The sequence below is a fragment of the Anser anser genome, assembly GCF_964211835.1.
Source record: "Anser anser genome assembly, chromosome: 7".
NCBI classification, from domain to species: Eukaryota; Metazoa; Chordata; class Aves; order Anseriformes; family Anatidae; genus Anser; species Anser anser.
Genome location: NC_139727.1, coordinates 36,018,156 through 36,162,334, shown reverse-complemented (window position 1 = coordinate 36,162,334; position 144,179 = coordinate 36,018,156). Strand labels below are relative to the sequence as shown.

The 144,179-nt window shown below is 39.3% G+C and overlaps 1 protein-coding gene across 4 annotated transcripts; it reads right to left on the bottom strand.

Moving 5' to 3' along the window:
- Positions 1–64,963: 64,963 nt before the first annotated feature.
- Positions 64,964–134,077, bottom strand: PLPP4 (phospholipid phosphatase 4; the record flags this gene model as incomplete). Of its 4 annotated transcripts, none has more annotated exons than XM_083844744.1 (7): positions 64,964–67,976; positions 71,608–71,778; positions 94,853–94,977; positions 96,478–96,541; positions 99,670–99,760; positions 105,136–105,244; positions 132,582–134,077. In XM_083844744.1, the coding sequence occupies 7 exons, from the start codon at positions 132,635–132,637 to the stop codon at positions 67,777–67,779; spliced, it is 816 nt and encodes a 271-aa protein (XP_083700870.1). In that variant the 3' UTR covers positions 64,964–67,776. The 4 variants fall into 4 exon arrangements, with proteins under 4 accessions (XP_083700870.1, XP_083700869.1, XP_083700872.1 ...); XM_083844743.1 differs by lacking the exon at positions 132,582–134,077 and adding an exon at positions 106,558–106,673; XM_083844746.1 differs by lacking the exon at positions 132,582–134,077 and adding an exon at positions 101,276–101,416.
- Positions 134,078–144,179: the final 10,102 nt, after the last annotated feature.

Here is a 144,179-nt window from a genome sequence, read left to right as displayed (position 1 = left end):
CTTAATATTTTCCTTTGCCTAGTGAATGGGAATTATCTCAGTGTCCTGTAACGTCTGTGTTCTCCTGGTGACACTTGTTTAGAGGGTACACAGCCACTTCCATGTGTTAATATTTTGAAATCTAGAGTTAATTACAGTAATTTCTATTCAAACAGACATATCAAGAATAAAACAAGAAGAGACTGAATTTCTTGATGCAGAGCCTGAAGATGTTTAAGACATAAGGAACTGATGTTTTATTTTCCTCTTTATGCTTCCTTAGAATACTAAAGTAAGGCACAGTTGGTAGGAAAATGCAATAACTTTTATTACACCAACTGGTACATCCAAAACAAGCAGACAATCGTGGGCACACAGTACTGAGTATGGCAACTGAAGACCAGGCATTTATCTGCCTAGCTGGGGCCAAGTAGCCTCTGCCCAGGACAGCACAGATACTCTGTAAGAGGCAGCAGCACTGGGACTTCCCTAAAGAAAAGAAATCTAGGAAAGACCTCAGCTGCACAGCTACACTGATGCTGTTTGTGTGCAAATACCTTCCCCTTCAACATTTTCTCTCTCTCCAACTTTCTGTTTCTTTCCAGAAGCAGCTCTGTCATGCACCAGGCATTTCTGGTAATTCTTCTTATGCAGCAGTAGAGTCTTCCTTCAAGGACAAACGTCAGTCACACCCTACCTCCTCCTGTGATAAAGCCACACCCAGCTCAGGCTATGCCCAACAGGAGTCTCGTCATGTTTTTTTTGTAACAGTTTAAGCCACAGAAATCCCAGGGTGAGTGAAGGTTGATGAATGAGTTAACTACTTTGTTATTCCTCACTACAGTCAGGAAGTGCATTGTTTTTCCCCAATACAGTCAAGAAGTGCAATGGCAAAGGAGTTGCAGAAAGCATACATCCAGGAGTGAAAGAACAAAAATAGGACAAGCAAACAAAAAAAAAAAAACAACAACTACGGGGTAGAATTTTAAATGCAAGTCCCCAGTCACCCCACTGAGCTCTGAAGATATCTAGGGCCAACAAACAGGGTATTTTGCTATTCAAAATAATCACCAGAAATGCACTGGTTTTGACACAAGTAAAAAAAAATATAAATATATCTGTAACACCTCGCAGCACTGGGCCAGCATGCTTTCACCAGGCACTTGCTGTCTCTCCCATTGTACACAAGCATGCCAGAGCCACTGCAGCCCTCGGACATCAGCTACTAATTATTTACTTCACTTTCCAATCTCTTATTTAACATGCTGCAGCAGACCTCAGCTGTATTGGATAGCCTTACTAGCCATCATGAGCAAACATTGATTAAATGAAAAGGGTTTTTTATCACAGATGCAATAGGCTTCAGGCCCTTATCTGAGCTGCATATGCTGTGCACCCTGCTCAGAAATGCTTTACCGGAGGTGCAAGAGCAGATCTGCCCTCAGGGAAGGTGCAGCACCCCCTGTGAGCACTGGGAAGCACCAACTCCCTTGGGTGCTCAGAGGAGAGCAGCTTTGTTCTCACAACCACCTGTTCGCGGGCCAGGTTAGCGACACATGCATGGTGTTGGAGCTCAGGACAAAACATTCTGCATCGGGATCTCACACACACAACAGCACGTAAATCTACTGTCTGTATGGTGACAGAGGGAACATTGCAATACCTTACGAGGAGAGCTGGGCCATCTAATCATACCTGAGACCAAAACATCCCCGTGAATAACACATACCTGCAAGCATGGGTGCACACAGGCAAGCCACACTTTAGTAAGAAATTGCTTGATATTGCACATTCCAGAAAGTATCTAATCATATGTATATGAACCAATATGACCAGCAGACTTGGGACTGCCAAAGGATGCTTCCTCTAACAAATTCTTTCATTTTATATCCACCACAGCTTGCTTTCAGAGAGCTCAGTTGCATTTTAAGACAGAGTTGTCATATCTACACTTTCAGAGGCTATTCTCTAACCAAATCATTTTCTTCTTGCCTTTTTCTCAATAGATTTGCCAAGCCTACTCATAAAAAGGAGTACAAACCAGCACAATATTTCCTGGTTATATGGTTATATCTAATCTGTCACCAGCTCAAGCTTACAAGTTTCCTGTATTCTCATCACACTGAGTGGAAATTAAGATTTTAAGCATACATTAGATAGTGTCAGAGTTACACAGATATTAAATCAAGAAATTTAAACGTCCATACGCATGCAGAATAGTTAAGGTTAAACTTAATCAACTCTTTGAAATCTTGGAAGCGTGAAGCATTTGCAGCCAATATTAACTTTACTCCAAGACAACGTTATGCAGAGGAAAAAAAAAAATCAAAAAATATGCTAAACTAGAGACAGTTTTCCAAGTAGAAAATTAAGTTTTTCACTTTTTTTCTATTCCTTAGGACTCTTAGAAAAGCTCTATTTGTCATGAAGCAAGCTCAGGTTTTCTCTTTAGCTTTTCCCTATTTTACACCACAGCTGAAGATCTTATCAGTTCCAAGCACTGCAGACTTAAATCACATTCAGTATCTGCTGACACCAGTACACATAATAAGGAAACCCAAAGTTACACGATAAATCAGAATATCTTGATCTGAAGAAAAGAGAATCTAGGTGGATGTGTGGGGATAGCAGCAGTGTAGAGGCAAAGAGTAAAAGAAGTGTAAACTTATTTCCTTCCTAAGTCTCCAGAATTTATATAAGTGAAAAATGATTTTTTTTTTCTATCCAGGTCTTACATAAGTCACAGTTATAACTCTTAAAATAGATTAATTTATAACATTTAATTCTATCTGCTCCTACAGAAGTTTTCTTCCCCCCAGAATTTATAACACTCTTTAAGGTTACTTACAGAAAAAACAGTATTTTTTTAAGTTGGCATCAACATGCACAAATTTAAAACCACCGACATATACATATAAATATATGTTTAAATATAGGTGGGAAAAAAAAGGTTAAAATATGCAAAGCTCAGAGAAACAAGTATCATCCTCATCGCTTTCAGAATATGCGTATGTAGAATTAAAATGAACTTACGTTTTTCCACTACCACGTTAAAATAATGTTGCTGGACATGGTCTTCAAGAAAGCAGAAGGCTGTACTATATGTTGGGTTTTCAAATAAACAAGAATAGTCAAAGAACATATTAAAAGCTAGAAACAATGAAACCAAAACTTCCTAATTAAAAATAAAAAAATGAACAAATAGAAAATTTAGTATAGCTAAGGGCTTTTGCTGTGCAAGCCATGCTTTTGAAGGAAAAGTAATAGCAGCTGCTAAAGAGCTCTTTATACCCCCTTTTGCATCTCGTTTGCACAGGTGGGTTCCTGTTGACTTCAGCTCCCCATTTTACAGCAGCTGGTTCCTACTATCTGCATTGCACTCGTGTAAGGAGGGTTTTCTCCCTCCTTCCTGGACATGAGCTCTGTGAGATCAACCACAGAGTGTAATACAAATATCTACCCTCATATGCAGTGAGGAAAGGGAGCGAGTGACCAAATGCCATAGGAAAACGCTCTATGGCAAAGTGCAACCTGTAAGTCACTGCAGATGGGATTTAACCAGGCACTGACCTGCGTTACACAGCTCCAGTGGTCCTGTTGCTGATGTTCTGCTTTTGCTGCAACAGAGATTGAGGTCCTTTAATCTCTTCATCATAACAGTGGCATGAAGACCCCTGCCAAAGTCTGCAAAGGGCAGCCTATTTCAGGGTTAGGTAATGTGATAATTTAAAAAAAAAAAAAAATTGCTTATGGTAAATTCTGATATGTGTAAAATTCAAGGAGGAAAAATAGTTTTCTGTGCACATGCTGCACTGCACAGGCAAACCTTAAAACCAATACAATAATTTATTTTTAGCAATGCAAAAAAATTAATATAGTAAATTTTCCAGCTTGCATAAATACATGTAAAAAAAAAATACATATATATATATATATCCCTGTGCCTCCTACTTTTCTGAAGGAATTAGAAGCACTGATTTGGGATGGATTAGGAGAACAACAGACAGTGAAATTTTGCAAAGCCAGCAGCACTATTTGTGCCAACAGCAGTAATTAGGTTGTAATTTGCAAGCAAAAAAAACAGGCCTCAGATTCATATTACTAGAGTGGATTTTACATCAGGGACCTTGTGGTATGGATCAGGTCTTACAATATTGACTCCATGTTCACTGAAAATTCCCTTTGATTCGATGACTTCAAAACGTGAGACTGGGGACACTATTAGCAAAAGTTCTGTCCCCTAAATTTGATGATACCACACCTCTCAGCTTGGACTTTTTGTCCTCTTGGTTTGTAACACCCGAAGGAGTGTGCACCCACCATCTCAGACAGCTCAGGACAGGCTGTGGGCTGCCACCCCACATCTGGGGAAAATAGGGCACTACGAGATCTCGAAGCCGTTGAGGAGAGGACCCATGGCTGCTTCATTTTCTCCTTGCATGGCCTTGCACTGAGAAAGCAAGTTGTATCACAGCTTTGCCCAGTGTGCACATTGTCTTCTGCTGGACCCCACAGCCCCAGCTCTCTCTTCTTTCCACTTTCTTGGGTAGTAGGAAGTATGCCAGAATTAGCACTGCAGAACTGTGAACAATAAAGAATAAATAAAGAATACAATAAATAAAGAATACAATAAAGAGTCAAAATTGGCCATCAGAAAATGTTGATGCCTGGTCTGGCACTCCGGCTTTGCTTAATAAGTGTAGTGATGCTGTTGACCTTGAGCTGAAGACAAGATTCAGAGGCAGGAACTCTCCCTTGGAGTAAGGCACCCAGTCCTGGGCCACTCTTTCAATAATGACATCATTGTTTAGCTCTAAGTATGGATTTGACTTATAATGTACTGTAAAATGTTCTGGGATGAACGCTTCAGACGGCTGAAACTCTGTTCACAGGGTGTGTGTCTTAGCCAAGAGCACCAAGCCCCCACCTCGCCAGACCTCTCTCTGGCTTTAACAGCTGCTTTCACTGGCATCTTTTATGTCTGCAGTGTTTCTCTCTTTTTTAGCTTGTTTGGTTCAGCTCTTCAGAAGTATTAAACTGCCATAATTAAACTCAGTTGTAAATTATTTTCTTTGCACAGAATGCCTGCCACAACTTTGCATGCAATAATGGCCCTACTGAAGCCAACAGAAGAATTTCCACTGGATGCAGTAAAATTTTCATCTCCATAAAAAATCACTGGCCAGTGGTCACATGTAGAGCTCATGTGGTTAATGCACGTATGGCTGCTCCTCCAGGGCACAGTGTCTCTGGAAAGGTTTTGTATTTAACAAATATCCCTCCTCAGTCACTGCTATTTGATTCAATTTTCTTCTGACTCTCTACCTGTGGGACATTTTAATTTTCCAAGATGGTTTTTGTCTTTCACCAAGAGCTACAAGCCATACCTCTGTGTGCAATAAACCTTTGGGGCTAAAGAGGAAAAGCATACAACCCTCTATGACATTTCATTTCATCAGCTCTGCCAGGTCTTTAGATACCCAGAGTACTTACCTAATGCTCACAGACCCATTCCAGCTCATCAAGGGCCTGAGATTCCGCCATAAACCAACAGAAAGGTTACATGCATTGAGAGCTCTGCTTTCCTCGGTTGTCTGCCAGGTAAGAACAGTTTGCAACAGCTTTCTCAGCTCTTCACACAATTCCCCTGCTCTCTTCAAGTCAAATATTGCTCTGAGCTGTGGTTCTAGGCTAGAAGCACTTCCTCTCACTTCCAGGACACACACAGAGAGATTTTTGTATCAGTGGCAGTTTGAAAAAGATTAAACGGGGATAAAGATGGCTTCTGAAAGGATTATATTCCTATTGTATTAATTTGCTGCCAGTCTCTACTGCAGCCTGTCTGACAGTGCTGTTTTGTTGTAACTCCTTGTCTCCTTCCTGGCTGTGCCAACGTTTCCTGAACATACAGATTTTTTACCCTGACGGAGGGCTCTGGTCCCCACCAGAGCACACTGGTCTGCCTCAGCTGGCTAGCTAGCAGATCTTCAGTCACGCCAGCAACACTTCAGTATCTATTTCTTCTGAAGTAAATACAGACATGGGGGGAATACGCTCAGGACTACCACCTTTGGTTTTCAGTAGTGATAAACCTTTGGAAGATGCTCCTGTGGGAGTCACAGTACCGCAGGGCTACCTGGGGTGAAAGCTGGCTTCTCAAACATCTCCAGCCATGATGGCTTGGGACATTAGAAGTTGTTTTGTTGCTGGAGGAACATTGCTTCCCAGGCAGCTCCAGATTGCCATCAGGAATCTGTTTTGCTGGCACTAATATCGAACAATTTCTATTTTGGAAAAGCAAAGCAGGTTTTGATTTTGTCCGATTTTGCACTAGAGACAAGCAGATTTTTTTCCTAGAGATTAAACCAACTTTCACCACACTTCTGTCATGAAAGTTTTCCAGATCTGGGGTGGAGTTTACTGTAAAAATGAAAGATGAAGAAATAACAATCTGACCCCAGATAAGCCAATGTTATTGATACCTGTCCAAACAGGATTATACTATTAATACACACACACACAAGAACACACAAAAACAAAAATCAATCAATCATTAGGTGCTGTAGGAAACTGATGTAACAAATTCATTGCAAGACCTTACAAGGGGAACTAATATATAATTTAATCCAAATGGTTATCCCAATCCTTTTGTACTCACATATTCACAAGGACCAAGATGTGTGAAACAAAACTGTCTGAACACGGTCACTGGGATGTGACACAGAGGGCAAGATTATTGCTACATTCCCATCTTTTAAACCTGTTTCTTCTGGTGTTTTCACAGATGAACATTTCTGTTTGTGTGTTTATCCAGATCAATTTTAACATTTCTGCTGTAGATCTCTGCAATGCCGTGGTTTTCTGCATTACTGAAGGCCAAATCATGACGAATGAGGAAGTCACATTTTCCTGTAGCTGACAGAGAGAATTGAGAAACTCTACTTTTTTTGTGATTGTCAAAGACCAAGCATTCTGTGTCCTTAAATCACTGCCAGGATATCTCAGTCTTGCTTGTTTGCTTGGGATGATTTTTCTGATCTCTCAAAAGCATGCAATGTGGAGAAACCTAAATATCCATAAGTATGAATTCCTCCTTTTGAGGCACTGCCATCTTCAGGAAAGTTAAGATTTTTTTCCTGTTGTTTGGTTGTATTAATCACTTCTGAGTTCTCATAACACATAGAGTATTGTGGCATTTTTCTATCTAACTTGAGTGTCAATACCGTATAAGTTTAAGTAATTCTCTCCCCTTCACAAATACCTCTTCCTTCAAACATGGTGGAAACTAAAATCCTACCGTGAAAACCCCGAAGTGCTCCAGTAAGTTTGGTACCAGGAGACCCATCCTCCCACTTGCAAATACTCCCCACTGCATCACCAAGAGCTCTTTGTGCTTCCAGCACACCGGTCACATCACTTAAGATCAAGAAGAAAAGATCAGATAACTTAAGATCAGGAAGAAAATCTGAGGGCATTCTCATGCATCTTATGATTTCAGCTATGTTGGCTAAAGAAAGCAGCCACCATGACCCGTCATCTGACAGTTTGGTATTTTTGGTCGGGTCTTGTGTGCCAATTTTGAACAATGTATGCTTGGTTTGTGAGGATGTTGTGTTAAACTCTGACCCACTCTTGCAAACCACAGCTGTTTTTCCTGCAGAATGGGGTTTGATTGCTCTTTCTCTTGAGCCGGAAAGAGTGCTTGGCATTTCCAGCCTTTAAAAAGGTGGAGGTCTGAGATAGTCTTTTCATTCAAATGTCCCCTAATGACATTCATTAAGGGCTTTCAGTGTGACAATAACTTTCAAACACTGAAAATCCAACTTAAATAATTGGGATGTAGAAATAATAACAAAAATTGTCCTAGCTAATGAAGACAGCAGCTTGTCCAGTGGATAGAAAATGTCTGTTATGGCCACTGATTCAGATTAATGTGTTCTTGCACTTCTGAAAAGCTCCAGACGACAGGCCAAGTGGATGGTGTGGGGAGTGGATGACTCTTCCCCCAACTGTCAGCACCAAACTTTGCTGTTCCTTAGTGGTCTTTCCCCACAGTGCCTCTCCTGAGTTTGTGTTAAAGGGTAAAACAGAAAAAAATGGAATGAGAAGATCTCACAATATTAACAAAAGGAAGGAGGGTGTTAATGAGAATGCACTCTTCAACAGATTTGCTGAGAAGCACTATATTATTTTTTCATACTATGAGAAAATACAGCTTTTGATTTAAAAAGGGGATATCTTGGCAGTCTTGTGCCCTTATTCCCTACCCATCCTTCTGAAGCTCCATGGTGATCTTTATCCAAGGATAAACCTGACTACACCAGCAGAAACATGCAATTCTGTATTCTTGTGACTCCTCCACATTCAAAATTTGGATACTATTATTTTAATATTCCAAATTAGAGATAGGTCTTTAGGAAAAAAAAAAAAAGTCCTAAAAAAAAACAACTGAAGCATTTACATTGTCATTGGCAATGCAGGAAAAACTACTTTCATGATTAACCTTGAAATGGGAAAAAAATAGAGCAAACTCATTTAATGTTAACCCACATTTATTTCATCATGTATTAACTCAAAATGGGAAGTTAATTTTCCTCCTGGTGATTGAGAAAGCATCCCCAATAATCAGCAAATCAGACAGGTTCTTCAGAGAGAAACTGAATTCCTCCTATCAAACATTATCAGGCATTTCTGAAGCCCAAGAGGAACACAGGTTGAACACTTGGAAATGAGGGTTTCCTATCTGGAATTGACTTGTCAGTGATGATGTGTATGTTATTGTGAAAGAAAATCGATGCAGAGAGAAGGCAGCGGAGCTGAACACCAAACGGTTGGTAAATGAACACCTGTCTACTTTGTGGTCTGATCCCCAAGCCTTTTTGATATCGTTTTCCAGGAAATCAGACTGTGTTTATTCTTAATTTGAGTCACGATTTCCTCAAGCACCTACGGACAGTAAAATCATCCACTCACCTTTGAATACGGAAACCTAAACTGAAAGTAAAACTACCAACAATGCATGTTATAGACAGTTAATCTCACCCTCCACTAGATTATAACGAATTTATGCCGATGAATTTTTATTGTAATGTTTTACTGTAAGGTGAGCAAAATTACAGTAGTGTTGCCCCGTCTACTCAACAGAAGCTATTAAAAATATCTTGGTCTGTTGTAAAGCCCCACAAATTATGCATCGCTTTTGAGGAGAAGTTAAAAAAAAACAATCTTGGTGCAGGAAACTACTAGCACTTAAGCTAACACAGAGACAAAAGTAAATTTTGAGGCATGAAAGAGGAGAAAGGGAAAACAAAATAAAGCAAAAACCCAAATACCACTTAAAAACTTCAGCAGGGAGAGCGAGTTAATATCATCCAACACCAAGCTAACATCAGCAGTTGAAGCCAGAAACCTCCCTTGGCTTGTGCTAGCAGCTCTGCCTTGCCAAGCAATAATTAACAATGCTAGTTGTGCTCTGCACAAACATCATCATCACGGGCTCCTGCGTGCCCTGAATCGCTGAGCGCTTCCTGAGATGTTCAGCACTGCTGTGGGAGTTTGTGCTTAAGCTACATTGCAACTCAAACTCCAGCATCCTCGTTTAGGGTGGCCTTTCATGAAACAGTTCAGAAACAGGAACGTATATATGTAACAAGTGCAATCAGCAAATGATTTTGTTGTTGTTTTGTTTTTCCTTTGAGGAGGGAGTGGTTATTTAGTTGGCTTTCTTCCTCCCTGTTGGTGAAGACTTATGCTGAAGCAAAGCCATTTCATTAACTAGGAAGATGCAAGATTATCAGTTGCTGCAAGACTGCACTGAACTGATTTTCTCAAATAGACAAAATAGAGTGAAGAAAAACTTCTTACTGCAGGTAGAAAAGCAAAAAGGGATTTTAGCAGAGAAGATATCCTGACATAGTGATTTTAATCCCGTATTTAGTCTACTTTGTCTAATGCCCTCATACAATCCTCTGTGCACTGAGTTCAACAGCTGTGTGAGGAAAGTGAAGTCAGTGAAGTCTAACTTTCAGATCTACCTTGCTAATTTTTTTTCCTTTTGAATGAACACAGCATCTAGCTATACAAATGCATACCAATAGTCACAGCAGCTTAGACAAAGCAAGTAATGGATACCGCATTACCATTTTGCAGTTGTGAAACTGAGGTATAAAAAGTTAAATGAAATTCCTCTAAAACAATTCATGTTCTTGGCAACAAGATCTTCTTTGGATAAAGATATGCAATTTTTGATCACATGCATCTCTTTAAGATACATCTCTACACAGTAATGTAATTACTTTTAATAGATACTGGTGTCAGAAGTTGAAACTGATGGAAAAGACAGGGCAGATTACAGGGTGATGTTAATAATATTTGTGCTGTCCTTTGAAAAACTGATTTTTTAAGAAGTCAGTCACTCTAAGAACAAAATGCAAAACATATTCATCTGCATTAGTAAATCCTGTCACTGCCAAGGTTGAATACCAGAGAAAAAAAAGAAGTCAGGAATGGGATATAATGGACTGTATTTGTCCTGAGTTATTACAAAGTGCTCGAAAGAGAAAAAGATTTTGCAGCAGCTGACAGCAAGAGGAATTCATTTGTGACCTGAGCTTGCTAAACCTTGTTCTACCAACCAGATTATTTTTTTTCCGTCATTATTTGCTTAAAAAAGCAACAGCTCTGCTCCCATGGTGGGGAGGAGGGAATGGTGGAAATGTTGTGCACTCCCAAACAAAGATGCTGCCATATGGGGAAATGAGGAGGGAGGGGGTCCGAACCCAGGTGTTCAGAGAGGCTGAGTAGCTGCCAGGGGATTCAGCCCCTGATCTCCATCTGGATGAGAGTGCTCACATCCAGCAGAGGGCATGAAGGCATAAAGAAGATGAAGCAGGGTTTGTGGAAAAAGAATACTATGAAGATTTGCCTAAAATTTTCAAAGAACTTATTTGGCTTAGTTAGGCTCCAGCCATGGATATATCAGTATAGGGTCAGGGACTTAGTTTTTTTGGATGGGGCAGTCTAAACTGGCATTAAAAATCAAATAAAATTAGCTTAAATTGAAATCGTATAAGGCTAAATTTATAGTCTGATGAATTGAAACTAAAACTAGAGTTTACCTGAATATGAAAGTCTCTGCTTGTGATTTCTGACACAGAAGGAAAGAGAGACACATTTGGACCAAAACAAAACAAAACAAAACAAAACAAAACAAAAAAAACACCATGGAAAAATTCCTTTCTTTGAGAAAGAAAGAAAAAAAGAAAAAAGCAGAAATACAAATCACAGTGATTCCTTCAGAGCAAAGCACAGCTGCTCTCAGTTCTGCTCTCTCTTGGCTCTGACCCTCAAGAATTAGAGGTAAGAGTCACAGAGACTCACTTTTAAAACCCACACATTAGGTTCCAAATGTAAAGTTGAGAACTGAGGCATTACCTTCTATTATTTTAAATCCTGGGCTAGCTTAGAGAAAAATAAGATATCTTGTTTTCTAGAGTGATTTGAAAGAATCAAGCATAGGTGTATGTACACAGGCAAAGCTCTTCAAACAACTAACCTTTATGTAAGACTGTTAGTTGCATTCTTGGTAATCTAAGTAAAAGTGATTAAATACCAAAACATGGTGCCACAGATGTCTATCGGAATCATCTTTGAAACCCAGCCTTTTATGTTTCTCAGCATGGATTTCAAAGTCTACATGATATTTGAAAAAACTGATGGACAATTTTGGTTCGCATTTTAAAGAACAACCTAATAAAGCTAAGTCTCTAATTCTACAGAACATCCCAAGATCTTTTTTTTTTATAAATACGCTGGCCTGTGATGAATAAAAACCCCACTAAACTCCAAGATGTAAATGACTGCATTTATTATGAGAGATAAAAGTATATTCCTCAAAGGAATTCATTAATGGAGTAGTTACTATCATATACTAAGCTTTAATGGATCTTTGAGCAAAGAAAGAACCTGATGTTTGGCACCGTTACGTCTATTTTCATCTTTTCAACTAATGATGTTTTTTACTGTTACAAAGGGGAACAAAGATGATCCTTTCTTGTTTTCCTTCTTCAGTCAGGTTTTTAACTACATTTATTCAAATGTTCTTTATCAGGCAGATAAAAATAATGGTAGAAGTATAATGTGTTTAGAATATAATGGAATTTATGACAAAGACCTGATGCTGGGAGTTCAGTAACTGTTAGCACTTACAGCTAGGTCTAAAAGTGATGGTGACTTGTAACGGAAACATGCAGCTCCTATGAACTGCAGTAAGGCAGGTAATGTCCAAACAGGTACATATATACCCTGACTGTGGGCTATCTTTGACTTAAGAGGACATTAGATTGGGCTGTTAGTCAACAGTCATCTGGAAATATATTCTGCACCCATTGAGCTCAAATAGTCAAGGACAGAGAAGATATTTTTTTCAAGTCCCCGAGCCTGGCTCAGCTAAGCTTTAAGTGAGCTCAGCACAGTGTCTGCCAGCTCAAGCCTATCTTAAAACCTTAATCTTAATTTTCAGATATAATCATTTTGCAATGCCATAGACATAAAATAAGACAGTTCTATTCAGGCTTCCATAAACAATTATTTAGTTTGCATTCATCTTGACCATTAGAATATAGGTAAATGTTTCCAAAATAACCAGTGTGCCCCCTTTTCTGTTATCAATCATCACTTTTTACACTAAAGTACCTTAAGCCAATGACATTTTGTTCTTGTTCAGTTTCTATGTTAACATAAGAATTAGAATGATGATAAAAACATGGAAAGTAGTCTAGACATGAAGGTTCAAAAGAACTCACTCTTACTAGAGGAGACAGCACAAAATCCACCCAAAGAGCAAAAGGAAAATGGAAATATTTGAGGGTTAAATTATTCTCCTGATCGCCTCATCTACATGAAGTTAGTACAGTTCACCTGTACTACATTGGCTGTGCCAATGCATTATGACACCTTTAAATAAAGAGGACAAATACAGATTTCCCGTTTAATAAACGAAGCGCAAGTATGTAATAAAATTAAGGTGTTCAGCTGAAACAGCTCAAATGCGTATTCAGGGTGGCCGTGGAAACAAGAGAAGAATTCTGCTCTTAAATTGCACCCTTATAAAGGCCGTTCAATCCTCATCAGTCTAAAGAGGAAAGCTGACAGTGTACACAGACTGTAGAGCCTTTAGCCCCTAGAAGTAATAAAAATGGATAATGACGTTTTTTAATGACATTTTTGGCTGCTACAAGATACTGGGTAAATAAAATACAAAACAAGTTCAAACTACTTAGACTAGCTGGTTATCAGTGAAAGCTAGATACATTTTTTCAGAAGGTTTATTTTCTCCTTTTTGTTTTGTTTTTAGGGTGTTAAATGATAGGGATGTTAAAATAAGTTCTTGTTACACAAAAGATACCAAAGGAAAAAAAAAAAAAAAAAAGGAACATTACCATATTCAATTTCCCAGAAATGTCTATTATTGCAGTAAAAACAGATGGCACCAGAAACAAATGAACAACCACTATTCTTGAAGTGAAGTATGTCTAATTAGAACAGGTTGTTTTTGATGACAACAATGCCTTTTGAAAATTCATCATTTTTCATGCAATAAAATGAAATTGGAGAAAACATTTTCAATAGCCTGTGATACTTGTATCCAGGCAGAGAGTTAATTTAATTGGTCTGCAAATGGTTGATCTTGCGAAGGTCTGACTACTTTCCTATTTCTCTCTGAACTGACTGAGGGATAAAGGTACTTGAAACTTTTTCAGCAGCCTGCTGGCAACACACAAACACAACTTGTTAGAGCACAGTTTGGTCAAAGGCATGGCTGTAACATTGCAATGCCAAATGCTTTTTTTTACCTCATTAGCTTGGCATTTATTATTGATTGTTTGGAAAGGTGCACAACCACACTGAGTTAACTTCTGCCCTAGAATTGCCCTGGTTCAAGCTGAAAATGCAATACAGGACTGTAGATGCTATGGCCATGTATGCAATGTATTTCCAGTGACCTGGAATACAATCATTTAATATGATTTGGCAGTTCAGGTATGGAAATAGGCTTTGGATAAATTGAAGCCTACAGTTCCACAGCTCTCTTAACTTCTGAATGTTTACCCAAAAAAAGAATTATGAATTAAATTGTTTCTAAGACAGCATGAAATTTAAGTATGAATGTATTTAATTTAATCTAAAATATTGAAACTTAAATATGAATCAAAAGTTTAAGAAGCTTTTTATATGAGTTGGTCTTCCTGCCTCACAAAAGTGTGTAAATATTTTTTTTTCTGATTGGGACATTTAGATACAATCCAAATCCAAAATTTAGAGAACCTGTAATCTGAGGCTTTGGGCTGAAATCAACAAAGTTATATGTTGAAAAAATTGCACAAGATGGTTTTAAAATCGAAAACAAATAATAACAAATCTGCCAAAGTAAAAGTTCAGTGAAAGATGATTTATCAAAAAATAGAACTGCTCAACCAGTGTAGAGCTTCCTTACAATTTTCAGATAACCTGTATAATTCTGTTAACCTACCATAAAAGTAGCTAAAAAGCTGTAAGGTGTACATATATTAGACATATAATGCAACACTATGAGCCTACTTTTACAAATGTATATTTATTTTAAGACTTTTTTTTTTTTTCTGGATACCCAACCTAGAACAATGAATTTAAGAGGAAAACTTCTCATGACTAAGAAAGTCCTTGAACGTAGAACCTGTCAAATTGTTCAAAGTCATTTCTGAAAATTTAAGGCAAACATGAGCCAGGTAGGGAAGAAGGAGGTCTTTGGTCTTTCAGGGAGGGTTTCTGTCCAGACGCTTACTTTTTTGTTTCCATGCAGATTGCTATAAAAATTCTACTCCCGTGGAATTTCTCTCCTCTATAATACAGGGTGAATATATACTGGACATTTATTAGGATTAGAGATGTTGTAATGATAAGCTCGGACTTGATGTTCAGGAATAAAGTTTTGTCAGTATGAATAGAAAAAGAAAGGAAAGAAACCTGAAAACATGAAGCCACTACAGCATTACTGTGTAATATGAATATATTAATGTGTCAGTGGATTTTGTCTAGCTGAAGCATGCTTATTTCCATATCACTTACTTGAGATGATTACTTAACATTTAGTTAATATTCAATGTTAATTAAGCAGACAGGCTGACAGGAGGGACATGACTCAACATCTTCTGCCTCTTCCCTCTCCTTTACTAAAGCGACTTTCACCCCAGGTCAGTAAAGGATTTTGCTACTTAACACTAGCATCATTAAACATAGTAAGTAAGTATCATCTCATCAAAAAGACTGTGAATTTTCAAACCGTGTTCTATGAACTTTTCCCGATCTGCTAAGTACTGTAAGTTATTTCATTACATTCAGTACAACTTTCATGGGGAGAAGAATATCCATCAGGTGCACATCCAAGATGTTGGAAAGATTCAGGCAGCAGCAGCTTTTTGATTTAGCCATCTTGAGACCCCCACTTTGATTTTTTGTTTTTCTTACAAAGGTTTATATAAGCCATAAAATACTTCACCGATTCTCTAGGATTACACAGCCCTGGTTCTTTTGTGATTTCTGACAGCTGCAACACTAGCAGCACTGTTGGAATTAATTAACCTGACAAAATGTCTGCTGGCCCACTCCCTCCAGAAGAGCTTTTGTTCTCTAAAGAAGACTCGAATACTCAGACAGGTCTGTGAATTGTGAAGGCTAAGGCTCATTTGCCCATATCCACAAACAGTAAGGCACCCTGGTATGAATCTGTAACCTCCCAGCAAGAGAGCAGGACCTAAAGGTAGTGTAAGCTCATGCACAGCATGGTTTATGTAAGGTGAGTAAATATGGCAGCTAACCACAAGTCATCCAGTCTACCTAGAAAGCTCTGTGCCGAGCTAGGTTGTGACATGCTTCTCTGTAGCCTAGCAGGGATCAATGAAATGTGTGTATATAATATGGTTGGTTAGGATTTTTCACTTTCAGGGAACTCAAATGGCCCATAATGCTTCCACAGAAGTATTTAGCTGGGCAGCCTGTCTCATGTAATCCCTGGGTCCTGCTGCCCCGTTCCACCCATCCTCTGGATACACACAACTTCTCATTGAAGAAGTATGGGAAATCTCCCTAGGTTTTCCCAAAATATGTTATTGAAAACGCGCTTGCATACAGACATGGCTTTGTTGCACATGCATGGTTGTAGCAGTAGCATATAGATGAAGTCTTGCTAAGTGTTTTCCAGTCCCTGTAATGATTGCTTTGATCTCTGAAGGCAATGGAAACACATTAACAGGAATAGACATGCAAGAGCAAATAGGATATGACAGCATCTTTCCTCTCACAACAGGATTCCTTTGCTTGTGAACTCTCCCATCCCCTTTTTCTTGGCTCTTGTCTAACAAAAATCTGCAGCTGGGAGGTTCAACATCCTTATCACCAGCGCTTCCAAATTGCATCTCTCTGGAGTCACAGCTTACAAATTAAAATATCCTGACTAATGCTCCAGATGTCTGCTCAAGGCCACAGCCGGTGACTCTCAGCAGCGCAGGGTAGGAGAAGATGGAGCTGCCAAGTCCCATTCCTTGTGGAGCAGGTCCCAACACCAGGTGGCTGTGCCAGGCTCCCCCAGTATCCACACAAGTCACGGTCCCTACTGAAGGCTGTTTTAAAACAGGCATGGCATTTTCTACCTCTTTCTTCTTGTGCCATAGTACTGAGGTGTTGCTCTTATGCTTGACACACTGGTTTCTTTCCTACTTAAGCTGTAGCTGTTTCCTACTTAAGGAGCTGTTTTCCCTCACAAAAACAATTTTGTTATGCTCAAAAGTAAAAGCTCCTTCAGGCTTCCCTCATAGTTTAGGCTCCTTATTCCTGCTCCTGTTAAAACTCACATTCATCTTCACTTGCCCGCCTCTATGCCCAGATTTGCACAGGGAGCTCCAAATGAGCCTCACCAAGTGCCTGCCATAAGACATCAGGATCTCCCTACATCATTGGATGTGCACAGCTTCCTTCATCACTTGAACAGGAAACAAAAAACATCCTGAAGTGTCCTTGGTAACCTAACAATTACGAATTCAGGATATTGAGAGCACAGACGACTGCAGACATGAGGCGAGGGATTTGCGCAGCCTGGTATTTTTCCTTCAGCAGCCACATTAGCACGGCTGTTGCCTCACCAGGAACCAGACTGGTTGAAAGCTGGATTTATAGAGCTCTTCCAGTTGAAATCTGGTGTAAAGTGCCTCAGCTAAGCTGGGAAGGAAAGTGCCTCTGGACAGCGGAGTATCTACCTGGGCAGTGCCTACAGCCACGGGGAAACACCACCTCTCAAGGAAGTCCCTGCGATACCAGGAGGATCTTGGAGGATATAAAGTGATACATATTCAAGTCCAGGACATTCAGCAAGAATAAAATCAATGCTGATCACTTAATGTAGTGCTGTCACATCCCGTGACCAAGCTTCTCCATGCCAGTGCTCATTTGTTTCCTGTCACAGCCCAGCATGGACTTTATACGCTGGCGTTGTATAAGGTAAGCCTCAAAATCATTTCCTACTCTACACAGCAGCTGTGGCTGTACCTGTCCTGATCCACATGCACAGGCTCCCACCAGCCACCCCGGGGCTCACAGCGCTGGCCACAATGCCACAGCCTCCCAGGTGCTGGCAGCGTGCTGGGCAGCTAATGTCAGCCTGGCAGGTGCTCCCTACCTTATGCTTTTCCATTTCTAGCCTCAGTAGGCTCCCCAGAATAATTATGTGCTTGAAATGCATTTGAGAATTTCTGCACCGGCACTGCCAGAGGTAAAGGCAGAAATCCTTAGGCATATCTTGCCTAATCAAGGAAAAGCGCCAGCTGGTCCTCTCCTTGCTTCTGAAAGATGGGGACCACTACATGGTACAAAAGCTGACTGAAAACATTGTTTCAGAGCAACTGCTCCAAGCCCCTTAAAAGTTTGTTGTTGTTGTTAAATTTCTCGCTTTAAGATTAAAACTAGGAGTATGTTAACTTGTTAAAGATGTTTCTATTTTCATCTTTTTTTTTGAAGCTATTTTCTGTGTTAGACCTGAATTTGCACCAAATACCTGTCACTCTGAGATCGTCCTTTCCAACAACACACTATTTAGTAAAGTGATTTTGCTGTGTGTGGTTTATTGCCTGGTTGTAGGCTTCCTTAGCTCTTTCTGCCCCTTGTAAAAGGAGTGCTGGGAAATGACTCTTCATGAGGACACTAAGACTTTAAACAGGCTCTCACAGCTCACTGAGAAATATATTGCAATCACTGGGATCTCAGTACTTTCTAGAGACGCAGTCTCCACTCTGCAGCCTGGATCTTTTTTTTTTCACAGGTAATGTACTTGGATTTATCACCCTCCTGGACCAGGTGCCCCAGCATGTTCATAACTGCCCCCCTGTAAAGCAGAGGGTACCTGCACTGCCTGCGGGGGGAACAGGTTAAAAATAAGAGGTTCAGTTCTGGAATCAGATTCTAATTTACAAGCAGCCTTTCTCCTGTGGTTGAAATCAGGAAAGAAGAGGATTGTAGATTTAACCGTAAAAAGGTTTTCAAATTCACTTAAAAAAAAAAAAAAAAAACTGTGCATTTTAATTTGTTCCATTGACTTCATTGGAGGTATTTTATTTTCTATTGGTAAAAAATTGTAGGCTACTGAGAAACTGATGCATACATAGAAAAAACTCAAAGATTATGTCTGAATGCCATATTAAGATTGATTTCACTGCTAACGAAAAGCCAGTGAAGTGCTAAGGTTCTGAGATGGACAGAAAAAATGCCAGAAAGAAAATCAAGGTAACGATGGAGCTGTTCACAAGGGAAGCTTGTTATCAGGAAAGAGCGTAGTCAAGACGTATAATCACTCCAAATGTGACAACATAACAGACCCCCGTTTGGTAATGCAAACAGAGATCACTTATATAACGGGAGGTCATCAGTCAGAGAAAGAAACGGATAAGTGGCAGCACAACTGAATAAATGCAAGGCTCTCCAGCGAGGTCCAAACTGTGCCTCAAACAACACACCGACAGGTGGCTGAGACTAAAGGAGGGGTGCCTATCACGTCCCACTTGTCTTCAACACGGGAAGAAAAGGTAAGGTGCAGGGGCAGCGTAAAAGAGAGCACAAGGTGAAGAGATGGGGAATGATGACAAGAATGACCTGAGCATACGCTTCGGTCTAGGAAGCAGCGTTCTCTGCAGAGCTTTAGCCAAGCCCAGCGCAGCCTTGCTAGTTTGAACCAGATGTTCTCTGATAAAAGCAAGCATCCATAGCAGAAAATCATTTTGCATAAGGAGGAAGATACAAACCCTGTGGTGCCTCCATGGCCTTCTTGCCCTCGTCTATTCATTAAAAAGTATTCCTCTCCCAAAGAATCATAATTAAGAAAATTATGAATAGAAAAGGAAGCTATTTTAGCAGGCATTTCTTGAGGTCAAAATGAACATTTTGTTCAAAATGAACAAACAGCAGTTTCTCTTTGCCTCATTTTTTCTTCTATGTAAAAGATAGGGTTTTTTTTTCTGTGTTTCATTTTCTGTGCTTTATTAATGTATTCCCATTGTCTTATGCATAGAACTCTTTTTCTCACTTGCTGGAGGCTCTATGTTCGCTGTGACTTCTGCTTTGGCAGGCTAAAGCATGGCACAATATATTTTCTGGCAGAAAAAAAACGCTGAATTTTATGAAGACAGAGATCTGGGAGCAACAGTACACTTTTATGCCAGGATCCACATGGCTCCCTGCAATCAGGACGTGCTTTCTGCCCCCAGCTATGGGCATCCCAGCAGTGGGCTGCCCAGAGGTCACTGGTGTTTCATTGCCATCTGCTGAGAAGAGATGGACACCTGGAATCAGATGGACATCCTGACTTTTAGGTCCTCAATCACAGTTACAAAGGGTTACAAATACTGGGATTAAAATTCACTTTTAAATCAACACAGACACCACAAACTCATCTCAAAATAACTGGAGGTATGGAAAAGGATGGAGGAGGGTCAGATGTTCTGTTCTGTTATGTTCTCCTAACCAGGAACTGATAAAGACAGACCAGTACCTATCAAAAATGGCTTTATTATACTTGTCAGTGTACCTTCTCTATAGTTCCAGGAGATGTTATATTTGAAAGTGCTTCAATAAAGTACACAAAGAGAAGAAAAGCCATGATCTCACTAGCATGGGGCAGATGAGATGCCACCTCCTGCTCTCTTTCCCTACTTCTTTAGAGTTAGGGCACTTTTATTCTCCACAGGTAAAATAGAACAAAAACAGGAATAGCAGACAACAAGGGATTTTGCTTTTTATTTGGTAAAGTTTCCATACCTCCTCCTTGCCTCATGGGGATGATTTTTTAGAAATTAGCTGCAATAAAAGCTGACAGCATTTCTCCTGAGTAGACAGAACAACTGCTGGGACATAGCAAATTTCATACTCATCTTGTCTGTCAGCCTTGAGGGGTTTAGGAGGGCTGATTTTGTTTGTTTAGTTTTCCAAGATGTTGAGCAGAAACAAGAACTGGGAGCACCCAGGACTAGCTCATTGTAAGGCTGCATCTGCAAAGAGGCGATAGCATAAAGGAGAGAACAAAGCCACATCTAGCCGTAGGGTGAACAATTACAATAGGGCATGGCCAACAGCATAAATAGATAATAATGTAAGCAGAGTGTAATTACAAATTGGGGAATGGTTTTATTCAATACTAATCAGCTGCCTCAATCAATTGAGGAAAAATTATGCGTGATTGTGTTGCAGAATTCCAAATCTTGGTCTCTTGCGATTTGTTTTGTTTGCTGGTATCTGCAAACAGCCACATGACTGGGTTTTATTAGGGAAGGATTTCAGGGGATTCACAAATGAACAAATCTCTGCATGCAGATGAGTTTGCCTTGCACTTTACTTAGATGTCAGAGAAAGGATGTCTTTATTCCACGTACGAAATAACTTCAAGAAGGTCTAGCAAATTCTCTGACTGTTTAGAGATCATTAACAAATCCATTCTAGCTCAGTCAGCCCTCTTGCAAAACTGTTCTCTACTCCAGTATTGGGGACTTGAGCTAGAATCCTCACCAAAGCCATGTTTTTTGCAGCCTACTGGAGCAGGAAATCCAAGACATGCTTTGCTCTGCTATGAAGAGGAGAAGTTACAGGTTCCTGGGGGCTTTTCTTGCTTGTCAAAATGTTGTAGGCTGTGTGAAGTATCTCTCTCAGCCTTACCAACCTGGAGAGGGCACCAGCATCACTGAGCATGCAGTGACACAACTGTACCATGCCAAGGGACTGAGCAAGGAGGAAAATGGTTAGAATGAAGGAATGCAGAAGCTCTGGTCACAGTCCTTACTGTGGTGGGTGCAGCACAGCAGATCTGAAAGTTAATTCTGTTTAATGAATTCAGCCTGTGTATCTGATTTATATATTAACTGTTCAGAGGATGCATTAACTGTGCAGAGTTATTTCTTAATTTCGAAGTTTCTAAATTTCTAAACTTCAGGGTTATTTCTAAATTTCAAAGACTGAAAATCTTTCAAAGACTTAAAATCCAGGTACCAAGTCTAACATAATGCTCTTATGTAAGCAAAGCTCTAAAACACCCTAAGGAGTGACTCCCACACACGTTTCCTCCATTGTGGAAAACATTTCTTTAAGCAGCTAGGCATTTATTTTAGCAGTGAGCCTGGTTAGTTCATCAAATCAAGGAATAACTTATTTACTACCTAGCTTAGTTAAACAGTAATGTTGCATGAGGAGCCAAGGCTAATGATAAAAGAATTGTTGCTGTTAGTTTGTTCATAAACCCCAAGCCTAGTAGTTCCACAACTTGCTAAAAAACAGCCTCTAGATATCACTAATAAAGAGTAAACCTGAGACTTTAAGACTTGCACAAACAGCTTATCAAATAAGAAGAAAACCAAGGCTCAGCTCTTATAAATACGTTATTTTCAGCACATTCCTGGAGACTAAGGTATATGGAATAACAGGAAACATAAGGAAATCAGCAGTTCACAAGTGGTTAAAAGTCATTTCTTTTTAAATAAAAAAGTATTTCCCATCAAGATTTTTGCCAGACCAGAGCTCTGAAGTAGCACCTGTCAGTCACTCCATCCTGCCTGACACATTCATGTCAAACTAAACATCAAGAGGAGCACCTCTGTGGAAGAAAATGCAACCTTATAGAAGTTGCTGAAAATTTTAAAATGAACATAATATTCACCATAAAAGGATATGCTAATTAGTAAATTTTTTTTAAAAATAGAGGTAATATTTTTATGCATTTCTTTGTAAGCTGGACTTCTTCAGCTCCTGATGCAAAATATTTGGATTTTTTTTAATTGCCTTTTTTTTTTTGGCAGAGTATCATAGATGGTGCTAGCATTTTACCTATTATTCATCAAAGATTATTTAATAAGAACATAGTTCACACATATACTGAAGTTGTATACGATATAGGAAAAAACAACAACTGCTCCAACTGCTGCAACAACTTCATTGCTCTGTCAGTTTCCTCGTAGTGCCTCAGACAGTCCCTTTGCCTCAGGTGTGTCTCGAGTGACCGATCTGAACAGGAAAAGCCAACCCTAGGCAGCTCGGGTGGGTTTCTGCAAGGAACCCCCAGCTCAGGCCTCGGGCAGGCTGGCACCAAGGTGTCGTGGCTAATGAGGGTGAAGTCAAAAGTCAAAGGAGAGGGAGAAGGAGGAGGAGCTGGAGAGCTCTCTGAACCAGGAGGAGAGAGGATTGTTAGTACTGGCTATGCTGGATCATGCAGGAGATCCTTGGGATTATAAAGTTGTTGTCCAGGATCCTGCTCTCAAAGCTGCTGAAAGACTCTGGATAAACTACGTCTTCATGTAACACCCTAAAGGAGAAAAATGCTGGGCCCTGCAGTGGCTGGCGTTTGATCCAGCCAGTGTCTTACAATAGCAGAACAGAAAGAGCAATGCATCAAGAACTTGCAAAACAACTCACAGGTGGCTCACAGTGAAATACCCGCGCTGCGGCATGATAATGCACTGCTAAACAAACAGGCTGAGCAATTAAGAAAAATGAAAGAATTACTCAGGGCAGAGAACACTGCTAATGACCAATTTAAAAAGAAAGTACAGTGCCTGGGTACACCTATTTCTAGGGAGAGATTTAGATCCAAGGAAAGTAGCATCTCTCAGAGAGACAAATCGGGACCTGGAGATGTGGTGATGGGGATACCTGGAAGTGGGAGAACTAGGAAAACCCTGCAGTGCGAGGGGTGGGGGCTGGGGGTGTGTTGTGAAATACTGAACAGATTTGGGCTTCTGCTCGTAATGAATTCAGATAAAGGAAGCAACTTGACAGATAACCCTTGTGAGCTGGTAGATGGCCGTGGCCCTGAAACAGACCTCCTCTGTGGTGATGTCAGTAAGCGGGCTAAAACAGTTGTGTGCCTCAAATACCAGCTTGGTCCTGGAGCAGTCAGCTCAGCACAGAGCACAAGCTCAAGAAGCTCTCCAGATTTACACAGCTCATGAACAGAATGCTACGACAAAGCAACATGAAAATCAACCCCACTGGGAAATGGAGTCCTATGCACATCCTAGCTACCAAGGAGAAAACTCAGGGCTACCTAGAGAAAATTCAGGGATAATCGTGGCTCATTTGCAGGGAAACACAGTACAAAGTGGGAACAAAGAAGGAAAAGTTTCATGGGTAGATGGGACTTGCTAACAGGAAATCAAAGAGAATGTTTTTAACTCTAACAAGTGAGATTGATTTTTCAGGATCAAATGTGGCTGTGGGATTGATCAGAAGTGTGGACCACAGAAAGCGTCAGCAAGAACAATCTTCTTTGAAGTGCTCAATGTTGTTTTAAAAAACATCACAAATATTGTTAAAACATTGCAGGCCAATTTGTCCTGTGCTTCTAAGTGTAAGAGTGATAGTTTGGAAATGGAACATCATCACTGCTGTTAATAATTTCCTTCCTGAAAGATGTCAAAGGAGTTTTAATATGTGACCCTGAGGCAATGGGAACGCTTGGTTTTCCAGTAAAAAGCATTTGTTAGCAGTCCTTCCAGAAATAATTGATTTTCTCTGTAAGAGAACATAGACTGAACAGCAAAATGGAACTAACAAATTAGATATTCAGATTGGATCCCAGTATGGGTCAACTACCGAAGTTGCACGGGATCCAAAAAGTACCTTTGCAACCCGTGTAGTAATAGCGGGTGCAGTTATACCACCTGATGTGCTCTTAACTGTTCAGATGGTGCTGATTTAGTTCTGGTCACTGAGCATATCCAAAACTAGCATCACACCGTCCAAAAGTATCCACAGATTTTAATTTGAGAAGATAAAGCAGAATGGGCCAAAATTAATTTTAACCCTGTACCATGGGTAAAGAAATAGGAAATTGACCCATGAGGCATGGACTATTCCAGAATACATCCAGAGTGTAGCCCATACACATGTAGAGTCTCCGTACTTAGAGATACTTGAAAACAGTCCAGACACGGTCCTGGGCAAGCCCAAGCTCTCCTAGTTAAGTACTGCATATGATTCTCCTGAAAATAAAAAATAAAAATTAAAATTAAAAAAATATATATAAAAAAAAATTGGCCTGAAATGACACACAAGTCTGCATTGATTTGGAGCTGTGGTACTTTTTTTTTCTAGGTGAAACCTTTGCTTGTTTTAATATTGCACTTGCTGAGAAAGTCTTGTCACCATTCCCTGCCTTCCCTTCTGTCTTGTAAATTATCACTGCTGTTAAGCACTTCTGCTTAATAGGTTCGAGAAAGAAATGCACACTGCATCTCCTACCAAGTCCACTGATGAAGTAAACACTGAAACATCAAGAAAGAGTTCAGTGAGAGAGGCAAGGAATGGAGTGAGGGAACTGTGATTAATCAGCAGTGATTTACCGGCGCAGCCTGTATACACCAGGGACATTTCCTGAAAACACACATAAAGACTTGCTTGCTATGTGAACTAAAGTCATTGCAAGAGCACTTATAAGCTGTTCTCCTGGGCAACATGCCAGTTCACAGACCACACTTTAAAGGTGGATTGTTATATTTAAAGAATATAGATTCTGATATATATATTTTTACAGTAGCACATTAGCATATTTAAAAGGTTATGTTCTCTAAAGAAAGATGAAAGTTGGGTTGCATTTTAATATATTCTGTTAGCATCCCACTGCCAATGAGAACATTATTGTTCCCCTCAGGTTTGTAATGGGATCAGATATGGTTTGGTCTTTTCAGGCCCAGATTTGTTGCATAGCTGTCGAGTAAAGCAGCATTGTAATTTGCAATGTATGATATGCATGGAGATGGGCAGAGGTGACCTAAAGGACCTCTTTCAGCCTTCAATTCCCTGATATGCCAAAGGTGAGGTATAAAATGCAACACCTGGGATGGCAAGGGGCAGAAATATAAAGGGCAAGCTAAATGAAGACAGAATCTGTATTGTTGAGTGTTGCTCAGAGGAGATGAATCAAAAATTGGTTTGGTAATTTAGACAGAAGAAGATAGGAAGATAAATTAGATGACCCTGTAGGATCACCTTCTGTCTACTTTTAAATGATGTGTCAGACAGAATGGCAGCCACATTTCAAGATCACAACAGGAGTCTGCTTCCATCTGTGCACTTCTTTCTGCACTACAATCACACACACAGATACCAAACTCCTGCATACATTGGGTAGAGAATTACCCTTTGATGATGATGGCTTTTTCTCTACACGTAAGTCATGGCACATGGATATGCTCATTAGGTGTGGCAGTTAATATATGCCAAGAAAGCAAGATCAGTGTTGCCAAAAAACATTCCTGAGAAAGGAATAACTGAGGTTATAAGAATAATTGCTTGCTGATCCATTATGTGATAAAAAGAAAAATAAATGGGAAGGATCCAAATAATACAAAATCACTCATCAGAACACCATGTCTAGTTTCCTATAGTGTTCCATATAGCACCTACCACATTCCTACTCAATTGCCTTATAAACCATCAGCCCCTGCCACTGATGCTGTTCAAGGATATTTCACAAAAAGTATTTGCAGACAACTTCAAATTAACTATAAACTGAACAAAAAAAAAAAAAACCCACCTTATTATTTGAATAGCAGTGCACGACTTTTGTCCATGATATCAGAATAACCTAGTATTAAAAAAGTACGTAGGTTCTTCTTGGAGTAGGATTAATAGCTGCTAGAATTATCAGCTTTCTTTCTAGCTCATACGTATTCTGTTGTCCCAAATTTTTATACTGTTCCTCATCCAAAAGGAACATCTGTACAGTATTATTAGTCTGATAAAGCAAACTTAGAAGAAGTTAGTTGGCTCCTCATTTCATCAAATCTTAGGGCAGCTTTTGACTCTTACTAATAGAAGAATAAATCTGTCATAAAATATAGTGCTGAAAATGATCCAAGCAATGTTATCTAATGGCAAAAATATTTTCTTAAATTTCTAAAGAAAGCAAACTGGAAGAACAAAAAGTCAAGTGCTCAAGGCCTATATCTGGTCATAATTTTTCGGTGTCAATGTAATGAAGATCTGATTAGTACATTACCCTCATTTCTTCAAAAACTATTTTAGTCACTGACATATCGTTGATTCTTTATTACTATGATAATTGTTTAAAAGACACTGACAAGGAACAAGAAAAATCAAGGAGCATTAATCACATAGCCTAATTATTTTTTAACATGGTAAATACTTACAGAGGCACAGACTGGTTCTTATTTAGTGCTATGGAGCTATATGCGGAATTGCCAGATTTTAAGTAAAACTAGGCTGAGAAAACAGAGGCTGCAGGAGAAGGATGGAAGCAGCAGAGCAAATCTTTGCATGAAGAAGGAAGGACATGGACTTCTCTTTCTGTCCCCACCAAGCAACCTACACCCACACCTGGACTGTGGAGGTGACAAAAAGCTTTGCCTCCTTGCCTTCCTGCATCACCATCATGACTGGACTCACCACCAAGGCACCCCAGCATCTCTCCTCGACGGGTGACATTTTTCTGTTCATCCTCAGGAACACCATGCTCTCCCAAGCTACAGAAGCACTCTCTCTGGTGCTGTCAGACCAGGGTTCTTGTGTTTTAGTATCCTTTCCTTTTTTTTCTTTTCCCCCCATACTTCTCAGCCAGCCTTGTAGCGCTTTCTTGCTGATCTTTCTCTCTGAACCTGACAGCTGAAGTAATTGGTATTCATACACAGTGTACACATACACACTGCTAGGTACAGCTTTAGTGACCTGAACTCTTTGACATCTGTTTGAAGACCTATGTAAAATGAATCAGTGCTCTCAGTGTCTAGTAATAAAGTCTGTATATTTTCTCATTGCCAGAATAGTCATTCCAGGTTAACAGTTAGGACACACTAATGAAGAAAGTATTTGTGTTCCCCCAACTCACCTGGGGTTGTGCAGCGTCCTTCCCTCCTTTCTTTGCCATTATTCTTTTTCATTAAATACCTATGGTATTATATATCTGGTATGGTGAGATGGCACAAACAGAAACAAAGATGCCAGCGATGTGGACTGAGGTATCATGGCACTGTACTCGTGCCAAGGAAACACTCCAAAAATATCACAGGAAGCTTTTATGATTTCTAAAATATATTTTAGACCATTGAATATCAGATTTAGGATGTGCTTAAGATTTCTGAAGAAAGTAATTCAAGAGTTCCACATGACAATTTGGACCTGGCAAGATCATCTGTAAAAGTCAGAGATACTCATGTTCCCAGTTCTGGTTAATTGTACTCCAAAGTCTCCCTGATTGTATCGTATGTCATTGCTTACTGACTGTCAGACTGGAATTACTTTTTTCTTTCTTTCTTGAAGTTCAGAGAAAAGAGGATAAACATGAGAGACTTTCGAATATATAAAACATTACTGAAAGAAGAGATGATTCTCCCCAAGCACCATATAACACAAGTACTAGTTTCATAATGTGTGATGATGAAATTCAAGGTAGGGTAAAAGGAAGGCTCTAATAGCAGTGGAGCATGGGAACAGATTACCAGAGATGGCTGTGGCATCTTTGTCACTGATGGTTTCCAGGAACACGATAGTTAAATTTCTGCCAGGAAAGGCTTGCATAGTAGTCAATTCTGCCTCATGAAGAAAGATCTGGGCCAGCAGCCTTCAGATTAACATTGTTTTAAAATTTAAAAAAAAGTGAAGTCAACATGGCTCCCATTTTAGGGGCCAAAGTCAAAATATTTCAGAGGAGATTCAGTGCTGCCAAATGGACTGGCACTGGAATCCCTGGTAACTCCAGACGTTGCTACAGCAGCACCGTGTTTGAAGACCTATGGAAAATGACCCAGACACCTCTTGGCTTCCCCCCAAGTTTGATAGGTTTCTAACACCTGCTAGGACATGATGTTTGCAAAATGATGCCACTTGTGTGAATAGGAAGAGCAATTGCTGAAGGAAAGTACAGTCTGTGCTACAACAGCAGCAGTAGCCGGGGAATATCACCATTTGTTTCATATTGCAATCACCATCAGATGAATAATATTTCTAATCCTAAACACAAGTGCAATTATAAAGATCGCAGTCTTAAGAAATTATAAAAATTATTCTCCTGTGGGTTTTCCATAAATATTGAGAAGCTAAATGGTAACTAATTTTACATCACTCTTGTGTGTTTGTGTGTGATTTTGTCATTTCTCATATCTACAGCTAAAACTGTTAGTTATTGAATTTGTTTTTCATTAAAAACAAAAGATATATCCGAGGGATTTTAAATCAAGAGATTTACTGTCTCATTTTTTTGGAAATAAAAATTGGTAGTAGTACATCCTGACATCTTACAATAGTGGGTAAATTGATTAAACTAGAACCAGAATTTTCAAAGGTGATTGCAGACTCTGAGCGTCTCTCATTAGGGAAATCGCACCTATTTTTTTAAGAATATCATGCTGCTTCATATCTAAGGTGGATATTTAAAAATGAGACACATACGAATACCAGTTACTTAGGAATTATATCATGACATACACACCTCAGGGGAGCAAGCACAGCTCACCTGCAAATCCACATCTCATTTTCAAGGAATGATCCCATATAAATCCAGTTAAATCTAGGTAGCTAAACTTTGCTCTAGCTGTTTTAAAATACGTCTGAAGATAGAGCAGATGAAAAGGGAAGCAGCACCAAGGGGATTAAGTTTTTCATACACAGGAAAAAAAAATATCAAAAACAGATGAACTAAACAGAGACTAAAATAAACTTGAAAAGTAAAACATTCTGAAATTTCCATTCTTTTCCAAAACTAATTCATCAGGACTGTTGGAATGGCTATCCTGTCACCTGCTGGGTTAGGAGAAAGAGCTACCTTTGCAAGAAGCCTATGTATTTGATCTGGGTCATTAGTGACAGGGCATGGACATCTGAAATTACTTATGCTGTTTGCTAACCTCACATTTCTTGCTATAAGAGATCAATACAGGAAAATCATAAGGAATACCAGATTATGCAGCAAATACCATGACAGATTTTTAACTTCAGTTGTTGCCAGTTCATCCCTTTGAGTCCTTGCTAAATAAAATATCATAGAGTGACATTAGATTTGAGGATGTAAGTTGCTAGGGATGCTCTTGTTTTGAAAGAGATTAAAAACAATAGAAATTGGCAGACCCCTTGGAACCATGGAACTTCCTTTGCAAAAATATGCATTTTATGCTTTTGATTTTTGTTCAGTTACTGACATCTCTTCCTCCTACCTTCTCCTGAAGTTCCCCAGATGAACTGACAGTCTCCTTTACTTTTCTATCCTAAAACGATGCAAGGTGTTGTACGCTTCGTTAAACAGATAACTCCTCAATGCCAGAGATGGTTATATTTTATAAAAAGCTGTAGCAATTGTTACGCAGTATGCACAGACAAAATCCTTACACTTAGATATTTCCTTAAGTACTTTGGAAACATCTGGGAGTGGATTTGATGTATCGATGTAGACTTAAAACATTTTACTTGCTTACCAATTTATAGACTACATGTTCACCTTGTTTTCAGACTAGCCTCTAAAAATGATTTTTAATTATCAGCAGACTACATTCATAAATTAAAAAGATAATCCAAAAATGTTTTTGTGCAGTCTTTGGCTTAAAGCATACCTAGGCAACAGCTTGCATAAATAAATAAGAAAATAATTAATAATAACAATAATAATAAAGGTAGTGTGACAATTGCACCTCGGGTAAAGCAACATTCAGAGTATTTTTAGATCTTACTGAATCCAAACAATGAAAAATCCTTCTTTATCTTAGGAAGAGTAGTTTAGTTAAAATTTCAAGTTTTCAAAATGTGGCTGTTTCTTTATGATATTTAACCTCAGCTACCCGCATTCAAAGAGCAATTACTTTTCTAGATAACATTTGCTTTGATAAATATTCTCTGGCCTTTTTAGTTAAAATCTTTCAAGTATTTATAATTAAACAAACAACATCAACCACAACAATAAAAAAACACCCTAGGTAATGCTTGGCAAACTAAGGTCCTAGTGGTTTAATTTAGTTTTTTTCTGAGACCAGTTGTTCATGGTAAATACAAATAGTACAGATTATTAGAACACAGGAGAAGAGTCACGAGGGAAAACAACCAACTAAGAGAGATGTGCAGTCCCTGAACTTTAACAACAAATATTTTGTTGATAAGCACTCATGATTAATTACATTTTAGTACTCTACCAGTCCACAAAGAATAACTGTGCTCTAGAAAAAAAAATAAAAATAAACACTACTTAAAACTGTCTTTGCCTCTGCAAAGTCTAAGAACCTTTGACTGATATATATATATGCCTCTATACAGGTGACTGTAGTCACTAAGTCAAGGATGTAGAAAGAGGAGTCAATTTCTCTGTTCTGCCTAGGCTGAGTCCTAGGCTTGTTCCAGGTATCACCAGTGCAGCTGGAGAAGCAAAATGGCAAATGATGTCCACATATTTCCTAGGGAGAGGAGAGAGTCAATAAGGGCTATCTGATTGTCATTAACTAGACAGAGAATGGAAGACCTGTCTGACAAAGAGGGGCAAGATCATCTTTGCCAACATGGTTGCTAAACAAAACAGGAGTGCCCTAAAAACTAGGTTCATTAGGGATGGAGATCAAAGCTTCAAGGGAAATGGAGCAGCATGGGCTGAGAGGAAATTTGTGTAGGACAAATATTAGGGAGAAAGGCTGAAGATATGGACTGACAGAAACCTACTGAACCTCAGCAAAGGCAAACGCAAGTTCTGCACCTGGGACAAAATATCCCCATATGACAAGGCAGGCTAGAGGCTGGCTAACTGGAAAGCAGCTTTGCACAAAAGGACCTGGCATTCTTGAAGGACAAGCTGAAAGTCAGTCAGCAACATGCCTGCGCAGGGGTTAAGGCATACCAGGCTGTGTTTTTTTTGTTTGTTTTTACCCACTGTTCAGCACTTGGGAGAATAGAACTAGAGAAGTGTGCTGTCTTGGGATCCTCAGTAGGAGGGGGACATTGACATATCAGAGTCCAGCAGAGGCCACCACAATAATCATGGGCTGGACAACATGGTGGTTGAGAAAGAGTATGTAATTGCTTCCTTCTAATCATCTGATTAGAAGCTATAGACAACAAAGATGGACCACACTCAGAGTTTACACTAAAATGACTGCAGTCAATGACACATGTTGAAGCAAGTGAAATTGCTTCAGGTATTGAGAAAAAAAATTAAAATACTTCAGTGTGAGTGGTTTAGCTTTGGAATGGAGCCCAGAGAGGCTAGGACATCTCCAACCTTTGAAAAACAAAGCTTGGCTGGATAGGGGTCTGAGCTACCAGATAAAACATTGAAAGTGGACCTTCACAGCTAGCTCTGTCCTGAGCAGACAGGACTGAGCCAGTTGTGCTCTGGACGTCCATTTCAACCTCAATTTTTCTATGATTCCATATTACAGATCTGTAAGTGTTGCACTGAAACTAAAGGATGTGCCTATAGTGGGATAAATGAAGATAATCAGGCATCAGGAAAAAATTCCCATAAATATTCACACTGACATTTTTTAAAAAACTGAAGTGCTGCATGCATTAAACTACACATTTTATGCTTCCATAGATTTGCACATTATTTAATGTCACAAGTTATTTTAAGAGAAAACTTCGATCACAATCCTTTCTGCCCTTGACAGAGATATCTGTTCTGTCCAAGAACTGATGAAAGCATCTGAGAAGGAAGGACTGCTGTGAGAAAGACTAAGCAGAGCTGCAAACAATACATGAATGATCTGGACCTTGCACTGGATTCAGAGAACATGATTTGGGTTGCATAACAGGAACTCGCATCCACCAGATGAGACAAAGGATTTTTCTGTAAATAGAAGTGGAAGGAAATTTTGAAAGCACGATTGCTGACTTACCTCTACTGCTGCCTGGTGGGAGGAACATAAACACGGTAGTGGAGCTCAAATGAATATCACTTTTGAAAATCCCATCTTAAGGTGAGGAGTAGAAATGTGAAGAAGTAGGGGAGGTCATAAAACATGTCATAAAAAGGTAGTACATCAAATAAATATTGATGAGGACACCTGAATTTTTTTCTTACTTTATATCATAGTAAGGCTTACATCATATTAAGGCTTCTTATATCATAGTAAGGCTTACATCATATTAAGGCTTCTGAATCTTACATAGAAAGGGGTCATTTCACCTTGTTCTTTTGGAAAACTGTAACATTAACATTTCATCCAGTGTGTTCTTATAAGTAAAATTTATGCAGTAGAGTATTTGCAGAAATACAATAATAAAAAGGTACGAAAAGTCATTAATACCAATGAATAAAAATATTCAGACATTTTAGACATTATTTTACATTACAGCAGTGTACTTTTTGTGGACTTTTTCCTTCTACAATTTTATGAATAATTACTTCACTAGGCATGCCAGATTTGCAGAGTGCCTTTGAAATAAGTAATATTACCTTCTCCCAGAAAAGTTTCCTACCAGAAAATCTAGACTTTTCCCTTAAAACCTGCTTTAAGCAGGCTGACCAGTTGCAAGTAATAACATCACTCCATGAAACACACAATGATGGAGAAGGCAAGCAGAGTTCCTCTGTGAAAAATAACAGACAAGTCAGACAAAAAAAAATGAAAAAAAAAAAAGAAGGGTTCATGTTCCTTCTTCCTCTCTGTCACTAGCTCTGGGTTATTCAGTAAAGGTTAATTTTGGCAAATAAATAAATCCCCAGTACTATTCTTGCCCATGACTAATACACCACTCTATTCTAATGCAGAATAATTTGTTTGATCATTCATGTAGTTTCATAGAAGGGTTTGGGTTGGAAGGGACCTTAAAGCCCACCCAGTTCCAACCCCCTGCCATGGCAGGGACACCTCCCACCAGCCCAGGCTGCCCAAAGCCCCATCCAGCCTGGCCTTGGGCACTGCCAGGAATGGGGCAGCCACAGCTTCTCTGGGCAGCCTGTGCCAGGGCCTCACCACCCTCAGTGTAAAGAATTTCTTAATGCCTAATCTAAATCTACCCTCTCTTAGTTTAAAGCCATTACCTAGCGCTACGCTCTCTAACAAAGGGAGTCCCTTGTCAACTTTCCTGTAGCCCTCTTTTAATTACTGGAAGTCTGCAATGAGATCTCCCTGGAGCTTTGCCTTCTCCAGGCTGAACCACCCCAACTCTCAGCCTGGCTTCAGAGGAGGGGTGTTCCAGCCCTCTGATCATCTTCGTGAACATGGACAAGTCCACATGAACACTACCAAGAAAGAACTATGAGTTTTTGGTGTAAATGAGACTCTGCTCTCATACTCATTTCCTGATTTACATAACCATAAGGCAGGGAATATGCAGAAACACCACCTTCCTGATCAAAGGCTTTAAAAAGAAGTGCTGTTTCCAGAAGCCAATACTCAGATACACCCCAGTGACTCTGATGTTTCACTGGCGATTTGAGATGCTGGCAGAGTCAGTAAAATTCTTAAATATATTGTCCTCTCCGTACTTTGAAGTTCTTTCTGGTAGTCCAGCTGCTAGTTTAAGCTTTAGTATTGCTACATTTCAACAACTTTAGATTTTTAGGCTTCTAATATTTTAAGAAGGAGTGATTTGAAATTATTTAGCACCAGGCTTTGAGCTTCTTTGAGAGTTTCATATATGCAAAATATTTTTTCCCTACCATCAAGTGAATTCCAGATTAGTATAAAATTACTACCAAAAAGTAGGTAGGGAATTCAGAAGAGAGATCTGGAACAGTCAGGCGCAGATGTTACACCTCCAAATGGAAACACAGGCTACAGACATTTCTGCTTGTACTCCCATAATCCTGCCCATGCCTGAACAGCTGCCTCTCTTTGCTTTCTGATTAGATAGGGCCTAACTGAACTTCTCCCAAAAGTTTGTTGCTTATAAGTCATTCATTATTGTAAAAGTGATGGTCTTATAAACCCATGCTTGAGGCTCTGGCGCAGTAAAACCTTCTACTGCTGAAGCTGAAACATTTATCACCCACCCAATTTTCTGCCTAATACTTTATTTACTTTCAAATACATCCGACAAAACAAGGACAAAAAAACATTAACGCTAGAAAAGTTGAGAAGAACAACATTAATTTTTATCTATTTGCAAAACACTTAGCACTTCTTAACATGGTTCTAGCTAACATTGTCATTCTTCATCATGATACTGATGATTTGCTTATACCTACATTTCCACTCATTGTCATTTTTATGTTCTATATTACTATTGCAGCTCAATAATATACCTAGCTTCTAAAAGCATCCTAAGAGAAAATATATAAATTAGATTAGTTCTGTGTATCTGTATTCCCAAAATTTACTTTGCGCATATCCAGCAAAGTGCTTAGACCTAGATTTTCCATGTATGCCTTTCTAAAGAGCTCAAAAATTAGAAAATAGTCAAGAAAAACAATTCTAGAATTTTGGCTTTTCGGTTAATTTATTTAAACAGTGGGATGTGTGGAAAATTTTTACATTTTTATATTGTACCCTGATGGATTTATCACCATGGTGAGGAGGATGAAGAAGCCAGAAAGATAAATCAGGATTTGTTCTATAAGGCTTCAAGTTCTTATAAGACTATAAGTTCTATAAGGCTTCAAAGGGATGGTTTCTCAAAACAGGCTTTTAGCAAAAGTCTAACCTTTCAAATTTTTACATTCAAGAAAAAAGGGAAAAGTTACCAAAATCTAATTAGGAAATATATAACCTGATTTCTGTGAAGAACAAAATGGAACAATGTCACAAGGGAAAGAACCTCCAGAGATGTATTTTAAACAGCTTCTCTCAGAAATATTAAAAAGGAAAGAAGTTAAAATTACAGCTGAATAAAATGTTCCTAGCGAGACTAAAAGACAAAGCAAGGTTGAAAAAAGTTAGAAAGGTCTATACATCTGACAGGTACTAATTTTCAGGACCAGGTTTTATTTACTGGTACATCCTCTCCCCCACACTGCAAAAAAAGTGATTTTCTGTTCAAAAGTATAACTATGGGCAGCTCTACTGATGCCAATATCTTCCTCAGATTTTCTCACCATTATCAGTAAGAGTAGAATAAGTAAAATGGAAGAATTTTCCCTGCAAATCAATTTCTTATCAATGATTTATCCATTTTAGACATCTGTATTTGTCAATATTAAGTTTAATAAAATTTACAGAGTGACAGGGATGCAGTCCCCTTATTTTTTTCCCAATATTTACATAAAAAAAAATATAAAGGCTTGGAATGGTTTTCAACTTTTTTTTTTTTTCTCCAAAAAATGTTTTTCTTTCTCAAAAATCCCCCTTAGACACACTTACAAAATAAGCATTTAGGGAGGAAGAAAAAAAAAAAAAAGGATTTCCATAGGATGGATATTCTGGTGTTCTCAACTGACATAAAACTTTTATTGTGTCTCTTATGTGACTGTTTTCAGATTTGCCTCTGCTGTTCATGGTGTTCCTGCTGAGGCTTGAACTGGGGCAAAACTGCTCTTCCAGCTTTTCACCAGGGATGGGGACCTCGTTACAATCTAAAAGCAAGTTGACTGTCAACCATGACACACACTTCCAAAGGGGTTGTATCTTCTGTAGACTTTGCTCCCCACATCTTTTTTCCAGCTCTCAGTGAGGGTACCAGGAAATTAAAAGACAGAATGAATTTACAGAATGGCATGTAATTTACTCCCTCTTCATCACACACTCCAATGCAGAGAATATTGATAAACCAAATCTGCTTCCCTCCATCATCAGTAGTGGGGGCATAACCCAGAGCATTTAATCCATGCCAAACCTGTAGAATGGGAAAGCTTGAGTGGAGATGTACAAATTACCATAAAAGATATGCTCTGAAATGAAAATCCTTGTGAGTACATTAAATTTAAAGTAACTTGGAGGGTTAGGATCTGATTATTTTTCCTCAGTAAATGCTTGAAGCAAAGCTAATTGGCCTGTCTAAATAATTTGGCAATACCACTTCGTAATGTTCAGAAATGTAAAGGCAAACATTTACTAGAGAGATTGTATTTACCCAATAGATGCTTACTATTTACTGGTGCACTCAGAAATCCTCGGGAAAGCCAGATAGCTGCTAATCTTTGACATTCTAACAAGAATCATTCCTGGGAAAACTAAAACAAGCATTTTATTTCTAAAGGACAGACAAAATACGGCATAAACTGAGGGGAGAATGTTAGAACAAGAAAATAACAGCAGAATCATTAAGTCCTGCTTAAGCAGGCATGGGAAGTGTCAGGCACCCTGCAGAGTCACACCCTCATTGGTCATCAGACTTCACCCAAGTATTTTGGGTCAAGTTTTTATTTTATTACAATCCTGCATTTTCAGGTCAACCAAAATATTTTACAAAAGTCATGCACTAGGTCTCAAGCCCCCTGACAGCCTAGAGGAACCTTATTGTTTACAGAATACTGAAAATGACCATTTTGATTTCTCTTTATATTGCTTTTCTTTAGAAAGAAAATTTAGCAAATGCACGAGATAATTTTTTGGCCTACTGACCAGATACAATCTGCCCATTTATAATTAAAAGATCTACTAAACTCATTTTATTTCTTTATTTATTTTTTTACTTATCTTGAAATACTTATTCAACAAACTAATGTAAAAAAAATGATTTAATATTTTGCTCGGAGCCTTTGTCTGTGTTTTAAAATAGATCATACTCAAATATATCAAAACAAGGTGATAAGCCACAGCATTTTTCCATCCCTGTTTTCATTGGTTTCTAATATCTTGGATGCTAGTTCCGTATTCTTCTCATGAATATGTCTGTGTTTGTGGATCTGAAACAGAGATATTTCACTGTGAGAATTGCAGTGATTTATCTTTCCTTCTTCTGTGACAAGAGGAGGAAAGGAAAAGAGCCTTACAATTCTTCTTGAGAAAACAATTTTGCTTGTGCCTCCAACAATCAGTTAAAGTTGTCTTTTATGCTTCTAATTTACATTTCACCTTAACAATGGAAGGTTGGTTTTGCATAAGCACACAGAGAGCTTAAAGAGACTTCTCTAACACTGAGTAAAGAAAGCCTGGATAGGGAATGGCCTTTATCTTATCAATGCTGCATGTTGCATTTTGCATGCATGCCAGTACAACGTGGTTGCCTTCTTCTCACTAATAGCCACTTAACCACAAAAGAAACCAATCAAAAATGTACAAAGTGATACTTTTCCTTACAGCCTTCAGAAGTTTTTTCCATGAGCTGCACAGTAACTCATTGATCTATGTTTTATAGCACTGGGTAGCCCAACATATGTATTTTTAATGATTTAGAAAGTGCTCATAAACTAATATCCCCATCCTGTAATAGGTGGTGAATGCATGCAAAAGGAAGCAGAATCCATTATTTAGGATCGTAAGAAAGAAGAAAGGATCGTAAGAAAGAAGTTCAATGAGAAGTATCCATCTTGGCACTGTCAGCAGTGCCAAGAAGTCAGAATCATTCTGTTCTAATTAAAGCTGGTTTTATTATTGTGTAAGATTTAGTTAAACAGAATCCTAACAATTAAACACCCACATGAATTTAATTCTCCTAGTACCAAATTTGTTTGGAGGTCTTGAGCATACGTAACCAAGTTGCTGAGATTTAACAAGTCCCATATGCTGGGTGAGATGTGACAATTGTCCAAAAGTAGAAGCAGTGCCCAGACACTTGTCACAGGCTACAAAATCTCCCACCTACATAGTTAATGCATTTCAAATGATGAAGGCTGCAGTAACTTGACAAATTAACTGAGTCAGTCTAAGCATATACTTTCTGCATCAGAGCTTGTCCTGCAGTTCTGGCTACAGTATAATCACCGCTGATGAGGGTTATTACTAATACAATGCAGTAGCAGCAGTAAGAGTCATTTTCCCAAATACGCTCAAGGCTTCGCATGTGGCTTTCACACTTGTCTCTGGCTGAGCTCAGTGGTTGAGCCTGGAGGTTCCATCAATGATTAAAGCTGTCTAAAGCTCCTTTGTGCTGTGGATTTACCAGCTAGAAAAAAAATCGTACCTCTTCTTTAAGTTGCAACTAACTATCAGGCATTCTGAGGCCTTGCGGAAGAAATAGGTATTTTTTCTTAAATACATATTTTTTCTTATTTTTATTGAAGAATAAATAATGAGTTACCTGTGCATTTTAGGGATTAAACTTAGCTTCTTTTACAACAGTCTTGTTCTGAAGCACTTAGTAAATTAAAAAAGCTAACCAAAAAAAAATCATAACAAAAAAAATCAAAAAAACACTTTTTTCTGTGAAGAAAACAGTGTATATCTGTCCTCATTAACATGGTATGTGAGCCTCTCCCAATATTTCATTAGTTATTTCTTCACAGTGCTCCTACAACCAGGCTCATGATACTAAACAACTTGTAAGTGGAGAACTGAGATACAGGATACATCTGTGTGGTTTATTTTCAGGCAGATATGAACTTTCTCATCTGCGCTCACAACCTATGGAAACTAGTGTGAGTTAACAAGGCAGTAAGTTCAGGCTAGCAGGTGATGTTAGCTCAGGCTTAGTATTGCTAAGACAGAAATGCAGCTTCGTACCACAGCTTACTCGTGTCTGCCGGTAGCTCAGGTAGAGCAAAGCTCATGTTTGCCTGCACTGTAATACGCAGAAACTTCAAAGCTTAACCTCACAGGAGGATTGCAGGCTTTACATCACCAAGTACCACAAACCCTAATTTTTAGTACCTGCTGCAGAGAGAAATCTGTAGTCCTAAATTAGATGCTTTGCCTTCAATTCACAGTGCCCCATCAAAATGTAGGTACCAGGGATCGCAGAGCTAACACCACGAGCAGGGATTCACCCGTCTCAGCCTCTTGTGCACCTGAGATAGGAAACTCAGGATGTGAGGGGTGCTCCTCTCTCCAGAGACAGTGACAACCAACATTATGACACTGTACTTTTTCCCCCAACACCCTATAAATAAAAGGTTAAAGTTTTCAGATAGGAAGCTGTAGGAGTTTCCTTTAGTCTGGTCTGGCAAACATTCTCTTGTAACTGTATACCTTGGATGAGTTGGATTATAAATCTGTGATACATTTCCACTGTTAAAAGAATGGCTTTTCAAAGCCTTAGGTTAAACCCCTCCAAGAACCTTTCTCAGCTACATCACTATTAGTTTTTCCTCTTCCAGGCTGTCCCAAGAATGACACTTCAAGCAGAGCATTACAGATGCACAGCCTGCCCTTTCTCTCCTGTGCCCGTCAGATTTTATCATCATTTTTTTCCAACCTAAGTTACTTATTTCTGCCTCCTGAATTGTACATGGGAAGATTCAGGAACCTATCGAATGACTCAGGCTAGTGGAATACAAGTCACAGGGGAGAGTAAAGGGTGGAAAAATGACCACTCTGCCCTCATTTGTCCACCTCCAGCTTACTTTGGGTCCTGAGGCAAAGGAGCAGATGCTCTTTGCTGACTCATTTCTTCCCTTTGCCAAACAGCTGGGATAAAGGAGAGACAAATTACATCTCTCCTCAGGTAACAGGTAGACAAAGAGGAAAATTCTTCCATGACTTCCCTTGACTCCTGGACTCAGACCTGGATCTTATCTCCCAAACTACCATTAGAAAATGATTTAGTGGTAACAATCTTGTCTACTCTGTTGACTATATTAGCTTCTTAGTTTTCCACAAGAAAACAGGGCATCCAGACATTTGGCTGAACTCATATTATGGTTTCACAGAAAAGAAGCTTGCAGACATCTACAGATAAATAGAAAGAATAAAATCTACTTTCTAGACATCTTTGAAGGTGCTTGAAGGAGCCATTAATGCATTCCTGGCTGATATAATGGGTCACAGTATGAAAGAGCAAATTAGTACTACATCTAGCGGGAAAAAAAAAAAAAAGAAAAAAACTCCTTCTACTTAGATTAATCCCTTTTTACATGAAGTTTGACTAAAAAAATCAAGTCCCTTGGAAAAAAATTGTACTTTGTTTAGACATACCAAGTTATTAGCTACTTTATTAGTCAATACAGAAGAGGGGGGGCTGTAGGAAATATCTTTTGTTACTTAGGAGATAATACAACGGAAAAACAAATCAAATTTTTAAGATTGTTTTCTAATAACTCATGCGTTTTCCCCACTTAGTTTGCATCATTTTACATTTTTCCTTCCATTCCTCAGGCATTATGATATAAATAACAATCTAGTGTCCTTTGTAAGCCCAGCAAAATTTTACACATCTTTTTTCTCAAAATCAATTAAGAGAATACAGATGTGTGTGTGTGTGTGTGTCATTCAAGGTAGCCAATAAGAGATTATTTATTATTGGATTAAAATGCAGGAAAGCTCAGCTTGGCTCTTAGCTAAAAGCAAGCAATGCTTTGAAGATCTTACAGTCCCAGCAAACAAACGGTTGAACACATTCACAGACAAAGAAGAGGAATGCAGAAGCACTTCAAGGTTAAAAAGAGGTCCAAAATAATCTCCATGCAGCTCACTCCAGGGCTCCTGTGCTTTCTGCCTTGCCCAGGACCTTCCTCAGAGTCCATTTCCCAGAATTGGCCGCAGTGCACTAAAGCCAGGCATGCAATTGCAGCAAGCGCTCACTGGGTACATCTGACATACAGATAGCAAGAGGATGAGTAAACTACAAGAATATCCAGAATATAGCATTGAAAAAAAAAAAAAAGACACATTAAATCAACAAATCAATTCTTCTAAGGCCCTGTAGCAACAACTGAAAGCACTTCTCCCTCCAGTTTTGGACAGGCTTACACTATTTGTGCCACGAAAAGTCTAGATTTCCATGACAGATTTTTTCCTCAAAATATTGATCCAAACACCATTGTAATAAAAGAAGAAATTCACTGAAAAAAAAATACTCCAGAGTAAGTTTTTTGACCAGCTACCTAGTTTTTTTGTTTTTAAATCAGCTATCTAAATGAAATATGCATTGAGCATAACTCCCCTCCAGCCTACCTAGAGTTTCCTTCCTTACTAACAAACAGCTTAATATTTTGCAGCTCCAGTCTCCTCCTTTATGTCAGTTGTCCCTCAAGAATCTACTCAGATCTTTAGGATTATATTTTCACAGGTCATTTTTCACAGCATTGTTTATGGTCCTGCCTCTCCCTGCTACACAAATGAAAGAACATCTCCAATGCATCTGTTGACACAGACAGAGCTTAGTGTTCTTTATTCTGATGCCTTATCTGTCTCAAAATGAAGACCTGTTTGTTTTCAAATGTTTCTGTGCATTTCTTCCATGCTGTTTAGTTTTCAGTGAAGCGTTATCCATGCTTCCTAAGCTGAAGACCCAACTTTAATTCCGCATACATATCCCTAAATTTTAGCACTATCTTCCCAAAGAATACAGTTCTTATTAAAAAAAAAAAAAAAAAAAAAAAAAGATATCCATAAAATGTGGGCCTAATTCAGGTCTAAAAAGAGACTTCACAAAGGATAACTATTTTAGAAAGAATATTCTGCTCCTTTTATAAATCCAACTCCACGGAGTTTACACTTGGTAAGAATGGTTTGGCTCACTTGGCTTTAATCATTCAATACCATGTTTTTTCCATCTTTAAGCAGGATATGGGAAGTGCAATAACTGGTGGTTCACAAATAAAGCAATAGGGTTACCTCTAAGCTGTATCGTTACTGTGTAATATATTGTGTCTGAGCCCAGAATATTGCTTTCATGAATAATGATAATACCTAGCTCTAATGCAATGTTTTGCATCAGTGGAGTTCAAAGTGATTTATAAAACAAGTAAGTAACAATTGAGGGTAACTTGGTTAGTTTACTTAAAGGAAAAAAAGTTTACCTTAAAATGTGATAGTAAGCTAGAAACTAAAATTAGAACTACACTGCTAAATTTTAAGATTTTCACAGGCTTCTCAGAGTTATATATCATTGTGACTAGGATCTCACTAAAGCTCCAGAAACCAACACTCTGCTTCTAGAAATGGCAAAGGTAGTAGAGAAAACCATTTACGAGTGCACTTCTGACAAGCAGCTTCTAGAACTTGCCCCTCCATTCCAGCAGCAGCACTCGTTTACCACCACATCCCACAACCAGCAGCCCCTGATTCTTTTTTCCTTAGTTAGGCTAGACTCAAGGGAATTCCTGTAGAATCTCTTCCACTCATTTTCCCTTTCTTTTCAGATCACATATGTAAATTGTTATCTCTTCCTTGTATATGCTTCACAAAAATTACAGAAAGAAAAACATTTATTACTCTTTAACTGCATTGTTCAGTCCTATAAGGTACTCTGAGATGAGGTACACAGGAGGTTTAATATAAAACATATCTGCACACCATGACACAAACCTTCCTCAAAGAAATAATTGTCCTGTGTAAATCAATGGACACAGTCATTCAAGATGCAGAGAAACTCAACTAGATTTCTAATTATCTTCTTTTAAAATAGAAGTAGGATCAAATAGGCTTTCCCGTGGTCTTTGGCTCATTATCCTGTTATCCAAGCAAAAGTATAACAGCTCACTTGCCAAACGCAGAGTCTGAAATCACTCAAGGCTACCATGCCTTTGCATGAACTAAAATCCATGCTGCCATGGAATTGGATGCTATAAAGCAAGAATGATTAAAATTGACAAGTACAAAGGCCTAACGCATTTTCCAGAAGCAGTGATACAAATCAAACCAGTCAAAGTGAGCAATGCAGCACATCCCATCCCGTTTCAGAGGCTGGCTGAGCAGCCAGACGGCCACCCTGGAACAATGTTTTCAGCATCCTCCATGCTGAGAACATGGCAGTTCTGCTCTAACCTAACAAATCCAGTTTTCAGTATGTTAACGGAGCGTAGACGTGATACCACAACTCTGCCATCTTTATAGCTCGCTGCTGCAGGTTATGGCCTTCCAGTTGAGAACATAGGCATCGATCTCTGCACAAGGTGCGTAACAAAAGAGTATATCCTATTTTATTTGGTGCTCCCACTGTCACAAGCAAGTGTCCTGTCCTCCTGTGGTGGTTTTACCCAACTGGGCAGCTGAGTTCCACCCCAACCACTCTCACTCCCCCTCCTCAAAGGAAAGGGGGGAGAAAATACAATGGAAAAGGGCTCAAGAGCCGACATAAGGACAAGGAGATAACTATTATTGTCACAGGCAAAACAGACTCAGCATAAGGGACATTATTTGGGGACATTGTTTGGGGACTCAGCATAAGGGACATTGTATTTTATAACTTATTACTAACAAGCTAGAGCAGTGAGAAACTAAAAACAAAATAAAAACACTTTCTGCTCATCCACCCTTTATGTCCTCCCCGAGCAGCGCAGGGAACAGTCAATTGGGGCTGCAGTCAGTCCTTGGTGCTTCATCTCCGCCGCTCCTTCAGGGCCACTCTCTGCCCCTGCTCCAGAGTGGTGTCCCTCCCACAGGATGCCATCCTTCCCAAATGGACCCTGCGTGGGCTTCCCACAGACAGCAGCTCTTCAAGAACTGCTCCAGCACGGGTCCCCCAAGGGCGGCAGCTCCCCCCAGACCCCCTGCTCCTGCGTGGGCTCCTCTCCATGGCTGCAGCTCTGGCCTGGGGCCTGCTCCTGCCGGGGCTCTCCACAGGCCGCGGCCTCCTCCAGGCCACATCCACCTGCTCCACCGGGGGCTCCTCCACGGGCTGCAGCGTGGAGATCTGCTCCGTGTGGGACCCATGGGCTGCAGGGGGACAGCCTGCTCCACCAGGGGCCTCGCCATAGGCCGCAGGGGAACTTGTGCTGCATGCCTGGAGCACCTCCTGCCCTCCTGCTGCACTGCCCTTGGGGTCTGCAGGGCTGGTTCTCACTCCTCTCTCCCAGCTGCTGTTGTGCAGCTGCTTTTTTTTCCCCCCCTTTCTTAAATCTGCTCTCACAGAGGCGCAAACAACATTGTTTATTGGCTGGGCTCTGAGCAGTGGCAGGTCTCTTTTGGAGCCGGCTGAAACTGGCCCTTATTTAACATGGGGCAGCTGCTGTATTCTTCTCACAGAGGCCCCCCCTGCAGCCCCCCACTACCAAAACCTTGTCACTTAAACCCAATACACTTTCTTCCTCTGTTCTGGGCATGATTTAACCTGTAATACCAAGGTACAATTCAGTGCTTATACACCAAAATCAATTAATTTTATTTTGATGATAATCCATTTCAATGATAATTTTTTAATCAAAGAAAAAAAAAATTCACCATCTCCTCCAATAGCAACAGACAAATTCACCCTCAATGGGATGCTTTAAAATTTCAGGGTGCAAACATACCTTCTGTGATGCACTGCAATGAAAATCAGGTTTACCTTTGAAGCACTGTACTTTCTTAGTGCTTTCAATCAAAACAGTAATTAATTACATGAACTTATCTGATGGAAGCTGACTCCTGAAAAAGGCTTCATGAACATATTTGAGATGGCTAAATGTGCCTGGTGGCTGTGCTTTTTATTCAGTCACCAAAGAGTAATAAGTGAGCTTCAGGGAGTAAATTGCTGCTTTTGCATTATCTTTTCTTGAACTCATGTAGTGCCAGTGATCTTTCTTGTGCATCCAGTTTACTTTTTGACTTCAGCAACCACAAAACCACTTAATCAAAGCAAGGTTAACCCAGAGACCAGGTTATAATTCATGGATAAGGCATACTGAATTTCACTGTATTTAAAAGAAAAGGCAGATTTAATATAGTTATCTGTGGCTCTGGGGAGATTAATGGAGTATTGCTTCAAATTAATTAACTATCATGCAGAAACATTTCTTACACCATAAATGTGCCAACTGTGTGTGTCAATTATGCATCTTCTTCAAAGGGGCAGGATATATTAGACTAATGGGAAACTTGTCACTCAATGTTCGATCTTAAACCCTGTAACCTTGACTTTTACACAAATAGGTTTCTTGTGCACCCTGAGGACTGCCACGCAACAACGACCTGTTTGGATAGCCCTCTTCATGGTACCTTTTTTTCATGACAGATGTTTATATGCCCTTCAGTTCAGACAGGATGAAAGTTTTTTATGGAAATCCAGCCAAGACATGGTTCAACTTCTGAAAGTGTCCATGGATACCAAAAGTACTTTCACATATGTAGGTACTAAAGTCAGCCATGGATTCTCTACGCCCCACTAACTTCCACAACATATTGTATGAGCAATAGAGTAGATCTGCCTAGAGGAAATTTAATGGGCAAGAGCATAGATACTTTTCTTCTGTGGTAACCAGAAAACCTGACTGTGAAAAACATGAAACTGCCATGTATACTTGGCAAGAAATAAACTGTAATTAGCACAGGTAGGCCCAGAATCAACTTCTTAAAAAACAAACAAACAAACAAATAAATAAATAAATAAATAAGGCATTATAAAGAGACTAACTACTGCTTTTGTAGTAAATATGTATGTAGTAATATGAAGTAAATATGTAGTAAATCTGTTTGTAGTAATATGAAGTACATGTCTCCAGCTGCTCTGAGGTTTACTCTTTGGGAGAGAATATATCTAAACAAAACATTTAAAGAAAAACAGGGAACCTCGTAAGCTAAATCAGGCCCTTCATAAATAATGATTCAATAAAAATTATGTATTTTAGCCATAACTTCTGAGAATGGTTCTACTCCTTTTTCTGTACCGCAGGCTGAACATTACTACTGCTGATTACTAACAATAAAAGTTTACTGAGTAACCTCAGTGTCTTCCAGAGTTTGCCAAACTTTTTATTCAATCCATACACATGCTGCAATATTATGAGATCACGATTACCCAATTTTCCTTCCATTTACTTTTAATTTTATCCTAAGTGAATATTTTTAGTCAAGCAGCATGAGTTAAAGCAGTAATTTTCCCTCTCATCAGTCCATGTAAGCCTTCACTTTCAACATTTACTGTGCATATCAGAAAAATCACTTATATTAAATATAAGTTCTGGTATGTTTTACCCATAAGGAAAAAAATGTGCCTAGAAACATTTTTCTTTTAAATGCATACAGCGTCAATAGCACAGAACAGAATATAATATAGAAAAACTGTTAAAGCTTTAGGGAAAGGATTTCATTTTTTTCTTAGAGGGAAAACAGTAATTTTTAGGTTTAGCAAGAAACCAAAATATCTTTTCTGCTTATTTCTGACCCTGAGAAATCACTGTAAACTAATGTAGAGCAAAAAGGGCTTAAAGTTTTGACCATTAAGATTTTTGCTTAACATATTGCTGCCCTCTATACCACCCAAACAACTCATTCAGTAGACAGAAAAGTCTTCTATTGCCATTTGTCAAAATGTTCATTTGTTAGTCATCACAGACAGTAGTACCAGTTGATGGGGAGAAGAGAGAGAGACAGTGCAAGTCTCCATCATCATATGATGTTCAGAACAGGTGGTAAGTCAGGACATTAAAACTGCTATATTATGTAATGTAATTAGTCATGTAAGTTAAAGTAGTCCCAAGATTTAACTGAAGGGAGTCTTGATAAGGCAAATTAGACTGGGCTTTTAGGCCATGTAATATTTCAGTGCTGTGACACTTAAGCGGAAGAGTATTTTTGATTACTAAGAATCATATTACTCTCATGAGCAGAATAACCAAATCCAAAAATATGTTGTTTAGAATTCTAGCTTTTGCCCTGAATATTTTAATAAACTGTTTTTTGTTGTTTTTAAGGAAAAATCTTTTTGTTCAAAAGACATTTCAATCGAAACTTCTTTGGCAAACTTTGTTGGCTGGCACACACTGCAGAGCAACTTGAGATAACCCGTGTAGAGTTGGAAGCTCTCAAAAACCCAGGAGTATTTTGCTAATATCAAAATGAGATTGACCAATTTAATTAATTGCCAAAGTCAACAGAACTTGTGAAAAGACATTTGTGTTTGTTCTTCATGGAGGTGGATTGCCAGGTAAGAGGGAATCAGATGGGCGTGCTGGCAGGCAGACAGCTGGTGTAGCCTCTGCGCAGCATGGCTGGTGACCAGACAGAGCTGGTAATTCATTAACAAAATTCCAACTTTGTGCTCTCAAAGACTACATTGTTCGCCACCTAGAAAGAACATATAAAGGAAGGCAGCCAACAAAGCACACTGAGAACACAGCCACCTCTCCCTACTTGTAACGAGAATGAAATTGAATTCCTACTTACATAAAGATGCCTGCTTACTTTTGTCAGGTCACTAAACTAGGTTGTAATTACAAAACTGTTAGCAGTAGTTTTAGATAATACCCAAAATTTGGAGATTAAGGAACACAGATTAAGGGAACAGTGATAAGTTTATTATATACACAAGAGATTCTTTGGAAGCTTTAGAGCTGATTTAGAGCTGAGTAATCTAACATTAAGGAGCATTAAACGCAGTCAAACAGCTATCAAAAAAAAAAAAAAGAAAAATTAAATCTGTTCTGAATCTGATTTGTAAGGCTGAACATATCTATATTTCAGAAAGCACTGGAAAATATCACAGAAGAACTGGATTTATGAAAAGCCACTGAAGCCATCTAAGTTAGGAATCAAATGCAGCTACATGTATGACAGGCTGATGTAGGTCTTCATCTCCACGATTTGGCCTCTAAAGGTTTATGCCAAAAAACAGAGATTGAATATCGTTTATTTCTATTCTCTTCCAGCTGTTCAGACTCAGAATGTTCCATATAAACAATTAAATCCTATGATATTGATCCAAACTGAAATGATGCTCTCAAAGTTTCAGTATTCACTTGTCCCTTCTCTGCAGGTTGTAATTTTTCATCATTGGCTTCTTACAGAACAATTAGCTTGGTGGCAGCGCTGACTGGAGAGATCATGAGATGAATGATAGCATTAGTTCTGTGATAAATTTTAAGGTTTTGTGCTGAGCTAGTGGAATTAGTATGACAAATTGCAAGCGATGGCTGCAAATGATCTGAGGAATCCCAGCCTAGAGCATGTAACTGCCTGTGAATTTGCTGAGTGTTTCTGCCTGCAGAAACTCTTTCTAGCAATTTCAGAAAGATAAGAAGGACCAGAAAGGAATGCTGCCTGAAAGAGGAATTTTTTTTTTCCTAGTTACATTTCCCATTCCTTCAGGTGGTCTTCACTTTCTGAACTGTGTGAGCAAATGGAGCTTTAGAGAGACTGTAGCTTAGACCCAGCTTCCCCAAAACTTCCAGCACCTTCACTAGCTGACAACACGTAGGGCAATGAAGTCCTACTCTCATATGTAGAATTCATAAAGCATCAAAAGAGTGTTCGTATAAAATCTTATTCATTCACTGGCTAACTTCCTACTCTGTAAACTTATTTTAGTAGTTTTTTCCTTAGTCTAAAGGCTAAGATAACGATAATATGTAAGGAAGCATTTTCAGAATAAAAATGATACTATTATCTGAATGCTTTCCAGTTTCCCTTTCATTAAGTTTCTGTGATACAAAACTGCCAATAAGTAACTCTGTGTGACTTACTGGTGAGACAGAAACATACCTTTTTCCAATCATATGGAAAGATTATATCCATATTTTTGGCAAGAAGTACTAGCATTCAGATATGCCCGAGACTTTCAGTTTTATGAGAGATAATTAATGTTTGGGAAGCACGGGAATGACTTTTGTTGCTGACATTGTAACCCTGGCAGAAGGACCCAGCCCAGGATGTTCCATCAGCAATGCTAGGATGCCAGAAATGAACCTGTTAGCAGTATGGTAGCCAGCCACAACAGCCCTCAGCCTTCTCCGCGACCCAGAGCTCCATTTTTTTCTGGTTTCAAAAAAGTAGTGTTACCAAGCAAGCTCATGCTGGACCTGGTGAAGTTCTCCCTTTGCCTACCACCTACATTCACATATCTCCCCTGACCAGATACCGAAACTATTGGTATCCCCTGACAGGGGATCTGCAACAGCTCCTGCGAGCTGGATGGAAACACAATGAGCATAAACATCTTTGAAAAGAATTCCCTTCCTAACAATATTTTTGTTCAAAATCCAGCCTTTATGTGTAACTATACAAGAACTACCTCTTCCTTAGATTGTGATGAGAAAGAACAAAACGCTTTTATATCTATTTCCAAGAAAGCAAAAGAATGACAACTGAGGTATGAACTGAACACATTACCACTAGACACTAATATCTGGAGACATGAAAAAGCTGATTTCTTGAACTCTGTAAAATCTATTACTTTAAGAACATCGAAGTCTCATCTACTTGCTTTGTCCATATTTGCAAGTCCAAAAGAACTAACAGAATGATTTAACAGAGTACAAACAATTCACTAGGGGCAAAGTCACCCAGCGAGTACATGCAAGCAAGGTACAAGGACCTGCTTTTGCACTCACAAGATCCTCAGGAGCATTTTTAAGTCTCCATTATGAAGCTAGCTTTTGGTATTTTATCATTTCCCTTTCTCAATGTTAAATATGTTCTTGTAGAATACTAAAGATGTCTGTTTGGAGCTAAGTGTACTAGTTCGAGATACTCTTTAACTTGCTGGGCAAGTCATGATATCCTACTTGGTACCACTTGTATCAACTGTGCTGCGTTGGTCCAGGACTCTTGGACTGGTCCAAGACCAGTTTCCCCATGTAATTATTTCCTCATTTTATTCTAGTTGGACTTGAGGAATATTGAACTACTTCTCCTTCGAGTGTATTTATTAAAGAATAAACATCTTTATAATTACCATTATTGGCAAGGGTAAAGGATTTGCTTTAATTAAGCCAGTATGAAGCTAATTATCCAGTGCATTTATATAAAACTTTAATTCCATGTTCAGCTGTGTTTAGCTCCTTTTATAAAGTTCCCAGTAAGCTAATAACCTTTTGTGTGTTCTTGCTTCTCTGGAAGAATTAAGCATCCCTCCTTCTTGGGGCTACATTTAAATCTTAGTACTGAGAGCCCCTGTTTTCACGTGGGTCATTGCTTTATTGGTCTGTTCTGTGGCTAATGTTTATTGAGCTGTAGTGACACTGAAAACATAAGTGAATTTGGCTTTTAAGGATCCTCCTGAGCACTGAACAGTCAGATGACGAACCAATAAATCCCACACCTCCCACAGAGCTTCGTGCCCCCTCATTCTTCATCAGCCATGCATGACCCTAGAGCCAAAGCAGTCTCAGGACTTCAGCTGAATGAAATGAAATGTTGGCTGGTGTCTGCTTTTTGCAGAGAAACTCCCCCAGGCTCTATCCCTAGTGCCAAGGTCATTTTTGTACCCTTGGAGACAGCATTATGCCTCCAAAGGGAGAGCACAAACTGGAGGGAATCTGGAGCACAGGCAACTTCATAGTCTAAAAGCCAGCAGGCTAGGGCGAGTAAGCCTTAGGCCCGCCCCATTCAGGTTTTATCACTCTGAAGCATGATGAATTCCCCATTTTCTTAGATTACTTTCGATTCCAATGAGATAAGGCACACGTGCTATGCTTGACAGGCAGTGAGGGTTTCACAATGATAATATTAGCTTAATGTAATCCAAACGTCGTTCATACAGACTGCTGAAACAAAGATTACTTTTCTTTGGGGGTGGATGCTCTCTTTCCTCAGTTTATCTTTCACCATCTGCTTCAGAAAGATACAGCTACTGAATTTATTGTGAACTGTGCACACAGAGCAGCGAGGGGCTGCAGGCCCCCTTGGCTTGACTTTGGTTAGCCATAAGCACAGCAATTTGTTGCAGGGCTGCATTGCCTGAGTGGAGATTTGTCAGCTCAGCGCTGTGCAATTCCTTGTATTTGAGCTGATGCTTTGACAATCACAATCAATAAGACATTTTTGGAGAGCTTGTAGATAAGTACTCTGTTGACTCTCCTCAAACACATGATCTCCAGTAAACTTCTCTGCCCATTTGTTTATTGACCAGCATGGTAATGTTATCTATTAAACTCCATTCAACCATCAGGTAATACAAACACATTCTTGCAGCTGGATGCAGTCAGAAAGGCCAGGCACACTATTACTGCAGTTTATATATTTTCTGAGACCATTAGCAACATCAAATTGGTATTAGAGAGGAAGAAAGAGGATTCTAACAATAGGACCAAATTATCTCTTGCTGGAATAGAGTTCTGAGGAATGATGGACACATAAGCATTGTTTAACGGGGATTCATCTAAGCCTTTATCTTTCTATTAGCAATAAAGAGAAAAGTCAGTCAGTCCTCAGGGGGGAAAAAAAAAAGTTGCTGTAAGGAATTTCTTGACAAACAAGAGTTAGAAACTGCAAATATCTTATGCAAAGCTCCTCATTCACATCATCACAGCACTGGAATCACTTTTAGCATGGAAACCTGTCTGTCCTTTGGTGATTCCCTAATAACGCAGTCAGCAGAAGCAAAACAAATTAACAAAAGCATCTTGAGCATGCGATAGCAGAAGTAGCAGCATAACAGCTAAAGCCTCAGAAGAATGAAGGGAAAGAGGACATAAGTAGCTGAAGATACAAATTGGCCTCTGCCCTGCACCTGTGAGCTACAGCTAGTAGCAAATCTAGGCAGGAGACAACTTGTCCCTGATGATATCTGCTATTGCAGCATTTGCTGTTTTAATGGTCTTGAGTTAGTTCAGGAAGATGGGTTTAAATAATGAAATTCTGTTCCAGGGGTTTGAGGAATCACACACCTGTACGAAGCACATAAAGAAAGTATTTTAAAGGAAACCCAAAAAGCACAAATATTTTATTCAGTTTCACAATCACACTGACTCCGGGGAGACCTCATTATGGCCTTCCAGTACTTGAAGGGAGCGTATAAACGGGAGGGGGAATGCTTGTTAACATGTGTTGGTAGTGGTAGGAAAAGGGGGAATGGTCTTAAACTAAGACAGGGGAGATTTAGGTTAGAAATTAGGAGAAAGTTTTTCACTTGGTGGTGAGGCACTGGAACAGGTTGCCCAGAGAGGTTGTGGATGCTCCCTCCCTGGAGGTGTACAAGGCCAGGCTGGATGGGGCTCTGGGCAGCCTGCTCTAGTGGTTGGCAACCCTGCCCAAAGCAATGGGGTTGAAACTAGATGATCTTCTTTAAGGTCCTTTTCAACCCAGGCCATTCTATGAAGAGAAAAAAAAAAAAAAAAGCTTGAAATTGCCAAAATAAATTTGTTATATATTTAGCATCCCTGTTTGTCTAGTAAGTCCTAAAGACCGGACGTCCTTAAGTCCTAAAAGTAAAGTAAGTCCTAAAGACCAACCATTGAAGAGCAAATTCCAACCTGAGGAATTTCTCAGAAACTTCTTTGGATCTTTCTAGCTGTCACAGCCACAGCCCACATTTCAAAGCCAGAGATTGCTTCGTGGTTGCAAATTTAATCAACTTATATAGATTAATGGATTTTAAAGTAGGGGAAAAAAAAGTGATTTTTCTTTAGTCTGACTTCCCAATAGCCTCAGATTTAATTAGAGCACATCTACTAGAAAGACATGCAGCCATGATGTATGGTTGTGAAGTATTACTACTACCTATAATTAACAACTGGAAAGGATTAGGAATCTCTCTCTTTGCTAAGATATAACTTTTCTAATTTCCAGTTTGATTGTATCTGTCTGAGACTTTCCACCACCTGCTCTTGTTCTGAGATTTGATTTTTACTTTAGATTCCCTGCCTTCGGTAGGAGCAGAACGTTTTAGGACATTCAGCCAGGGGCTACGTATTGTCCATGACCTCATTTTGTTCAGCCTGCAGCCACATGAGACTATCCCTCCATACAAAGGTAGGCGTCGATGCGTGGTGTGCTGGATGTGTGCCGTCCATGGCGGGAGGGATTTTCCTGCCAGCTCCCTGCTTCAGTACTGAATTGCAGCTAAGTTGCTGCTTAACTTGATCTGGAACATAAGAGCTGAACTATTACAGTGATTAGTATGCCATGTGTGATTAAAATTCATTAGTAAAGATAAATGTAGGTTATTTAGCCAACTTTCCATGTAATTGATCCACATTCTTTCTTGGGTACTTCCAGACTTATCCCTTGGTGGATTTAAAATGAAGTATATCATTTAAAATGGATAATTCATGACAAATTATGTGGAGGAAATAAAAGCCATTCATACATAAACTGTTGGTGAAAACTCAAGAGGAATGGAAGTACCATTTAAGAAGCCAAATTTTAGAGCTCCTGCCAGAACTCATCTGATGCTATTTGCTGATTGAGAGGCAGAAACCTTGCAAGCCAAGGAAGTCAGCATCTGCTCCGCTATGCTGCATGTTCTTTGGAGCTCTTCAATTTTGCAAAGCTTTCCTTCTCCACTGACATCTGAATGACATTATAACAACATCAGTAAGGCTTTCATCGATTATTAGAACTTTCATAAGCAAGCTACAAGATTTGCTGCCACATTTATTGTCAAAGAATGATGTTAATTCTGGTTGTGAAATGAAAGTCTTGTTAAAATATGCACATGTCCATCAGAAGAGCAAAGTATTATTATTAAAGCTAACTTGAGAGGTTTGAAATCCTACTCTTAAACCCTTTGGGGTGTGGCTATACCAGAGCTGAATTTTGATTGTCATAATGAAAGGTTAAGCTGAACATCATTATTCTCCTTGCTGAACTTCAAGAAAGAATACTAGAAAAAGCATGCAATTTCCTTGACACCCAAGAATGTGATAGAGTCCCCAAACTGAAAAGCAATACTGTAGCCCCCCTTTTCCCCGGTTTTGCACTCTCTCCATGCCAGACTTTGCCAAACTTTCAATTGGCCCAGGCTCTGACCTCTTGCTGCAGTCACATTTTATAACACCAGTGTACTTTACACACTGCTCTCATTTTAGCGTCACCCAGCAGCTAGAGACACAAAGAGAAGCCAGCTTAACCATGTCCTAAATGGTATGCAGCTAGGTGCCAGAGTCATTAGCTCTGTAGTCATCTATCTAACCAAGGATAGACATTCATTTGCAAATGAGTGACCCAAATTCAGACTCTGTGGTTTGAGGGTTTGAAAAAGTCTGCAGGATAATTTATTAGTGTCAATGTCTGCAGCTTTCCAGATGTTCTTGCTCTGGAACATATACAAAGAGAAGATTTCAAATGTAATCAATAATGGTTTGGGGACACTTTTGTACTAGGAGGCATGAAGCCTGAAAAACTAAAGATATTCTCCAGAAGAGGATAAAATTAATGAATGACTTTGGATTGAGGCCAGAGACAGAGAAAAATATCACTGCAATCTTTCTTGCTTATGTCAGGGTAAAGCAAGTCTCTGATCACTACTGCACAAAGCAAGCCACTGAAGCTCAGCCATGGGAAGAAGGATGCCTTCCTGAATGCCCAGGCTCTATCCCAGGGACAAAACTCTTTCTCAGCCCCACATCACGCTGATGATACAGTGTCTCAGGCTTCCATTCAAAGGAAAGGAATGTTTGAGAAGGGTGGTAGCTTATTGTGTCCCTGCTGTCCTTCACCTGTTTAATGAAGGTGTACTCCATGGACACCAGCCCAGGGGGTGCCACCCCAGCCAAGACAGCAGTGGTAGTCTCTTATCGTTCACTTTTTCTGGCCGTATTTTATCTTTTTGCACAAAGTCACATTCCTCTAGGTTTTGCATGTAATTTGCAATGTTAGATGGGACAATTTAATGTACTTTTACATTTAAAAAACAGCCTATGGAAATGATAAATGCAAATTTATTGACTTGCTAAGTTGTAAAAAACAATTGCTGAATTTAATTTGGACCTTACAGAAATACTGTACATCAGTGACTGCTTAGTGTCAAAGAACGGAAAGTGTCTCCAGATACTTCTTGTATAGCATGTAGGCAACCTGTGCATCTCTGCTCCTTTTTCTCCTGAAAAGGGCCATCTATTCTGTAGACCCAGCTCTATATTTATAGTGCCCAGTATCTATCACTTTCATTCTTCTCTCCTCCCTATTTTATGGGGGGAAGAAATGAGCAGATGGCTGTAAAGTGTCCACAACAAAGTGTCCACATGACAAGTGAGGTGCGTCACTGGGATTTAGAAGATAAACAGTCTGCCTTCCCCATGACAGTCACAGGAGTTAAAAAAAAAAAAAAGGAACAAACCGCAGAAGTGAGACAAAACACTTCTACTATATTTCTATCTGTATTCAAAATGATTTCTTTATGTCCTATGAAGTCAATGCCATTAACCTACATCTGCTCCAGGAGGAGGCTGTTGAGCGGGCCCTTGCACCAGGGACGAGACACCTTTGTCATGGAAGCCTCTGGGGTTCAGTCTAGCTGCTCTGCAGCAGGATAACAACCCACAGACTGCCTGTGAACATGTGTTTCTCAAGGGGAATTCTACCCCTAAGCATATAGAGAAATATCTGGAGCACCATGCAAACATCTATTTACCAGGAAACAGAGCCTCACCCACATTTTACAGACAGATGCAGGAAGATCCTGAGCAGGTGAATCAGCAGTGGATGACCGCTCACCTGTGGTCCAGGGGAAAGGCTGCTTTGTTGCCATGCACCCTGAGTAGTTGTTATGCCCTGCATAGCAGAGGCAGGCGAGATTTAAACATTTTCATCCCACAGTCAAGTTTTCAAAGAGATCAAACTTCTGTCTTGGAAAACTGCCTGAGTCTCCCTTTTCTGCTTGGCAATGAAAATAGGGTAGTAAAAGAAAGGCAGCCTCTGCTTTCTGTCTGCAGACATGCAAAACCCAGCTCAGAGCATCTGCCAGCTGCAGACTGCTCCTCTAGCTCAGCCCTCTGCCATGGTCCTATTTCAATTAATTAGGAAGTGATCCTGAAGTCAGGCAAATTTAGGTAATGAGAGCATCATGGCACACAGCCGTCTGTCAGTGAGAAGCTCCCAGATGTCCAATGAAGTGGTGGGGGCACAACACCCAGCCCAGCAATAAAACAATCCACAAAACACTGCAACGCAAAACCCCCTACTTCTTGTCCAAGTTCCAAACAGGCTTTTTGGTTAGCACACCACCATAATAACTGAGGAAGAAAAAAAGTCATATGTATAATTAGCAATTAGCCTACTTGATATTAAGTACCTAGAAGAAAAACTCCTATTTAATACCCAACACTTAATAAGGATTATACGGATGATTCTATATAGAATTAGACATTAATACTAGATGACTTAAGATATTCCAGACTATTATAGCCTACATGAATACACTTCCAAACACCTTCTCCCACACCAGAGGGAAGTTTGACAAGGGACAGCAGCCACAGACTTGGAATAATTTTTATTATTATTATTTTGATTTAATAGCTGTCCATACCAGCAGGATCTAACACCTTTTTCCTGGAGGTTTAGAGGTGGGGTTCTAGCAAGGAACACTGGACATCAGAGCAGTACCTCTGGAAGAGAGGAGAGTCAGACTGGCAGTCTTTCAGGATTTTACCGTAGAATAATCGTGTGCTATTCTAATCAGTGTAAAAAGAAATCAGCAGCAATTCACATTGATGGTATTGATGCAACTAAGTATTCTTGTCCAAAATATTGCCATGCATCCAATACGACGTGTACATTTTCCCTAGGAATATACCATGCAAAGGAGGAAGGTATTTTCCACAGGTTCATTTATCCACAAAGAAATAATAAATACAAAAAGTCTTAAATTCAATTCCTCTTAGGATACTTAAAACACTGCTTCTATGTGGATGATAAACAGCCCTAAACATTAGAAACTATTTCTGTCAGATGAGCAGTGAAGAAACTTCTGCTGATAAATGTGGCCTCTAAAAACAACCACTGTCTAAAAAAAAAAAAATCCTTCCATGATAAAATTGGTTTCACATTTCACTGAACAAAACCTACAAGTCAATAGCTTGTAACATTGAATTTCTAATGAATTTTCTGGTATCTGTTACTGTGACTCCAGAAAGCTTCCTGGTGTGACCCGTTTGCTCTGGCAATTGCACTACTGCAGGCGAAGAGTTGAGGCTCCGATACAGCAGAGCCATGGGGGACCTCTGAGCACCAGGATGGCAACTTGCTTCTGTAGCACAGGCCTTCACTGTAACAAGCACCGAACAAAGAGGAAAACAGCTCCTGCCTAGTGGAGTTTACAGGCAGAAGAGGAAAAGGGAAGATGAGAGATACTTTTATCCCCAAGCCCTTTTATGTCTTTCACTGGCGTTATCAGGAATAACAAAATAGCCTTTACAGGTGATTAGAAGTGATTCAGCCCATACTCTCCACCCCACTATCTGCATTTGCTATGTAGCAGGAAAGAGCAAGAGATCGTATCAGAGCTCGAGTACCGGTGTGAATAATTGATATTAAGATCTGCAGAAATGAAACAGTTTGACTGACCTACTTTAAGGCTTCAGGGAGGTCTATATCATAGGAAGAGCTAATTTGAGTTTATGACCTGTTTAAGAGTGTAAGCATGCCTGCAAGCTCACTTTATCACGGACAATTTCATAGAAAATAATGCACAGTATAATACTATTATTCCTCAACTATATTTGGCTCTCATTGATTTCAGCAGTGATCAAAGGCAACGCTATTTCTTCATGACCAGAAGTAACATTTGTTTTAAAAAAAAAAAAAACAACATTATTTTCCTTAAAGTGCACAGGCAGATGTCTGTTCATCTCAGAGACTGGTTTCACGTGTAGTTGGAGGTTTGAGACCCCCTCTTAGAGCAGCCTGAGCATGAAATGGACTGCTGACAGCAGAGAAAGCCCATAGCCACCAAGCGTTCAATGAAGCCTGGCTCCGAGCACATTTTTGAGCCAGCTCCAGCTCCTCTGAACAACATCTGAGCTACTCAGCTGTGTGCCTGGTGCTGCTGAAAGCAGACACAAAACTGCCATTTAACTGAAGTAGCAGGAGCAAGTGCTTTGCAGAAATATCTTTCTTAAAGAATTGTCTTCAGGAACTGCTGTTTGATAACAGCAAGCAGCCACTGCAAACAAGAACTACTGAGCACCCATGTAAAAACCCACAACTGAAAACCCAGCTTGGAGCTGGTCTTATTCTGTGCTAGCATGAGCCCACGACGGTTGCTGGGAACCCTAACCAAAGTGTTTGAAAATGGCCTGAAGCAAACACACAATTTAGCCTGGTGATGCGGTGTGTTTGATGAAAGCACATCGCTGGCCCACCAACTATCAGCTGTGACTCTACACCAAGAGAAGGCCCAGGAGACTCTGTGGATCTTTACTTGCCTGAACATTGTATGATTAGCTTCCCCCTTTGAACCTAACCCTTATTCCTTTAACACATTTGGGGATAGTATGTTATACCTCTTGCCCTCATCTGAAACTAAGTGAAAATTCAGTGTGATGGGGAGGTGACAGGAAAGCTTTTAGTGGAGTTCAGCTGACAAGAAGATATATTTTTGTCCCTCTCTCTCCTAGCAAATCCATTGAAATTCAGGTCACAAGATTGGTTTAGATCATTTGCACGTGTTAGTTCTGGTGTTTAAACAAATTCTTCACAACCTTGATACACATACATGAATGTCAGCAGCTCTACCAGTGAAGATTTCGCAGAGGAAAAGCAAGCTTCTAGGCCTTAATGCATGATTTACTTCACAAGGCTCTGAGGGTATTATACTTTACATACAATTCTGAACATTAATGTTAATTACAGTAGTGAGTCTTGTTATTTACTGGATTACCACAACATAATGAAGCAGACTTTCTATGATTTAATTTGTAAATACCTTTGTCATGGACACATTTACTGCATTATAAGTGCTTCTTATTCTCTAGCTATTACCAGTACCATTAGACAGTAACTCCCTAAACCATCATGTCATGACTACAGTTTTTAAGAAAGATGTTGGGTAACACAAGTTTTTCCTCATATTATTAGTGAGGACAATATATTGGGGAAATATATACTTACTTGCTCAACAGTTCTATATGACTCCTTAAAAGCTGTCATAAACATTAAGAACATACAGATTCAGAAAATTGACTTTTTCAGAACCATCTTTCCGGAAAAAGAAAGCTGGAACACATTAGTAGTCTTAATTTGTTATAAACCATTGCACTTCAAGTTAGAAGCCAACCTTTATTTAACAGCAGATAAGAAAAAGCTTAAGAATACAAATCCTAGTGCTTCACAGTCTATTAAGCATTAGGGAGAAGAAGAAAAGAGAAAAATAAAGCTGAAGCTCACCAAGAGATCAACTCCTTCTACTGCAGAAATGCTCCATAAACCAAGAGCTAGCAAGAAACAAGATTAACAGTGCTGCCCCCTAAATTCATAGGAAGAAGCAACTCTGCAATCTCACTGCCTTCCTACTTCAGTTTAGCAAATTTCCATCTCGGAGCTAACTTCCACTTACCTTAGGAATTTCCAAACACAATGAAGGCTAGGTTTCACTCTTCCTGAAAAACATAAATCCGCTTACTACTCATAAAGTCCAATAGCACCTCCTCTTACCCCACCTCCCCAACCTTGCTAGCTCTCATATCACTGATGCAGTGGGCTGCTTTTGTCTGTGACTGTGCTTGTTCTCAGTTGCCCTGAGCTGAATACTCAGAGCAGCTGTGCTAATCTGGAGCTTAGCACAGGAGTTTCCCTTTAGATTAAAAGAGGGAACTCCCCCTGATGCTAAAATTAAACTGGACTTATTAAAATTAAAATGGAACCATTTCCCATGTGAACAAGTCACAAAAACAAAACAGTTGCATGGAAATTTGGGGGGAGGTTTCTCAGCCCAGTAGAGAATTTATGGTCATATTAGGTAGGTACAAATCACCTACTTGAGAATAAATCCCTTACAGTGGGCATTTGCCTGGCACCAGTGAGCTTGAAGTCTCAAAAGAGCAAGGGTGGAAATCATCTCCACATGCTGGCAGAGGGCTCTGTACACTGAGGTGTATGTAGGTAGTGCAGATTGTTTCCCTTAATATATTGTTAAAACTCTCAGTTTTATTAATTTATGGAGTTAAAACTATTTTCTAAGCCATTACATCCTTGTGAAATGGAATTGCTCTTTTCCAAATAAACCATCATGGAAATATGATGTCTAGCTCTTTGTTTCATGCAATTATCTGTTTAAAGAGGCCAGCTCCAGTCTTTGTCACGTTCACTGATTCAGAGGATGTTTTAAGCTGCTTTTCTTTGTTGAACAATGCCGCGGATATGAATTCCAGCATATTCACTCAACTGACAGACTTACACCTCTTAGATTGAAGAATGACACTGTGACATTGCCCGGGTGTTTTTTTCCCCTTCCTTTTTTTTTTTTTTTTTTGCAGTGTTATTTTGACTTCAAGAGGAAGTAGAATCTGAATCTTTTATCCTGGCTTCAGTTGGTTGGACTGGAAACAAAGATGAAATGCAGTTGTGTATACACAAATGCTCTGTAATGCTGATAAGAAATGATGTGCACAGAATTCAGACTAATATAATAGCATTGTATATTCAGTCTGTCTGGTAACAGAGATAGTTTTATATATATATATATATATATATAATTTGTACACATCACCCTAATAAAGTGGGGGTCCTTTTTTCCAAGTGACCCTTATGCAAAGAATTGAATACAGAGTTCAAGGAGAATTGTGACAATAACGTGACTCCGGCAAGGGAGAGCGGGCAAAGCTGTTTGGACTAATAAACCAAACGTTCCCTTGTTGAGATCTCTTCCAGGAATTAAGTAATGGGCTCATATCTTAATTAGCATCTCTTCACTCTTAACCCTCCAAATGGTGTCAGAAAGTCACTCTGAGATAGAAATGCTAACAGGAATAGTGGCAAAGCTGGCCTCAGCTATGGTTCTCAAATGGTTCCCATGGCAGCAGATAACTTCTTTATTTCACAGTTTGTTTCCACTCTGCTGCAGTGACCACAAGCTAAAAAGTTGAAGGATAGAAATAGACTTGTGACTGCAATAACATCACAGTGGTGGGAACATGGAGCAAGTGGAATTGGAACAAATTATTTTACAGAGCTTTTGTACTTCACTGAACAATGCTAACAATGTAATTTCATTAGGCAGTAGTCTGAAGAAGAGCAGTCTTACTAGGCAAGCTGTGTCTCTTCTTCAAGTAGTCACATCGGGATTTTTGCTGCCTTAAGTGGATGATAAACTGGTACCTGTGCTAGATGGAGGATGTTTGATGACAGACTAGAAGCTTTTAGTATCTAGATAGGTTCTTGAAGTGGAACATTAACCTGCTGTGAGTATAGCTGGGTTGGTAGACTGCCTTCTGAGGGCATCATGGGAGAAGTGAGAATTCTTCTGAATTGATGTCCCTGAATTGCACTCTTAAAAGTGCACTCATCAGTCACTCATAGCATCTAGCATATCGAATGTGCATTTGCTCAACCGATAACATTGTAAAGGTGAAGAACAAGAATCTGCTTCTGCTCCAGCTGTGGGTTTGTGCATTTGGAAAAGTGAAAGTGCACTGGGAATACTTCTCATTACTTATTGCACTTGCTGATTGCAAGACTAAGAACTGTAAAAGCCACTTCTTAAAAGTGTCCTGCACCTTAAGAGTGAGAGGTTTTGCGTATCAGGCAGTGGTAACCCGAAGTCTCCCGCTGCAGCTTGTTTTGAGTCGATCAGGCAATTCTATGATGATATCTAGGCCCTTACAAGTTGCTTCTGTGTAAATGTTGTTTAGAATACATAAGCACATTAATTATATTTGAAAGCTTATAAAAAGTATTGCTTCTGTTAACCCCAAATACAAAAGCTGCCTCCCTGGAACAAGTGTCTATGTAAGGGATTAAGGATGGTAGGGGGGACGCTATTATAAATATATATTTAATTCTTACTATCCCAAACTATTTTGTTTCAGTGTGTTTCCATTATTAACTCATGTCTAGCCATTTCCTCACATGAGCTTGCTTAGGGCGGCCACAGCAGGGGCTGGGGAGGAAGAGGGACTTTGTTCTGCTCACAGAGCATCTCTGGAATGGGTTTCATGCAACCTGGGCAAAAGTTTCCACTCTGCATGCCTGGTGCACTGCACCGGTTAACCCAGAGGGGCAGGAGGGGCAGGGCAGGGTGCACTCCCTCATGTTGCAGTGCTTGTGGTCCTGTGAGCTATTTCACTGCCTTCAATCTACGTATGCATATCCCTTACTGTCAGCCTTTTTATTTAATTTAAATTAAAGAGTCAAAGTTAACCCAAACAGTTGATCCCAAGCAACAGCCAACTGCTTTCCCGGAGCGTGGAAGTAACAGAGTTGCAAATTTTAGGCCAAACCAGTCCAGTCTATAAATTAAATCAGGGCCCAGAAGGGGGGTCCTGTTCTGTTTAGTAAGCTGACTAAAGCTTTGACATCAGAAAAAGGCAGTTTCCAAACAGGAACAGAACAGACAGAAACAACATCAGAAAAGACCACATTCAGATCCTCCAACTAACATATAAAGAATAGAAGAGAGTAACGATGGGAGACAGGCAGGATCCAAGAGAAGGTATTTGTAGATGTCAGCAAACATTTCTCTTCCCATTCCCTTCACCAACAAAGAGACTGCTCTGGAGACAAAGAGAACAAGAAGAAAGGATCTAAAGGAGCTCACGGGGCTTAGGGTGGTTAAAAAGCAGAGTTATGCCTATGAACAGGAGGCCAAAATAAAAGCCAACCATATATAAGTGTTAGAATAAAAACAGAGATTCCTTGTGCTCAGCCCCATCTATTCCTGGAAATAAACTTGTTTCAGACAATGTGATTTGAATTTTCATTATCAAGAGTTAAATTCTAATAGGTCTCTAGCCTAATGGATGACAGCTGGAAAGCTGCCAGTGAAATTGAGGGCTTTTTTTGCTCTGCTGACAGAAACTCAGTCCACAGATTTAAGGTCTACATAGCTGGCTGAATCGCATTTGATGCTTGGCGTTCTGCAATACATGTGGATGGGTCCTATGCATCGCTGTGTTGTTTTTATTGAGTCAAAGCACTGAGCGAGGATTTTCTATTTCATGCCCCATTCATACCTTGCTACACAGATCGCATGATGCATGCTACCCACCTATGCCCTTTGATTTTCCTCTTGGAAAGTTTTTGAAGCTAGCAGCAAAATAATAATTAACAGATCTTTACTTCTGTAATTTCTGTGCACATCTATTGCAGCTCAGGTGCCTTTCGTATGGTTATCTGGGTTTAATCAAGATCCAAATCTGTCCTGAATGGTCTGAAAGGCAATTTCTTGGTTATCTATGCAAGTTTCATCAAAAGTCCTGTAGCAGTCAGCCAATGGCAGGATGTGCCAGGCATATGCAAAAGGTGTGCTAAGCAACTGTAGATTTTTGACTTCATCTGAAACTACATTTCAGTGGTAGGACACCACAATTTTATTTCATGTGAGGTTCTCAACATTGGCAACAATACAGACACAATAATGTAGGCACACAAATTTTGCCTTGTTTAGACCCCCAACAGGATGCCTACTGCAATGTAGCATGTATGCCTGGAAGGGAAATACAGGCCCTCCCTTTCACATTTCAGTTGATGAGTTTCCTTGAAGCAAGATCCAGCCTACAGTGAGTGAAGTCCACCATCTCTAATTCTGCATTGATAAGAGTGGTATTGTCGAGTAATCCCATGCAATATAGCAGTGTTTGCCCTGGTGTCAAGAAGAACAGAATTTCCTTTAATTTCTGCTTGTGTTAATACAAGCACAGAGTAACTCTTTGATAGAGGTCCTGTACTGTACTTGTCCCCTCAGGCACAGCACTACTGTAAAGCAGTAACACTGGTGGGGTAGGCAATACAAAAATGATAATCACTGTTGCCTAATGCTTGCAGCTATTTCCACATTCTGAACATCAAAAGCGACAGAAACAAGTGTCTGACCTTTTCACTCCCATTACCCTGATGTTGCTGCATTCAAGACTTTTCCCCTTGGGTCAGGTCAGAGCAATCCAACAGTTTTCTAACTCAGAAGAGATGTATGTTATCACAAGAAAATAAAATTGCGGTCAAATTGTGGCAATATTTCACTAATTACAGTCCTAAAAATGTAAGAGTTTGAGCAGGAACTGTGTAAAGGCTTTTCTCCACTTACTGGATGTGATGTGATTGGTGATTCACAACAGTTCCACTGAAATCAACGGAATTTTACTACCATATACCAGAAAAAAATATATTTTTTTTTATATCCATCACAAATTGTTTTTTAACCATGGAAGAAAAATGAGGTTTTCTTTTCATATTAAATACAAAGAACATGCTGTGTTCATGAGGATAGAAGCAAGGGTGAAATCAGGCTAAATTGCACAAAGAAAATCTGAGAACAAAACAGCAGAAATGCTCCAACTCTACTCCTAACACTTTGCCTGAGATATGCATTCACTACAGGGACATTTTGCTGCCTGGTTTGCAATCTCGTGTTCCTCTTGGTTTCAGGATATTTCTGTTGTGTTCTATTAGATCTTGTTAGCCTTTTTTTAGTCTAATCACATTTCATTAAATATGGCACTCTGAGTATCTTTTGAGATACAGAACTTGACAGATAAAAGGGATCTGTTGCAGTTTAGCTGATTGAATATTTCAAAATTTCAGGCTCACAGATTTACACTGCATTTTCCTGGATGAAAGTTGGCTAGCATATTTTGGTTAAATGAGGAAGGCTGTTACCTTTTACTAGTAACAGTAATCACTTTTGGAACTGCTGTTTTTCATAAATAATTCAGTTACATTAGGGTGTGGTTTTTGCAATACCTTCTGTGGTTTATTAATTAAACTAATGATAAAAAATGATAACACACAGATGTACAAACCCACATTCATGTGTTGTTTTATTGGTGCATTACAACATTACATTTCCTTCACATTGAGAAAGCATGAGATTAAAATACATTGATCCACAAAAATGCCTTCCCTACACTGACTTTGCACTGGTAATTATAGCATCTACAGATCCCTCCATAAGTTTTACTTAATTATGTCTTTGATATTTTTAATTACATTTTAATCAAAGCTTTTACATTGCCTGTTTTATGACTTTTAATTTAATTATTCCCATTAAAAATGTTATTCTTTACCGCTTTGCAAAGTTCTCTAATTACTCTTGCAACATAAGTATTTATGTGGCATTACATTTCATATTCCGATCTTTTAACAGCCCGTGTTCATTTAAGGGCTGTATAACCATTCCCCATCCCAAAGTAAATCACTTACTTGTATCAAAAGCCATTAAAATACTGGAAAAAAAATGTGAACAGCACAGTTAGGAGGCCCCACTCACTTTTGAGAATAAGCCAGATCTATATAAAAACATGCAAAATGCACTATGCATTGGTATTAAACTTCTAATTTTGATTTAATTTTTTTTTTAAACATTTGCATATAACCTGGAAGACTAGGGTTCCTGCTGAAAGAAAAAGCTAATTGCAAAGCCCTATACAATGTAAAGACAACACCCTTACTCTAGGGCTTTCTTTAAACCCTCCCATATGAAGTAATAGAAAATGGTATCTCTGTTACAGAATTCCATAGGATGGTTTAAAAACTTCATAGAAAGATAAACCTCCACTAAACTGTATTCTACAATAAGACCTCAATTACACTAGAGAAGTGTTCTTTCAAATCCAATGCAAATGCTATGCCAGCACAATTTTCTTTCACATATGCTAGGATCATGACCTAGCACATGTACACAAGCAAGAGAGTTATGTTTGGCTGTCTCTATTCTAGAGCTCAGAATTCTGTAGCTGTCAGTAAAAAATCCTGCCTGTAACTGACACAGTCAAACTGGCATCAGTTTTACAAGTAGGTCAAGCCTAATTTCTACTGAACCCTACTGGGTTCATGCCTATTACAATCTGTTCCTTAACGTCATTTCCTATTTACAGTTATTTCCAAATATCATATGTCTATACATAGTATGGTTGCATTCTCTTGTACACAATTATTACAGTTTTTTAAAAGGGACTCTAATTTATGTGTTTTCTATAAAAATTCAAGTGTTGCCAATCAGGAAAAAGCTCTTCTCAAAAAAATCTACAAAGCTTACCTTTGACAAAAGTAAATGACAAGCGTTACATAAAGACATTGAGCTGTTTGAATCACAAAATGCCTACAAGGCCAATACATATTCCAACAGGAACACATAAATTATAATTATGGCAGCAGTCTTCTCCAGTCTACAGCACCATAAAAATAGTTGTTGGTCAACACTATCTTGCTTTAACCTGCAGCCCCTGCTAAGAAATGTTCAACTGCCAAGACGCAGTCTAGAACATCTACCTGTATTTTCACAGGATACCTAAGAAAAGAGATTCTGGAATCTGACATTCTGCCATCCAAAGTTACATCATTTCACAGGAATGTGATGTATACTGCATAGTGCATATGTAACAGAACTGGATCCTAACAATAATAAATTAACTAAAGTTGTTTGGTCATACACTTAGTAATCTCTGTACCAACACTGTTTTGATTGAGGTGAGTTTCAATTCAGGTACCAAGCCAACCTTTGCAAACACCATGCACAAGAACATGAGGAGCTGAGAATGTGGAATGGTTTGAGTGGAACATCATTTCCAGCATTCCTCTGGATACGCTACAGAGCTGGAAACCCCCACAAGCATTCATGGTTGTGCACCAAAGCCACAAATGAAAATCTTTGCATTTCTTCAGATCACCAATGCTACAGTGAATCACCACACAAGAATGAGCATGGTACACTGAGATTTACAAAAAAAAAGTTTCTTTATCCTCAAACTTTTAGGATTTTTAACGATTTGTTTTAAATACTTCAGCTTGTTGATTGTGTTCTTTACTTTCATTTTGTTTTGATGGTATTTACTGCAAAAGCTCTCAAAAAATGTCTAATGTTTCTGATCCATCCTACAAACATCCATGTTATCACAAGCTGATAATTTTAAGAGTGTGGAATTTCTTGAATGTCAGCATCATTCTGAAGAACTACTAATGTGACAATGCTTGGCTCTTGTAATCACTTGCACCTTTTGGCTGCTTGATCATTAGTAGCTCAGAATGACCTTGCCAAAACTTAATACAAAGTTCTTCCAGCATGTGGAGTTTATTATGTTAGAAGGCAACAAGATAAACAGAAGGATGATGCCCTAACTTATTAAATTACACAAATAAAGGTCTGGCTACAACAGACGCTGAACATCTGATGAAAAGTGCTGTGTGTACTCACCACCCATCAAAGTCAATGAGTGCTGAAGACGACCAGAACTTTCTAAGAGATACTCAGTACTTTAAAAAAATCTGTTTCCAGATCTACTATATCCTCAACCACATCTTAAAATTATTCTCCTGACCAATCTCCACATGGATTTGTTTTTAACGTTCTTTTCCTTTCCCCCAAATAATCTACCTGTTTGCAGTAGACTGAAAACAGACAATTCAGCAGTCAATACGAACTGAAATTTTAAATTTAAGTGTATAATGCTACTATGGCATTAAAAATAAAATGTTACGTTTTTCTTTATAAAAAGGAAAGAAATCAAAGAAAAAGCACAGATCATGTGTATAGTAAGAAACACCGTGTTAAGAGACCAGCTTGGAGAAAATGTGAGAAGGCTAAAAGTTCATTCTGCATTTCTCAAAGTCATACTGGACCTTCGGTTATTCCCTCTAGAGGCAGGCCAGTAGCATTGTCTGCTGTAGGTCTCTCTTCTTTCTTCATAGAGTTCTGGTCTAGCAGGCTGACATAAGATTTATGACAAGCTGTATTACCCAAAGGAGGGTAGTGTTGTCTGTAGCAAATATAAGCAAAAATGAGGCCAATGATCCCTCCAACGAAAGCATCTAGACAAGGAAAGCAACAAAACCAGAAGCATGTTACCACAGAAAGGACAGCCAGTACTGAAATCTGTAAATACAAATCTAAAACATTAGATTGACCTGGAAGTGTTTAACCCAGAATCTGTGAACAATGTATTTTCATTAGCAATTTGGAGCCAAACACCACAAACACTTAGAACACAGAAAAAATCTACAATTTTTTTCTTGCTATATTATACTGCTTGTATTATCCACACCTAAAGCATACAAACACATCTTACACTAGTTGCTAAGTGGTTGCAGCAACTTTTTTTGTTTTGTTTTGTTAGCATTTCTAAATGGAAATGGGATAAAATATTTGTTGTACGGCCAGTCTTTAAGGTGTGCCGTAAGGGTTTATTTGGTATTAATGATGCTGTGGTCTTATTCAAATCCTAAATTTAAGCAGGCAATTCAAGGTAATGGATAAGACTTAGTAAAATCTAGACTATTCAGTTCAGGAAGTATTTGTATTTATGGACATGTAATTGTATATATAGCAATAAATCTATAAATAAATAGCTGAATAAATATCTGAAATCTAAATAAATATCTGAATTAAACTTAGAGAGACTTTTATTTTTAAAGGTGATTTGCTGTTTTTTATTTACTTATTTGTTTATTGCCTTTTTCCAATCTGGCAATGCAAAACAAAGCATTAGATATGGGATAGCTAATTTTTCTGAACTCACAAGTAAAGTACAAAAATATTCACGTGGCTTAGAGCCTTATCTCTTCACAAACACTAGAAAGCTGGCAGAAAAGAAAAAAAATAATAGTAAAGAACAATGTTCAATGTTCACAGACAAACTACTGTTTGCTTTAGCAGCTCTTCCTGGCTTCTTCCTTTATTCCTTCATTGCTGAGGACAGAACAGTTTTGGATACCAGATCTTAAATGAAATTCAGATGAAATGGAAAGAATGCAGAGAAGACAAGCAATTATATATTAAATTGAGAACATAACTAATAAGAAAACGTCTAAGGGATACAAAGAACTTGAGGTGAGCGTGCGAGCATATGGCATTCCAGTGTTGAATACAACAGTAGGAAGAGAATGGTGCTCAATTATTCAGTGTTCCCTTTGGGAAGTACATGCAAAAACCAGCTTTGTTGGCAGTGAAAACAATTTAGGTTTAGATATTAATAAAAAATTTTCTACTGGTGAAGGTAGTGAAATATTTATTCAGGTTTCATGGGGAGACTCTGGAATCTCTTTCACTGTTTTTCTTTCTTTTTTTTTTTTTTTTTTTAAGACCAGAGAAGAAAAAGATCTGTCAGTAATAAACCACGTGTACTGGACTTTGATAAGTATTGTAGGCAAACAGACAGGTCACCTCAACCTTACCTATATTTTTATAAATCTTTGTTTTCTTTCATGAATACTTTGTAAGTTGTACTGATAGAACTTGATTGATATGCAAAACCATAAAAGTCCTCCAGGATGAAAAAAGAAATAAGTTATATATGTGTAAATTCACAATGCTAATCCCTCATGTTCCAGTGCCTCTAGTCTGTTCACTCTTTTCTCTAACTAGAACTGCACTGTCTTTGTGTTTGTTAGCATAAACCAAGTATTTTATCTGCTACACAACAGTGAGATTCATTGCTGATGCAAAGATTACGTATCAAAAGAATTATTGTGATCATCTAACATGATTTCTTGAGAAATATAAACTGTAGAACATCCCTGAAGTAATTCCTTATTGCATTAAAGATATTTTAAACAAACAAACAAAAAAAACCACTACTGTTCTTATCAACTTGTACAAAATTTAGTTATTGTGATAAGACGTATTCTATAAACCTGTGTTGGCTGAAATTCTCTGATTACCCTCCTTTAACTGTGGTTAATTGAATCCTGTTTCATCTGCTTTTTTATTTTGCCTTAGGATGGAGTTAAGCCTATGACTACTGTTCTTAATTATGGTGAAACATCAGCTTTCTACCAGTCCTCTGTAATTTCCCCAGTATTTCCAGACTTGCTGAAAACTTGCCTGGATAATTTCTTTCAAAACCCTTCAAAGCAAATTGTGCAATTCTGGGCCTCATTCTGGCCACCACAGTAATACAAATTCACCACATGACTTATGCCAAAGAGTTCTACGTTACTAACCCTTACTGGGGGTAACACTGAGTACACAGGGCGCTATTTTGACCCCTGTTTTTGAAGACAATAATTCGGTGTTTTATTTGAGTTCATGATAGCCACAGCTTTCTTTACATTTTTTTTTTCCTTTGCCCTTAAGGGAAAAAAGAATATTCTTTCAGCCTCAGTAATTATCTTTACTTTTTTTTTTCATACAAGAATTTCACTTATTTCATGAGCACACTAATATTCTCAGAGCTAGACACTTACATAGCGATCTAGGGACTTAAAAGCAGTCAATACTTTCAGGATTCATAATGAAATATCCTAATGTTCACCAATATCAACACTAAGCTCCTGAATACTACGTTTCCTAGGCAAACTGAAGGGACCTCATAAAATACCCATAACTTTAATGTTCTCAGCCCACTATATGGCTTTTTAATGTAAAAATTACTCTACTCCACCTTTCACCTACAGTATGCTGTCCTGGACATTATATTGATGGTCCTTGTTCATTCCCCACAGCATAGTTAAGACTCTATTATAAAGGCACCATAAATAATTTAACACAATTGGCTGACTCTGCTGAACATAAAAGACAAGGCCTGAACTTCGGCACTGCATATTACAGAGGGAACGAGTCTCTCCCTTGAGATTGCAGTTCTCTCAGCTAATGGCATGGGTCACCTGCAAGATAACGTCTGCCAGCACGGTTCTAGCTTGGGAAGAGTTATCTGAGTCTTCAGCCCCAACCCTTTGAACTTCAGAAATAAAAATATGAGCAGCTGTAAATGGACACAGTCAAAACCCCTTGGGGTTATGTAGTTTCCTTCCATCATATTTAAAATACTCCACAAAATCTTCCTCAGAGCACATATTTCAGTAAATAAATGATTCTTACTCTTGGCAAGATATAGTACACACTGTAAACACATCCAAAACTCAAGTAAAGCTGTACCCTGCCACTCATCTTAATTCGCACTTCTCTCGCTCTCTCTAACAGACTCAAGCCAGCCAGGTCTTCCCCCAGAGCAGCAGATCCATAACTCTGCCGCCGGGCGAGGCGAGCACCTCCTGTTCAGCAGCTTTGTGCTGGAGGCTCTCAGTGACCCTGTGTGTGCTGAGCCCTGCAGCAAGGCAAGGCCTCTGCAGGAAGGCAGGAGACTCCTTGAAAAAGATGTCAAGGCTAGTGGATGGTGATTAAGCTGCTATGGGAGAACAACATGCTGCATGAATACACACAAACCAAAAAAAAAAAGAGCGAGAAAAAACATGTAACAGGATGAGTCTTGTTCTGGTATGGAGCCAGCTGTATGAGATAAGAGTGGGACAGAGGTACACTGTACTAAACTGAAACTATGTAGAGGAACCAAAAGATGGAAAGCCAGGAGCATCAGTGCCAGGGAAGTCTGCTATAGCATTCCATCACATCGTAACTTGTGATTTCAGTGAAAAAAGAAAAAGAAAAAAAAAATACAAAGCTAATTAAAAAATATACACAGAAAAAGGTATCTCCATGGCTCACCTTGCCAATGGTGTTTGTAGTCACACATACGTGACAGAGCAATCATCATGGCACAGTAGAGAGGCAGAATAGCTGCACAAAGCCGCCAGCTCTTCCCCCGGCCATTTTCCGTGAAGCAATGCAACTTTCCAGCTAGGTAGAAGGTGGTAAAGCCAAGGCCTGAAAATGCAACTGAAAGAAAAACACGTAATTATAGTGTTTTGTCATTAATGTTCTGTACCGTACTATCCCTTAAGATCTTACAGCAGGGTCCTTCTACTGCAGAGAAGTCTTGGTCTTTACAGGGTGATGTTAGGAGCCAAGCTGAGAAGTTGAGAAGGCCCATCTGCAAAAGCTTTGTAAGTTTCATAACTTGCATGGTGATCCCATGTGACTATATAAATGATGCAGGTATAACTTACTATTTTAAAATAATATATCATGTCCTAGGCAGAGGTATTTTTGCTTCTTTCTTTTTTTTAAATAAAAAATCATTGTACAAACCTTTATTTAAAATAAATAAATAACACCACTACTTTGAGAGCTGAATGGGAAAAGATCTCCTGCTGTGATGTGCAGATCCATGGTGTGCATATATTCTCCACAGCAGTGGCATTATCTCTGTAGCAATGCATGCAATCAGGCAAGTAAACATTGCAAAGTAAATCCATTTCCTTCTCATATGTACTCAACTTTCACACAACCTGATTTGTCTACAAATACCATAGTACCTATAGACGTTCACCTTTCCAATAGCAATTGATTTTTTTTTCTTTTAGCAATTCACATTTTTCTCCCAGGAGAGAAATTGGCTGCGGAAAGAATCACTGATTTTCTTTTCGCATTAAATTAAACATTTAGACGCATTTTTAGCTTGAGTCACAAAAGCCTTTTCAAGCTTAACCTTCAGCATGTCTTTCCTGATTTGAGACCTATTCTAAAAAGCTCAGGTTCAAAGCAGAAAAGGATTCAGTCAGTTTGTACTGCAATTGTATTACATTTAAATGATATTTTAGGTTCCATTAACCTGTTTCTACAGAACATGTTGAACTGGCAGCAATTACAGAACTCAGATACGAAGTTTCTGTACTGAACTTTTTTCCTCTTGCAGCTGTTCACCTTCCAGACAAGATGCTGGGTGGCCTTTTTTTTTTCTTTCTTTCTTTAAATATGTGGCATTTTTGTTTGTTTGTTTGTTTTTAGACCCTTTAATATGTTATATTACTGAAGGAAAATTAGTACAGCTGCTGAACAGGTAGCTCTGGGAAACACAGCAAACATCCACAAAGATCACACACCGTTCTGCTGCTGACTGCAGAATCAAAATAGAACGTAACCATTTAAAGTACAAATAGCAGAATTATAAATATATATCCAGGCACTTGAAATCCTTTTTCTGACTAACCTTTATACTTTTTACCTTTGTAATATCTAGGAACCTCTGTGAGAGGTAATAGGTCACTTTCATAGTACAAAATTCTGTGTTTCTGCTACTGGTGAATGTAACAGTAAAATTGCTCTCAGGGCTGGGTCAGACATGCATCTTTTTTCTAATCTCCTTCTAAGGCTTTTCAAATAGCCTTGTCCTGGTGTTCACAAATGCTAAATGTAATAAAGTAATTACCCTGCGTTTTGCTGATGAATCTATGAGATGTACTATCTTAGCTGGAAGCACAACAGAGTGGTTTCATAAGTTTATACTATACAGCTGTTTGAATGCAATTACTGAAGATTTGCATTTCATTTTCAAACACACAAATAAATCACTTCTCTGGACTGGATATGGTGGAGCAAGACAGAATGCTAATTAGTCATCAAACCAATACACCAAATATTTTGTTTCATAGCCGCTTTTTCAACCAGGGTAGATTTAGCTTAGTTATAAAGAAGAAATTCTTCACACTGAGGGTGGTGAAGCACTGGAACCGGTTGCCCAGAGAAGCTGTGGCTGCCCTATCCCTGGAAGTGCTCAAGGTCAGGCTGGATGTGGCTTTGGGCAACCTGGTTGGGAGGGAGGCATCCCTGCCACAGCAGAAGGGGTGGAAGGAGATGGTGTGTCTTTAAAGTTTCTTCCAACCCAAACAGAATTGTGATTCCATTCTTTGATTCTGTTTCCAGGCAAGAACATAAAAGGTTTTGTGGCTTAAAAATCAGGCAACCTACAACACTTCATAAAGTAGAGGGCTTAAGGAAGCAGCTAAATGTAGTATTGACTTTTCTAAATCTACTATTTAAATTGTTGAGTGTTATCTTTTAATACTAAGAAACCTTCATGGTGTGGGTATATATTGCCCCATCCATAGTGTAGGTGTCCACTACAAACATAAATGTATTCAGAATTACTAGAATTTAACAGGCAATTCCAATGCAGAAAAGAAAGGAAAAAGAAAACAAAACAAACAAAAAAAAACAAACCAAACAAAATAAACACAAACAGAACAAAAACAAACAAGCAAACAAAAAGGAGAATCTGTGTTTCAGTGTGGACAACATCTCTTATCAGAACAAAACCTTATAAGAAAGATTTATGAGCTTCACAGAGGATCAGAGCACAAGGAGAAAAACAGCACCTGAAACACACTTGCACATTAATGTCTCGGATATACAGAAAACCAGGCTTCATCATGACTGAATCAATATTTGCATATTATGGGGAATGGAGAGATATCTTTTCTTTATGCACATAGACTCACAAGTCCTTGTCCATTACATTCTTTAATCTAAACCTTACTTTCTAAACTGAGCTTTCATATTCATGATTCAAGCAAGGCAAAGCTGACCTGCAAAAGCAGTAAAATGAGTATTATAACACAGCAACATCCAGTGAAATAAAAATGCAGTGCATTATCTTTCAATGACTTAATTTAGCCCCTAGTTAACAAAAGACATAAAAGAGAACTTTTTTGTCTTTGAAGATAACTTCATTTGTTTTTGAAGTAGGGTTTTAAGCTGAGATCTTTCTTGATATTTAATCAAGTGAAAGATTCATCACTGTAGGACTGCCAGAAAACTGACTGGAGAGATCAGCACTTTAAGAATTTGTACCAATGTAGCTCTTGCAGTAAGGCAAGATTCATCTTTGGTATGAGACAAATTAATTTTTTAAAACACAAACATAACTACAATCGCACTGACATGAATTATTCTGAAATTGAACAGGAAAAGTGCACATATCATATAAAATATCTGCCACAGATGGAATTGCTGACGGGAAACCATTTTCTCCACAATAATCTACATTACAAGCATGTAGTTTGCTGCAATGAATATTTTCAGGAGGTGAAATAGCATACAGGAATACTCTTCGTCAAGTAGCTTTGCACATCTTAATATTTTCATGATTTCTGGACTTGCTTAAGACTCTGTGGATGTTATTTATTCATTTATTCATGTTTAATTATAAATATCCTATGGATGTTCAACATAATGGCTCTAACACACTAAGAGCAAGACAGTAGAGAAAAGTATAGAGTAAAACCAATTTACAGCTCTGGACAAAGTTCAGGAAGTATTCAGCTTCAAAGAATATAAACAAAAGTCAACGTTTCAATTCAGGAACTTTGCCTTCTTTCTGTTCTATCCCATCCAGTCTAAAACACAACCTCCAGAACTGCAGCTGTATTGTCCTGATGGCAGAGGCCTACAGTTAAAGGATCCTTTATTCACATGCACGGTGGATAGCAGCAGGTTTAGTTAAATGAGCTTTAGAGCAAATCTCATAATATTTAAAATAAATAAATTTCCCCATATTTTTTTTCCTTTCTTTTTTTTCAGGATCCACAACATTTCCGGAAAGAGGTGCTCATGAATGAATAGAGAAGGTCAGCAGGATGTATTTGCACTAGACCCAAAGGCATATTTTGCCTCAGATGGTTGATATGTTCGTCTAAACTGAAGGTCAGGAAAAAAAGAGACTCACATACGGTCCTACAGGGGAACTTATGTCTAATAAAAGATGGAAATGTAACATAATGATGGTCTAGCTTGTAGCTATGAAACCGACAATCTGCAGAGTATCTGCTTTACATTGCAGCATTGTAAGATTGATTTTCCTCACCCTGCAGTATGCACATCCAGAAGAGCTGCTTGACCCTACAGTTGCAGTGTGCGTGCAGAGCTAGCAGCAGAGAACATGAACAGTTAAATGCTCTGGGATGTGGCAGCATCCATTGCAAAGGTAACTAATTATTCAGAAACAACTCAAATGCTATGCACTTCACGTATGCTGCTTATTTGGTTGATAACTATATTTTGAAGATGTGGTCAGTCAATAACATTAAGAAAAACAATTCAGTCTTCAAGAATCCCTAGACTGTAGGTGATATTTACACTGAAGAACTGGTCAATCAGTAGAATGTATTTGGGCAGCTTTTGATTTTTTTTTTCCTTCACAGGCTAGACTCCATAGCTCACTGTATCACAGAGAAAATGCAAACATAAGTGTACACACATGTCCTACTATATTAGATATGTCTTTTCAAATTGCCTAATGTTATAATATAATAGAAGTTATCCTGCATAGAACAGATTCCAAAGAATCAGCAAAGCAATGTTCCTCGTCTACGCAAATATTCTTACTAAGTTGGTTTCTTCCTAAATCACAAGAAATCAACACTTTGTTTATACAAATAAAGCATGGACCTACATAAAATAACAGCCCAAAACTCTCTGGGGACATCGACACAAATGAAAATGAGAAAATCAGTCTGATTAAGTTTAAAACACTGTTAACTTAAGGCAGATGTAATAAAAATTCCAGATAGAAATATCTAATTAATTTTCAGTGTTCAAAGAGGAGGAAGGAATGATTCAAAAATGAGCCATTTTACTCAATCAGTGTAGCTAACAGAAATCAAAGTCCTGATGTTACAAGTTGTTGTACACAGGAAAACCTCTCCTCTGAGACAACCCACATGATCTCCCAGGGCTTGGTAAAACACTGTAAATTTTGTGAACATACTGAGAGGCAGAATATGGAATATTTGCACTGTATCTGCTCTGAAAGGCCTCAGCTGAGATAAGATTACCATCGTGCTAAGTTCTCTGCAAGCACACAGAGAGGACACAGTCCCACAAAACTTTGCCACTAAGGATACAAATGCAAAGAGGCAAGGGGGGAGTGCAGGAGGCGGAAGGGATTTGATCAGTCAAGGACAAAACTTGGCAATAACACATGCAGATACTTCAGAAAACAAAACAAAAACCAAAACCTGGCATGCCTTCTGCCCAAGGAGCTCATGTTCTAAGCCTTCATTGTGCAACTGAATCAAAGCATGCAGAACTTTGCCACCATGCAAAGCTTTGTAGTGGGTGATGGCAGTCTCTAAAGCAATTGAACAGGTTTTTAGATACAACTGGCTGGCTGTAGCCTTCTGTATGGAGACAACACAGTGTTGCTTTGACCTTTATGTCCTAATGGTTTAGGAAGTACCAGCTTAAAGAGTGCCTTTCACTCATTTTGTGTAGGTGAGCTGTCTGGAACTGCAACTGGAAGGCACCTTTTTAAACTGCACCATAATGGCACTTGAAATTTCTTCTCAGCATGATCTTTACTGGAATATATAAAACCTTGTTAGAATCAGCCTTTCAGATTGTTTCTTTTCTTTTAGAAAAAAAATAGTTCAGAGAAGAAATAAAGAGAATTATAGCATCTAGGGACACAGCAGACCCCATTCCAACATCTTATTCTCTCCAGAGGGGGGATCTAGCTGGGTTTTAAAAGCCATCTGTATGGACCAAACCAATTACTGAGTTAAAATGCATAAAGTGAGAAACGGTGAACAAGAATCTGATCTAAAGCCCCCTAAATAAATTATTCATTAAAAATGTAATTGCCTTTGTGGGTGTTTTCTAGAAATTAAAGTACCTCAGGAGGATCTTCACCTTCTCAGGTTTTAATGGATGCTTTGCTAAGCATACAATTCATGTCTTCCTTACACTAAGCAGTTTCTGAACTGAAAAAAATATATAAAAATCTTCAACTCATTTAAGTGGCAACAAATTATGAAACTGTAAAGCAACCATTACAAATGGCCTATGTAACAATCAGAGAAAATGATCCATCTCTGTGCCTGTAATGCCTTATACTTGCAATGATTACTGTATATTTTTCAAATGCAAACACATGCTATTCATCACTGGAATTGCACAGCAGCCTACTGCAATTTTAGCTGGGGCAACTGGTGAATGTTTTCAGTTTCACACTGTTCAAAGACTGAAATATTTATCTTTCCTGAAGGGAAACGTATGATACCAAATGGCTGCATAAATTTTAATGCTGAAATTCAATTCAAAGAGGATTTTATAGGAGTACAATTCCCAGAGAACATTTTGAGTTTATTATCACTAGCAATATATATATATTTTTTTTTTCTGAGTGGGATAGTCAATCACCTTTCCTGTAGCTTAGCTTTATTAATTCGTTTTCACAAATAACAAAGAAACACAGTTCAGCAGAAGCAACATGAAAAGCACATCACACAATGCAAATGTATGCAAGGACCTGGAAAACAAAAAGGAGATACTGGAGACAGAGACATATTAGAAGAAAGATAGATCTAGACTATCTGAGAGGCAAGTAACTAGAGTACTAGTCATTAGGTTGCTTTTGCAGGACAGTCACGGTAAGTTCTCACGAACCTTTTTTTCCCTGACATTTTATTTACATGTGCCTTTCAAGATACCTCATTACACCTGAAATATCTAAAGTGGTCTTGGTGTACATCACTGCTATGAAAAAAAGGCAAGGTTCTTCTGAATTGTTCAGTAAATAATGCCAAAAAGTCCTAAAGGTGGACCTGTCGCATGGCCTGGTTTGCCAAGTCTGTCGACAGAAACATTGAACAAATCTGCTTTCTCTGACAACACAGTAAAACAAAGCCTAAAATGTCTCAGATTCTGGATTTACTTTGAAAAGAAAGGGGTCAGCACTCAGGTACTAATCAAAGCAGCCTTAGGATTAATGTAAGCCACAACAAACCACCATGTACACTCAGCCCTGATCATACAACTGTGTCAGACTAGAAGACGGCTCTGAAAGGTGGGGGTTTTATTCTTTATTCACTGCCAAGATCTCTGCATCTCAATCACATTTGGTGAAATTATGACCAACTAATGAATTTATATCAGATTTAAACCTAGGACAGAGTGACATTTGGTGTGTGACAATGCCCTAGTGTGACCCCTGGAAAATGCATTTTTCTCCTTACAGGCATAAGGAGGACCATGTGTTGACTGAATAGTTTTGTTAGATCAGAACTGCATTCCCTTGTGAAAGAAAGTCCTGAAAACTTTACCTCTAATTTTTTATTTTTATTTTTTTTGCTTGAAGAAATGTTAAAACTGAGGTAAGAGTTGCCAGATTAGTTCAAACAGGTCAGTAGTATTTAAACAGCTACTACCTTGACAGTTATCAAATCTAGAAGATAATTTTCTCTGTCTGCTACACTTGAGCAGTACCTAGACACAAGCTTTAGATCACCAACTATCCATCTCTAGCACAAATTATTGTCACTGGGGAATTGTCAAGGACACTATTATTTACAGCTCAACACCAGAACATACCAAATCTCACATGCTGGATTGGGGTAACTTCTTGCCTCCTACTTTGCCATGCATAAACCATCAATAGTGTCCTTATAAATGGATCACATCCTGCTCAACTACTTGTCGTCCCATCTATTATGCCAGGCATTTTTATCAATCTCTCAGGGACGTACAGATTAGCATATGAAATAGAGTCAAACACATTTTGAAGAGTACTTTGATGGACAGAAACTTTTTACAGAAGAGGATTGTAGTGTTTCTGCCAAACACACAAAGCAGCACGGTAGGGAGCATCAGGGAGTTTACTGGATTATAAAAGTGTTTGTTTGTTTGTTTTTATTCAAGAAAAATAGAAAGTCTTCTGGAAGTATGTTTGAGATATAACAACCTGAATCTCAAACAGACTAGCAGGACGTTGATTTAATAGTAGTGCTGGAGAACCAAGCTTTACAGAGTTCATCTCACAAGCCCCTCATGAATTCAAACAGCCTTTGTTATTAAGTGCTGAGAGGTAAATATGTCAGAGAAGAGGTAAAAAAAAAAAAAACACAAACATTCCTGAGTATACTTACAGTTTGAACTAAGGAGCCAATAAAACCTACAGGAGACTTTTTTTCTTGCATATCTAAGACATTCATTTCTTATTTCCCTGGATTCTTCTTTAAGAGGATGAAATATTTCAAAGCGACACTGCTATACAGTTGTTAATTAAGAGATTTATCTTGAAAATAGGGGAATTACAGCAATTACTGCCAAAAACCTGTGGCTTGCAGCTCATCTGTTACTTTAAATGTTCGCTCTCAACTAAAGGAAATATGATTATCCTCCATGAAATTTCTAGCTAAAGATAATTAACAGTTCATATTTAGATACCCAACTATAATTACATGTACTGCAGTAATATTTGATATAAGTTATCACAGAATAGCAAACAATTCTATTGAAATTCAATAATTTCTTCATTCTGAAGTACATAAATCATTTTAATCTCTCAGACAAACGAACAGTTTTTAAAATGTAAAAATATTTTATTTTCTACAACTGACTAATATTGGTTACTTAAAGAAAAAGGGGAAGAGGACCTGGCTGCCTGCTCTTCACTCCAAAGACATATTTTCCAGTCTCCCTTTTTTTTTCTTTTCTTTTTAGTGACACAGCAAGACAAATCACGACTACTACATATACTTAGTGCTTCATCAAGGAAGTCTGATGCAGGCTTGAACCATATAATCTTCTTGACATTAAAAAAGGAAACTCCTCCCAGGTAATATAACAGTAAGCGCTATACAATGACAAATATTAATACATGTGGAATAAATAATTGAAGAGATAAAGGAAACATGAAATAATAAGCAAGTCATCGAGCTTTCTTTTTTTTTTTTTTTTTTTAAATTATAGCAGCCTTTGCCCATCTAAGATGACAAACTCACACTAAAATGGCTCCTAGCCTGACTGTGAGAGACTTTGCAACAGTTTTAGAGAAGGGAAAAAAGCAAGAGATTTCTCTCTCCTTCTCCCAAAACCAAGGGGTTCACTGGACACAAAACTCATTTAGGAGTAATGTTGAGAACTCCTTCTGCACAAATAAGCAGAGGCTAGCCATGAGGAATGGGACACGCAAACAAATGAAGGCACTGTTACATGAACAAGTTATCGAAACTAAACTTGATAGAGATAAGTAGACATTTCCAAGGTATGGCATATAAATTCTTTGGTAATTGAATCAAGGCCAAGCTCTTGAATGAATGCATCCCAACATCCCAGTTATGCTCCTGCACCTCATATTTAACCTTATTTAACCATATTTAACCCATTACTGACCCTATTCCAATAGGCATTTTGTGATACTTTTTTTTTTTTTCTCCATTCAGGCTCTAACCTCCTTGACACACTAACCATGTTTGAAAGTAAAACACTATGCTCTTGCTTTATAACGTAAATATGTTTGAGCCCTTGCTTTTTGGCTTTTTTCTTATTTACAGAAACTCATAGGTCCATTTTTCAAGACAGTGTCTTGCTGTGTTCATTCTCAGAAACTTACTGATTTCAAGCAGGCCAGCCAAAGCAAGGAAGACAGAGAAGACAGGCTAATACAATGAAGAATAAAATTAATAACATGACAGAACTTCTTGCATTACTGAGCACCTCTCACTAATTCAAATTACTTGTAGTCCCAGGTGTCTGTAGAAATGCTTTGCTATCAAAAACATCTGATCAGCCATTCTGATTTCTCTTTAATTCTCTCAGCACAACTACAAAAGGATTTTTCCCTCTCCCCATGTCCCCACACAAGAGATATTTTAAAAAGACATCCTATGCTATTATTTACTGGTAACTTCATCCATGAGGTCTTCCAACATGATCAGGAACTTCCAACATGATCGTTTTCCAAAAGTTTCTGTTTGTTCAAAAAGAATGCAGAAACACCAGTAAGAGAAAATACTGAAAACTGTCTTATTTCTGATTGAAACAAGTGAAAACTAAATCTCTCTAGAGAAAATCACAGGAGAAATACAGGAAATCAGTTGACTGCAACAAAGCAGTATAAGTTTTAAAACGTTTTGCATAAACATTTTATGTGTGTTTTGTTAGATAAAACAGTGACTTCATTATTTGCTCAGTCCTCTGCACAAGGGAGGAAAAAAAAGTATTACCTATCTACTTACTTGGCTGTAATAGCTGGCATTTTCTATGTAGAACTGACAGTAATAGCAAAATCCAAATGAGGCTTTCTGTAGATGCACTCTACTTTTCTTTATGGCATAAATAACATTCATGATTTCCTGCATTTATTTAATAGCATTTATCTCAAGAGACTTTTAATATTCCCTTGTTTTCATCAGACTTAAGTTAACATTTTCAGAAATCTTTATTACCAAGATTTCTACATTCTGATAAGTCAGACAGACACCTCTAAAGAAGGGTGCCTAGCATTTAAATTCTCGTTTCAATTTTGAGGGTTTTATTGATTTATTTTTCTTTTGCTACAATGGAATTGTAGTTGATACTCTTATTTTACTGACATAATTCTGGATTGACTCAGGTCAATTGGTGTAACTTGTATTTCTGTTTTTCAGCTCTATCACTCTTGCTGCTCATAAGGGTTTTAAAAGTCAACCAGTGTAATTTGGAGACAGATCACTGCTAGCTTTTGTAGAGTAGAAAATATGAAGTATAAATGTCAGTATCATGCTGCAATGGCAACTTCAAGAAATCTCAGTATTTGCCAGCGTTGTGGAGAGACTTCTGTTTTCCTTTTCTTTTAGAGGAAGGTTTTGCACTGTATTTTTCTTAAAGATGGTCTGAAATCTGTGTGCCAGTCTCCTCTGTCTTCAGGTCTGAGTTGATAGCCATCCATTTTCAAATTAATCTTGAGCTTTTTTACCTGTTTTGCTCCAGAGAAGAGCTGTCACTGCAGTTCACAGACAAAAATTGATCTTCAGATCTTCAGTGCAACTCAAGGTCCTTTTAACTGAAAAGGCTGGTCAGAAGAACAACGGCCTTAGCTTTGCATACAGCAAAAGTCCACGATACCATAACCAAGTTTTCTTCAGGCTATGAAATCAAGCATATACCTTAACCTTATTCTTTTTACTGAAGAGTTAATGTTAGGCAAAAGAAATGGGAGAATGACCAAAATAATTAAGCTTTTCCCCTACACAGATGAAAAAGAATTGCGCAGGTAAAATAAGAAAGAAGCAGCAACAGCCACTGGGAAAACTGGTTTATCTAAGTCAAATTAAGAGATTTATACTATCAGCTTATTTCTTTATCTTTGGCTCTCCAGCACTTGAAGAAGAATCATGTTGACTCGATGACACATTATGCAAGATGATTCCTAATTAATTAATTTATTTATTGCTTACTCTTCTCTGAAGTCTCAATCTACTCCTAAATTCCCTGTACTGTATACACTCCAGATTAGGGAAAAAAAAAAAAAAAGCCTCCCAACCCTGTTTGGTATCCTATGTGAATCACAAATTACAGTGGACTAAGAATCAGAAAATCATTGTCCTGAAATCAAGAAAGCAACAGGCTTACGGTATAATTTAGCTTCAAGTTTTTGATTTTTCATGTAGGCCTTGGTATTGCTAAATAACATGTTACTGTGAAGAATTACACTACATCCAGCATTTCTTGAAGAAGGTCTGGTGAATTTTTCTAGCTAGCAGAGAGATCCAACACCTCATGCTTCAGTTCTTTCAGTCATTTTAACAAAAAAGGCTGTGTGCTGGTGAGAAGCAAATTTATACAGTTTGGAAGCAAGCCTACTGTTTTCAGAGAAATTGATGGAAAGATAAAGACATGCCCTTTCACCTTAAGATTTGGTATATCTTCAGACTGATAACTGGTTAGTCATGACAAAAGAACAGCACACCTGCATGGCTCTGTCTCTTCATAAAAAAAACAGGCAGGTAAATAGCTACCTTGTTTACTGCAATAATATGCATTAAAGCTGCTTGATAAACTACCATGAGTAATTCAACAAATACTCTTGATAGCTTGCAGAAATTAAACGTTGTTTCTTCCTAGAGAAAAGGAAGGAACTGAAACTTGCACGTCCCACATTCTGGATTAGAAAACCATCCTGCACACTGCCTCTAAAGTTGTTGTATTGTCATTCCTGAGCAAGATGGGATGCCCTGTAAGGGATGAGGGCACAATGTCCATGGCCATTCCCTTTACTGCCACACGTCTTCAATGACAGTTGTCAAATGCAAACACCAGCAGTAACAGCAGCTTTCTGTCCCTTTCATTCTGTGAGGAATCTTACTTAAGGGCAGTGCCTGGAACACAAGAACTCTGTTTCCTGGAAATGTGTCAGAGTTGGAGGGAAACACTTACATATTCCCACTACCTGCAGAATGTAGAGGCTGACCTTGCTCACAGAGGAAGAAATGGAAATGCTGTTAAAAAAAGCAGCTGGGATTTCTCTCTTTAGTCACAGATAGGGCTGGAAGATCTCCGCAGAATTTTCCTTATGTATTCCTAGGCTTGTTACAACAGACTGAGCAATTACTGCTGTCATTCATAATGGAATTTGGCTACTTAAAGTAGGAAATTACTATGCAGGACTGGTCCGAAGATGTAATCTCATTTATTACACCAGAAGAAAAGAATAACCAATTTTTTTTTTCCTATTATTATTTGTACTTCCTTTCTTAGAGACACTGTTCTTTCTTCCAACAAATAAGCACAGATGACCTCATATTCAGTACTCTTATAATGTACATGTCCTACTTCTAATATAAACAGAATGTACAACGTGCTACATGCTCCACATGAAACGTTTTCTTAAAGGGAGTAGCTATATTGAATTGCACAGTAGGTATCCTAATTCTTTGGTCACTGCTCCCATTAACTTTGTTTGCTGATCGTTTATTTTCTGTAGTAGTGATAACTATTAATAGAATAGAAATTTCCAGCTAATTCAGTTCTGGCATTGATTTTGATCAGCAAGACTACCCCCTAAGTTGGAAACAGATGTTCACCTTAATTTGTGATGAGTTTATACCTGCAAAGGCTTACCCTGAATAAGAAAACTGAAAAATCAGTTCCCTCTATTGTTACAATTTGTAGTGTGAAACCCAGGCAAATCTGACCATTGTGAATGGTTATTTCCTCACTAGTGACATATTTACCACCTAGGTCACTTTTGTATGAAAAGTGCAAGTTGTTAAAAATGTACAGTGACATGAACTGTTTCTTTTAAAAACATGAATTTCTTATAGAAAATAGGGTCAACTAATACATGAAGTTGAGTGTTTGAACGTTATTTGCCATCCTGTCTATGAAGACTGTAAGTGCATAATTTAGTCTGAAAGAGACAGAAAATAATTTTCTTTTTCACTTTAAAATTCTCTCAAGCATATCAAGAGCCCTTCATTCATCAAGGAAGCCATTCAAAAATATGACATAACAGTTGCTGTTATTGTCCCTACAACCTTATACACTGATAATATGCTTCATCTCAGGTATCTGATGAAATTCTCTAATTTCTTCAGCTGTATTCACCAGTAGTCACTACAACTCTTTTTCAGCCAATATAATACAAGGAAAACAAAAAGTTTAAAAAAAAAGGAAAGAAAAAAGAGCTCATGTACAGCTATGTTAACATTCAAGCTTGAAGCAGTCCAAATCAAATTGAGATGTTACCACAAAATAATTTCTTCAAGTTTTAATTTTTTTTCCTTGCAAAAAGAAACTTCTGGAATCAATAAAGATTTCTATGTAAAAAAGTAAAATAAAATAAGATCAATAGCACAATTTAGCCAAAAGTCAACTTTTCAAATTAAGTATCTAAATCCAACTAAAAAAAAAACATGAAATTATTTTACTCCTTTTGCTGTTGATACAGCACTTTTATACAGAAAATGTTTTTAATTGAATTTATTATCATGAAATTTTCAGTTTAATTATCTCTGTGGCTCCTGTAATATTTAATTGATTTTAGCTGTCATAAAATTTATTTTTCAGTTAGTTGATTTGAAGTCCAATGGCTCAGTCACGATCTTTTTGAGCACTATGGCTGACATGAATCTCATGAAGTTCAACACAAGGAAGTATTGACACTAGACAATTTTCAGAGGTGCCTTCAATCTAATGATTCTGTGAATCAAGCTATCAGTCGGTACAAACCAGGCTGGGAAGTCATTATTCATTCACATCAATTATTCAGACACATCAATTTCAAGCTGCATATATGGCATTCATGATAATCGTGGGTTTGATCTTCAACTAACTACTGATACGAAGAAGGAGGAAAAAAAAAAAAAAAGTACTGGCTCCGAGGAGTTTAAAATACCTTCTTACCAAGCCATTCTCTTTTTTGTTCAGCACAAAGAAATCAAAACCAGTTTCACACAGCTTCCCCAAATCTATGAGAGCAATCTCTTAGCTGAAGAATACAGCTTAACTGCTTCTGACCAACTCAGAAACAACACATTCAGAAATAGTCTCTTACTAAAGCTGAGTCAAACTCTGAGAACTGCAATCTGCTTGCAAATGTTTTTGAGCAGAGTAAGAGCCTAAAGAGAGCAAGCAGATCAGAAAATAACACTATGGGTTTTGCTACTATTGAAAATCTGGATTAACACCAGACTGATCTATTATTTGTTGAGCTGAGCCATGAAATAGATCTCTGGACACAACCAGGACATGGCTCTGGATGTTCCTGTAGCAGTTTAGCACTCCCAGAAAAATATTTTCTTACGACTACCCAATAAACAGTCAACACATGTGAAAGAGAAGTCAGGTTATGACGGTAACTCCACACTGAGATCACTATGCCATGCTCCCCTCAACCTTCTCCACCACCACAGATCACAACAGTCATAAGCAGGTGCACTAACATAGGACTGATGTGTGGCTGAATGCAGAACAGTGATACTTCTGACTGCCAGCTCAGTGGTGTCTACTTTAACTCTGCTTGCTCACTTACTGCTCTGGAAGGTAACATAGGGACATGAGCAACCATTTAAGGTCAGATCTAATTAGAAAGTTGACCCAGTTTTTGAAAAAAGGTCAAGACTCATCCATCTGACTATATTAACATAAACAAAAACACATGATACTTCTGCAGCCCATTTCTGCTTGTTGGTGGTGTCCTATCTTCATTTATACAGATGAATTCTGTGAATTCTGGGTCAAAGACTCAGTTAAAATGCCACGTGTCAGGTCTTTCTCTCTCTGATTCAGAGCTCTGTATCAAAAACTTAGTATCACCAATTTAGGAACATGATCTGGATTCACAATTTTAAACCAAAATCTTTGCAGCTGAAAGCCTAGGGAAATTAATTGCAGGCAGCAAATGGAACAAACAGTAGAACAAGACATGGATTTCTACGCATTTGTGCTTTTAAAACATGCTTTCTTTGATAGATATTTTTCCTATCTTTTTCAGTAACTCTCAACTTACACTTCTCAATTTCCTAAGGTGCCTACTATTTTCCTTCATCATACACACAAAGTACGTTTAACTCCTCCTCCACCTGCAGAAATCTACTTTCAGTCTTGGAAAATATTTTTTTTTAATCATTTATGAGTCATTGTACAAATAGCCTAAAAATATCCAGTAAACTAGATAAGCATGCATTCTTACACTGTATTCTGATTTGGTCCAAGAGCTCTACCAGTTCATTGAAAAACTTTAGCTTTTTCTTAAGGCTCTTCATGGGATCTTCTATGAAATTATTTTTTGACAGCACTAGTTAAACTATTCGCAAGTGACCACATGCTTTTGCTAAAATAAATGGGCAAATGTAGAACTCCATGGGATACTCCCACCAGCCTTTCAAAGATTTCAGACCCAAGGAATGGAAACATGCTTTAGTTCATTTGCTCCGCTTCTGAAGTTGATAGATTTTAAACACATCCTAAAATTCAATTCATTGCTTTGCATTTATAGAGAGCCTCATGGGATTTTCAGCAGACTAGAGCATATATAGTGATAGCATCTGTTTTACACGGTACCTATTTGTCTTCAAAAAATTTTTCTTCATAGCATATTCCACAAGTTCCGTACTATCTGACGAGAAGCCCACATTTAAGCTTACCTTCACATTGGCAACTTGCTGCATATACAACATGCGCTGATGATCGCTCTACTTCACTGCCAAGAAACTATCAAGCAACTACGAAGAAACCTATAAACAGGCTTTAAAAATAATATCAAAGATACTCTGGCAGCCCCTAAAGCATCATGTTGATGCTTGTATTAACTGGCAACCATCTCTCTTTTCAGCAGTTCCCACACATAATTATAAGAACTAAGGGAATCTGTAGCTTAGTTCCCATTCCAGCACACTCTACATCCCTCCCTCATCATCACCCTCCTGTTTAGCACTACCACATAAGTCTTTCAGAAGTGGTCAGATGTTTTCCAATGTTTGTGATACCTGCAGAGTTTCCCAGTGCAGTAGCCCAAAGAGTATTTCCTGGACTTCTTATTAGCATACTTGGTGAGAAATACAAGCACAGAAAAGAAAGTAACCACAACAGCAAAAACAAAACAAACAAAAAAACCCATACACTATGCAGCAAATTACTGAAGTGCATGATAAACTGCAATATTCAGCTGCAGCTTAATAGCAGAAAATCATACTGACATGATGAATTCAGAGCAATTTGAAATGAGGCACCAAGCTCAGAAAAGAAATATCCAATTAGGTGGCTCAAGATTAGATCAGAGAGGGGTATTTATCCTACAGTGAACTCGCAAATCATATAGCAATCAACCTAATTTTAAGTTATAGGAAAATCCTACCATGTAAGATGTTTAAATAACAACAGTTTTTTGTTGTTGTTTTCTGTCTTTTTTTTTTTTTTGTCATCATCAAATAGCAACAAACTGATGTACTATAAATAATACAAGCAGGCTTCTCCTTCTCACTGTCTCTGAATCTATCTGAAAGACAAAGTGTGCTTCCAGACTGAGTTCCATAAGATTTCAGGGTACCTGGCTTCCTGGTCAAATTCTTTATATCCATGACTCCCAGAAAGAGGCTTAATTAATTAATTAAAAGGCTTAATATCCTATGCATTGATATGGGCACGAATAATCACTTCATATATTTTAAAACATTTCCCTATGCTTAGGAAAATAACTGGCTTTTGAATGGTGTGTGACAGAAATCTGGACTTGTCAGCATCTCTTAAAGTTGAAGCGTATGACACTAATATAGAGAGAACAGCTACATCTGGCGTTGTCACTGTGCGTGCCTCTCCCAGACTCTTTAGGAGTTCCCAGGGCATCCTTCTCCCTCCTTCTTCTGTAACAAACGTAAGTTGCCATTGCGAACCCTATGCGCTTTTGAGAAATGTGAACTCTCGTATGGAAAACGTGCTCAGGATTTCTGTCATCTTAAATAAACTCATACTTGACATATTGTCTTCTGCTCACAAGCAGCAGGATCGGACAGTCTTTCTGATGTAGGGAAGACTCTGATGCTTTGTAGGCTGGTCATGCTGAAGGAAAAGATTTTTTCTGATAACAGCAATGGCATAAGATTAAAACCAGGATTAGAAAATTGACTTTCTCCTGCAGGATCTCATGGTAACCATAAAAATAATAAAATGGACTAATTTAGGATTTGCTTATCACATCTAGAGAGTTGTTATGAAGAAATCATACATATAAAAAAAATAGTGAAAGTATTCCCCAAAGTTGTTATCTTTCTGTTCCAAATTTTTTTTTCACCAAAATAAACACAGGCCTCTCCGTCCACATAAATACCAATCAAATATTCAGTTTGTAGAATATCTGAAGAATGAGGCATTGTGAAATCTTTCTTGAACTGGTAAATGCAACCTAAAGTAATGAAGTACTGATATTGAAAAGAAACTGCCTGATTTTATCCCCTTTTTTTAATCAATGAATGTCTGGTCTACCTGGAATTGCTCTGCCGCATCTAAGCCTGGCATTATAAGGCTTTATTTCCCATGCATTTTTTCTGCATTCTCACACACAGAACAATAATTAAACTTCACAGGAGGCTTCTACACAGTGGTAACTTTTCAACAACAAATACTAAGAGTTAGATATTGATTTTCAAATAAATAATACTTCAGGACTCTAGGTTCATATTTTGGGGGTGAAAGATATCATCAGGCTGAGACAAACATCAAAATGACGTCATGATATCAGTCAAAAAATCAAAAAAAATCAAAGAAAACAAAAAGATTTCTATCCATCCCATGAGCACGCTGTATGCCTACAAACTCTGTTCTTTCCAGCTACCAGTTACACGTGGCTTATCCAATTAACAGTCCTGTATTCCTTTACATTATTTTTCCTCTTATAAATTGATTTTCATGTATTATGTTCAATTACATTTTCCCTACCCATACATTGCATTTTTCACCAGTTGGTATGCTGGGTGATCATTATACTTATTACTAATTCAAGGCAATAAAAGGTTTATATTGATTTCAGCATAATTTGTTCTCTTTGTTTCACAAACCATACTTTTTTCACAGTCATCCATTTTGCTGTTTGTTTTTTTTTGTTTGTTTGTTTGTTTTATCTGTTTCCTTATGCTACTATTTGAATCTTCAAGGAGAGAAAAATGGTGAAGGGTCTTGCGTCAGTCCACCAGCAGCTGCATTATGTCCTTTCCAGCACTGTGAGAGTGACCCGAGGCAGCGATACTTTCTCACTTCTGTTGCACATCAGAAGGTTGAAGTGAGGAAACCCTATGCTAAAGCTTATACAGTGCAGGGCAGTTCTCGTCACGCAACACCGAACACAAGAAGTACTGCCTTCAGAAGCTCGTCACAGGGATGGCAGACTTCGTCCACTTCTTACTACAGTGAGGACATTTAGATGGTGTAACTGGCCTTCAGATGCTCAGGAACTCCCACTATTCTCTGGGCCCTGTTTCAGATAGACTTGCTTATTATTTGGACGACAGGCTGGCAAAGTACATCCAGAACAAACTCTAAAGAGTTACTTACAAGCTTATTCCACTTACATTGAGAGGTTAGGATAACACGAAGTACCTCTAAGACATGATACTTGAAGGCCCTGTGCAAGTTAACTGTAGGGATGACACATGGGAAGGATACAGGCAGGAGGAAAAAATGTTCTTATGATCTTCATCAACATTATTATTTCAATGAAGTCTGGTTTTACAGAAGCTGAACAGTATCTTCAGAGGCAGCAGCTTTAAATAGCCAATGAATTATAGAGCCGTGGAAGTACTAAGTATGGAAAAATATACATATATTTTGGACGCATTTTGGTTGGAATAGCCATGTATAAACCTGAGACCTGAAGGCCTCTGAGCTACTGGCCCCAGGCAGGAATTTTTGCTGCTTACCCCCAAACATCACTTCCAACAAACATAGTGGCAGTTCAACTGGAAAAGAGGCAAAATGTGTTCAAAAAAATCCAAAAGGCCTAGGGACTTCTTTGATCCCATACAGCATGCATACTGGGTAAATATCAATGGAGTCCTTGAATGCTGGGGTTGTGCTTGTGCGGATTCTAAGCTAAAGTTGCAGTTGTAAGAAGTTATCAAGAGAAGGATTTGCCTAACTTCAGTAGTCTTTCCTGAAAAAGACAGAGCGAGCAGACAGCAGCCTTGAATGAGGTAAGCCAACTCAAAGTACGTTTTCAGCAGCTACCACAGGTAGAGTTCTTCTTGGTCAGAGAAGGCAGTAACAAGAACAAGTCTTCATGTTGGTCAACCTCTTTTTTCCTACTTGATACAAAATGCCTTGATTTTTTCAGGCACCTATATAGTTCACATATGTCTGGAAGTCTCCCTTTCACTTTACCAAACAGTTTGTGTTCCACACATTTTCTTATTTGTGTTACACACTGCTCGGCACAGGGAGATGGAGATGTGAATTTAAGCTCCCCCAAAAAATCATCTATGCTCTAATAAGAAGAATGAACTCTCCTTCAGGGCAGAAGTTCACTCTCAGTGGAAGACAGGTAGTTCACCATATTTTTATTGCGTACACAAGATCAGGTCAGGCCATCTGGGGGTGCCAGCACCGTCACTGTTGTTAAGCCTGTACCAACTTCCTGTAGTACAACAGTCACAGCACAACATATTTTCTTGTTAAATGCCTCATTTTGCATGGATGAGGTTTTAGATCCTGCTATAACAAAGCTTTTGATTGACAGCCTGTCCAAGGAATGCTGTAAGAAAAACGAGTTTGAAGATGAAAATGGCTCTCGACTGAAGCCTCTAATCTCTCTTTACAAGCTGCTTGGAAGCTTTCACTCATGATATATTTTCTTCACGTGTTCAAGTGAAGTAGAAAATACAGTTACAAGTAGCCCACTGTAGTTTAGTAATTCCAAGAGAGGTGCTGGAGTTTATGTCAACTCTCATCCACCCCACTTAAATTTCTGCAGATTTCTTAAAAAATCTTGGACTGAGTTTATGGAAGGAAAGCTTACAATTAAAAGTATGTTAAGAAGGCAGAGAGGAATGATTTTTAAAATGGAGATAATTTTTCACAGGGAGTTGGTAGCAAAGTAGGTATAGTTTACACATTATACAAAGCAAAAGACTGAAAATGTAGAACTATAGCAAAATTTCTAAGCATAAGTTGTTATATCCTGAACATCCTCATTGCTTCATACATCCAGAAAGGCAGTATAATGCCGTGTTTCCCATAATAATGTTTTCTACTCTTCAGTCTAGTGGGGGATGAATTAACAGGAAGAAAATAAATTATCACAAGTATAAATTATTCTTAATATTATTGAAAAACCTGGTTATCTAAATAATTCTACTACACAGAAGAAGCAGTGGGTGGCATTGTAAGAATATAAACTTACAATTGTTTAATTCTCTATAGTAAGACTAAAATATGTGTGGATTTTAAGGCTTCAAAACACATGGTCTTGTCAGGGACTTGGATATTGTAACATCAGGCTTCAAACAGTTAAGTACTTCAAGCAACTGCAGAATTTCCTCACTCAAGCATACACTTACCAACAGATAAAATCCACCATATACATAATTTCTTCATTCTCATCACACTGTAATAAAAGGCTTTGTACTAGGAAATATAGTCAACTCAGCCACATGCTAATATTGTATTAGTCAGTGAAGGAGAAAGCTATTCTCATAATTTTGATCTAAACCCACTGCTCCTATTGAATTTTGTGTGAGCTGCAGTAACATAACTCAGTGCTTATAAAACCAATGGCAGTTAAAAATAACACCTCAGTACGCATTCTGTGAGCTGCTTTACTGGCACAGGGACAATGCACTTTGCTGTGTGACAAGCAGTCTTGGTAAGAGAACTGGGATGTGGGCCAGAGTGAACCAGAGCATGCTACATACACAGTGTTTGCAGTCTTAGCAAAAACAAAAGCACATCAGGTGTCCTCCCCAGCTTACACTTTGCAGCTCCAGAGAGTAAACTGTTGCATTTCTGTAAAGCAAGCAACTCTAACACTTGATGTCTGTTGTGGGCTAACCTGTAAATTCTCAGTACATCAGTCTATACTTGTACTTACTTTAAGCCTTTGTTGTTATACAGAGAAGAAATACTTAGCCAAGGGGATTGCAATTAAGTGTGACAATCAGCATCTGAAGACAGTCTGAAAATAGCAATAAATGCCATTTGTTCTAAATGGCATAGGATATAACCTGTTAGTGTCCCTCTAATGTGGATCAAAGCCCATAAAAAAGAAGTTGACACAGCTCAGTTGGTTTACTGTTTAGGGCTACAAAGGTTATAAGATAGCGACAAACATTTACTACACCTTTATCTGTTCTGGGACTTGAATAAGGAACAGAGAACAAGAACAGCCCAGAATTTCATTCATCTCATTACCCAACTCATTTCCAATGCATAACTGTGCAATTAGACAACGGGAAGTTATTACTTTGAAAGATCAGGAAAACAAATTCCAGAGGTAGGACTTACTGGTACTCAATTGGCACTTTTCTGAAACAGAACAGCACAAGACAACAAACTATATCAGCCAAAAAACAGAAACACAGTAATCTAATTATTTTACACATCACAAGAAGTTTTATTGGACCTCCTGACATAAAACACCCTAGAAGTAAGCTCCTCAAGACAGAGAAAGGAACCTTTGTAAACATCTGAGTTAATATAACTAAATATATCAGGCATACGAGTTTTCAAAAATCACCTAAACATCTGCCAAGATACAGCACTAGCTAGGAGCAGCTGATCAAACAAACCATCAGACCTAGGTTATGGACCATCCCACAGCCAAATGGAGTAACAAAGGACTGCAACAACAATGCCCCAAACTCTTCTCTCATTTCTTGCTACTTCAGTATTGTCACGTTGACATAAAAATCAGGACTTTCTACTCACTCTCTTCTGCTTACTTGTGCTGGGAACAGAGCTGCCACCATTCACTCCTGCCTGCACCATGGCAAAGTAGCCCAGTGGCAGTAGACAGCTGAACACAGACATATAAGTACCCCTCAGGATAAAATAAACGCCCACACAGACAAGCATCTCATCCACTGTTGTCTGTAGAGAAAGATATCGTCAAGGGAGTAAGAAAACAGGGAATGAAAGAATCCTTATTCTACTGGCATATTATTATAGCTTCTAGAGCTATAGGGACTTCTTGAATCCGTCTTTGTATGGAATTCATTATGACAAATAGCACCAAAATGATGCACCATGATCTCTGTCTGTTCCTTCCTTTCACATCCAATCATACAACCTCCTATGAAGAAAAGCACTTTAGTAATGGATTTTTTTTTTTTTTGAATGAATGAAATTTTGAAGATAAAAGTAGCTGAACTGTCTTTGTGACTTGAACTTTGGTTTAATAGATCTAGTACTTGAAAGGCATCAACTACACCTCTTCAAAACTGTCGGTCCAACATGCCCTGCCACATTTCATATTTCAGTGGAATATAACAAAATAAATATTTACTATATAAACAATAATTGCACAAAGAGGTTTGCAGGTAGCCCTTCAGAATCACACTGTTTTCTTTAACCTTGAATAGTACTTCACTGTACTGATGCTCTCAGTATGCTATGGCTCTCAGCAGAGTCACGTGGTTCTTGAGATAAAGAAGGGTCAACAGGCTCACAATTTTATTTCCAGAAGTAAATTTCTGGCAGAGTTAACCAAAGACAGAAGTGACCCTGCAGCAAAAATCAGGTTCACCATCTAACAAAAGAAGAGTAATTCCAAAACATAGTACATTTTATTTATTTATTTTAAAGTAGTACTCCATGTAAACGAACTTACAGGAAGAGTGGATACTTGGAAAGCTTTTCCTGCCTTCAGACACCAGATCTGGATCACCTGTGCAGTGCATTTCAGAGTTCATTACTCCATCTGGAAAGCAGCGGTAAAAGAAATCGGGACGCGGTCTACAAAAAACACCATGGACATTAAAAATATAAAATGCTGTAGTAACAAATAAACCTCAAAGTGATTATTACATTTACTGCCTACTACATACAGAGTACATTTATTTCTTCCTGCTTTAACACAAAACCATAAATGCTTCATTTTCCTGGAATAATCTAATCAAGACAATTTTTTTTTTCAGGCAGGATCTATAAGGGAGGCTTCCAGTGCATTCAAGTGGGAGTTGTAGCCTGCCTCTTCTCATAGTGTGTTTCATCCCAAAGAGGACACAGAAGCTCTGTTCTGAAAATGAATATGCAAGGCTACTTCTACCTAGAGCAATCTTGCACAGTACTTCCAGCAGCAGAGCAAAATAGTGTAGCAACCCCACAAAGTTGCACAAGTCTTGCTGACACATCTGCTTGAGAACAGGACGACAGCCACCAAATTATATTGCCAACCTTGATGCTGCCTTTCTAAATGCACTGAACAAACCTCTGAACTTCTTTTGACCCTGCTCTGAGCTGAAGAGTAGCGTGTAGGTTTGGCTGGTTTCATACTGATCCTGTGCTAATAAACCCTGAAAAGAAACGAGGCAACCAACCGCATTCCGAGACAAGCTGACAGAGCAACTAGCTGGCTTGCAGTGCAGGCAAAATGAGCTCATGTCTGCCTGAAGAAGATGATGCAGACGTTCTTAATTACATTTCAGAAGCACTCTTAAAACAAAAGTGCCAAGTACCATTATTATCAGGGCAACAGTACTGTAGCAGAGAGTCCATCACAAACAAGCACAAATACTGCTTCCTCAGTGCTACACAACAGGTGAAGCTAAACAACAAATGTAGAATTGGACTCAATTAAATGGTGTACAAATTCAAGTTAATTACATACTTTTCAGGTGAATTTTTTATGAAGAAAAAGAGCCAAAAATACCTAAAAATTGTTTTCCAGAGAGTTTTCTTTGCTAATATTTTTCCGGTCCCTTCAATCAAATTTATGCTTCTCTAAAAATTGTCCTACCTAGGAGTCCACTTATTGCTTAGCTCCAAGGTTTGCTCTGCCAGGGATCTTGATGTTACCTGGAAATACCACATTCAGTAATATGCTTCATACAAAATGCAAGCAGTAGGTTATATTAAAACTCAATTGATTTCTATTTCATCAGACTAGTGGCACTGGCATCTGAACTCCCACATACTGTGACTCTTCTGCGTTGCCAATGTAATGAACTGATTTCAGCTCACACCTTTCCTTTCAAACTCCTCATTTCTCTGGATCCACCAACCAGTCCAATAAAAAATAAAACACAAGGGTACACATTCCTAACACAGCTGGATGTCACATAATGAAATTATGCAACACCTGCACCAGCGAAAGGCCAGTTTTACAGGGACCCCTGCTAATTCAATATTCTTTGGAGCAGTGGTTATCGTTTTATTAAGATGTATTGTATTTGCCAACTCTGTCTTTGTTTCTTTAAAAGTCACAGCCATCATTTATAACATGAAAAGACTTACCTTCCCACTATTAATTTAATAGTATTTGTGCAGACTCCATTCAGAGCTAGAGCCAAAGAAACAGCTACAAAACAGAATGAACAACAACATAAATACCAAGATATATATTGTAGCATCACAGCATTTGATTTACAGACTGAAACCTTTACTGGACTGAAAACTGAACAAGCTTTGTAACTCACTGTTATTAACTAATTTTCTTAACCAGAATGAGGATAGACCCCAAAGAATCACACGATGTTCTTTGCTCTGCTTTTACTCTTCAGAAACCTTATTTCCTTAATGCAAGGCTGACTTTCCTACCGTGTCGTTTGCAGAGGCATAAAATCATCAAATAGCAGTAATTATTAGAGAATCAAGTTCTATGTTTAGCAGTTTTGTAATTTACTCAATGAAAGTCTTACACTTTTTGGGTCAAGAATTCCTGTACAGACCTATGTTTATATGTATTTTACATGTGTGTGTTTGACCCAATTAAGTAACCTATATTAAGGCTAAAAACTGACTTTTTACTAAAATTAGAACTGGATGTTTTCTTTTTTTTAATTTTCCTTTCAACAGGATGTGGATGTTTTGACTAAAAATCTTGACATTTTCCTCCTGTGTTATCTTCCAGAATTAACCAGGTTTCCTAATAAAACGTGAGTAACAAAGAAGAATTGTCATGCTAGGTATGATTGTATTGATCTTCTTTATTTGTACTTACATATCAGGACTGTCCAAATAACCTCATCTAGAGCCTGTGGAAATCTCTACCTAGCTTTCAGTGTCACTTGGATCCAGTGTGCACTCTTTTTAGTATAAAGCTGACCTGATGCTGCAGTCCATACTGTAGCTCCCCATTACAACACACGAATAACTGATTTCAGGCAAATCTCTGATTTCCAGCAGAACAGTTACAGTAATAGAATTTTTGATTGTGACAGCTGCATGAGCTATTTTCTCTTTGGACTGCTGCCCCAGATGCAGCAGCACTCATCCTGTCTCCATAAAATCTTTGCCTGAGGATGTTATAGATCATAAAGATGTGTGTTATGTGTGTTAATTTCTCTTTAAGTTAAAAAAAAAAAAAAAAGGATGTCCTCAAACAAAAAAAACATTTTTATCAGACTTTAACAATAGCTGCCAGTAAAAATAAAGGAACAAGTAAATTTTAGAGACAGTGATACTGTTCAAAACAGTCTTCCACTTTCTATACCTATGCTCACAATGACCACTCATGCCCACGCTTTTTCCTCTCAACTGTATTTTCTCAGTTTCTTACGTTGATCACATCTTAACTGAAATGAAAGTTTCCTAAAAATCAAATGCAGATCACCAGCATTGTCATGGCATTACATTCTCCTTTTTGAAAAAAAAAAAAAGGAAATGTAGAGATATCTGCTTTCCAAGACATGAAGTAAAGTTTACCCTTTTCATTGAGCTTTATCTTGATTGTTTATGGCATGTCTGACTGAACCATGCTTCTTCCACTGTTGTGTATTATTAACGGTGGCAATCCAAGTATCAAATGTCAGTGTGTTAGCTGAATTGCATTTGCTCTCACTTTTTTCACTTCAGAAAAAAAAAAATCACACTGCCCACCACAAGACGCATAATCCACTCAGTACAAAGAAAGAGGCAAGAGAAAGGAGTAAAGGATGTAAGTTTCCTACATCAGGAAACTAACTACTCCTTATCCTAGGTGCATGGAATCACCTTCCTTATATTAATGGCTATATGAAGGGCAAAGCATTTTCACATCCTTTTAACCTTTGATCTCTTCTACCTATGATGTGTAAAGAAATTTAGTTTTTGAGGGATTTCTCAATTATTCATTAGGAACATTATGTGACAGATCTTAGTGCAAAACAGCAAGGCTGTATCAAACAATGAATCTTCACACCACCAGACACATTAACATACTGAAATCTATTAATGTACTTTATACTTGAACACCATTAAGCCACAAACAGTTCTACATTTATGGCACGTATTGAACAGAGATACTGTGCAGAACAGAAAATCAAGGTTGGGGTTTCCTTAAAATTTGGGCATCAGGGAGAACAGGAGGGAAGCTGACATGGACCTGAGAACAGAATTTACTCATGGGCATTATAGAGGAAATCATAAAGAAGGCAAGAACAGCAATAAAAATAGATGCCTGTTTAGAACAAAAAGGTAAGAACAAGTGATGAAGAAACTAATCCAAAGCTTCCTTCTCAAACAATAGAAAATAAAACTCAGCACTGTGACTGCATACATTTTTATTAATCAGGGTTACCTCTACTGAACGGACTTGTCAATAAAATATCACTATGAGACATGTCAGAACTTACTCCAAATGACTCAGCAGACAAATTGAAACTAGGATCTCCTCAGGCTTGTGCAAGAGCAACTGGAGAAAGAACATGCCACAAGAACCCAGCCTGGTCTAAAAAAATTCAAAGGCAGATACATAGTGCCATTTATATCCAGCCTAGCTAAGGTACGGCTGAGTATTAGTTTGACCTTATGATCTAGGCTCCAATAAATTCAAGGGCAAATTAGCCAATAAAACACAGAATTCCAGAGTTAGGCATGTTTCAAATACACTGTCACAAAAGCATCTTCGGTTCCCAGTGCTGGTAGCTGCTGCCTCCAACTGCAATTAGACCTCATCCATAACACAACCATAGCAGTTCACGGTCCAGGATTAAGTGCACATCCAGCTACACTGGCATTTTAAGATAAAACATCAGCTTGTGATTGCAAAAGCTGAGCCATGAGCACAGATTTTGCAATGGGGAACAGTAAGCTCCAGGAGAAGGTCAGAGAAAACAGTGAGAGAAATAATTTTCTAAACTAAGCAGCTGAGTCTCACAGGACTCTCCTGTCAAACCCTGAATTTAGAAGAGCTGCACTGTAAATAAGAGGTAAGCAGCAGATTAACTGTGACAGAAAAAGGGTACATCTGGACAGTCTCTCTCAGCTGGTCTTGATTTTACTGATCAAATTCTGACCCTTTCTAGCAAGACTGAAGAACTAAGGCACAGAATTTATACATTTAGAAGCATGCATAAAATCAGAGACTTTGGTAGGATTGCTTGCAACCACCGCTGCACTGAAACATACTGTAATGGAGACAGGTTTTCTTCAAGGCTTACACTACAACTGCAATCAATCTCTGAGTACTACCACATATTTTCCATCTTGAAATACAACACACATTACCTAAGAAAGCCTCTTTAATTTCAGTCTTGTCTGTCCGCCGAATTATTTTCACCACGAAAATGACTGCTAGTGGTGTAAGGAATGAAATTGCCTGTAAGAGATAACAAATACCATGTGTTAGAGCATCAATTTCTTTTCAGTCCAACTGATTAATAATTAGTTCCAGTTAGCTCCATTTGAACTGGAAGGCTGAATGATCTTTATCAAACTCCTGACCTCAAGTAAAGTGGGATGATTTGTCTTTGTAACTACAGGGCAGTGAATACATTAAAACTGTAATATAATTGTGAGATATAATTGATTTGTAATTGCCTGGAGCTGCATTTAAAACGTCAGCTTCATAAATGAAAAAAAGCAACAGCCTATACATTCTCTAAATTTATAGACAAAATTCACTAAATTCATAGTCTGATCCACAGATATCTTGTACACTTTTTCACACTAAGCATTACTCCAGAAGGCAGCCCAACCAGCCTGTGCTCTCAGAAAGACCCTATCCAATGTACCAGACTCCAGCACAAACTTCCTGACAATACAGAGTGCTATATTACTTTTTTTTTTCTTTTGAACTGTCATTCTTGAATGCATTGAGGTGGCTTTAGAGGGATCTTTAAAAGACCATAACTTTATGATTAACAGACGAGTTTAGAAGTGGAGCCACCTGCTTGATTTTGTTCAAAACCAGAAAAACAACACCTGAACAGGTCAAGTAAACTCATCAGTTAAGCACAACCATATTCTCTTACTGTTAGCACTGTACAACAGTATTCCTCCTGTAAGCAACCTGCACACCAATGCACATGTTTGATGAACAACATCTCCATTAGCATAGAGCAACTGGACTATGGTTGACGATTCACTGTAAATGTTTCAGTTATCCCAAAAGCATCCTGCTTAGAGCAGTGTTGATACACTGCAGACTGTCCTCCCATCCCAGGTATTCATCTTTCTACAGAGAAACACACCATTCTCCCAGGCATAACAACAGGCAGTTTATCAATAGTAGCCTCCCACTGAAAGTATGATTTTGTTCCTAAACGGCCCTTCCATCATCCCTTTTACCTCTGCAGTTGAAGGTCTGACTCAAAAGGTAACCGGTAGGCAAGATAGCCCATTTATGCTTGTTGCTAGGTCTGGGGTAAGGTAACTAATTCTTTTCTGGAATTAGTTCCGGAATTCTTTTCTGGAATTCCTTTCTACAAACCTCTTCGCAATCACATCTGTTCAAAAGCAAATAGAGGTATTTCAATAGCATTCTAGCTCCTGAAGAAAAAATGAAAATGACTGTATTTTTAATGAAGGCAAAAATGAAGTTGTATGTGGCACTGGGGGGCACCAGACTCTGAGTAAGATTACACTGTCTTTATTGAGGCTGAACACTGCCTTACTCCTTAAACAGCCCCACTGAAATGAAAACCAGAGACAATGATTCAGAACAGACATGTTATGATCAAAGATACGTGACTCCTTTCTTCCTTTTAGAAAACAGATTAATCCCAATCCTCATTTTCTGCTTTTCATGTTGATTCAAGCCGCGTATGAAACAACATGAAAATGCACTGTATTTATGATTTTGGTAGTACATCTTGGACCAGATTCCCCTCACCTGCATCTGCAGAAGATTATCTACCTCCATGAGCCATGCAGATTAGAGCAGTCTGGAGTCTCTTTCCCTTTTTTACGTTTAAAAGAAAGCCACCAAGTTTTGTGCAAGAAAGGTACCATTTCCACTTGAATTTCATACAGCCTGGAGACAGAAGGGAGTTTTAAGTTAGGTTATGTTACTACTTCAGAAATGTTCATTTCTCTCCCTACTCAGCGATAGTTTAATTTCTGCTTTCAGGGACAAAGGGAAAAATAAAAATGGTTAAAGCAAACCTAGAATTATTAGTTTCATTCAAAAAAGTAAGGATTGCCACCAGGAAAGAAAAGAAGAAAAACATCTGCATTCCATTGCTGAAGAACATGTAGAAATATAGCCAGGCTGACAGGCTGCTAGATGTGGTTTAATGGAGTTAGAAACCTTTTGAACAAGCATGAACAGCAGAAAATGTCAAAGAACAGAATTCAAGTGGCAACTTGTCCCGAAACTCTTCACAATTACTCTTCAGAAATCTGGTAAAACTACAGATTTCCTCATATTTTACAAGCATGTGGATTTTTGAGAGAGATGAAGAAATATTCATGTTTGCGGTACATTGGTTGCTGTTCCTTACACACAAGCATTAGTTGGAAGGTGTCTTTTTTTCTTTATTATCATTCTGCAGCAAAACACCCTTATAAAGAAAGTCTAGCTTAAAAGGACTCATTTTCCTATATTTTGTAAAATAATTCTGTATGGCTCATATCCATAACAGATTTGGCAGCAGTCTAATGAGCAATACTCTCCTCAGATATATCTCAGTAATGTTTTCTTTTCCAGCAGTGAAATATTCCAACATATTTCCTCACTTTGGTGAAATAAGGACAAAAGTCTATCTATCTCATTCATTATTCATCCTAGCAAGACAGACACGCTAAAGTTACAAAAATCCCACAGAGAAGCACTCGATCTATTTTGAGAAAACCCACTTCCACAAGTGACATGATTCTCACGTGGGACAACAGTGATTTACAGTACTGTATGGCTTCAGAACCTCACGGTATTTTTCAGTGGCGTGAAGCTAGACTGTGCTTTTGCTCAGAGCCCTCCTGCAAATGGTGCGGCAGAAGAAATCCAGCTTTCCCCTTACTACATGGAATCTCCTACGTGCCCTGCAATAAATACTGCTCCTTCACACACCACTCTTGCCAAACTGGACTGACAGCTACATTTAGTCTTACTCCAGTCCTATCCCCCATGTCATGCAGAGCTCTGTGTGAGGATTCCAGTGTCTTCCTCTCCCTGTTAGGATTACTGCAATGCAATAAGGAGAAAAGAGCAGTGCACAGCAGTCTAGAGACTTACAATATCAAAGCACTTGGCACTGGCATTTGTCACACTGGCCACCGCATTAGCCTCAGACCTACTTTTCCATTCAGCCTTACTGTGCATTTTCTCCTGCTGTTCTTTCCTTCTGCTTGCCAGCACTTTGCATGCTAGCTAAAAAGCTTGTCTCACCAAAGGATGTGAAGGAAGAGAAACACAAGAGGCAGGCCATCCTATTTTTTCCCATTTTGCTGGTGGCACTCTTACCTTTTCCCAGCAGAGTCCTGGAACAAATCAGAACTGATGCAAGAAGAGGGTCAGGGAGAATCTGGATGGAGGTGAATGAGGCAGAAGCTCCTAGCCTTCTATCCCAGGAGAGTGGAGAAGACAGAAAGCAGCCTCACTACCCCAACACAACCCTGCACTGCAGCTTTCACTGGGGGGTAAAATCCTTCACAGGAGTTCTCATCGTCCACTGATATCAGAATGTGAGATACTTAATTTTCTGTAGAAGTACTTCATTTTGTTCTGAAGATACTCTGGGGCAGGGATCCCCATTTACGTCTGTGCATTCAAGAGTAATTAACAGTGCCTTGCACCTTCCTAAACAAGGAATATCCACTGACAGAGAGAAAAAACAAGGCTCAGGTCTTTCAGTCCTAATAGATTGCTTGCTACCAATGCAGAGGTCAACTTGTCTAACTTGTATCTGGAGTATTCACAACATTTCTCTTAAATTCAAAGCTCTCAGCATATTAAAAAAAAAAAACAGCAGTTCATAAATAAAATCTGAGAGATTGCCTTCTGGTTAGCCATAGCCATATATTTGAATATTGGAATATAACACTAGTAGCAAGATGAGATCTTTACATAATGAGAACTTGTGATCAGTGTGAGGGTTGGATTTTTTTATTTATTTTTTAGTTAAGGAAATAAGAACAAACCATTTAGAAGTGATCTATGTTTCTTAATTTAAGAAGCTGTTCCTTGAGTTATTGGGATGTCATGGTATGAGCCAGAAAGCACACGAATTATACAAAAGTTACTGACTCAGAGCTGCCTGGAAGTCCCAGCTGCCATAAAATAGACAAAGAGCTGGCTCTGTGGGAAGTGGATAACAGGGAAATGTTAAATGTTAACGCTCGCATCCCAGAGCTGTGTTTCCCAGTGGACACTGCCTAGAGTCCAGAGAAAGGACTAATGATCACTCCAACCAGTTTCAATAATAGTTTAATCACTGTAGCAAACCCCTGTCCAAAGTTTCACTATTGGTCCTTGAACTGTTCAGTTATAAACGCAGATCAGACAAACCACGTGGCAAGGTAATGCTCAGCCTTTCTTAGCACAATGATTTAATGTTTCATTTTGGTTGTCGTTGCTGTTTTAAACAGGAGTCTTCCATTTCAGGAAAAAAAAAAAAAGTTAAAAAAAAATTACCCAGGCTGGAAAAACTACACAGCAGAGCTTCCTCTTAGTGCAAAATAAACAAATAGGTTGGTGATTTTAAAACTAGGCCTTCAGCCTCTCATTTAGAAGGCTGGAATATGTTGTTGCCTCACAAACAGGAAGCATGCTCAAGTTGTTCCATATGTAATTATCACATTTCCCTAACTGAATGTCTTAAAACAAAAGGAGATTTACAACCGTGACAAATTACATAGCTGATTTGCATTTATTCTGAGTTCAGGCTCTTTATCTCAAAAGTAAACCCCTGGCTTCACTGAAAACATAGGTAAAGATGCTTCAACACAAGGGTATGAGGATTTGACCTAGTCTGTCGTGCCCACTCCTGAAAAAAAAATGTTCACTTCATCTGATGAAGCTTTTGCAGACTGGCCCATTTGTTTTAATAGCCCAAACTATACCCCCTAATTTCTTAGCATGTATTTACTGGTCTATCTTACTGCACTTTTATATGTGTAGATTATTTGATTTTAAATCATTACTGCTAGTGAATTTTATAAAAACCACAAATTTTGGTAACCAGACAGTTCAAATCAGACTGACAGCCTGCATGTCAACATGCAGCATGCTGGGGAGAACCAGAAGAACAGGGACAGCAGAGCAGCTCTGGCATATATTTAATACACGCCCAATGACCTCAGGATTGTTGGCAGAACCTAAAGCAAAGGCTTTGTCTACAAGAAAGATCCAAACAGTAGCTGGAGGCAAATATCTCTGTGCCTAATATGCCTAAAACAAATTGGATTTCAAAATTTAAGCACTTAACCCAATAAGAGCATAGCAAGGTTTAGTAAGGTCACCCAATTAGCTAATTCGAAAAGCTTCCCTAATCAAGCATCCCTCTATTTAACACCAGCTTAAATCTTAAACTGTAAAATCAATGTTCCTAAATTCAGTTAATCTGGTATTATTGCTTTCTAGAAACTCTTCACAATTCACTACATTTTGTCAGCTTGTACATCCCTGGGTTGGAAAGCAATTGTCATTAGAATTAAAGGAACATCCTGTACTTCTGAAAGGTTTCTTACTGCTCAACAAGTGGAAGTGACCTTGGTTTACAGCTATCAAATAACCATCAAACCTTTAGTACTTACAAACATAAGACGAGTAGGTATGTTGTCTGATTGCACCAAAGGATTTTTATACAGCCAGATCTCTTCTGGCTGGATAACCCGCTGGAATGGATCCAAAAATTCTGTAAAACTGAAAAATAACAATTGAAGACATTAAAAAAAAAAAGTAAATGATGACAAACACACACACACACACAAAGAAGTCCTACTGTTTTAAAATTTCCCTCCAAACTAATTGTGGTGTAACATGCATTGATTACCTTTTTAATACACTGCTTTCCTACATCACTGCTTTTTAGTACTATGACCTTCATTAACATACACTTAGTAAAATGATTTTTTAAAGTTTATATTCGACAACTTTATAGACGTTCCACAAACTTGTAAAAAACTGTTACTATATTTTTGTGGGGAAAGCGTGCAAAGAATATCATGGGATTAGAAAAATAACGTAGCAGATGTTTTACACTGAAGAAATTATATAGCAGTTATCAAATACAAAATGTCTTTAAACTTCAAGATACAGATTTTGAAGTATGACAGTTGTATTTGAGGGTTACAAAGCTAGGAGAAAGAAGCAACCCAGAAAATTCCTTCTACAGATCGAAAGAACAGGTAATTTTAGAGAACATCTCCAAAAGACGCTGCCTCCTAAAAGAGCATGGGCTCTTAGAAATACATAAGAAGTTCTTATTTCAGATTCACAGTATTTGATTTGGCTGTCAAATTTAAGAAGAATATAGCTCTACCATAAATGAGAAATTTGGTCTCATTCAACCAAAACTGACCATTTTACTTTCATTATTATGTCATCTGGTTATTTAAAAAATAATAATAATTTAAAATTTAAAATGTTATGGTTTCATTGTTTTGAATTGAAGATCATCAAAATAAAACATTGAGGTTTAATCACTATTTAGAAAGTAAATAATTTGTGCAAGAATCTTTGGTCCAGCACTGAAATTAGGAGCAGGAATTGTCATCTTTGACTCTAATTGGAGGCTCCAGAAGCTTTTGAAGACGACAAACTGTCTGTCTTTCATAAAATCCTTCTCTGTCCTTTAAGCCTTCTTAGCTTTGAAGTCATATAAAACTTCCTGGAAAGCCTTGACTTTACTTTATAAAACTCACTTCAGGGCTATTTACTAGGACTGAAAGAATAGCTGCTGAAAGAAGATATAGGGACCAGCTTTCTGCAGATTGGTCCTACCTAAACCCATGGAGTCAGAGCACACAGGAGTAGTAGGCCAAAGCTTTTCTTACTGTAAATTTCCTGAAGCCAAGGGCTTCCAACCCTCCAAAACTAGGTTTTATAGAAGTAACAATGACAACAATTAACTTTGTAAACAGAAAAAGCCCAAAGCAACTTGTAAAGCAGAGCAAAGCTGAAACCATAACTTCCCCCTATGAAGACAAGTCCTCAAATCTAGCAACAAGCTTTACCCAGTCTCCTGCATCTCCAGGAAATTCTTCTTTCTATCCCCTATGATGAGTGACCAGCTGTTCTTTGTTTTCTCCCTGTAGCCTATGATCTCTCTGCAGTATTTAGTTTCCCACATCCCCAGCCCATGTTACTACTGACCCACACCACCTGAGCACTGTCAGACTTCCCTTAGAAAGAGATTCAAAACTCTCTCTCTCAAAGAACCCAAATGACCTCTTCTTCCTAAAGGAAAGTAACAAGAACAGGAGCAAACAAGTCAAACACGGTGTTGTTACTTGTAGTGATAGTTAAGCTTCCATTACTGACCTACATGGACAACCAGATTCTTCTGAAAACTTAAGGAGTCTAGTATTTCCAGAAGGTTATTTACTGTTATATTCAGCTTCCTTAAACCCAGAGTCTGACTCTGATCTCCTAGGAAAGTGCAAGGTGAATTTCAGAAATGTCAAAGCACATTGTTTCAGAGTCTTCAAAATGAAAACTTTTATCCTTTTTCCTTAAAATCAATGGCTTGTGAGGGACATAAAAGAGTGAAATGTATCAAAAGAGACCATTTCCAGGAAATAAAATATTATATATATGAAAAAATTATATTTTTCTCTTCAACTAGAAAAATAAAAGTTGATTTCTAGACAACGCAAGCAACTTTGTTTCTAAATTGTAGAGACATGGACTTGACAGACGGCTATTTGGTAGATACGAAGTTGTCTGGATGTCACATCCAAAGAGTTGCGGTCAATCACTTTATGTCCAGATGTGTAGACCAGTAGCAAATGGTGTCCCTCATGGCTCTGTACTGGGACCAGTGCTTTTTAATATCTTCCTTGGTGACACTGACAGTGGGATTGAGTGCACTCTCAGCATGCTTGCAGATGACATCAAGCTTGCAGTGCAGCTGACACTTTAGAAGGACCTTGACAGGCTTGAGAGGTGTGCCCATGCAAAGCTCATGAAGTTCAACAAGGCCAAGTGCAAGTTCTGCACCTGGGCCAGGGAAATCCCAAACATCACTACATACCGGGTGACAAATGGATTGAGATCAGCCCTTCTATTGAGAAGGCCTTGTTGTGGCCTTCCAATATTCAAAGTGGGCCTACAAAATAGATAGGGAGATTCTTTACCAGGGTGTGTAGCAATAGGACAAGGGGTAATGGTTTTAAACTAAAAGGAGGTAGATTTTGAAAAGGTATAAAAAAGAAATTCTTCACTATGAGGTAGCTGAGACAATGGAACAGGTTGCCCAGAGAAGTTGTGGATGCTCCATCCCAAGAAGAGGTCAAGGCCAGGTTGGACTGGGCTTTGAGCAACCTGTTCTAGCAGAAGGCATCCCTGCCCATGGCAGGCAGGTTGGAACTAGATGGTCTGTAACGTCCCTTCCAACCCAAACCATTCTATGATCCTATGACTACATCTTTCAGGCTGTCACATCTTTTCTGACATACTCCTTCAGATATCTGCTGGTCTAATGACTGTTCTGGAGCAGATCTCAAAGCATGGGAGCTGATGGATATGCCAAGGAATGCCTTGAAGCAGAGACACATTCTTTGACATTTCTAGGCCTCAAAGGATTTTTTTCAAACTGCAAAGAACAAATGATACACACACACTTATGCTTCAAGTTGATCACAGTATATACAAGCACCAGTGCACTTTTGGAAAATGTGACACATTAGACCAGAGACGTAATTATTTTGACATTATGACATTTGACATTATGAGCAGATGCTAAGAGAGTTAAAGGTTTGTGGTATTTTCTTCATTGCCTTTTCTTATATAACTAGGAGAAAGGAAAAAAAAAATCTCATTTTAAAGTATATTTGTTGAAATCTGAGAAATGAAACAAAAAAATCAATTTAATCATTCTCACAGGAATCATGATATGGTACTGAAAGTATGTACTAAAGTCATAAGATTGAATTCCTCTAAAAGAAAAATAATACATGTTCTAAAGAGATGAAACTGTAAGAAACAACATAAATTGTATCTGATTCCCATGGAGGACTGATTTTCTGGTTGTTATATACTATCTTTGCAATCTTCTAAAGAAAGATTAATTTAAACAAAGATACCGATGACAGTAACAATTATTACCTTATTTAATAACAGCAATTTGTTAACCACCACCTATTAAATTTCATTATCTATTTGTTCCTCTTACTAGTGTTCTAAATGTCTTCCAAGAAAAGTACTCAATTATTATGCTGAAACATAATACAAACAACAACCCAAAATTGTTGACACTAGGTAAAAGAATATTTGAAAATCACTACTGAAGGAGAGAAAAGTAGGTATAGAAGGTGGCAGATCATGTCTTTGTGAGCAATACAGAAATAAAAAGTAAACAGTTAAAGGAAGGTGACTATATCAAAAGAAATCACTTTTTTTTTCATCCTCAGAAAGAGCTTATCTGCTAATTAAATTTTTATGCCAAGATTCATATGAGAACAATTTTTTATTTGAAGCATCATTGGTGGGCAACTGGATACAAGATTCCTCTAGCTTAAAGGCAATTCCCTTTGTACTCTATTAAACAATCCTGAGGATATACTGGTTTCTAAGCTTCCTGACACTTAGTGATTTATACTCCTTCATTCTATCTGAAAGTACTTTGTATTACTATTCATAAGCTAGCACAAGCTTGTTTAAATGACTAGTCGTTATTAGAAATGGATGTTGTCTTTGGATAAAGCAAGCTGGTTTCTAGACATTTTCTGTTATGGCTAAAAACAGAAACTCATCCATAGAAAGCTTGGTAGCAGGTGGGCAACTTAGTAAACTTAATTTGGATTTGTAGATGAAAATATACTATTTGCTTTTATCTTTACATTTTCTGCATGCTTACATATTTACCCAACATTTTTAACAGTTATAGCATACATTTAGGGTATAAAAGGACTTCCTTTAACTTCAAGAGCCTTTAGCTGTCACTTTCAAAGCACCCCAAGGGAAACCAGAGCCCTAATAATATTAAAAACCTCAGAGGGGAATGGGTGCCCAAGTGCCTGAGGTTGTTTTGGACATCCCAGTTTACTGCATAAAACAGTACACTAAATAAAAATGACTTTCTTTTCTAAGGGCACAAACACTTCCAGGTTACGTAAATTTCACTTCTATTTAACAGCATGTAGCCCTTTAAGATAATTTCTACGCAAGCACCACATCACATATAAAATTACATCAAGATAAATTTGCAAAATATGTAGTAATGCTTTATTATGAAGCCATTCACTGGTAGTGAATTAAACATCGCATAAATACCCTCACAGAGCCTAAGACCTTTGCTTCCACCATGGTCTTATCTCCTGTAACTACTGGTGGAGCATTGTTTAGCACCTCGCCTTAATGCCTCAGACACTGCCTGCAGTAGCCACCATTCCCTGGCATTCAGCAGCAAGTAATCAAAACCTAATGACATTTGGAAGCTGTTGAGATCAGAGGTAGAACAATAAGCAGTACTGCACTGGCAAAGTTGGTAAGACAGAAACCTTTGAAAGTTAGAGCAGGAAATTAGGTTCCAAATCTAGCACCAAGAACAGGACAGGAATAGGATAGATGGGCTCAACTTTTGGATTGTATTGTTGTGCCTTATTAGCACAAGGTACTAAGCGTACCTTTCACAAGCTAACAGCAGTGAAATCATGGGTGGCATTCACCTTAGAAGCTCCTACCAGAGTTACAAGGACTCACCAGCCCACAACTCCATTTTCAGAGATTAACAACGTGAAAGAGGATGGAAAATGAAAGGGCTGTGTTCCAAACAATCCTGGGGGTCTCAGTATCTGCTCTGTTGGAAGCATCCATAGCACACTGGAAGATTAGAGGATCATTTACCAGTTCTGAGAATCATCTAAAGGATGTATGAGGTGTTTTTTTGTTGTTGTTGTTTTGTTTTTGTTTGGGGGGGTTGTTTTTTTGGTCTCTTGCCTTGCCCTCTGAAGCATTTCTTTTCTTCACAGATGCAGGCAGTGGATGTCCCAAAGGAAAGGAAAGGGAAGTCCTTATGGCATAACAAAGCATCACAAGAGAATGAACAGGAACTTGTGATTGTGGTACTCAGTCTTTTGTATCAGATAACTACTGACCAATTCTCCTCTTTTCTAAGTATAATCTGTTGACAAGCAGATCTGATCCTAAAATGGTTTTGTATGCAGTTTCTTATTTGAGCAAGTAACGAAGAGATAGAAGCAAAGCCATAGGTGTTCAAGGAACTCTCTTGTAAATCACCACCGAGCACTTCTGGAAATAATGTTTGGCTCTGACCATCATTCCCTGACTGCAGGCCTCTGAGCAAACTCATCAGTGCCTCTCCCACCAAAACAGATTAGCTGTGGCTGTGCTATTCAAGCTACACCATGCGCTTTCTTTCTAGGATATTTCTCTCCTTGAATATTCCCCAAAACAGGTCTCAAACCCAGTAGTAAAGGCTTTTATCATGTACCTGCCACGTTAAATCGTGCAGTCAGGTGTCCTGACACTAAAGCTGCATAGTTGTGAGTGGCATCAGTGAGACTGAAGTCAGGAGGGCTCTGTACAAGTTGGCCTAATTACAGGGGCATACACACAACACAACTCACCGAGACATTCTCACACACCTGATTTGCAGCCCCAAAGTTTTAAAAGAAAGGCCATGAAGTAGAACGCAGCATAGGGCACAACAGCTGAGAAAGGAAGAGTTTGGTTTGGGGATTTCCAGCAAGTGATCCAGGCTAAATAGAAAGAAGCCAGCAAGTACACTGACTGGGTACATTGCACGGAATATTGCTTATAAATATTGTCTTTGCTCACATTTGAACCTGAGACTTCAGCTGATCCACTCTTACCTGACACACACTAATACCTGGAGAAGCATTCACATCATGTTATTTGCAAATACTGGAGAATAACTTATTCTCATGCCATAAGAAAACCTTCCCTATAATATTAAGAAAAAAATAAAACTTTTCAGTGGATCTTTTATGGACTCCTCCAAAGGCAGACAAAGTACGAAAAGCTTGAAATGGTCCATGGCCGGAGTGCAAAATTAGCAGAATTGAAGGTGACGGTATAATGGTAAGAATAGTGAGATAAGAAACAGTACCCATAGTTTATCACCATCATATGGCTCACCACATGAATGTTGGAATTCAGTTTCTGAAATAATGCTACATACTTGCATGAGTGTGATCAGATAGCTTTGTGTTAGCCCAGAGGTTAGCAGAAGGAAAGAGATTTGAGTCATTTAATTTTAAGAGTTATTTGGGAAAATCCACAGTTCCTCAACCATCAAGAAGGAAGTTACATATTAGGGTACAAACACATGACCAAGGCCTGATTGTAAATGATGAACCGCAATTCCACCAAGGAAGAAGCTGACATGATTTAAAAACATGACTTCAAGAGTATAAACTCTAGTTTTGATAGAAAAAGCAGCTTTCCCTATAGATAAGGCACAACACTGGATATCAACAGATTTGATTTTGTCTGCCACTGTTTTCCGATGCAAAGTGGGGAAAACCATCCCAGCCAGAAGTGTCAATATCTGGCATTTAAAGTACGACTCCTAGTGCTATATTTTGCTCATTACCTGGACTGGTATTCACATATGCCCAGCACCCATGTCTGACAAGCATGTAAACAGGAAAGCAGCAGCTTCAAATTTCCATGGAAATCAAAAGTTGAGTTAAATTATATAGTATAATAGAAGTTGTATTCCAGTAGCTATCGATTGCACAGGAGTATGAACATGAGAACAGAAATTAATGTTTTTATTGGTTCTTCATAATCTTTGATGGAAACTTGTTATTTAAACCATCATATTGTAACTGCACTAAAGCCAACTGAAAAAGTAAGATTCATACTTCTCAATACAAGGCCATGAAGTGTAGACACCTGTCACTTTTGATTAACAATCTGTAATCCTAATATGGAGCTTTATTGAGTTTGAATGCCCTGCAGGGTACAGGGAAGTTAATATGCACCAGCAATGTCATACAAAAATAATTCTGAGTTTTATTGCTACAGAAACGAGAGGATCTGTTGCCTCTCTGTATTTGCAGTAACCCTTTGTTTGTAGGCTAGCATTCATCGAGATTGAGAAGAGTATTGACAGAAAGTAAATAGTAAGAAAAATGTTGCAAGAAACTTCTGATTCAGTTCTGATTCAGTGCCCAATGCAGCTCTGGCAATGCTACAAGGTGATGGCATTTTAAACTTCTGCATTTTTGACAAGATAGAAACAAAGGCTTCAGACCACCCCTTCTTGATAAGATTAGATATTCAAATCTGAATATATACAGCCTTCCCCCCTCTTAATTCTGTGGGTGCATTTTTTACGTAGGGAGAAGCTGTCACTGGAATTAAATCCTGGGACAGATAAAGGCAAAGCAGTGCGGGCAGGTGCAAAGAAAAGATGATTGAGAATACGAACTCGGTGATGGTGGAGAAACGTGCAGAGACTAAGCTGTGCCCGACTTACACTGAGTCCTTTCCTTGTTGCATGTCCTTATGTCTGTACATGAACATTATCATTTCTAGAGCTCATTCTCCCTGAAACATGAACCAGGACTTCCTTTGTCCTCTGAAAATACTAAAGACAGTGAGAGCTGATATACCTAGTGTAACCTAACATAAGGAACTGCTAAAATAAGGTACAAAAGACAATATACAGATAAGCTTAAGCCATTGATTAGAATAGATGTGATTAAGGTTAGTAAACTTCTTGTGGCCCTGGTCTTGTCAACAGGTGATCATTTCCTACCCCTGAGAAATTGTCTTTATTACTTATACTTCCAGTGAAACAATAATTAGCAGTCCTAATATTCTTATGGATATCCTGAATGAAAAACAATGTTAACAACATTTCTAAAAAATTAACATTTTTTTCTCCAGTCAGGCATCTGAAAGATTTTTTTCCATTTGAAACACACACGAAAATAAAAAGAAAAATAAAAATCAGCAAGCCTTGCCCACAATTAAAGGAAATCAGCAAAAATACTAAATTATGAAACATATGAGAGCAGAATTGTTGGAATAACAAGGAAAACATACAGCCAATCTCTTTGTCTCTACATTAACTTAGTAAAATAAAGGGTAAGGAAATGTAAGAAAAAAATAAAAAACAACTTTACATCTTGTTTTTATTAAATGTGACTGGCAATTAGAGGACTGGTTCTCAAGAGTAGGTTTGGATTCAGATGAGTCAGTACCACCTGATGGAAGAGACTTCTGCATATTTTAAATTTGCAATTGCAATGTTACATTTAATTAGCACATATGGCTACATTAGCCCTTCAGATATGAGAAATCATTTTGATTAAAAAGGGATTTAAAATAAATCCTGATGCAGTTTAAAATCTATATATTATTGTGGCTGTCATATTTCCCAGATGTGCTGTAGGAGGAGAGTTTCCAATATTTTCCTTCAACCTTACTGGCATAGCATGTTTCACAGATTTGCCTCATATAAGCACTGATTTAACAGATATGTACCTGGGTGCTACTGACGCCAAAGTTGAATGGTCATCCTCTTCACTCTCCCCTTTGCAGCTATCATGGCACCCCAGTCAAGGTGAACTGTACTCTTATTGAGTCAACAAAGCCAACCATGATGTGAGATGTGTTCTTCAAAACCAACGTGCCTGACAAGATAATAGAGTCTGTGCCAGACAGTGTTTCTGAATGATTACCAAGCCACCGGACCCTTTTCTGATGTGGTGTCTGAAGCTGTATTTACACAGACTTCATCATCTGTGCCTGGGATTTGGCTCAAGTCTGCTGGTCCAAAATCAAGAAATAATATGAAATAAATGATGGGAGTCCTGCTGTTTATGAGATAATATATGTGATATGTAAATGCTCTTAGAATACTTAATATGAAATAGTGAACCAGCAATTCTTTCACAATGCTGAAAAGAGAATAGCCTGGAGTTTAAGTATCTAATGTGAATTTGTTTAGTCCCTAAATTATATATATCTACTGTTTTCTCAAGACCTGACATTTAAAACATCTCTGTAAATGGGTAAACCATTTCCTTCCTGTGACATTATTTCAGCCATACTAAACTGAGGAGGAAATGGAAAGGATTACCTGAACATGTATGAACAACCCAAGTAATAAACAAAGCCAGCCAATTGTCCTTGTGCCAAGAAAGAATCCAGGAACTTCCAGTCTATACATTCTCCTTTTTCCTGTGCTAATTGCATTCCAAGTGTTTAGCCTTTGATATTGCTGAGCTTCATTATTGCCACTATGAAGTGACTGAATCTGGAAAACTTCCATTCAATGGGAAAAAAATTGGGTACCCAGGAGTTAATATATTTAACTGGCTTAGATACAACCTTTTCACCATCATTTCTTCCTTACAGAGGTGAAATATGTGGAAATGCACAAAGTGAAGGAAAGAAACTGGGAATAGTTGGTCACGCTGCATTGCAGCTTTAAGAGTGGTTATACTGAAAGAGGAAAATAAGCACTGCAAAAATTAGTCACATTGTCATATTTAGGCTGTTTTTATATTTTTTAAACTTTCTTTCACCTACTACAGAAAGTGAGCTTTGCCTCTTTTGCTTCCTGATCAGCATATATAAAATGTAAAATATAATAAACAGATTTAAAACAAAAACACATTTGATTTGGCATTTAGCTGCTTCTGAAGTGGAAAAACAGTTCAGTTCTTGTGATCTCTGCTCACATGGAGCAACTTGAAGCATGAAGCAGATCAAGCACAAGGCATGCACGTATGAGCTGCTCCTTATTATCAATGTACTATACTTAAGGCAATGCAGTACAGCTGAAGTACTGCAACAGAAATAAGTCACAGTGACACAATTACCAACAAAGTGAAAACAACTGGATACTCCTTACATCATTTATCTATCATTTTAGTTGCGAAAAAAACATGATTTATACTAAGAAAAATAGATCACAGAGGTAACAATTAATAAGTATATCTTATGATGTAAAATATTTCACAAAAGTCGTGTTTATGTATGTGTTTGGGGAGACAGGAGAAGAGAGAAGGGAAATCTTTAGTAGTACAAACACTGACAGCCATTGGAAGCTTCAGAGCTTGCAGCGGTACTCTGTTCTAAATAATGGAAGAGCAGAATTCATATTACAGACTAAAACCACACAAGCAAGTATCTGAATAATGAATCTAAATACACTGCAGATGGTCAAAATTTTTCTTTTGATGCATTTTAATGATTAATTTTATTATCTCAGGCTGTTTTCAGGCAAACAGCTCCCAACAGTTCCTTGGACAATTATCCTAACGTCATAGCAATCTGATAAAGCTGAGTAATCTGATGGTTTCTTCTGTTTTCATACCTGTACACCACACTCCTATGGACCATAGGTTTATTTTTAGTCTAGAACACGTTTACCACATGCACCTTTATGATTTATATCTCAGTCCTTAAGCACCACTTTTCCCCTTAAACGTACGATACGTGGACATGACCTTGACAGAGGACCTGTATGGAAGTGAAACCTGTCTTCATGTCATGCCTCAAAAGCATAAACCACATCAAGAGGTACAGACCAAAGTGAAGATGAAGTAGTATCAAACGAACAATCCACTGCTGGAGCTAAGAGCCAAAACACATCCCCAGAGAGCTTTTTGGATCGAAAGCTCAGGAGCTGGTAAGGAAGTGAGAGAGGGGAGAAGTACTATGGACCAATCCAGAAATCTCAGTCAAGAGTTTATGTCAAATGTAAACATTCATTTTTGGTCAAGCAGGAACATACCTTTCTAACCCAAATTGAGATTAAACATTTAATTTGAGGGGGTCTATTAAAGTTATTTTAAACTTAATAAAAATGTTTTTAAAAATGCAAATTCTAAAATAAAACACCTCAGTATTAATAAAGAGAGAATTTCTGGGCCAAGTTATTCACTAAATTTAATATGAATTTACAAATGATTATGTTCCAGTTTTTCCTTCCAAGTTGCTTTATGCAATGACTTCATTTTTCTCTGGGGGAAAAAAAAAGACCTGTCTAACTACATTCACAATCAAATCCAACTATATTAAAATCACTCACTCCAAAAACATTTGTGTGAATAATTACATGTTCCAGAGACTAGCTTTAATAACAATTAAAAAAACTGTACACTCATGGGGAATATGAGCATCACTTTCAGCATTTTGTGGTAATCACTGAAGTCCAATCGCAAGAGTTACACTCCTGTAAAGCACCTTGGACACGAGATGAATGAAATTATTAATAGTCTCTCTGTTGGCCGTGAGAGTACCATCGGGCTATTAGATCTGTTCTCCCATTAGGGAAAATTAGCAGCTAATGAAAATATAACACTTCATATCAAATGATGTTCTCCTCTGTTGTTTTCAATTTGCAAGGTTTCACAATGCTTGGCAGGGTGCCACGAATCTTTCAAAGTTGAAATACTTCCAATCTGACAGTTACACCTCCGTTACAAACTCTAAGGACAGCAGTAAAGCATTGCACTCGAAATACAGTAAAATGTTGAAATGCACAATTGCAGAGTGAAACTTCTCACCTAATCTAAGATTCCATTTTCCTCACAGTCTCGTCAATGCAGAATATTAAGAATAAGGTATCTGACATTGCAATGCCCTCGAGCCATAAGGGATCATCAGCTTCTGCTCAGTCTTTGCTAAAGTATTCTCCAAGTAACATTACATTAGTAGCACCATTTCCTTCTCTGCCTCTCAGCATGTGCCAAATTTCTCTTAAAGAAATGTTGCTGTAATGTCTTTCAACTTTTCCCACACACTGGGACAGACTCAGACAGTACAAGCCTCAGTCCACTAAGTCACTCCGTGTCAGCTTACAAGTCTATCTCCTCCCAGCAATGTGGATTCAACGAGATAAAACGCTCCCGATATGTTTTAGCATAACTCACTCTTAAAAATTTCCGGTGGTGGAGATTCTACATAAGCCTCAGGCGATCCTTCCCAGTACTTAGACGTCCTTACAATTAGGTTGTACTTCCCCACACTCTGCCCAAGTTTCCCTCGGTACAGGTTAAAATCATTCCTCTTTCTATAGTCCCAAAGGGGGCAAAGAGCTGTTTACTCTCTTTATACATCTCTCCGGCAGCCACTTACATGTGAAGATTACTGCCATTTCTAGATTGAACAGCTCAATTATTTCCATCTTATCTCAGTAAAGTTGTTTTCTGTACCCTCCTACCATCTTTCTCAATCCTCCCTGATTCTCTCAAATTCACTTGCATGACTTATCTTAATCAGCCACTTACTATGAAACCTCCATTTGCAAACCCTGTTATTCTGGCCTCTGGAAAAAGAAAATAAAAATAAAATTATTGCCATTTCAGCTACGTACATTTAGATGTATTATTTTAACAAAAATTCGGCAGAATTTTAATGGAGAAAATATTTATCCACTTGGATAGTAAAAGCCAAAAATGTTTTGTAATGCAGAGAAATAAACTAATACAATACACAGGGATTGTACCAATCTGATTTACAACTAAGAAACATTCTTAATCTGGTTTTCTGCAAAATCACAGAGATCACTCACAGAGTTTCCTGCATAGTAATGACTTGTGGTCCAATGATCACAAGTTTACTATTCACAAGGAAAAGGTAAAACATGAATGGAAAATCCCTTTAAAAATGAACAATTATGAAAAGCTTATTTCAAGTGCCACACCTGATAAGAACTTTGTCTCTTCTGTGAGACCAGTCCAATTGGATCATATGTAAAGCCTTCTTTAATCAGGTGATAAATCCCTGAAGTTCATTAGCTGATCAGAACTTATACTATAAAAAAGGATGCACGTATTGTCTTTAGCTTTCTCTGTGTCTGTCATTCCTTGCCAATATAGATGCTGCACTCAAACATCCCCTGTTCAGTATCAGCAGAGTACTCAATACAGGAGAAAAAAAAAAAAGATAAGTTACACACTAAATCCAATCCTTAATCTGCTTTCAGTGTCAATAATTCTGCTAACTACTTCTGAGCACTCACTTTTCAAAGTCATCACCAGATCGGGAGACTAAAGATTTGGATTTACTGCGCCAGGTGCTGGGCACAAGCACATTCTCAGCAAGAAGTTTGCAGCACAACTCTATTTCTTATGGCAAAGGCTTTCATAGAAAGTACAGCCTGACTGTGCTTAGATCAAAGTATAAAATTCATTTTTTTAAAGAAAACTTTCCCTTACAGAAGCTCTGTCAGTCTTAGTAACATTCTTGCTATAAAAAGTCCTCAATCAAGGCTGAGAGCAAAGTGCCAAAGCCAGTGAGCAAATAGGATTCAACATGAAGAGAGACAGGCACCATTTTCTCCTCAAAAATCTGGAGCAAATGCTTTAGCATTTACAAAAGCATCCTTTTTTAGCATGGATTCAGCTGGGAGTTTAGCAATGGACATAACTGTGAATCCTACCCTATTAATAGGAAAATTAAAATTCTTGCCATTAAATCCCATTTAAATCCTGGAACTCGGGGAAGACAAACGAAATAGACTTAGTTGCACAATCTAAAAGTATTGAGACCGCTTTATAGATTGTTGTATATCTTTGGCACAGACAAAAATCTGCACACACAAAAAAAAAAGAAAAAAAAAGTGCACCTTATTCATGAATCATTTTTATCAATGTCAGTAAAATGCTACCCTAGTCTCAATGTAGGAAGAAAACAACGTAAACAGAAGCTTCAGCTCAGTGAACACCAAACACCAAGTGTCTCTGTTAGCCTGGTGATATTTCATAGATATTAGGACAGACACGCAGTCATTTTGTTGTGTGCTTCGTATTACACTAGGCATAATAGGTATTTATGACCTTTTGTTTTTACAGTAACCTCTCAAGGAGTCAGAGCTCAGAGAATTTAAAAATTCAGGTTACTTCGTGGTGTATCAGCTGCTTTCAGTGAGTTACAGAAGCTCCATGGCATTCTAATTCTTCCATCACTTCAAAGGTAGAGCAGAGTGCTGAGCACTGGAACAAGCCTGTTGCTTGCCACTGGAACTCAATGTGCAACCTCTGAAGCTCAATGTGCAACCTTTGATATGTGCTGTCAGATCCTAAGCACCAGAGAGGCAAGGGCTTTTTTAGGGCAGGCCTCTCCCTTAACTGTGCTTTAACGCTATTCAGTGAGCTAGAGTTCAGCCTGGGCTACTAAGCTACATCTTTCCCTCATTTTAGCATGATCTAAAGTATGGTTTGCAATAGAGTAACTGCTTCTAAACAGGCTAGTAATCAAACCTGTTGATGTTCTCACTTCCTATTAACATTACTATTTGTGAAACTAACCCTGAAAAAGCTACAAGCAAATTCAATATTCAATGGGTCTGGCTACTGTCCATGTACATTATAACAAAGAATTTATCATCTAAATGAACCAAGAGTGGGAAAAAGAGGTATTACTCCCCCTTTGTAGATGAGAAACTAGGGTACAGAGAAATTAAGTCCAAGACTTTTAAGATCAAAAGCCAAAAATCAGGTTCCAAACAAAATCAAAGTTATGGGCTACTAAGGTCAAGAAAAGAGCCTAACAAGCTCATGTGACCAAATATTAACTTGTCTTTGACATGTTCAGCTATAGATCCTAGACTTGAAACGTCCAACTGATCTGTGTAATTTTTGTCATCATAAGGAAATATCTTGACATCTCAGCCTGGTGTTTTCTTCTCAGTACCATACTCCTTTTACTACCTACAGTTCTCCAACTGCTCATCAGTTCCTGCTCAGTCTGTCTTCCAAAACCCAATGGATATGACAGAGAGAAGGCAAACTGTGGTAAAAGAGGAAAGCAGAACTGTAGCATTGTGGAATTGCCTCAGCCAATTGATCTTCTGTCTGTGTTAACAAGACAATACATAGTATAATTTGTGAAGGCAACCTGTATGCAGACTATCCAGAAGATCACCACCCATGACAAAGAAAGCTACTTGAAAGTGCCTTCCAGCCTACATCATTTCATGCATATCAACTTGATTAAAATCTTAAGATTCTAAATTTATAAGAGAACCAATACATACAGGATCAGCTTGCATTTACTTAAATCAGAGTCGGATCAGGGCATGCACACACGAGAGATGTCAGTGTTAGTTAACACTGTACACCCATGTATGTAATGTATATGTGTATCAGCCTGCACATAAACATTTGTCCCCGAGGGAGACTATTAATGAGACTGTGCTGTAGGGAAGATATCCAATTACTCTGAATGACATTTGTATTTTAATCACATCACACTCGCTGAAGAGCTTGAGGTTTGATGAAGCAATCCTTGAAAGACTGTCTTTTTAATCAATTAGACAGCTCAAGAAACATCAGCAATATGCTGTTGACACTAAAAGTCATTGCATTAAACATACCACAAGGCACATAAATTCTTCTGTCTTTCTATTAAGACAATTCTATGGTCTTGAAACTCCTGGAAAAGTTTTTCTTGTAGAAGACAACTGAAACTGAACAATATGTACTTTCCTAAGAAACAAAGGCAGCCCTACTGGCAATTACCGGCTCACTCAGAGCTACCACTCAATGTATTTCTTCTTTTTAGGACAGATGAACATCCCTTTAAGGACATTGTTCCTGTGTCAAGCACCAGGCTGGCACACAAATCTTTTTACAGTTGCCTTAACTGAATAAAAACAAGTCAGTCAAAACAATTTACTTTCATCAAGCATTCAATAAGTGAGAAATGCCACCATTCACATGGAGCAGAAAGACTGATTATGTTTAATATGTTTTAGCATTAATTCAGCATTATAAAATGTTCCAAGACATAGGAATAAATACAAAATGAAGAAAACAGAAACAAGATCCTATTTTGATCATTCTTCAACTAGTGTTTGATTTTTTCTACAAACACAGTACATGTTCACAGTTGTTGTATCAAATAGACCATTTCTACTTCTGAGACCTTACATGACAAAAAAATCTCACTTTCCCAAATCCACTTGTATACTCACACTGTTTAATACATAACATTTCATGTTTTTGTTTTAGTTTAACTGATGAAATTTAAATGAAAAATATTTGATATTGCATAATGTAATAACTAGTCAAATCACATAGTGAGAGTTTCTTTGCTTAGCAAGAAGAAAAGCATCTATGCACATTAGCATCAGTTCAGCCCAGTGAAAAGATGCAAGGCTAAATATCTTGAGAACAAAAAATGAATTTGTTAATCCTGGGGAACGGGGAAAAGCTGTAGGGCAGAATAGAAATATTGTTGTTACTTGCAGCTTGAGAGCTACTTTGCTGAAGGTACTCAAAGAATGCCCATTTAGCTTCCCACCCAGTAAAGTGAGCATCAAGTATGTTTTTGACGGCAACCAGCTTTTTTTAAATCCTGCTTCTGAATTTTAGACAGCTGTAGGTCTTCAAATAGATCTCCCCTAACTAATCTCTCCTTCAATAGTAGTAAATCCTGAGGGATAAAGTGCCCTTCAGTACAGATCTCTGTAAATGCACAGAAGCTTGAGCTGCTTAATTTCAATACTTAAACCAGTCTTTAATTGGCAAGTGAACACTTAGCAATTGCTAAGTACACAACAACTAGAACTGAGTCAGTTGTTGCTGTTATTTTTTTTGAAAGTCTCTTGAATTCATCTAAACCAATACACAACCATCAAAAATGTGCATAACTCGTAGTGCTGTACATTCTCATGATGGAAGAGAACTTAAATAAAAAGTAAAGGGCTTTTTTGCCTTCAGGTGGAATGACTAAAGTTGATAATTATAGCTACTGGGGAAATAAAAAAGTTGCCAGTCTTAAGTATAGAAAATATGGCTGTTGTTGCTGTAAAACGCATTCAAATTGGCACTATACTCAATTTCAGTAATCAACATAAGTTTTCACACCTCCATTTTTATGAAATTACATTTATCACCAAGCAAAACTACAACATGGAATATGCGCCTTCCCCTTTTGTATTTTATGGTAGAAAATATGCCAGCATTTTACTCTGAGTTATATTAATCAGTAGGTTGAAGCTAAAAAGACATCTGGGAGGCACAGATGGTTCAAAGGATTGGCATATAACTCTGGAACCACTCTCTTCAAGGTCAGACTTCTAACACTGCGAAGGCTGGTAGTGACCCAAGTCATCAACACCTTCTCAGAATGAACTAATTCCCTTCAGTCCAATTCCTGGTGGACAAACATCTGTGTCACAGTTAGCACAAAGAGGGTCTCAGACCTGGCCCCAACTCCTTGATGTCAGTGGTGTTCCTTTCCAAGGGAGGGAGGAATCGTACAGCCTTTTCATTCCTAGAAATAGTTTCTGCAGTACAGCTTACATTGCTGTTGCCTGGGTTCCAGTCCCAGAGCTTCCAACTTCGTCTGTAATTGTTCATTCTTGAAGAGAAATTTCAGTGAACTCAAAACTCCATAAAAATGCATGCTCTGGCTGTCTACAAAACCACAGAAAACAACAAATAAAAAGAAGTTTCAAAAGATAAATGCCTCTTTGGAAAAACTAAGAAAAATACTGACTACTACTTCAACAGCAAAAAAAATAATAATCATTTGGTGCTAAGATTATTTGACTATAAAAGCCATTCATCTACCTAGAGTTTATAGACTTGCAATCATTACCAACAAATAAAATGCAGTTATTCATGAAACTATATACCAACAACCCTGATGTGAACAATGTGTTTAGCACTTCCAGATATCAGTGAAAAGACTTATTACAGTATCTAAGTTATTCCCCAGAATTCTAAGAAGACAGGAGCTATGCCATGTGAAAACATGAAAATTACTTGTGTAGTCGTTAACCATTTGGCATTTGCCATTTAGCATTATCTACCCGAAGCATTTTCTTCGGCCACGCACTCAGTTAACTTTACAACAACTGCATAAAGAGTAGTAAAAATCACAAAAACGTTCAGAGAGGAGAAATGAGGACAGAAGACAAGCACGAGCAAGAAATGATTGCTTACGGTGGAGCAGGATTTACATATGTGGTAATAAGCTATATTAGGAGATCTCTCACTGGATGGTGCAAGAGATGAATTACACATGTAAAAGGTAAGGTCCTGATGTAGCATCAGATCCTGAGGTCTTCATTCACCCTGCAATCCCATGTGCTCCAGATAAGAGTTTGGTTGAAAGGAACAGGGCTACTTTTAAAGTAAGATGCAACTGAATAGAAAGGTATCAAATGCACCTTAGAGTTTTTTGAAAGTATCAAAGTCTATCCTAGAATGAAAAGGATGGCACTTATTAAACATCTTGCAAATCTTTTGATTTGCATCAATATTTGAGAGAAATGAGCACCGAGGAAAAGACTCCACTGCCAGTAAATTGGGCAAGTTATTCATTAACCACGAGAGGTTCAGAAAGGAATCAGATCAAAGCGCGCCAGTATCACCAGCTGTAAGTCAGTACCGCGGTTTAATAGCTGCCCTGCTATTGCTGCATCTGCGACCAACAGAATGCACTGCTAAGGAGGCAAACAAACAGCAGCAGAATCTCATCCGGTTTCTGTGATGCTTTAGAAAGATCTCAAAGATTTAGGATACTCATCTTTAAACGTTAAGGAAACTTAGGAATCAAACTTATCATTGTTGTTCAAATGCCCGGAGAACACAAACTGCTGGAAAGAAGAAACGGGTACAGCCCTGAAAGGGAAGGGAGAAGCCTGCCTGAAGCGTGGAGTGAAACACCGCGTAACTGCTTGCTCCGAAGGCAGGCAAAAGCAGCGTTCATGCAGCGGTAGGCGCACGTCTTTTAGCAACCAGCTTTTCACGACTTTCCTTCCTGTTGTGGTTTAACCCGGCTGGCAGCTAAACACCACACAGCCGTTCGCTCACCCTCCCCCCTCCCTCTCTGGGATGGGGGGAGAGAAACGGGAAAGTGAAGCCTGTGAGTTGAGATAAAGACAGTTTATTAAGACAGGAAAATAATAATAACAATAATAATAATAATAGTGATAATGGTAATAGTATTAACAATAATAATGTGTAAGAAAACAAGTGATGCACAATGCAATTGCTCACCACCCGCTGACCGATGCCCAGCCTATTCCCGAGCAGCCGGCCCCCCCACCCCGGCCAGCCACCCCTATATATTGTTTAGCATGACGTCAGATGGTATGGAATACCCCTTTGGCCAGTTTGGGTCAGCTGTCCTGGGTCTGTCCCCTCCCAGCTCCTGCTGCACCCCCAGCCTGCTCGCTGGCAGGACAGAGCAAGAAGCCGAAAAGTCCTTGGCCTGGTGTAAACACTGCTCTGCAACAATTAAAACATCAGCATGTTATCAGCGCTCTTCTCATCCTAATCCAAAACATAGCACCCTACCAGCTACTATGAGCTACTTAACTCTGTCCTAACTGGAACCAGGACAGATATCCACCCCTTATTCCATACCATTTATGTCATGCTCAGGTTACACTCTGTCCAATACATTCTAATTAATCACCATTTTCATCTATGATATATAGCAATCATGGTAGTGATGACATACATTATTATATAATAATTAACATACTACAATTCAACTCATGGGCTATTCTCACCCAGTATCAAATCCCCTTGAGGTACACACCGGACCTCCCCATTCTTTTGCATTACCCACCAAGTGCATCCAGGTCCCTGAGCAAAAGCAATTCCACGAATGGGTTTGCCTTTTCCTGAGGCAGGAGTAGCCCAGACTGTTTTACCCAGCATGTTTCTTACGTGCACTACAGGAACTTTATCCCCTTCTACAGTGCGTAACAGGTTTGATTGGGCAGGTCCAGCTCGGTTGGCAGATCCCCTGGTATTGACTAACCAGGTGGCCTTTGCCAAATGTGTATCCCAATTTTTGAATGTCCCAGCACCCATTGCTTTCAGTGTAGTCTTCAACAGTCCATTGTATCGTTCAACTTTTCCAGAGGCTGGTGCATGATAGGGGATGTGATACACCCACTCAATACCATGTTCTTTGGCCCAAGTGTCTATAAGGTTGTTTCGGAAATGAGTCCCGTTGTCTGACTCAATTCTCTCTGGGGTGCCATGTCGCCATAAGACTTGCTTTTCAAGGCCCAGGATAGTGTTCCGGGCGGTGGCATGGGGCACAGGATATGTTTCCAGCCATCCGGTGGTTGCTTCCACCATTGTAAGTACGTGGCGCTTGCCGTTGCGGGTTTGAGGGAGTGTGATGTAATCAATCTGCCAGGCCTCTCCATATTTATATTTCAGCCATCGTCCTCCATACCAAAGAGGTTTTGACCGTTTGGCTTGCTTGATTGCAGCACATGTTTCACAGTCATGAATAACCTGTGCTATAGTGTCCATGGTCAGGTCCACCCCTCGATCACGAGCCCATCTGTAGGTTGCATCTCTACCTTGATGGCCTGAGGTGTCATGGGCCCATCGGGCTATAAATAATTCACCTTTATGTTGCCAGTCCAGGTCCACCTGAGCCACTTCAATCTTAGCAGCCTGATCCACCTGCTGGTTGTTTTGGTGTTCTTCAGTAGCCCGATTCTTGGGCACATGAGCATCTACATGGCGTACCTTTACAACCAGGTTCTCTACCCGGGCAGCAATATCTTGCCACAATGCCGCAGCCCAGATGGGCTTGCCCCTGCGCTGCCAGTTGTTCTGCTTCCATTGCTGTAACCACCCCCACAGGGCATTTGCTACCATCCATGAATCAGTATAGAGATAGAGAACTGGCCACTTTTCTCGTTCAGCAATATCTAAAGCCAGCTGAATGGCTTTTACTTCTGCAAACTGACTCGATTCACCTTCTCCCTCAGCAGCTTCTGCAACTCGTCGTGTAGGACTCCATACAGCAGCTTTCCATCTCCGATGCTTTCCCACAATACGACAGGACCCGTCAGTGAACAAGGCATATTTCTTCTCATTTTCCGGTAGCTTGTTGTACAGGGGGGCTTCTTCAGCACGAACCACCTCCTCCTCTGGTGACATCCCAAAGTATTTGCCTTCTGGCCAGTCCATAATCACCTCCAAGATTCCTGGGCGACTGGGGTTTCCTATTCGAGCCCGCTGAGTAATCAGTGCAACCCACTTGCTCCATGTAGCATCAGTTGCATGATGCGTAGAGGGGACCCTTCCTTTGAACATCCAGCCTAGTACCGGCAGTCGGGGTGCCAGGAGGAGCTGCGCTTCAGTACCGACCACTTCCGAAGCAGATCGAACTCCTTCATATGCTGCCAATATCTCCTTTTCAGTTGGAGTATAGCGGGCTTCAGATCCTCTGTATCCCCGACTCCAAAACCCCAGGGGTCGACCTCGAGTTTCCCCAGGTTCTTTCTGCCAGAGGCTCCAGGTGGGACCATTCTCTCCGGCTGCGGTGTAGAGCACATTCTTTACATCTGGTCCTGTTCGGACTGGCCCGAGGGCTACTGCATGAACTATTTCCTGCTTAATTTGTTCAAAGGCTTGTCGTTGCTCAGGGCCCCATTCAAAAGCATTCTTCTTACGGGTTACTTGGTAGAGCGGGTTTACAATCAGACTGTAATTTGGAATATGCATTCTCCAAAACCCCACGACACCTAGGAAAGTTTGTGTTTCTTTTTTGCTAGTTGGTGGAGACATAGCTGTTATTTTGTTGATCACATCCATTGGGATTTGACGGCGTCCATCTTGCCATTTTATTCCTAAAAACTGGATCTCTCGTGCAGGTCCTTTAACTTTATTCTGTTTTATGGCAAAACCGGCCTTCAGAAGGATTTGGACTATTTTCTTCCCTTTCTCGAAAACTTCTTCTGCAGTGTCACCCCACACAATGATGTCATCGATGTACTGCAGGTGTTCAGGAGCTTCCCCCTGCTCCAGCGCAGACTGGATCAGTCCATGGCAAATGGTAGGGCTGTGTTTCCACCCCTGGGGCAGCCGATTCCAAGTATATTGGACTCCCCTCCAAGTGAAAGCAAACTGTGGCCTGCACTGTGCTGCTAGAGGGATGGAGAAAAATGCATTAGCGATATCAATTGTGGCATACCACTTGGCTGCCTTTGATTCCAGTTCATACTGGAGTTCTAGCATGTCCGGCACTGCAGCACTCAGTGGTGGCGTGACTTCGTTCAGGCCACGATAGTCCACTGTTAGTCTCCACTCACCATTAGACTTTCGCACTGGCCATATGGGACTATTAAAAGGTGAATGAGTCTTGCTGATCACTCCTTGGCTCTCCAGTTGACGAATTAGCTTATGGATGGGACTCAGGGAGTCTCGGTTGGTGCGATATTGCCGCCGGTGCACAGTTGTGGTAGCGATCGGCACTTGCTGTTCTTCAACCCTCAGCAACCCCACAACAGAAGGGTCCTCTGAGAGACCAGGCAAGGTAGACAACTGTTTAATGTCCTCTGTCTCCAAAGCAGCTATGCCAAAAGCCCAGCGGAACCCTTTTGGGTCCTTGAAATATCCTCTTCTAAGATAGTCTATGCCAAGGATGCACGGAGCATCTGGGCCAGTCACAATACGGTGCTTTTGCCACTCATTACCGGTTAGACTCACTTCAGCCTCCAATACAGTTAACTGCTGGGATCCCCCCGTCACACCATAAATACAGATGGGCTCTGGCCCTTTATAGCTTGATGGCATTAGAGTACATTGTGCACCGGTGTCTACCAAAGCCTTATACTTCTGTGCGTCTGACGTGCCAGGCCATCGAATCCACACAGTCCAATAAACTCGATTGTCCCTTTCCTCCCCCTGGCTGGAGGCAGGGCCCCTCTAGTCCTGGTCAGAATCTTCATTTCTGTGTTTAAAGGACTGCCTGCTGGAAGTTGGAGCAGCAAACCTTTCAGAGAACTCCTTTTTCCCAATTGTTTTCCTTTGCAATTCACGTACCCGTGCCTCTAGGGTCGCAGTAGATTTTCCATCCCATTTTCTCATGTCCTCTCCATGGTCACGTAAGTAAAACCACAGGGTGGCGCGGTGTGTGTGCCCACCATATTGTCTTCCTTGCATAGATGAACGTTTACCCCTAATAGCTGAGACACTGGTTTGTACAGGTGGGGAGGAAAATAAACTCTCTTTAAGTTGGTGGATCTCTTCAGAAAGTTTCTCCAAGGTATTCTCTTTTAGCTGGTGAACACTAGTTCGTTCAGGTGAAGGGGAAGATAATCTTTCTTCAAGTTGGTGGATCTTTTCAGAAAGTTTCTCCAAAGCATTCTCTTTTAGCTGGTGGACACTGGTTCGTTCAGGTGAAGGGGAAGATAATCTTTCTTCAAGTTGGTGGATCTTTTCAGAAAGTTTCTCCAAAGCATTCTCTTTTAGCTGGTGGACACTGGTTCGTTCAGGTGAAGGGGAAGATAATCTTTCTTCAAGTTGGTGGATCTTTTCAGAAAGTTTCTCTAAAGCATTCTCTTTTAGCTGGTGGACACTGGTTCGTTCAGGTGGAGGGGAAGATAAATTCTCTTTAAGTTGGTGGACCTCTTCAGAGAGTTTCTCCACAGCTGAGACACAGGCCTTTAGGGAAGAGGAGAGATTTCCTTCGTACTGCCGGAGTATTTTAGTCACTTCATTCACTGTGGGATTCTCCTCCGTTTTCCAGGTTAGTATTGCCAATGAGTTGGCATATGATGATGGGGCACTCCGTACAAACTTCCGCCACATGGGTGGTGTACACTGGACTGCATCTGGATCTGTGGATGTTTGTGCGTCATCTAGGTCCTTATAAATTACTTCCCGTATGGCCAATTCCCTCAGGTACTGAATTCCCTTCTCCATGGTGGTCCATTTGCTTGGTAAACATACAAGTTCTTCCTTGAAGAGATACCTTTCCTTCACAGCTGACAGGAGACGCCTCCAGAGGCTGCGAGATTGTGCTCCATCTCCAATTGCTTTGTCAATGCATGCGTCCCTAGCAAGGGATCCCAGCCGCCTGGCTTCCTTGCCCTCCAATTCCACATAATTGGCTCCCGTGTCCCAGCACCGGAGCAGCCAGGTGACAAGCTGCTCGCCTATACAGCGACCAAAATCTTTTCGCACATCTCGTAGCTCACGCTGGTATAGAGTCCGGGTAGTTACTGTTGATTTTCCGACATCCTCATCCTCATCTTCAGTCTCCTGCACCTTTGATGGCTGGTATGGAGTCCGGGTAGTTACTGTTGATTTTTCGCCATCCTCATCCTCATCTTCAGTCTCCTGCACCTTTGATGGCCCAGCCTCGTCTTCACTTCGCCCAGACTTAGCAGAAGACTGTCTGCGTTTTAAACGACCTGAGCCTCTATACCATTTTTTCACCTTGTCTACAGGGGCAACTTGCACTGCTACAGCTCGTTTCTCTGACCCAGCCACAGGGTCTGCCACAGGGGTTGGAATACCCTCTGCGGGGTCAACTTGCACTGCTACAGCTCGTTTCTCTGACCCAGACACAGGGTCTGCCACAGGGCTTGGAATACACTCTGCGGGGTCAACTTGCACTGCTACAGCTCGTTTCTCTGACCCAGACACAGGGTCTGCCACAGGGGTTGGGATACCCTCTGCGGGGTCAACTTGCACTGCTACAGCTCGTTTCTCTGACCCAACCACAGGAGTGGGAGCAGCTGCACGAGCTGGGGCAGCTGCAGGAGCTGGGGCAGCTGCAGGAGCTGGAGCGGCTGCAGGGGCTGGAGCTGGAGCGGCTGCAGGAGCTGGAGCGGCTGCAGGGGCTGGAGCTGGAGCGGCTGCAGGAGCTGGAGCTGGAGCGGCTGCAGGAGCCGGAACGGCTGCAGGAGCTGGAGCTGGAGCAGCTGCAGGAGCTGGAGCGGCTGCAGGAGCTGGAGCTGGAGTAGCTGCAGGAGCTGGAGCTGGAGCGGCTGCAGGAGCTGGAGCGGCTGCAGGAGCTGGAACTGGAACGGCTGCAGGAGCTGGAGCTGGAGTAGCTGCAGGAGCTGGAACTGGAGCGGCTGCAGGAGCTGGAGCGGCTGCAGGAGCTGGAGCTGGAGTAGCTGCAGGAGCTGGAACTGGAGCGGCTGCAGGAGCTGGAGCTGGAGCTGGAGCGGCTGCAGGAGCTGGAGCTGGAGTAGCTGCAGGAGCTGGAACTGGAGCGGCTGCAGGAGCTGGAGCTGGAGCTGGAGCGGCTGCAGGAGCTGCAGCTGGAGCGGCTGCAGGAGCTGGAGCTAGGTTGCTAATAACATCAATTGCAGCTCGATAGGCACAAGCCAGACCCCAGCACGCTACAGTGATTTGTGTCACTTTGGAACTGCCAGAGTCATGACACCTTTTTTTCAAGCATTCTGCCAGCTTTTTAGGATTTTGCAGTTGTTCAGGGGTGAATGTCCAAAACACTGGAGGTGACCACTGCTCTAGAAACCTGCCCATATCCTCCCACACTCCCTGCCACTCGCAACTACCCCGCCTCAAGACAGATCTCCGGATGAGATTCCTAAGTAGTTGTTTAACCCTCCACAAAATCTGAAGCGCATTCAGGAGACATAACAACAAGAGCAGGCTGGTCTGAGTATCCCAAGGATATTCAACATCTCGGAGAACCACCGTAACTAACTCGGGGGATAAGAGGGTGGTGGTGAAGGAGAAAGGGAGAGTGAACAGGTAGGGAAACATGTCTTCCCCTGTCCCCTTCACAGATTGGCTCCCTAACGAAAACAGGCAATAGGTGTAATTGCTAATAGTTTCCGAGATATGGGTTCCAAAGTATAGAGTCGATGTCAGTGCTGAGTACAAATACCAGGTTAAAGTCGTGACCAGATATTTCATCATTTCATAAGCCATTGTTACACCGCACAGTACCATAACAATCTTAAACCAGGGCCCGGAAAGGATAAACAGTGCAACAGGGAGCACATACAGAAAGTAACGCACCATAAAACTCAATTTGGAATACAGGTACAGCAGACTGGAGATTAAGGCAATCAACATCGTGACTAGCAACTATTAAGCAGGTCCAATACTTATACCAATTTTAGTTTAACACACTCTGGTCAGATTTGTCGATATCTCAACCCTTCGGGCCCCACGTTGGGCGCCAAAAAGACTGTTGTGGTTTAACCCGGCTGGCAGCTAAACACCACACAGCCGTTCGCTCACCCTCCCCCCTCCCTCTCTGGGATGGGGGGAGAGAAACGGGAAAGTGAAGCCTGTGAGTTGAGATAAAGACAGTTTATTAAGACAGGAAAATAATAATAACAATAATAATAATAATAGTGATAATGGTAATAGTATTAACAATAATAATGTGTAAGAAAACAAGTGATGCACAATGCAATTGCTCACCACCCGCTGACCGATGCCCAGCCTATTCCCGAGCAGCCGGCCCCCCCACCCCGGCCAGCCACCCCTATATATTGTTTAGCATGACGTCAGATGGTATGGAATACCCCTTTGGCCAGTTTGGGTCAGCTGTCCTGGGTCTGTCCCCTCCCAGCTCCTGCTGCACCCCCAGCCTGCTCGCTGGCAGGACAGAGCAAGAAGCCGAAAAGTCCTTGGCCTGGTGTAAACACTGCTCTGCAACAATTAAAACATCAGCATGTTATCAGCGCTCTTCTCATCCTAATCCAAAACATAGCACCCTACCAGCTACTATGAGCTACTTAACTCTGTCCTAACTGGAACCAGGACAACGTACCAGAGCGCAAACGTGCCTTCAAACCCAGCTCCAACCCACGTTTCACGGCCACCATCCCCAGGTCCTGGTCCTTCCCCAGCTCCCAGCCGGTGGCTCCCCGGCGAGGGGTGCCCGCCCCGGGGCACCCACAGCTCTCCCCACCGCCACAAGCCAGCTGCTGAGGTGCACCCACAGCCTTATCGCAAGAACCACAGCCGGCCGAAAGACAACGGCAGCAGATTTTTATTATTATTTTGCACACTTCTCCCACAAAGTAGCAGCATCTTTCTCAAAAGCCCTCCCGCAGGTCGTCGGCAAACTCCCAGGGCAGGGGTGCTCCCCGCAGCCACCCGCACCCCGGGGAGAGAGCCCAAGCCGGGGGGCAGCGGCTCCGCTCCCCCGGTCCCGGGAGGGCGGGGGTCGCCCTGGGGGGCTCAGCATCGGCGGCTGAGGGGCTGCTGAGGGCTTCTCCCTCCCCGCAGCCCCCCGGCACCTCGCCCGGCCGCCGGGACGGAAAGTTCAGGTAGTACCGGAGGCACCCGCTGCCCGAGGGGGGGGGGTTACTCACACGAAGACCCCGAAGAGCAGGATCCGTATGCCGATCTCGATCGCCAGCTCCCTCATGGTGGGTCCCGGCGGGCTCCGGCAGCCCCGCTCGGGGCGGGGGGGCACCGGGGGGGCTTCAGCTCGCCCCCGCGGCCCGAGGGAGCCCCGCCAGGCGCTGCCCGGCTCTCGCCATCCTCCCCGGCCGCCTCACGGAGGGCAGCGAGGAGCGGCGCCGCCGCCCGCTGACGGGGCCGAGCCGGGGGAGGGTCCCGGTGACTAACGCCGTGTGTCCCCGGGCGGGGGCAGCGGGGGGGGGGGGGGGGGGGGGGGGGATCCTGGGGATTTCCCCGCCCCGCCTCAGGCTGAGGAGGGGGCCCCGGCTCGCTGCGGTGCCCCCCACACGCGTATCGCGGCTCTGCCGCTGCTGCCCCTGCCCGGGGGGCTCCCCTCGGGCACAGCCCCCTGGGGGCAGCGCAGCTGAGGCGTCTCGGTGCGTGTTGCAGGAGAACGGCTGCGCTCCCGAAAAGACGGACCCCAAAAATTAAGGGGGGAAGCAGGTCTAGGTATAGGTCGTAGCGGCTGCTCCTAAAGGCTCTTAGCTGCTGGCACCGAGCTCGGCACGTTTATGTAATCTTTGTGCGAAGGATTAGCAGTGTGGGGATGTTTTCTGCAGTATGTACATAGCGGGCTTTCCGAGCATGTAGACATCGGTGTTGTTTTAAAGCCTACTTATTGTTAATGCACGTAGCCCAGGGAGGCGCTCGGCTCCTCTTGCTCAGGTTCTGCCCAGCAGGTGAGCTGACCCCCTCACCTCCTCACGCAGCCAGGTGTGCCCCGTAATCAGGCAGAAGAGCTGGTTGTGTGGGACTGCAGACTTCTGATGTGGGAGAGAGGTGGCAAAATAACCACAGCCTTGATTTATTCCTCCAAGTCCTCCAGTCCATCCTCCGTTCCTCCCAATGGCAAACTCCGAGCCACGTAGTCCTTCTATTGCCTTAGCCTACTTTTGCAGAGGGTTCGTTTAACTTCCTCTCTGCAGGAACAAATTGAGTTCCGAACACCTTTATTGTAAGGGAAGTTCAGGCTTAATCCACTAAATACAGCAAACTAATTCACATTTGAATGTATTTAATTATCTGCTTTCCTGTGGCCTTTGAAGGCACGTCCTTCAGGAAAGTCTTCCTAGCTATTAATATTGCACATAGTTACAAAGCACCCATCAGTACTGCATTAGGGAAGCAATTCACTTTACTGTGTGATTATTGTTTGAGAGTTAATGCTAGAGAGGCTTTATTAAACCTGTCTGCTTATTATAGCCACTATATATCAGACGGAGTCTTTGAACTCTGAATTAACTACCATGTAGGAAAACTCTTATGGACCATGTTTGTGGAAGAACTTATCAAAGAAGTTTCCATGCTAGCATCATCTAAACAATACAGCTAACTGCCCCAGGGCTAGATTTGATGCAAGGAGACTGACAGAAGCTCAGAAAACAGGTGTGTGACTGGCATTGGAGAGAGCACTTAAAATATTAGTGCTACTTAAGTGAGATCTGCCTCCCACGTGCGTCTCATTTCACTGATTTTCAAGACAGAGCTTGGTTGACTATTTACATTCTGGAGATATATGTATATAAACAAATCTGTCTCGGGAAACAAAGCTAACAGTGAAATCTCCGTGTTGTTGCCAATGGACACATTCCCTTCCTTTGAGAACACTCAATCGGTTTGTCTCCTATTGTCATTTTTTTGTACTTTCTCCAGTTTCTGCCCCAAGTGACTGGTGAATGCGTATGTACGTTGTTGCTAGGTATGCACAAGAAAAATCATTGTTTTTGTGAACAGTCCTTACTTACGGGAACAGCCTCATGATTTGCGTCAATCAAGCCAGCCATGTAAACTAGGGGCTGCAGGGACTACCAGATACGTTGGCAGCCTGTACGGCCATTACCAGCTCTGTACCAGCTGTGGAGGAGGCAGGTGACAGAAATGGATGAGCTGTGTTTACCCTGAACGTGCATCTGTACACCAAACATATAGTGGTCAAAGGAGAAACAGTCATACATCTTTTCCCCTCTACTTTTTTGTCCTGCAACTGTACATATATTTTTTCTACTTGCCTTAGCCTGTGGATCCTCCCGCCCCTTTAGTTTTGCTACAGGACCTTCATTACTCTCCTGCTACAGAAGAGGGGATTTTCCTCATAGCTTTCTATAAGTGTGGAATCATCCAACTCATATCAGCAGAGCTAATATATGATACTGATTATAAATTAGAAATGAAACAAAATTTGTCTTACTGCAGCTATCTACTTGCAGTGTTCTGATTCTCCAGTATGTGTTAGCTGATGGTGATTTATGAAGCATAAATACTTCAGATTGATTTTTTGAAACCAGACTAAGCCTACAGCTGGCTGCCGAACAAAACCTGTTTTGACTTATAAACCAAATATGAGATACAGGGATAATTGGCAGGGAATAGATCTAGGGCTACATTGTGGCATTAAGCTACAACCCTGCAGCAGAAGCAGTGCAGAGTCACTGCTGCAGCAAATTCGCAGAGCAAACCACAATGACCCTGGGAACAACCCAGCCTGTTAATCACCCCATCCCTACCATGGGCACAGCAGGTGGACTTGGTGCAATTCATTTACTTAGTTGTTACTGCGAATGAGAGAGAACTGATCCCACTCCTACAGAGGTGGCTATCAGCCTTTCAGGTGGCTAGCCAGGGTTCTCAGCAGTCTTCTCTCCCGGGATTAGAGTCCCTATTCCTACTGACTCTAGTTTGAAGCAGAAAGGAGAAGGCTGCTTGCATCCTTTCCTCAACTGTATACTTACGGGAAAGGCAGAGCCACCTGCAGCCTACTTTTAATTCACTAAGAGATGTTCACAGGCAGAAACAGCTGCAGAGCTCATACAGCTTTCCTGGAGCTTACAGCTCTTTGTCAGTGCAGCAGGATGTGCAAGTGCTTCTTACCTGCCTTACTGCAAAACCTTGCAGCTCCTGTTAAACTGAGTTTAAAAGAGACTGATTTTGCACCAAAGAAGGTAAACTTTACCCTACCAAAAATCTGTGGAAAATAATAAACTTGCAGCAAAAAGGACACAACAAAACCAAAGTGATAGTAACAACTGAAAGTGCAGATGTATTTATTTCTGTCTCCTAAGAGCTTGTAACTTTTCTGGGATCTTAGAACAAAATAAAAGAAGCTTGAAATAATACTGTCAGGCTTTTTTTTTTTTTTTAAAGTTATGGACATTAAAGTTATGGACCTTAAGTCCATAGATTCTCATGGGCTGATGGTCACAGGGCTTTGCTTTTGTTTAAAAGATTCTTAAAAAGGTTCGTGATTGGAGGATCATATCAATGAAAACCCACTGAAGTTCACAGGAATCTTACCATTGGATCAGGATGCTAAAATCTGTCATTAAATGACAAGGGGCAAATCTGACCTTATTGCCCATGTGAAACTTTTCCATTAATTTGTACTGGTGAAACCAGTTCACATCAATTAGTGAACAAGAGTCACTTTTTTTTCCCCCTCTTTTTCCCCTGAACATGTTTCCCAGATTTTGTCATTCCATAGCCCTCCTCTGTCTGTCAGCCACCATTTTCTGTTACTTAACCTAAACAAGGAATGAAGAGAACAAGAAATTTTGAACACGTATAAGTACAGAACTTATTTCTGAGAAAATCTCTATGTATATGTATGAGTACCTCCTGGGAAACTCTTAAATCTGCATAAGTCATTTCTTAATTACTAGAGCTCACTCCAGTAACAACTGGCCTTTATTATTATCTTATTATTATTTGTTAATTTCTGTGGCAAAGAGCGTATATAAAGAATGCCTTAGTTGGTTGACCAGGGAAAGATTATGTGGCAGGTTTGTACTGCATTGGTGATCTACACAAATACTTCAAGACCACGTTATTTAACAGGGGAAAATGTTATGACATACTTTGTGTATGTTTACAGTTACTGCCAGTGAGATTGTGATTCCTTTAGATCTAAAAGATTCCCCAGAAAGGAAAGCCTAACCTAGAATTTTAAGATACGGTACAAAGAAATTTGTCTAGAATTCCTGAAACAATCATGCTGTCTGTAGACCAAACACTCTCTCTCTTACTGTCTGTAAGTTTACTGAGGCTTTTTACTGAATAAATGTCTTTCTGCTGAAGCCATTACATCACTGGTTTTACCTTGTATATAAAGAGGAGTATCTGACAACAGAAAGCTTTCTTTTATTTTTCCTCACAATAGCCCCAAAATTGTTGAAGTTGGCAAGAAGTGTACCTTCAGGAAGAGTCTTTCCTTTCAGAATTACGCCTCCAGCATATAGAAATATCTTAAACAGGTATTAGATAGGACTTACTATAAAGCTTAAATTTAGTGCTATGTCTAAGTGGTATAGATTATTCCTGGTGCAGAGAAGACAGAGCATTGATTCTTTATAAACCCATGTAAGGTGTTTGGAATGAGCCATGAAACTAGGCAAGGCTCTCACCCCAGCCCTTATACGTCAAATAATTTTGTATGTTTTAAGAATTTTTTAAGTGATATTGAGTGAAGATTGACAATTTTGTCAAAAAATCTACTTATTATTTTAAACATGTAAACCGAAGGGTGTTGTAGGTCTTTCCTTATACTGATTTTATTTCTGTTAGTATTATTATTATTTTTCTTTTATCTAGGTCACCACAGGGAAAAGCTCCCATCTAGCTTTCCTGTTCTGCACCCAACACATCCGTATTCCCTAAGCATGCTCACAAAGCCACCCTGATGTAACTGCTTTGTGATGACTGACACTCGGGACAGCCAAGACTGAAGCACAGGCAGAGCTCTCATCTAGGCAGGTGGCAGCCAGGAACTGAACCTTTACAGTGTCTTTTCCCAGTTTATGGAGTCAGTGAAGAGTTTTAGCTTACTGAGTTGGCCAGACTTCTTGGAGTACACTGCTGGCACAAAATAGTTTAAATAGTTTAATTCAGGAGATACTGTCTATTACACCTCATTTGTCTATTACAAGTTAGCCTGTTAATTTTGGTAAATTAATTTTGTTTGAGACGTAAAAATTCAATTTGCACCAATGAAACCTATTCCTAAGGCTTAGCAGCAATCTTTGCATAGTACAGAAGAAATGTCTTAGGGTGCCAAGGGTTCAGAAATCAGTATATGCCAATGAAGACATTGTTCAATGAAGGCTTTGTTCTAGTTCTAAGCCTACAACAGCCTCACAAGGAGAGACCAGGAACCTCAGTACCACTGCTGATTTTTGGAGAGTTACATCTCTACTGCACAGCCGCAACCCTTGGTAGTAAATTTAACATTAGAGAAAGTCACAAGTCCTGGAGAGAGGAAACGAGAATCAAGACTTTTTAAAAAAGTATTAGTTATTCCGTACATGTCTGCATAGATGGATATGGCAGCTGGGAAGCTCTCAGTACCAGTGGCTTTGTTTTTTTGCCAAGCACACGGATGCTGATTTCTGTCCTAAACTGGTATTCTCACGGACAAAGAAACTTCAGAGAACAAAGCTCAGAGGAATTATCAACTTCAGGCAGCATGATGTAGTCATGCACATTTTAATTGCCCTGGATATCATATTTAAACATTTATAAAAGCAAATTGTTAGCGTTTCTGTTTAGTTACTGTACAAGTGCCTACAATTGGCTCATGATTGTGCCTAATTAAGCAGTTCTTCTAAACATTAAAGTATCAGCGTATTTCAGTAGATGCCATTTACCAAAACTGTGTTAAGTATATCATCTGAAAATTTATTAGGCTTGAACGTATGTGCTTGGAGCCATCTTGTGGTCCAGAACTACACTGCAATAAATGCATTACTGCTGCCCGGAGCAGGGCACAGGCAAAACCTGCCAGCAGCCACCGCATCCCACACATCCCACCCAACGCGGAGCATTGGCTGGTTCAAAATCTGTCCTTTATAACTGTGCTTGCCTGTGACAGGGACATATTTTCAGTCATCACACTATTGTACTTAATAATCAACCTCTCGGTGAAATTCGATAAGACTGGGTAGTTAAACTCACGTATATATGAAATGGATATATAATATTTATAAGCCAACCAACCTTTGCAGCACTGAAGCTTTAGTACTCTACTGCGTATATTGTTGTGGGATTATGGTTGTAAAAGTATTAATGTTCCCATAACAAACCTGTGATAAATTGAAGTCTATAACATTTACAATATATAGTATTGTTGTGCTGTATTTAATATGAGGCCGTGACTTAAAGCTGCTGATTTAAATCTGCTGTCTTTAATCGTAAGTAATACGTCATGCCAAGAATTTCTGTATTGACTTCAATGAAATGGTAGTAGTATTTTTCTCTTTGTTTTTTTTTTGCTTGTAAACTTAGTAGAAACTTGCCATCAACCATGTTAAATGACTCGACTCAAAACAACAATGAAACAGGACAATTAAATGGAAGAGGGAAATAGAACAAGGATAGCATGAATAGTGCAAAACAGGATAAAATGGCCACTTCTAGAATTGGACAGAAGTTGCAAAACAAACACCCCAAACTTTTAATATGGCCTGGTGGCTTAGTACTCAGTAACAATAAAGTTCCATTTGTTCATGTTTCCCTTGGATTTTTTTGAAATTACTGTCCATTTCATCTGGATTTTCTGTTTCAAGGAAGCCAAATATTGAAGCTACTCAGAGCAGGCTTTTGTTCTATCCCAATTCTACTTGAAATAGCCCCAGGAATAGCAAAACGGGATGAGAGAGTGCATTAGTACAGCTTCAGACTCTGCATTGCCCTTTAAGCAAGCTATTTGTTGTCCAGCCTTAGGAATCGGAGGCGGTAGGGGCACACTTGGATGCACAGGGACCCGCATTCCCAGCACTGGGAGAGCACGGCGTGCTCGCTGCAGTGGTACTGGAGGGCTCCAAAACCAACACGTCAGGGGGTTCCCGGCAGGAATATTGCCTTATTGCCATTCTGTGGGCTTCCTCAGCCACTGATCATGTCAGCGGTATGTAGGAGGACAAACGGGATTTTCTGCTAGATGATAATGACACCAGTTTCTAAGTTGTAGCTGCGAGCTGATGCAAAAGCAATTTCTAAACCAGAGACTAGGAAACATCAGCAGGGACTTCCATCCTCTGTAGACTTTGGGATTTTGTGAGATCTGGTACGTTCACTTACATTGCAGCAACAGGAGGAATTTCTTTTTTCCTCACATTCATGTCTTACCTTGTTGAATGCTGAACTGTGCCATCAATAAATGCAGAAGCAGAGAGATGCTCCTATTTCCCTACCTGACTGGGACACGCTGACATTGTTCTGTCAGGCATGTAGCACAGGTCAGAGGAGGGCAGGAACATCCCAATTTAGTACCAATTTCCATGAATGCCACTGAAGGTAAACTGCAATTAGATCTGAGCACTCAGCGCTACGCATAGCTTGGGACTGAGGGGAAAAATCTTGTCCCACAGTTCCTCAGCTTGAACCCTGGATTTCACGCTTCACAACACTTACTTAATCAAATCATAGTTTATCTGCTTGTTTATATTCAGTGGTCACTGCTATTTGGCCCGTCTTGCATGATGTAAATTTCTGTCAAAGGATGTGTGGTTTAACTCGTATCAAATCCAACACATAGCAAAGGATATATTTTACCAGAACATGGGAAGAGGAAGGACGAGGTCTCAAGGAATATTACCTTTTAGATGCCTAGAAAATGTAATAATAATTAATAATTTCATGATTTCCTGCAAGAGAGGCTGAGAGACCTTGGAGCTTATTTTTACCTGAGGAGCACTATGATGGCCTCAGTTCTTTATTTCTTTTGCCTTGCTCTCTATGCTATCTACATTTAAAAAAATCAGCCGCTCTGCAGCTTGAGCAGGCTAAGGAGTTGTTTGTGTGTGTGCCTGTGTTACCACTAATTTTGCTGCAGTTCTTCAAAGTGAAGACTATTTATTAATTAAACAGTGGCTGAATCCCACCTCCCAATATAAAGCAGTCTGTGTTCCAGGCTGGTTTGATCAGCAGCCACTAATGTTGCCTAGCTGGGAAAGTACCCACCATTTATGGAATAATCCTATAGTTCTGGACATCAGCAACTGCATGATTTGGCAAATCTAAATGCAGTTCTCTAGGTGAACCAGATACTGATGGTCACGCATAAGTTGAAAATGGGAGCGGCTGATGAGGTAAAATGATTTAAACTAGCTCCACTGGGCTTGGTGCCATCCCAGGCTGTGGCAGTGTGGATGCTGGCCACTCTAGGTACAAAATCAATATTTAGGTTTCATTTAATCAAGCAACTCTGTCTCCTTTTAGAAGTAGAAATGAGCAATTCTGTTGCTGGTCAAGTTTTCCTGGGAAAGCCTCAGGCAAATATTAAATATTTATTTGCCTTTTAAAACATATTATGAATTTTTATGTATTTGTTTATAAATTATGATAATAGAGCAAACCATAGCTAAATCATTTCATACATATTTTACTTTCTACAACTGCCAACAGATTTTAATCAATTAGTTTTAAAGAATAAGCTTTCATACTCCTTGACGGTAAAGAGAAAGCTGTTTAACATTATGCTGTACCAATACTGCTGTGAGTAAATATTGTACTGTAGAACTAGTTTTGGTAAAAAGATCTCTTTCTGCTGTGCAAGTACCCACAAAAGGATCCTACTATGGATTCAACCATAAATTACAAGGTTTTGAAAAGGATATCAACTCAAATGAAATGAAATTGTGGGATTCCTACAGAATTCCAGATTTATTAAAATTAGTTCTGTGTATTTATCACAATTAGTATTGTACGACCGCAGTGATGATGATTAACTACTTATTACTGTGTTTTAAGAAGGAACCTAATATTACTCTGAATGTTTAGTCTCTGTTAACAAAAAAGCACAGAGCATCTTTGTTAGCAATTCAGCCCACAAATATAACAGGCTTTCTGTTAAAGTTCCCAAGGCTTTTAGAGGAAGGCTTGACATGTTTTGTGCTCTAATTTGTTCTAGAGGGAATATTTAACTCAAATGCACTGGAAGAAGGGTACCAGAATGCAGTAGGCACTTACCAGAGTTAGCTTAGAGGCTCTTACACTGGGTTGGCAAATGATAATGTTGCAAAGATATATATTATCTAAAATGCTTTATAATATTCTTTTTAGAAATGCATTTAACTAAGCACACTGGGAAATTCCTATGTTAGCGATAAAGCTCTTTTTCTCTTCCATTAGGTTGACTTCACTGATTATTTTAAAATAGGTATTTTTTTTCCTTTTCCTACTTTTTTTTTGTTTGTTTTGTTGTTTGTTTTTTTTTTAAGGGGTAGTATGGAAAAAAAGAGAGAAAGAAAGAGAGAGAGAGAATTGCTACTTTTACAGGAAGATAGGAAAAAGAAAATGTTTTCAAGTGTCTATGTTTTTTACTTGAATTCACCCCTCTTTGGTCACCAGAGTTGCTAATGATAATGCGTGAATGTGATAACTAATCAGTTATGCTAAATTTGTGTTGAATACAGCAAAAAAGAATACACAAACACATCAAACTCCTTTCTAACTACCAAAAATCTTAAAAGAATGTCCCTTTCTCAGTATCCTTAATCTTCTCATTTTGTCTTCCAATCCCGTAATTTTCTTACTAGTTAGAACTCACGTCGTCTTATTTTCTGCTGGTAAAAAAAAATGTTGAGTATTTTCTAAAAACTGGACATGCAATATTCAGTATTTGTATATAGCAAAATAGAAGGCTAGCTGTAGTAAAAATAATAATGAAAAATGCACAGTAAATACATACATTTTTTGGTACCTGCAAAATTATGGATCTCCATTTTGCCCAACAGTCATGAAATTCAGACCTGGTAATTTGAATACTGGCATTCCATGGATGCTTCCTACACACATAAATAATATGTGGGATATATAATAATAATGGGATAAATTAAATGAGCGAATTCTTGGAGTCAAATGGCAAGTTCATTTACCCTTATTTTTCTGTCCTCTGTGATTTTCTGATTATGTTTTCCCATGTCTCCTCTGATTCTTCCCATTTCTTCTTCTTCTTACCCAATATTTTTAGTTTCTTTTCCTTCTCAAAGAGTTATGCCTTTTTCCAGCCCCATTTTATTGCTCCAACTAATCAAAAATACATTTACTGGACTGCAGTATAGGCCTTGATGGAGAAAGGGAATAAATATCCAGCTGATGTTTCAGTGCTGGAGTTATCATAGTTAACAGAATGATCCTTTCCATGTTCAAGAACTAGAATTGAGAGTTGTTTAGATTTATAGTGGTAGAAAAATATCAAAGCATTCTCACATCACTATAATACAGAAATAACCTTGATTTGTCATTATTTCTGAAGTGAATGTGACTCGTCCTCCTTTGTAATTCTCTGCAACAGTAAAGAGCCATTGAAAGGCTATGTCTCTAATTCCTGCTAGAGGCAATGAAAAGGAGGTTGTTTAGATTTACAATAGCAAACTAAGAGTTTAGCAGTGTAGTGCAGGAGGCCACTTTTGACCAAAGAATTCAGGTTGTGATTTGTTTCGGTGCTATTTTCAGTCCACATGTGTGGGCTGAAAATTCACATCATTCCTTTCAGGACTAGGTGATTTAGATCCTAACCAGAAAACATTATTTGGGTTTATTATTTAATTGATTTTAAAGGAAGCACCTGGATATACCATGAAGTTAATATTTCATACTATATTCGCTGTGGTGCAAAGGCATATTTATTTTTAATAAGATAAGGTTAGCTGCAGTTTGACAAGCTATTTGTGGGCATGACAATGAATCTTCAGTGGTCTCTGGAATGTTCTCACAAATGTGTTTTTATGAAAAAACAAAGGTGTAATTTAATCCTTATGGTAATCTGATTAGTTACTCTTTGAGAAGGGCATTAAAATTCTATGTTTATCAGATTTAAATTTAAGTTTCCATGGCTAGACTGATTTAAAATATATATATATATATATAAAATAATCTCAGGTTACAGTAAACTCGGAAGAGATAGTAATAGAAAAGTTTTGTAAACACAGTAAAACAAACAATCATTTTATAGGTATGAGGTGCATTTTTTCATCTGCAAGTACTCGTAGGCCATGAACACTGGATATTAGCTCATAATTTTCCTTTCAGTGACTGAGAGCACAACAGTTTTCTGCAACTGTATGAGCTTCACAGACCCGGCAGAAAGATAAATTTGTAACTTTGGTCTACCAGGGATAATTTGAAGGGAAAGTGCTGTGCTGGAGCACTTTGTCTTTGAAAAGCAGAGACTGTGCTGCCTCCTGTCTAGGTAGACACTGCTGTAACAGTAGACACTGCTGTAATGGTAATCCAAATTAGCTCAGTTTCAATTTGTGTCCAAAGCACTTTCAAAAGTCACACTGAGCAGGGTTTGTGAAGGAAAGTAAGAGTTCACTGGTTTCCTGTGCTAAATGTCTCCGTGGGGGGATCTCAGTCCTCCCTTTATCCTTCAGCAGTAGGTCACGAGACAGGCATACAGTTTTGCATCAGACACATGATGAACAGAGTCCACAGCACAAGTTTCTGTGAGGGAGAAATCCATGTTTCCTAGCTGTGGCACAGAGCCACAGCTTCTTTTACATTTTCCACCTCTT